Genomic DNA, 144,179 nt, shown 5'->3' with positions numbered 1-144,179 from the left:
AGGAAAATACACATGGCACTAGGATAACCTAGGAGAAAGATAAAATAAACCCAAATTAGAAAATAATAAAAAAAAACAGACTTTTTCATTCCAAAATAAAAATTTATTGAACATCTTTCATGAAAGATCAGGCATTGCAATGGCCCCCCTACCCATAAAATAATCCACATATCTTTGGCGGACATTACGGCGCTTTGGGGGGCCAAGCCTGTAAGGCCAGCCTCATGGGCCGGCAATGGCATTTGTTGAATGGCCTCATCAGGCACAATGGATAGATAATTCGAAGAATGTCTCTTTAAATAATTATGCAAAATGCAACAACATATGATGACATGGTTCCATTTGTATTCCGCCAGGTTGATGGCGGTGAGGAACAAGCGGAACCGGCTGGCCATGATGCCAAAGGCATTTTCAACCACCCTTCTGGCTCTGGCCAGCCTATAATTAAAAACCCTCCTCTCAGGGGTGAGGGTTCGTTGGGGTAAAGGCCTCATCAAGTGGGGACCCAGTGCAAACGCCTCATCAGCAACAAAGACGAAGGGTAGTCCCTCTTAATTCTCCTCTGCAGGTGGCAATCCCAGGTCATCCGATTGAAGCCGCTGGGCGAACTCGGTCTGGGCAAAGACTCCGCCCATTTCCCCCCACATCCACAAATAAAAACTCTTAATTGGCCGACACCACCGCCATCATCACAACACTGTGGAACCCTTTTTAATTATAGTAATAGAATCCTGAACGGGGTGGTGGCACGATGCTGACGTGCTTGCCATCAATGGCTCCTCTGCAGTTTGGAGAGTTCCAACGCTGCGCAAACTCCGATGCCACAGTCTGCCATTCCTGTGGCATAGTAGAGAACCGTGGAGTAAAAAAAATATATATATATTCAAACAAACATTGCAATCAGATTATCCAAAAACATTCTTGCCAAAAACAACAGGATATCATTAATATGAAGGAGTAATTTAAGACCCCAAAAAATAATTGATCACTAATTAGATTCATCACCACCTCTGATGGCCCAATAAAATTATGTTTTTGGGGAGGGGGGTTTCAGATGAGTTGGGGACCTCAGAAATATAGGATTTAGCACTCTGTCTGAATTCCCCAAAAATATTAAATGCAGACATTTTAGGGGGGGGGGGGTTGGCCAAGCACTACAATGGAGCAGACCAAATATATTGTGATATAGGGAGACACCAAATGGAGCACTACAATGGAGCAGACAAAATACATTGTGATATAGGGAGACACCAAATGGAGCACTACAATGGGCCAGACAAAATACTTTGGGAAGTGACAAGGCTAGGTGTGTTTGGGCCCAGGATAGAATGTTGGAGAGGTTGGCTATTGGAAATATGCATGTAGGACAAAAAAGAAGCATTAAAAAGCTTACAGCATGCATGGGGACAAAGGAGACATTCACAGCATATTACAAACATGTTAATTAGGGACTGATTCAAAAAATACAATACATTAGCAAGCATTAAATACATAGATTGTGAGGTTAAAGGACAAAACTTACCTTAATATAGTCCTCCTGCAGGACTTTGATTATAGCAGAACAGGTGTCTGGGATTATGATCCCCAGAGCCTGGGGGGAGATGCCTGTCGAGAACTTCAAGTCCTGCAAGCTTCTCCCTGTTGCCAGGTATCGCAACGTAGCAACTAGCCTCTACTCAGCAGTGATGGCTTCCCGCATAACGATGTTCTGCCTGGTGATATAGGGAGACACCGAAGCCAAGAGCTGCTGGAAGACAGGGTCAGACATCCTCATAAAATTCCCGATATAATCAGGGTTATTTTCCTGGATCTCCCGCAGCAGAGGCATATGAGAGAACTGGTTCCTACGGAGCAACCAATTCTTGGCCCACAAACTCCTCCTCACCCTGTTCATGGACCGGAGCCGGAATAAAGCAGAAATCCCAGCACCAAGCACAGCACGATCTCGGCGACGACGATGTACCCGCAACATGGCTAGAAAACGATCGTCTAATCAAAACGAACTAAAAGAACGCACTGAAGAACAGCAAGGCCTCTGAAGAATGACCTGAAAAACAGTAATGAGCGGACAGGAACGCACTGCAAAAACAGATACGAACTGACTACAAGCACTGAAAGACAGATACAAACCCACAAGCACAAACTGAACAGCAGAAAACGATCTTTAAAGCACGAAGATTGAAAAGCGTGAATCGTCTCTTACCAAACATTTACTAACACGCGGTAACACGAAATCAGCAAAAGCAGCCCCAAGGGTGGCACCATCCGCATCGAACTTCCCCTTTTTTAGTGCCGTCATACGTGTTGTATGTCACCGCGCTTTGCTAGAGCATTTTTTTTCACGATCGTATATAGGCAATGCCGTTTTAATGATCGGGTTGAAAAAAACGTTGTTTTTTCTAGAGCCTGAAAAACGTCGTTTTTTAGAACCCGAAAAATTATCGTGTGTATACGGCATGAGATGCAACAAAGTGCTGGCCTTGAGGTGGAAGGATAACAGGAACGTGCACATGATGTTCACCATTCACGATGACACTACAGTTCAGAGACGACGAGGTTCCATTGAAAAGCCAACATGTGTCCAAGATTATAATCTCTACATGGGTGGTGGATTTCAATGATCAAATGATTCAGCCGTATTTGTCAATAAGGAGGTCCTGATTCTGGTACAAGAAGGTAGCAATTTATCTGATCCATTTGGCCATTTATAATTCCTACATAGTCTACACCAAATCCACAGAAAGCCCTGTCTCCTTCCTAAAATTCAAGTAGTCACGTCCCTCATCTATCAACAAAGACCCCCCAGAAGACCTTCGCTCTGATGCTGTTAGCTGACCAACATCAAAACAGTCTGACGGATTTCAAAATACTGTATTTCAGTATATACAGTAAGCTCAGTTTAGTGATAAAAATAAGTGTCAAATGCAAGACTCCGCTGGGTGTAAAAAGACGTTCGGTTGACGACTTCTAATTGTAGAAGAGAGTTAGGATGCTTTCTACATTGTAGATAGAGAAAGGAGCTGTGTGTTAGTGGGCGTCCTGACTCTCCTGTAGTCCAAAGGAGGGGGCGATCACAACACTCCACATCAGGAAGAAAGCCTCGCATTACTGTGTGGAGTTACAGACAGAAGAACAGGAAGTGAGGATTTCTTAGAAGAAATAAGGACATTTAAAAGCAAAATGGAAGGATGAGGTAAGTGAAGGAGGACTGCACTAAGATAAAGGGAGCTATTTAGGAAAAAAATTGTACCTTTACAATCTCTCTAACTAATAATTGTGTGGTTATGAGACGCTGTACCCAAACAAAATTTATATAATTTTTTTCACACAAATAGAGATTTTTTTTTGGTGGTATTACTATTCAAAACAAAGTAAGGCGCTGACCTATTAGCCCAACAAAAAATGTGTAAGTTGAAGTGCACCAGCTAAAATGTTAAAGGTGTGAAAAAAAACTAATGAAAAAACAAAAAGTCCATAATAATAATAATTTGCAAATGATAAGATCAAAAGTCTATATATAAAGCAGATGATCAATCACTATGCTCTTCTGAATATAAATATGTAGCGGTACCCTCATAAGGTCTGCTGAGTGTTGTGGTCTGTCTGTCACCCTGCCCAGCCAGGCACACAATTTTTAACCACTTCCATACCAGGCACTTACGCACCTTCCCGCCCAAGCCAATTTTCAGCTTTCAGCACTGTTGCACTTTGAATGGCAATTGCGTGGTCATGCTCCACTGTACCCAAACAAAATTGGCGTCCTTTTTTCCCCACAAATAGAGCTTTCTTTTGGTGGTATTTGATCACCTCTGCGATTTTTTTTTTTTTTTTGCGCAACAACTAAAAATAGACTGAAAATGTTGAAAAAAAATTAAGTTTTTATTTTTTTCTGTTAATTTTTTTGTAAATAAGTACGTTTTCTCTTTCAATTACGGGCACTGATATGGCGGCACTGATGGGCACCGATGAGATGGCACTGATGGACATCAATGAGGTAGTACTGATGGGCACAGATGAGGTGGCACTGATTGGCGGCGCTGGTATGTGGCACTGATGGGCACTCATAGGCGGCACTGATGGGCACACATAGGCGGCACTGATGGGCACACATAGGCAGCACTGATGGGCGGCACTGGTCACTCATGGGCGGCACAGATGGGCACTCATGGGCGGCACTTATGGGTGACACTGATGAATACTTATGGGTGGCACAGATGGGCACTGAAAGGTGGGCACTGGGCATGGATGGGCACTGTGGGGTGGCACTGATGGACACTGTGGGGTGGCACTGATGGACACTGGGGTGGCACTGATGGACACTGTGGGGCAGCACTGATTCTCATGTTGCCAGTCAGTGCCCATTTGTGGGCACTGATTGGCATCTTTTTTTTTAAATGCTTTTTTTTTAAGACTTTTTTTTTTTTCTTTTCAGCCTTTTTTTTTTTTTTTTGGCCCACCCTGGTGGTCCAGGGTGGGCTTCCCTGGTGGTCCAGTGTGGCGATCCGAGGGGGGGGCTGCGCTGATAAACAATCAGCGCGAACCCCCCCTGTCAGGAGAGCCGCCGATCGGCTCTCCTTTACTCGCGTCTATCAGACGCGAGTGAGGAAGAGCCATCAATGGCTCTTCCTGTTTACATCGTGAGCAGCCGTGATTGGACACGGCTGATCACGTGGTAAAAAGTCTCCGCCGGAGGCTCTTTACCGAGATCGGAGATGCAGGGTGTCAGACTGACACCCCGCATCACCGATCGCCGCGCTGCGCGAGAGGGAGAGCATCCCCAGTCAGCTCTGCGGGGGATTCCTCCCCCTCCCTCAGCTCGCCGACACTGCATAATGCGAGCGCTCACACAACCAGATATTCTAGCCTGGACCGTGTTTAAGTGTGTGCACTGCAGACTGCAGTACACTGTAATCACTGAACTACATTATCTCCATCCCTTCTCTCCCCCCCATCTGTCTCCCTCCCCTCTCCTGTTCTTTCAAAACATTCACAATTTACTTTCACTTTCAGTTAGGCAGATAATATACGGTGCAAATTTCTTTCCTGCATCCACAGATTGCAGGAAAGAAACTTGCATGATTCCCCCATCAACAGACAGTGGTGACAGGGGAATATCCCTCCTGCCCAGCAATTTTATTCTCCTGACAAACAGTGATTATCACCAGTGGCTATACAGCAACCACTAGTGATAATTATAAGAGAATCTGCTCATTAATGGTTCAAATCTCAGCCAGTTTCTGCTGAACCAGCTGAGATTTAAACTGTCTATGGCTGGTCTTAGCTCTTAGGCAGCCCATACATTGATTAGCACTGTGGAGTGTCAGCTTCCTGGCGTGATCGGGCATGTGGGATTTCAAACACACCCGAGCCCATCTCTATTGGTTGTAGACAGTTGAGCTCCCTGCAGGTTGCTTAGCAGCAGTGAACCCTTCTCTGACATGCTAATCGGGATGCAATCCAGGTGATGCTCTTAGTCAAATCCTAGTCATAAATATCGGAGATTTTATTGATCAAAGCCCACACTTTACAGGCATAGAGCCCACATGGCTGCTGATCATACGGTTGATTATATTTATGTGGTTGTACTCTTGATGCTAATAAATACTGTGTTTATTAGATCTGACTGGGAGCATCACATGCCGATCAGCATGTCAACAGAGAAGGTTATACAGCATTACTTCTGCTAGGTGACCAGCTGGGGGCTCAGCTCTCTATAACCAATAGTGCCAGCCTTCCCCTGCATGCACCCATAATGTCACCAGCACTAGGTCCTAATAGACTGCAGCCGCTGCCAAGGAGACAGATGCCAGACCAGCGCTGTAAATAGCAGGGACATGACAGCTGGGGATCCCCACTGTGGCAGAACACCAGGGCCCGGTGGCAAGACAACCTTTGCAACAATGATAGTTCTCCCACTGCTTTGGACCCTTATATTTTCTTGGTGTGCTGGTGACATATATCTCTTGGGGGGCCCCAGTATAGTAGAAAGGGAGCTCACTGCAGAACATGTGAAAGGGCCCATAGTGGGATCGTACTAAAAGGGCCCCAGGATATATATATATATATATATAATTGCATTTTATAGTTGGCCCCCCTACTTTTGTCCCTGTCCCCCCATGTGCCCCCCCTAAATATGAAAGCTGGAGACGCCACTGCTCAGGCCTTGCCAGCCCTCCTGGCTGCAGCTGCCGCTTTCCATTGCCCATGCCACAACAGTCCTGACTGGCTCTGCAACCATTTGAGACTGCACACTCCCAGTCCTCTCAGGTATGCCTCCGCAGTCCTCCTGACAGTGTGGACACTCACCAGCCATCTTGGCTGCCTCTGTGGAACTCCTGTAGACTTGCCCAGGAGTGTTCTCCCGCTGTTCTCTCCTGCTCCTCTTGTGCCTTCTGGTCAGGACACTTCTGTGGGTTGTAGGAGGGTCCCATCTGCACCCGAGCCCAGGTCCAAGGACACCCCCCCCTTCCAGACTGGAGAGCTCCCTCAAATTTAACGGCTTGCTAACCGCCGCCTGTACATATACGTCGGCAGAATGGCACGGCTGCGCAAAGCAACGTACCTGTACGTTACTTTAAAATTGCCGCTGTGCTGGCGCGCCTGCCGCCGGCGGGGTGCGCCCCTGCCATGATCTCCATGACCATGCCCGTGGGACCCGCGGGCTCGATGTTCGCCGGTGTCCCGCGATCGTGTCACGGAGCTGCAGAACAGGGAGATGTAAACAAGGCATTTCCCTGTTCTGCCTAGTGACAGGACAGTGATCTACTGCTCCTTGTCATCAGGAGCAGTGATCACTGTCATGTCACTCATAGCCCAGCCCCCCCACAGTTAGTAGTAAAGCATCTCCTAACAAAGGCTTTGTTTTAGACTGAGAATATTTCATGGCTGAAACCTGATTAGCATTTTTTTTTTCTGGCTGCTTACAAGATACAGGGACAATTTTAAAAGTGCTCCTACCTTCCAATCATGTATTCATACTGGCACTGTCTACTGTACATGGACAATGAACAAGCTGCTCCTTGTCGGACGATACAAACAACCATTTATCCTACACGGACAATGAACAAGCTGCTTCTTTCTGGAAGATAACAGACAACTATTTTACTTACGGTACTATCTTAGCTTATTAACTTAACTCTGCATCCTTCAGCCTCTGGGCAAGCTGATCAACCTCATCCTGTAATCTTTTATTCTCCATGACTAGGGTAGTTCAGATAACTTACTACCCCAACTCAAGAATTGCACCTCCCATTCCCACATATTACTAAATAAAGACACTGGGCCAGATTCATGTACACTCGCGTAAAACTGCGGCGGCGTAACGTATGACATTTACGTTACGCTGCCGCAAGTTTTACGGGCAAGTGCTTGATTCACAAAGCACTTGCCTGTAAAGTTGCGGCGGCATAGCGTAAATCCCCCGGCGCAAGCCCCGCCTAATTTAAATAATCCGGGTAGGGGGCGTGGATCATTTAAATTAGGCGCGTTCCCGCGCCGAAGGTACTGCGCATGCGCCGTCCCAAAAATTTCCCGACGTGCATTGCGCTAAATGACGTCGCAAGGAAATCATTGGTTTCGACGTGAACGTAAATGGCGTCCAGCCCCATTCACGGACGACTTGCGCAAACAACGTAAAATTTTCAAATTGCGACGCGGGAACGACGGCCATACTTAACATTGTATACGCCAGCTAGGGGGCATGTTTATCTTTACGCCGCGTATCTCTTACAGAAACGGCGTAAATTTACTGCGACGGCAAGCGTACGTTCGTGAATCGGCGTAACCTAGCGTAACCTAGCGGCCAGCGTAAATATTGCACCCCAAGATACGACGGCGCAGGCGGTCGTATCTTAGGCATGTTTAAGTGTATCTCAGTTTGAGAATACATTTAAACATACGACGGGCTTAGATTCGGAGTTACGTCGGCGTATCTACTGATACGCTGGCGTAACTCTTTGTGAATCTGGGCCACTGACACTGTATTGGGTTTAAATGGTCAGTTCGGCCTTTATTAAAGCGGTTCTCCACCCTAAAGTGAAGTCCCGCTGATCGGAACCCTCCCCCCCTCCGGTGTCACATTTGACACCTTTCTAAAGACAGGTATTTGCACCCACTTCCGGCCCGGCATTCACGGGCAAAAGACGGGCATTGCGGCACATCCCGTCGCCCCCCCCCCCGTTGTGTGCTGGGAACACTCGGCTCCCAGCACACAGCGGGAGCCAATCGGCGGGCGCGGCGCGACTCGCGCATGCGCCGTAGGGAACCGGGCAGTGAAGCCGCAGCGCTTCACTTCCTGGTTCCCTCAGCGTGGATGGAGGGGGGAGCAGCAGGGTGACGAGCGATCGCTCGTGCTCTGCTGCGGACGGCGCTGGACTCCAGGACAGGTAAGTGTCCTTATATTAAAAGTCAGCAGCTGCAGTATTTGTAGCTGCTGGCTTTTAATATTTTTTTGGGGTGGAACATCCGCTTTAACTCAAAACCAAAATAACATATAAAGATTATTAAATACTCCAACTCCAATCCGAAAAATTGACGACCCCATCTTCCCAAATTTGGAATCTGTGGTACCTCTAAGTTAAGTTCTGTCCCCAGCCGCCAAATACCACCTCAAGGACTCGCTAACTGACCACAGACCCCTACCATCATACTGCCCGATAGTCTAGACTGAACCAGACCAACCGAGAGGACTCCATACCTGAGATGATTCCCACCATTTTTTTCAAATACCTCATGTTGTATATACCCATCGTCAAGGACCCAACCACATATGCTGTCTTCTTCACCACAGCCAAACCACTTGAACTAGGGTGGGAGGGTGTGACTTTTCACCACAATTTCTGCCTCCAACTGATGTGCCTCTGATTCACTCCCACACTACTATCCCCTGGCTCCTCCCTGTCTACCCATGACTCCTGCAATCTGATAAGAACAAGTTATTTTTATCTGACCAGCCCTAGCTTAACCTCTTCCAATTTATTAGAGGAAGGGGGGCACAGGTGAAGTGCCGGCGGTGGCTGGACTGTACACACGCTGCGCTAGAATACTGCACAGCCAGTCAGAGCAGCTATGATGTGCCAAATGCACTCCTGCACTGCACCGGCACAAGCTAGGACGAGCTCTTCACTTCCCTGTCAGGTGGAGCAGTCTCCGCCTGACAGGCGTCTCCTAGTCCGGTCCCGGCGTGACGTCACTGAAAGGCCGGCTGGGAGGTGGGAGTGTAAAGTGCTGCCGGAGCGAGTGTGATCTAGAGGAGGAACCAAGCAATAGTAAGCCATCTGCAGATGAATGTGTTAACTTCTTGGGGGGGTGGGGGGGGTCGGTTAATATATTACCAATGGTATTTTTTTATTATGCATGAAGGGTAGTTAAAGCGGGAGTTCACCCATTTATAAAATGTTTCCCCTTTTCCCCTTAGATTCCTGCTCGTTCGGTCTAGGGGAATCGGCTATTTGTATTAAAATATGAGCAGTACTTACCCGTTTTCGAGATGCATCTTCTTCCGTCGCTTCCGGGTATGGGTCTTCGGGAGCGGGCGTTCCTTCTTGATTGACAGTCTTCCGAGAGGCTTCCGACGGTCGCATCCATCGCGTAACTCGTAGCCGAAAGAAGCCGAACGTCGGTGCGGCTCTATACTGCGCCTGCGCACCGACGTTCGGCTTCTTTCGGAAAATCGCGACGCGATGGATGCGACCGTCGGAAGCCTCTCGGAAGACTGTCAATCAAGAAGGAACGCCCATTCCCGCAGCCCATACCCGGAAGCGGCGAAGAGGATGCATCTCGTAAACGGGTAAGTAATGCTCATATTTTAAAACAAATAGCCGATTCCCCTAGTAAAAACGAGCAGGAATCTAAGGGGAAAAAGTGCCCTCTAAGGGTGAACCACCGCTTTAATGTGTATTGTCAGTGCTGCATCAGTGACAAGTGGCAGTTGTTTAACCCCTTTGGGCTGCATTAGTAACACCAGTGTCAGTGTTAATTAACTGCTGCAGCATGCAGGGGTTAATTAACACTGATGCCACACAAAGGGGTTAATTAACTGCCACTTGTAACTAATGCAGCACTGACAATACACATTAATTACCCTACATGCTGCATATTACAAATACCATTGGTATTTACCACTTGCCAACCCATCGCAGGACATATAGTGCGACGGAGTAGCAGCTACAAGCACAGCGACGTACCCATCACTGCCTGTTTCAGCCTAGGGTCACACTGTATCGAACACAGATATCACATGTGATTCGCACCCACACTGCCGATCACATGCGATGTCTGTGCAATACAAGTTCAGCCATACAATTGTATGGCTGAACTCGCATTGGATTTGCACCAAAAAAATGCAGGGACTTTTTTTCCCCCGCACTAGAGTCAGATTGCATGTTCGTGTGTTCTCACTCATGCGATCCGATTCCTGTCCGAATCCACAGTTCGCACTGCAATCTGCAAACCGATCTGGGGGTGTCATTAACTTTGTATTGACACCCGCAGCGGTTTGCAGAGGGCAGCGTGAACTGCCTGCGGGGGAGATGTGATGTGGGAACCGGCGCTGGAATCTCCTGGCTGTGTCCAATCACAGCCCAGAGCCCTGTGTTGACAATCAACACAGGGCTCTGTACAAAGAGAATGTTCGCTTGCAAAGCAGGGAAAATAAACAAACCAGTTTATGGTAAAAATCAGTACACACATTACACATTGTTGGGCACACTTTTAACCCCTTGGATGCCCCTAGATATTAACCCGTTCCCAGCCGTTGTCATTAGTACAGTGTCGGTGCATATTATTAGAACTGATCAGTGTATAAAGCTACATTCAGGACCTAGGCATTCCAGAGCTTCTTTTGGGAAACAGGCGTCCCGCAATTTTGTCGTGATTTTTTGGGGAACAATTGCCACAAAATCGCACCGCGATTGGGGTGCTATTGAAAGTAACGTGATAGCAAGAGTGTCTGTGTGTCAATTTGGGAAATGCGGCCCCACTACTTCTTTACAACCCGGGGGGGGGGGCGCAGTTTGCCATCTTCGCCCTGGGCACCGGATGATCTTGTCCCAGCACTGAAACCAAATCAATAATTCCACCTCCCACTCCCACTTATTACTAAATAAGAACACGGACACTGTATTGGGTTTAAATGATCGGTTCTGCCTTTATTAATTCAAAACCAAAATAACATATAAACATTATTAAATACTCCAACTCCAATCCGAATAATTGGTTGCCGGTCCCTGACGACCCCATCTTCCCAACTTTGGAATCTGTGGTACCTCTAAGGCCCCGTACACACGGGCGGATAATCCGCTGAAAGCGGTCCGCCGGACCATTTTCAGCGGACATGTCCGCCCGGAGATTTCTGTCTGATCTGTCTGATCTGATCAGACAGAAATCCGCGCGTAAACAATACGCGGGGAGTGGCCACGCCGTCGCCGCGACGATGACACGGCGACGTGGGCGGCCCTGGAAGTTCAAAGCTTCCACGCATGCGTCGAATCAGTACGACGCATGCGAGGGATGGCGGTCGGTCGGACGTGTCCGGTGAGTCTGTACAGACGACCGAACAAGTCCGACGGACAGGTTTCCAGCAGATAGATTTCTTAGCATGCTAAGAAATTTTTATCCTCTTGAAAAATGGTCGGCTGGACAAATGTCCGCCGAAAAATGTCCGCTAGGCCGTACACACGACCGGATTTGTCTGCTGGAACTGATCCGCGGATAAATCCCAGCGGACAGATCCGGTCGTGTGTATGGGGCCTAAGTTAGGTTCTGTCCCCAGCCGCCAAATACCACCTCAAGGACTTGCTAACTGACCAAAGACCCCTACCACCTTACTGCCCGGTAGTCTAGACTGAACCAGACCACACGGGATGACTCCATACCTTTTCTGGATGGAGGGGAGAATTTTACCCTGGTGGCACTGCTCATGGGCTAGCGTTTCCGTCTAGAGTTCGCAGCGGATAGAATCATACCATCCCAGCAGTACCTGCTCTGATAATGGACCCCCGTGCTGTATCTGCATGTCTCGCAACCTCCTTCCGAATTCCTCCTCCATGGCAGCTGGTATATGTATCTCTCTTGCTATCCGGACCTTGGATCTCGGTGGAGGTTTGGATGTCCCAGACTGCAGGAAGGATCTCACTACTGCCACCAATTTCACGCAACCCCGTCACACTCCGCTTGAGTGCTTCCGCCAGTACACTGCTTCCTCCAATCTGGACATCAGAGTTTAGATATTACAGTCAAACATACAACACTAGCTTACAGGAACATGGAATGTTTATTGGAACAAACCTGCAAATATATATACCAGGAGGACTGTCAGGAAAGGGTTCACCCATTGGTGGCTCTGTCGGTCACTTGGATTGCAGTACCAGTGTCCACCAAACAGGTGTCGTCCAACACTCAGGACCTGTGGTGAAAGGACTCACCTGCTCGTGGCACTGTTGGATCCTTGGGCCGTAGTACTGGTGTCCATCAGCGGGTGTATCCCGGCAGTGTGGAGCAGACTGCACCTACTGTGCTCAGGTGTTACTTGAGACCAATTACAGGCATTCACATGTAGAGCCCCCTTACTTTCAGTATAGGCACTACGCTAAAGTTACTGGGGAATGGGAGAGTTACTTTGCTCCCATTCACAATTTGCTAAATTGGGACTTCTGTCATTCCAGAAATGTCCACTGGGTCAATCTGTACTCCAGGGATGCAGTACCATCCCTGGCAGGCAGTTGGCGCTAAAGGGGTTCTGGCAGAGCAAGTTTTCTCCAGCAGCCAATTAGAGAAGTTTCTCCCTCGCAAGGCATGATGGGGAAGGGTATATCTGTGACTGGTGTCATGTGTTCTAAAATCTTCGCGGGGTCCCGGTTCCAGGTGCAGCATCCACCTTCAGGGTGCGCGCATCCATGGACCCCGCTGGCGCGGCCCACCTGGCCAGAATTGCAGGCTACACAAACCCTCATCCGGAGGTACAAGGGGACCCCAGTGACTTACTGGGTTCCCGGTTCTATTGAGAGGATCCTAGGCTGTGTGCCGTTCGATCTGGTGACCGGAATGCTGACAGGTATGTTCTGCTGTCATCCGGTGACCTATGCTAAAACCTACTGGGAGAATTTGCTCCATTTATCCATCTAGCTCACCTAAAGTAACTGGCCTGTGGCAGAGGCCCTAGAGCCAGGTCTGTGAGAGAGATCTGTTCCTCCCAGCGAATTCTAAGTGACACTTCGGCTGCCAGGCTTGTGTGAGGGGTCTGTCCGGGGGCACTTTACCCACTTCAATTAGAGTGGCGACGAATAATAATTTGGTACTACTGAGAGCAAGAACTGCTCTGTTCATATCCAGGCCTGATACCGCAAGGTTCTCCTTTCTCTTTTCATCAACCTATCCTTTCCTAATTGATGTTGGCTATGTTGGCCTGGAAATAAAGCATTGGAAAACCCTTTATTCACTGTCTGGACATTCGCTTACTGCCTTGTTTCTACAACTGCACCCCTAGACAACAACAAGGTAACCTAATATGCCAATCCCAACAACAAATCAGTGGCTCCTGCGGGAGTAGCGCTACATGTGGGGGCTCGTCCGGGATTCGGCTGTTACCGTTGGCAACAAGAAAAGCGAGTGACTATTTACTAAAGAGCGAAGAGTGTCCAGTACTGTGTACTTGAACTTGTTTGGCAACGAGGGAGTTAAACTCGCATTGCGAAGCTTGGGCGTTCGTGCGGCCTAGCACGCGCCTACAACGTGCCTGGACAAGTTCTTCCAAGTGGGGGGAGCCACCCTCCCCTGCGTGAGACGTGCAGTGAGAATTTGCGCCAAACAGCAAAGCACCGCACACCTGCCAGAATGAAGGAGAACCGCATGGTGATGTCTGCCTTCCTACAACTGGGCGTTGCCGCTCAGAGGCTGAGGCCTCAGACCACTTCACCGGGGGTCTTCAGCACATTTGTACCATCTGGGGTGCCTGTAACTGATACAGGCGTCTGCCTGTCTACCCAGGGACAGTTCGTCCTCCTGTCTAGTGGAGGAACGGAGATGCTGGGCTTAACCTGTCCCCGTTGTGGGGATCTGTCTGTGAAAATCCAGCCCTTTGCCTGATGCCAGCGATGCCGGGCCTACTTGTTTGTGGCCATTTCACCCACGCAGGCTCCGAAGGAGTATCGGGTGAACTTTATCACCGCCACCCTTACCGCGGAGGAGGAAGCAGTATGGCCGGAACCCTCCCTGTCGGTGGTGATCGTGGAACCAGAAGTCCGGGACCCCGAAGTGATTTCAGTATCGTCCACCCTGACCCTACCTTCGGCTACCTCTCCATCTTCCTCACTGGAGGTAAGCCTTGGGGAAAACCCGGACATAGAAAGTGTCCTATCCAGTGTGACAAGCTCATCGGATGTGACAAGCACTCAGGGCGAGACCACTTCGGAGACAACTGCAACTTCCACAGCGGTTTCCGTGTGGCGTGCCCCTACTGGAGAAGAAAACACTCCAGCCTTCCGCTGCCTCAGTCGAGGCCTACTTGCTCAGGGTCTCTCAGACTGGCCCGGGGACTCCGCCACAGCCAAACCCTGTTGTGGGTGGAACGAAAAAAAAAAAAACGGATTCCCCCATCCACACAAGCAAGGTGGATGGAGAAATCACCGCACTGTGCGATTGTCTTCTGACAGCAATGCTCACTCACTCTCAGAATACACTGATCAGCACTGCAGCAAGTTTTCCAGCATGGCAATTTGACAGAAGTTGATCTACTGAACAATTTCTAGTGAACAGGGAGAGCCACCCACAGACTGCAGTTTGTCTGGTCCCTGCTGAACTGGCTCTATTTCAATGTGTTTGTACCCACATTTAGGAGAACTGATGTGGTGATGGTGGTGGTATGAAGGAGGGTGGAGGCTCTGTGGGGTGCATGAAAAAAAAAATAACAGATTCCCCCATCCACACAAGTGAGGTGGCTAGGGGAATCCTCCCTGCCGTGTTATTATATTCTGTCAGAATACACTGATCATCGCTGCGGCTGATTGGCTGCAAGCCATAGACTGAAGGAAGTTTTCCAACAGGACTGTTTGACAGAAGCCAATTTAACAATCAACTTCTGTCGAACCAGTAGGGATGCTGGGTTCCACCTGTGATTTTCGTCACAGAGGACACCTGATGTAAGGGGGCACTTTTGATAACCATAAAATGACTATATATACTAGGATCTGAGTCATAGCAAAAACACAGGATTCTGACCTCTGTTGGAACACAATTTCACTGACTGGACCTTTATTCAGCACCCCTGGGCTAGATATTGCCTGTACACGAGGGAAGCCAGTACAACTATGCAATACTAATGGTAAGACTAGGGTTTGATTTTATACACAGCTTGGAATTCAACAGGCCCCTGTTGAACCAGCTGATTTATTATCCATGTATAACCAGCTTAAAGTAGAACTATGAGCAAGACTTTTTTTATTTTTATTTTTTTGGAAAGAGCAAGGGAAGGTTATGACTCCTGTCAGATTTTTATTTTGTTGCCATCTATATTCCATTGGGGAGATTTACCTTCAATTCCTGTCCCATATTACTGTTTCATTTGAAGTAATCCAAGCCACATTCTTAATGTCCATTATTTTCTTGGTCACCCTGTGCCCCTAATAGACACAGGGTAGCTTAGACATAGAAGGTGCATGGGGAGCTGAAGCAAGGGTTTCCCAACCTCTACAAGGGATTCTGGGTTCCACCAGCCCCCCCGCATAAAAAGTGACTTTCTTCACAAGGGACACCTGATGTAAGGGGGCACTTTTGATAACCATAAAATTAATATATATACTAGGATCTGAGTCATAGCCAGGGCCGTTTGAAGGAATTTGGGGGCGCCAAGCAAAATGGACATGGAGGCCCCCAACCCCCTCCCCGACCGCCGGCAAATCCTACAGGAACCACAGCATAGCGATCCAAATACGAACAGATGAACATTTGCAAAAAACACCACTGTATCATAAAATCAATTAATATCAATAAAAAAGTGCACAATAACTAAATCCAACATACTTCTTACTCCCCCCTCCCCCTCCCACCCCACAGCAGGTGTCCCCCATCAGAGCCCCCCACAACAGGTGTCCCCCATCAGAGCCCCCCACAGCAGGTGTCCCCCATCAGAGCCCCCCACAGCAGGTGTCCCCCATCAGAGCCCCCCACAACAGGTGTCCCCCATCAGAGCCCCCCACAACAGTACACCTCTGATTTTCACTTTTAATTTAACATTTAAACAGTCCGTCAGATTTACAAATACTGGCCCAGATTCAAGAAGCACTTGCGCCCGCGCAACCATAGTTGCGCGGCGCAAGTGCTTACTTGCTCCGGTGTAACGAGTGCTCCTGATTCAGGAACCTCGTTACACCGAATGCAGCCTAGGATGTGACAAACATAAGCCTCCTTATGCCTTCACATCCCAGGCTGCATTCTTGCGTTGGCCGCTAGGGGGCGCGGCCTTTGTGATCGGCGTGTAGTATGCAAATTGCATACTACCACCGATTCACAAAAGTTGCGCGGGCCCTGCGTACGCAAGGTACGGAGTTTCCGTACGGCGCCTTTAGCATAAGGTTGCTCCTGCTAATAGCAGGCGCAGCTAATGCTAAAGTATAGCTGCGCCTCCCGCTCGCGACGTTCAAATTTCACGTCGTTTACGTAAGTGAACCGTGAATGGCGCTGGACGCCATTCACGTTCACTTACAACCAAATGACGTCCTTGCGACGTCATTTGCCGCAATGCACGTCGGGAAAGTTTCCCGACGGAGCATGCGCTGTTCGCTCGGCGCGGGAGCGCGCCTAATTTAAATGATTCCCGCCCCCGGCGGGATCATTTACATTAGGCAGCCTTGCGCCCGGCTGCTTAGCATATTGCCCGCACAATTTACGGAGCAACTGCTCCGTGAATCGCGGGCAAAGCACAATATTTGCGTGGGCGCAGAGAAAAAAATTTGCTCTTTGCCCACGCAAATATTGCGCGATTCTACTTGAATCTGGGCCACTGTATTTAAGCAAATAAGCTCCGTTTTGTGTTGAAATTACTGCATCCCGCAATACTTATACTTGCATCCACCATTGCCCCCACTCATCACGTAATGTCCACCCTTGCCCCCACTCATCACGTAATGTACACCATTGCCCCCACTTATCACGTAATGTCCACCATTGCCCCCACTCGTCATCACCATCACTGTTCCAGTGCAACATTGCCCCCACATTAGTAATAATTGCCAATAGTTTAACATTGCCCCCACATTAGTAATAATAGCCAGTAGTTTAACATTGCCACCACATTAGTAATAATAGCCAGTAGTTTAACATTGCCCCCACATAGTAATAATAGCCAGTAGTTTAACATTGCCCCCACATAGTAATAATAGCCAGTAGTATAACATTGCCCCCACATAGTAATAATAGCCAGTAGTTTAACATTGCCCCCACATAGTAATAATAGCCAGTAGTTTAACATTGCCCCCACATAGTAATAATAGCCAGTAGTTTAACATTGCCCCCACATAGTAATAATAGCCAGTAGTTTAACATTGCCCCCACATAGTAATAATAGCCAGTAGTATAACATCGCCCCCACATAGTAATAATAGCCAGTAGTTTAACATTGCCACCACATTAGTAATAATAGCCAGTAGTTTAACATTGCCCCCACATAGTAATAATAGCCAGTAGTTTAACATTGCCCCCACATAGTAATAATAGCCAGTAGTTTAACATTGCCCACACATAGTAATAATAGCCAGTAGTTTAACATTGCCCCCACATAGTAATAATAGCCAGTAGTATAACATTGCCCCCACATGACAATAGTAATAATAGCCATAGCCAGTAGTTTAACATTGCCCCCACATTAGTAATGATAGCCAGTAGTACTAGTATAAATAACATTGCCCCCACATTAGTAATAATAGCCAGTAGTACTAGTATAACATTGCCCCCACATATTAATAATAGCCATTAGCCAGTAGTTTTAGCATAATAAAAGCCAGTCCAAAAATGATGATCCAACTCACTGTACGTGTTGCAGAATAGATCGCTTTGCGCACTCTCGTAGGAATAGAAGATCCACGAGCAGAGGGGTGATGATGTCAGCGCCGGGTGTACCAAGATGGCCGACCGCTCCGGAGCTAGGCCAAAGCAGGCCACGGCGGCGGTGCGCTCTGCGGATCGCAATCTGTGCCGATCCGAACAGGCGACCCGTTCGGATCGCGGACGCTGCTTGGGGGCCCCTGGCCAGCTCGGGGCCCCAAGCAATTGCTTGGTTTGCCTGTCTAGTTCCAACGGGCCTGGTCATAGCAAAAACACAGGATTCTGACCTCTGTTGGAAGAAAATTTCATTGACTGGACCTTTATTCAGCACCCCTGGGCTTGATATTGCCTGTACATAAGGGAAGGTTTTTTTTTTGCCATCTGTATTCCATTGGGGAGATTTACCATCAATTCCTGTCCCATAGCTAAAACAGGAAATGAGAGGAAGTCCCCGCAAATTAAGGAAATTTATTGGGAACCCCCAGATCACCAGAACTAGTGTCTCCATCGGATGGTTTCTCCTCTATTACCTTTCTGGGGAAAATACAAACAGGACAATTAGAGAGGGCGAATCTCCCTAACGGGGGCACAGACAGCAATAAAAACTGACGGGGGTTCTAATCCCTCTCCACACTATCCAAAAAAAACTAAACTTTTGCCTTTAGTTATACTTTATGGGGCTCTGTGTGAGAAGGGAAAGTGGCTATCAGAGGGAGAGGGGAGCTCTGGGGATACATTTTATATCTTTAGGCTCTTTTCGCTTGGGGCAGACTCAGTTTTGATCAGCAGGGGATCTGTCTGCTGATCTCCTGCTGACCAGACCAGAGAGGGCAGATGACAGGTCTGTATCTGCTCAATTTATGCACAGCAGACATGGGCACAGCCCGCTCTGCTCTATGGACTGGCGGGTTTAAATAGACCCCTGCTGTCTGTTTACACCCGACTACCCTCCCCTCTGCATAGAGGAAGGGGAGAACTTCCTTTTGTTTTTTTAGTGGACTGGAATTGGAGGTAGGTGGGTGTAAATGGACACAGATTAAATTTACACACCGAAAATTGCCTCAGTGTGAAAGGGGTCTAACTCAAATGAAAGAACATGTGTAACTGATCAAAGGCATAGGCATTACATTCCAGCAGACCCTCACCTCATTTGTAAGTGAACAAAAAACACAGGGCCAGATCCACAAAAACCTGGCGCAACTTAAAAAATCCCATTTAAGTTACACTGCCTTAAAATTTCTACCTAAGTGCCTGATCCACAAAGCACTTACCTAGAAATTTCAGGCTGTGTAACTTAAATCCGGCCGGCGCAAGGCGTTCCTATTCAAATGGGGCGAGTCCCATTTAAATGAGGCGCGCTCCCGCGCCGGCCGTACTGCGCATGCGCGAAGTTACGTTACGCCGAGTTTTGTGGATCGCGCCGGGTAAAAAAAGTTGCGTCGGGAAAAAAAAAAATGTAAAAAAATTTGACAGCGTCGCTCGGCATGCATTCCTGAGAGGGAGAACTCCATGCCAATTTTCAAATAAAAAACCGGCATGGGTTCCCCCCCCCAGGAGCATACCAGGCCCTTAGGTCTGGTATGGGTTGTAAGGAGACCCCCCTACGCCAAAAAATCGACGTAGGGGGTCCCCCTACAATCCATACCAGACCCGTATCCAAAGCACGCTACCCGGCCGGCCAGGAATGGGAGTGGGGACGAGCGAGCGCCCCCCCCCCTCCTGAGCCGTACCAGGCCGCATGCCCTCAACATGGGGGGGTTGGGTGCTCTGGGGCAGGGGGGCGCACTGCGGGCCCCCCCACCCCAGAGCACCCTGTCCCCATGTTGATGAGGACAGGACCTCTTCCCGACAACCCTGGCCATTTGTTGTCGGGGTCTGCGGGCGGGGGGCTTATCGGAATCTGGGAGTCCCCTCAAATAAGGGGGCCCCCAGATACCGGCCCCCCACCCTAAGTGAATGGATATGGGGTACATCGTACCCCTACCCATTCACCTGTAGGCAAAGTGATAGTTATTAAACACACAACACAAGGGTTTTTAAAATCATTTATTAGTCTGCTCCGGAGGCCCCCCCTGTCTTCTTTAGCTCTAATACCAGGGGGGGCTTCTTCTTCCGCTCTCCGGGGGGGTCTTCTCCTTCCGCTCTCCGGGGGGGGTCTTCTCCGCTCTCCGGGGGGGCTTCTTCTTCCGCTCTCCGGGGGGGGGTCTTCTCCGCTCTCCGGGGGGGGGTCTTCTCCGCTCTCCGGGGGTCTTCTTCTATCTTCGCCGCTCTCCGCTGTTGACTCGGCGCACCCCGGTTCTTCTCCAGCTGTCCGGTGCCTTCTCCTTCAGCGCTGGCTGCCTGCTATCTTCGTGTGTTAGCTCAATTACTAGCAGGCAGCCAGCGCGGTCTTCTGTGACGTCATCTTCTTCTCTTCTCTTCTTCTCCCTTCTTCCGATGTTGAGCCGACGCCTCTTCTCACTGCAATGATGGAAGCGCGCCTTGCATACCATTTATATAGGCCTCACCGTCCCATCATGCTCCGGTAGGTACCCACGTGGGTAGGCACCCACCACGTGGGTACCTACCGGAGCATGATGGGAGCATGATGGGACGGTGAGGCCTACTTTACACTTTGTAAAAGCAGCCCTAATTTTACACTTGCAAACTAAAACTTACGGCGAAAAAACGAAGCTGAAAAGCTTTGTGGATCGCCCTAAGTGCTAATTTGCATACCAGAAGCGGCATTTCGACTCGAAATGCCCCCAGCGGCGGATGCGGTACTGCATCCTAAGATCCGGCAGTGTAAGTCCCTTACACATGTCGGATCTTCTGCCTAACTTTGGAAAACTGATTCTGCGGATCAGTTCCAAAGTTAGAACCAGGGATACGACGGCTTACGCCGGCGTATCCCTTTTGAGGATCTGGCCCACAATGTTCAGTAAAGATTTCTACTGACCTTGGGAAGTAGTGTAGCTGTGCTGGTCTGTGGTCTTATCACTTGCTGAATACCAATAAATAGAAAATAATAACTAAACACATGGTAACAGTCTGACTGTGAGACAGGACGTTTTACAAATCTTTTATATCTAACATTAACCTAGCTTGTTATACACATTTTAGCACTTCACCTTAATGGCAGGTTCCATGGCTTGAATCTGGAACTTTGGCTTGCCTGGGAAGAACTCTGAAAACTACAGGGCTTCACAGTGATCGGTACTGCAGAGTGCTGAACTCTCTCGTGCCAGTTCTGCCCACCCCTACTGCTGCTCAGACTGAGAGCCCCGATCCAGCCAGGCACACTATGACAGCAACCAAAGCTGGAAGAGAGCAACCTTCTCCTGTGTGTGGACACTTGATACCTGCTGCCAATACAGAGCGAATGTAACCTTAGCGCAGGCACAACCTTAGCTCTGTGTGCGAGCAGAGCAGTAGCAGAGTTCAGGGCACAGGGAGGTGCGACAGCCAGGCGATTTGGTGGAGAGTTTCTCCTATATATAAAAAGCGTGGTTCAGCTTGCAATCCGGCGCCCCCCTCCCTTCTTACAAGATTCCGCCCAGGGCAGTCGTCCCTTCCACCCACCCCTCCTCCTGGCCCTGCTTATGTGCAGGGCCGTCTTTACCGCAGGGCAAATGGGGCAGGTGCCCTGGGCCCTGTCACTGTTGGGGGCCCAAAGCAACCCCCTTTGAAAAAAAAAAAAAAAAAAAAATTTTTTTTTTTTTTTTTTTTTTTTTTTTTAGGGGTCCGGAGGCCCCCAGGGGCCCGGAGGACCCCAGGGCCCCAGATGGCAACCCCCCCCTTTTTTTTATTTATTTTTAAATAATAAAAAAAAATTATATATTTTTATTAAAGGGACAATTTTTTTAATATATTTTTATTTTATTTTTTATTAAAGGGCCAATTTTTTTTAGAGGTCTGGGGGTCCCCAGGGGCCCATAGTTCCCCAGGGCCCCGGATGACAACCCCCCTTTTTTTATAAAAAAAAAATCTTTTTATTTATATATTTATAATTATAATATTTATATATATATAAAAATGTTTATTATTATTATTATTATTATTATTATTATTATTATAGGACCCAGAGGTCCCCAGGGCCCCGGATGGCAACCCCCCTTTTTTTTTATAAAAAACATTTTTTTTATATATTTTATTTCTTTTTTTTTTCTTTTTATATATATATATATATATAATTTTTTTTTTATTAAAGGGCTCAGAGGTCCCCATGTGGCAAACACCCTTTATCTTTTTTTATAAATGTTTATTTTTTTATTTTTGTTTATATATTTTTTTTATTTATTTTTTATTTAAGGGCCCAGAGGTCCCCAGGGCCCTGGATGGCAACCCCCCCTTTTTTTTATAAATGTTTCTTTATATATATTTTTTATTAAAGGGCCCAGAGGTCCCGGATGGCAACCCCCTTTTTTTTGTAATTTATTTTTATTAAAAAAAAAAATATTAAAGGGCCCAGAGGTCCCCAGATGGCAACCCCCTTTTTAAAATATATTTTTTTAATTTCTTTTTTTCTTTTTATTAAAGGGCCCAGAGGTCCCCAGGGCCCCGGATGGCTACACCCCTTTTTTATATATATTTTTCTTTATTTCTTTCTTTTTTTGTAAAGGGCCCCCCGCTTCTAAATTTGCGGCAGCCCCCCCCCCTGCTTCTCAATTTCAGGCGGCAGCACCCCCCATCCCGGTTCTCTGCTCCAGGGGGCCCATGCCTGAAGCTGTGTAAGTGGCCCCATAATTCCTGATGGTGGCCCTGCCTCCCGTTAAGCCCCTGTGCTGCCCACAAACCAGGCTGAAAATCATCAGCGGCACGCAGCCAGTGACAGTACTGCTTCCCTTCCCAGTGTTTTAAAATGTACAGCACCCCTGGCTTCCCTTTAGACGTGCACTTCTCCCTTCCTGCCACTGGGTGCTGCTTGCATATAAAAGTGAATTAGAATGTGATTTTATAACATCCCCAGTTTGCTCTTCCCGAGGCTGACTTCTTCATGTCCTGCTCCTCAAGGTATGTCACTGTTTGCTAATCTATATTGTAAATTGAAGTTTTCTGTAGAGTGTGCCCAAAGTCTTTATAATATTTGATGATTCACTGCAGGTCTGGTCAGTGTTTTAAAAAGTTCCTCTATTTTACACATGGCATGGCATGGGGGTCACAGCACCGTCTGTCCATTCTGCTTTAGCACCATGGGACCCCCATGCCATGCCATGTGTAAAATAGAGGAACTCTTTAAATCACAGACCAGACCTGCAGTCCAGGCTGAGTAAAGCCTCAGAGTACATGACATTACTGTCTGTATTTAACTGCTTGATGGGCTTATTTTGGGCCTGGCTGCAGGGCTCAAGTCCTGTGGGAACGGAGTCCCTGCACTTTTTTCACAGCAGGAACGCAGTTCCCTTTGCAGGACTAGAGCAGCTGAGCCGCCTGAGCCAATCCTTCACTAAGCGGTGATGCCCAGCTCGAGTCACTGTCAGGGGCAGGCGAACCTTAGTAATCCGTTATATTACTGGCTGCTTCCTGTATATGGATTCATCAGGTAGTTATCGCGGGATTTAGAAAGAACTTGCTTAAAGTTCTTTCTAAATCCCACGATAACTCACGGCAGACCTCCGCAATGTCTCCTGGGGACAATGACAAAAGCTCCCAGGAGACATTGCGGCATCGAGGAAGTGACGGAATACCCGCACACTACCCGATGAATCCATATACAGGAAGCGGGCAGTAACAAAGGATTACTAAGGTACAGTGGATCGAAAAAAAAAAAAAATGCGGTTTAGTAATTATGCATCATATGAGCGTATCATTTTTTTTTTGGTGGGGGGAGTAGATCTTGGGTGGGAGTTCCCACACTTTTTTCCCCAGGACTTGACCCCTGCCTGGCTGGTTCACATGTATGTGTTTTGGCGGCCCACATTTGCGCAGGCACAGCAGCCCATTCATTTGAATGGGCCGCCATGCCTGCGTTTCCTGCAAAGAAAATCGCATGCCTCATGTAATAGGCTGCGCACACGGCACGCCTATGCCCATCAAGCACTGAAATGCAGCACTGTCTGTCCATTCTGCTGTCTGCTGTGACTTATCTGCAGTTCCCGCACTGTCAAACTTGCTGCATTTTTAGACGTTTAGGTCACGCTTTTAAAAACACAGTGCGTTTGTGTGTGCAAGAACTGCAGGTAAGTAGCATGGTGCAAAAGCAGAATGGATTTCAAGGCAACTGTATTTTTAAAATGCTGAATGCACCTTTTTTCTGCAGGAAACAAAGGCATGGCAGCCCATTCAAATCAATGGGCTGCTGTACCTGCACAAATGAGGGCCGCCAAAACATACATGTGAACCAGCCAGGCCCAAAATAAGCTGGAGGGGGGGCCCAAAAAAAATGTTTGCCCTGGGCCCAAACCATATTAAAGACGGCCCTGCTTATGTGTATGTTTCTGGTACTCCCCTTTTGCTGTATATAACTATTTGTTGTCTGTGGGTTTCTGTTTGGTTGGTTGTGCACTGTTTGTATTTACTTATCACCTATCTTTAATAAACAATGGCCCAGATTCAGGTAGATCCGCGCAATATTTGCGTGGGCAAAGGGCAACGATTTTTGCTCTGCGCCCACCTAAATATTTCGATTTGCCCGCGATTCACGGAGCAGTAGCTCCCTAAATTGCGCGGGCGCTATGCTAATTAGCCCTGCGTAAGGGCGCCTAATGTAAATGATCCCGCCGGGGGCGGGAATCATTTAAATTAGGCGCGCTCCCGCGCCGAGCGAACAGCGCATGCTCCGTCGGGAAACTTTCCCGACGTGCATTGCGGCAAATGACGTCGCAAGGACGTCATTTGCTTCTAAGTGAACGTGAATGGCGTCCAGCGCCATTCACGAATCACTTACGTAAACGACGTGAAATTTAAATTTCACGAGCGGGAAGGGCGGCTATACTTTAGCATTGGCTGCCCCTGCTATTAGCAGGAGCAACCTTACGCTAAAGTCGCCGTACGGAAACTCCGTACCTTGCGTGCGCAGGGCCCACGCAACTTTTGTGAATCGGTGGTAGTATGCAATTTGCATACTATACGCCGATCACAATGGCCGCGCCCCCTAGCGGCCAACGCAAGAATGCAGCCTGAGATATGAAGGCATAAGGAGGCTTATGTCTGTCATATCCTAGGCTGCAGTCCGCGTAGCGATGTTCCTGAATCAGGGGCATTCGCTACGCGGGAGCAAAACAGCTATTGCGCCGCGCAACCTATGGTTGCGCGGGCGCAATAGCTTCTTGAATCTGGGCCATTATTATTATTCACCTTATATGTGTTTGGTGTTCCTCTGTAGCTAGCCACGCAGTTCTGGTCACACCTGGTACATGACAAGGACACCCCCCCCCCTTCTGAATATATTACTCTAGCAATACAAACTGTAACCAGAAACAGAATTAACATAGCTAATTAACTAGTCACTTAAAGCAGCCGAGATGACTCCAAGGTTTGACCTTCTCATGTCAGCCTTGCCGTCATCTAGCTCAGAAGACACAATCCACATTATCAGAAGTATAAACACAGGACACATTATTAAATGGCCAATAGCAAGAGTCCCCAGTAGCAGACTGTCCGGCACCAGAGGCCAAGGTAACCAGCTCTTTCAATTAACATGTATAGTTTAGAATCGAACAAGCCAGGAATAGTCTTTGTATATTTCTTGGGAGATATTGTGGTTACATTTTACTGTTCCATTTTAAGTAATCCAAGCCACATTCTTAATGTCCAGTATTTTCTTGGTCACCATGTGCCCCTAATAGACACAGGGTAGCTTAGATATACTAGGTGCATGGGGAGCTAAAGCAAGGGTTTCCCAACCTCTACTAGGGATTCTGAGTTCCACCAGCCCCCCCCCCCCCGCCCAAAGTGACTTTCGTCACAGGGGACACCTGATGTAAGGGAGCACTTTTGATAACCATAACATGACTATATATACCAGGATCTGAGTCATAGCAAAAACACAGGATTCTGACCTCTGTTGGAAGAAAATTTCACTGACTGAAACCTTTATTCAGTACCCCTGGGCTAGATATACATGAGGGAAGCCTGTACAACTATGCAATACTAATGGTAAGACTAGGGTTTGATTCTAAAGCAACAACTCATCTGCTTGTTTGAACTTTACCTTTGAAATTTGGGACACATTTCAGAATTTTATCATAAATATTTTTGCTGACTGGAGCTAACCATTGCTAAATATGTCTCTGTGAATTCAGTGTAGAGATCTGCTTCCCTCTATTGTCTATATTTGTAAATACTTGTAAAAATATTTTGTATTTTGTGTCCCTGGGTTGTTGACTTTTAAACCCTGGAAGAAGGAAGTAGAGAGAGAGAAATTGTCTCGGCCACATGTCCGGTCCATGCTGCTAAACCCAAGCCAGAAAGCACCATTATGCAAGTATTGATATAATCTACTAGTTTATCTGCAGCTGCAGAGTATTTAGCTAAATCTTTGGGACAGACAGAGTATATCAGCCCTGTCCTTGTTATCATTTCACATGCACAAAGCCAAATAGCTAGGTCTGTATATGTAGTGGTGACTAGGGATGAGCTTCGAGTTCGACTCGAACATTGTCTGTTCGGCGAACAACAAACAATTTGGGGTGTTCGCGGCAAATTCGAAAAGCCGCGGAACACCCTGTTAAAGTCTATATAAGAAGATGGTAGTCGGCCCTCAAATTCAATACATATCTTAACCCGCTATCGGGCATCCCTTCTTAGGGAAGATTTATCTAATGAAGTATATTAACTTCAAAAACTGGTTCATGGTGTGCGGGAAGGGATGGGGGGTGGGTGGGTGAGGGTTAGAGGGGCGGGTAAGGGGGTGGGAGGAAACGAGGGAAGACAATTTGGAACCAAGAGGTTTCTCATTTATTCACAATGTTATAACGAAAAGGGGAAGAAAAGAAAAGGGGAAAAAGAGAAAAAAGTATGGTTGTGTATTTATTATGTCAGGATTATGCACGTTGGCGTACTGTTTCTTTTACCTTTGATATACAAACAACAAAGTCTATGGGAGAAAGCTAAAGTGCTAATTTTAAAGGCTAATAGGCAAGTTATTGTCCTAAAAAGTTTTTGAGTCCTGCCCCAGGAGACATGTATCAATGCAAAAAAAGTTTTAAAAACGGCCGTTAATTTAATAATGCTTAAAGTGAAACAATAAAAGTGAAATATTCCTTTAAATTTTGTACCTGAGGGGGGTGTATAGTATGCCTGTGAAATAGCGCATGTTTCCTGTATTTAGAACTGTCTCTGCACAAAGTGTCATTTCTGAAGGAAAAAAAGTAATTTAAAAATGACTCGCGGCTATAATGAATTGTCGGCTCCCGGCAATTCAGAGAGAATTCATTCATAAAAAATAAATAAAAAAAAGCAAGGGGGTCCCCCCAAATTCAATTACCAGGCCCTTCAGGTCTGGTATGGATATTAAGGGGAACCCCGCCGTCAATTAAAAAAAAAAAAAAGACGTGGGGGTCCCCCCCAAATTTCAATTCCAGACCCTTCAAGTCTGGTGTGGATTTTAATGGGAACTCCACCCCAAATAAAAAAAATGGCGTGGAGTTCCCCCAAAAATCCACACCAGACCCCTTTTCCGAGCACGTAACCTGGCCGGCCGCAGAAAAGAGGGGGGAAGAGAGCGCCCCCCCTTCTGAACCGTACCAGGCCACTTGCCCTCAACATGGGGAGGATGTCCCCATGTTGATGGGGACAAGGGCCTCATCCCCACAACCCTTGCCCGGTGGTTGTGGGGGTCTGCGGGCGGTTGGGCTTATCAGAATCTGGAAGACCCCTTTAACAAAGGGGACCCCCACATCCTGCCCCCCTATGTGAATTGGTAATGGGGTACATTGTACCTCTACCATTTCACGGATGAAGTGTAAATAATTGTAAAAAAACACACACACACACCGTGGAAAAAAAGTCCTTTATTAAGAAAAAAAAAAAATCCAGCGGTGGTAATCCACTCTCGATCCCAGCTCCCCGCTTCAATGTTGTCGGTATCCAGCGACGGGTGATCTCCTCTCCGGTCCAGCGATGAGAAGATCATCCGGGATCCAGAGAGCAGCATCGCCGGCTGCCTGTCTCCACCGGAGACAGCCCGGCGAATGGCGCGGCTGGAGTTAATGACATTTATTATATAGGTGAGGAGGGACCACCCATCACGTGACCCCGTCCCCCTCTGACGCACCCTCTGCTATGTCACTGGGGAAGCCCAGGCGCCCCCCTGCACCAGGGGGGGCAGGGTCACGTGACGGATGGCCCCGCCTCACCTATATAAGAAATGTCATTCGCCAGGCTGTCTCCGGTGGAGACAGGCGGCCGGCGATGCTGCGTCTGGATCCCGGATGATCTTCTCATCGCTGGACCGGAGAGGAGATCACCCGTCGCTGGATACTGACAACTTTGGAATGGAGAGCGGGGATCGAGAGTGGATTACCACCGCTGGATTTTTTTTTTTTAATAAAGGACTTTTTTCCACAATGTGTGTGTTTTTTTACAATTATTTACACTTCCTTCGTGAAATGGTAGGGGTACAATGTACCCCATTACCAATTCACATGGGGGGGGCAGGATCTGGGGGTCCCCCCGCCCGCAGACCCCCCACAACCACCGGACAAGGGTTGTGGGGATGAGGCCCTTGTCCCCATCAACATGGTGACATCCTCCCCATGTTGAGGGCATGTGGCCTGGTACGGTTCAGGAGGGGGGGCGCTCTCTCGCCCCCCCTCTTTTCTGCAGCCGGCTAGGTTGCCTGCTCGGATAAGGGGTCTGATGTGGATTTTTGGGGGAACTCCACGCCTTTTTTTTTAAATTTGGGGTGGAGTTCCCCTTAAAATCCTTACCAGACCTGAAGGGGGGAACCCCACGTCATTTTTTTTTAAATTGACGGCAGGGTTCCCCTTAATATCCATACCAGACCTGAAGGGCCCGGTAATTGAATTTGGGGGGACCCCACGCTTTTTTTTTTATTAATGAATTCTCTCTGAATTGCCGGGAGCCGACAATTCATTATAGCCGCGAGTCATTTTTAAATGACTTTTTTTCCTTCAGAAATGACACTTTGTGCAGAGACAGTTCTAAGTACGGGAAACATGCGTTATTTCACATACATACTTTACACCCCCCAGGTACGAAATTTAAAGGAATATTTCACTTTTATTGTTTCACTTTAAGCATTATTAAATTCACTGCTCCCGAAAAAACGTTAGTTTTTAAAACTTTTTTTTGCATTGATACATGTCCCCTGGGGCAGGACCCGGATCCCCATACACTTTTTAGGACAATAACTTGCATATTAGCCTTTAAAATTAGCACTTTAGATTTCAAACGTTTGAGTCCTCTTTGACTTTGACTTTAATGGGGTTCTAAAGTTCACACGAACATTTGGTGTGTTCGGCTCATCCCTAGTGGTGACCTTCCAATATATTGATAGGTGTTTATTGCAATATCTGTTATTTGCAGCACCTGTTATTCAAGGTAACCCCATCCCTTCTGGTCTGGGATTCTATATATTTTAGCTTAATATTATTAATTAGTAAAAAAACATTTTTGCCATTCTGAAGCTTCCCTCCAACCACTTTGCATATTATTTTATATATACTGCGATTCTGTACTTGCCAAATATGGTGCAGAAATCTCCCTCAAACAGCCAGTGTTTGGCCCAGAATTCATGCTCAGGCTGAACCATTCACCAATCCAGATTTGATCAAGTCTGATACCACAAGCTTTAGACCCAGATACAACAAGAGTGTTTGCTTCTGGTGAGCATCCTACTTTAAATGGACATTTGAACAGTCTTACCATCGCTGGTTTTGAGTTTGTATTTTTTACGATTAAGAAATAAAAATGAAAACGCATTACTAAATCCACAAATATTGGACAGACTTGATGCACACTATGGGCTAGATTCAGGTACAGCGGCGTACCTTTTGGCCGGCGTAGCGCATCTCATATGCGCTACGCCGACGTAAAACAGTGAGCCCAGAACCGTATTCTCAAAGATCCCGCGCCATACGTTGCGCCGGCGTAGTGTAAATAGCCCGGCGTAAGGTCGCCTAATTCAAAATAGGCAGGTAGGGAGCGTGCCTCATTTAAATTAGCCGTGACCCCATGTAAATGAATGGGCGTTCGTACGGCACATGCGCGCGCATGCTCAGAATCACGTCGCATCTAATCCCTAAGAAACGTTGGCACAGTGCTTTCGACGTGAACACAGCCCCATTCACGTACCACTTACGTAAACATCGTAAAATTCGACGGCTGTTCCGACATCCATACCTTAACATTGGCAGTGCCTCATATAGCAGGGATAACTTTACGCCGGACATAAGCGTAGCGGGCGCAAGTACGTTTGTGAATCGGCGTATCTAGGTCATTTACATATTCTATGCGTAAATCTACAGAAGCGCCCCTAGCGGCCAGCGTAAATATGCAACTAAGATACGACAGTGTACTAACACTTACGTCGGTCGGAGGAAGCTGAAATTCAGGCATATCTAGCTCCATGAATAGCGCGCATAGATACGACGTAAAGTCTACCTGAATCTAGCCCTATATATGCAGCTTTAGAAGGCTGCAGTCAAAATAGCTGCCCAAATCTTAAGGGATTTTGCCAGCCTGAGAAAGAATTACAGTGCCACCTTCAGGTTGATGAACTAACTGCAGCCCAGTGCCTGAATCAAGTAGGTGCACAGTCTTTGACTCAGTGATGTACCTATCACATCTTTTTACAGCCCCCCTCAAAAATGGGAATGAGACAATATAGCAGCGTGCCAAATTGCAGGTGTTGTCCAAGTCTGTTAAGAGTAGGAGAGGCTTAAAGGGGCATTAGTTAACCACTTAAGGACCGGACCAATATGCTGCCTAAAGACCCAAGGTGTTTTTACAGTTCGGGACTGCGTCGCTTTAACAGACAATTGCGCGGTCGTGCGACGTGGCTCCCAAACAAAATTGGCGTCCTTTTTTCCCCACAAATAGAGCTTTCTTTTGGTGGTATTTGATCACCTTTGCGGTTTTTATTTTTTGCGCTATAAACAAAAATAGAGCGACAATTTTGAAAAAAAATGCAATATTTTTTACTTTTTGCTTTAATAAATATCCCCCAAAAACATATGTAACGGAATGACCCGGGACAAACAGAGACTTTGTGAGGATGGAGGATACTCCTGTGTCAGCGTCACTGATAACTCTTGGGTCTGAGTCCACTCTGTGCCCTTTGGGCATGGAGTGGCAAGTGAATCGTAATTCATGGATTACATGAGATTTGACATCACGGACAGTTCATATTGCAGGATCTTGAGAGACTACAAGATGTTGGTTAATTGTGACCCCAACCAGTCAATATTCTATGACTCATTTCTATGATTAGTCTAGTGACATGCTAATTGCATCAGGGCTTGGAGGACATTCCATTGTCCTTGTGTAAAGGTGTTGTAACGGACAGGTGTTAATCCCAGGTCTGCTCCCAGAACTCTAATTATGCATACTAAAGACTGCTTATGTGTGATAACCCTGTCTACAATCTATTGATGCTCAGAGGTGTCAAGAGGTATGCAGAGACGGAGTGGGTGAAGGCTTTTGTTGTTAGTAATTGAGGAATGTTTAGTAATTAGCCTTAGTGTGTGATTGGGGGGGGGGCAGTTTGATTGTTCCTGTAAATTCTGTGACCTGTTGTACTATATAAAAAGACTGAGAGAAATCATTAAAGTATCTTTACATTTGGAACAAGTACAGAGCTGCGTGTCTCGTCTTGATTCTGGGAAAATGGGATGCCTGCTGGTCTGTCTGTGTGTCAGATGAGCTGTTGTCGTGGATGGAAGGTCGTAAACGGTGGTGACCGTTACAGTGGTGGCACAGCAGTGGGATAATTCCATCGCTTAAAGGACGGCGACAAGGACACAGGACGATGGAGACGCTGTATGAACGGCTGAAGCTCTCTTCCCTCAAGGACTTACTGGAGAGCCGGGGCAGATCGGCCTGCAACCGTAAGAGAAGGGACATTATCGCACAACTTGTCGAAATGGATAGAGCTGAGAGGCCCAGCGTAACAGACAGGACACCCGATGAAGAGTTTTGGGACCGGGCTGTTAGACGTGGACTGGCACAGTATGGACCTAATTCTCCACCGGAGATCATAGACTGGGTTATAGCGGCTGTGGATGCCACTTGGCTAGAGCAAAGAGGTGCTGCAGCAGCAGAAGTCACAGCAGCACCAACTGAAGAGAGGGGAGAGGTACAGATGCCAGTCACCATGGAAGTGGAGTTCCAGGGAGCCGGGGCAATTGGCCCCTCTCCCCAGCAACAAGCTGTGGTGGTAAAGCATTTACTCCCAGCTGAATCTCTGGCGGCAGGGCAGGATGCTACTGGCTGCGGCACACAACTGCAGCTTGAGCTGACATCGGGGGATGGGACTGTGGTCTCCCCCCAAAGCGACCCAGCAGAAGAGCTGGCAACAGAGCAGAGCGCCACAAGCCTCTGCTCTCACCTAGCAGGAGAGGGAGTTCCTGTGGGAGTGGATGGGACTGTGGTCTCCACTCCAAGCGACCCAGCAGAAGAGCTGGCAACAGAGCAGAGTGCCACAAGCCTCTGCTCTCTACTAATGGAAGAGGGAGTTCCTGGGGCAGTGGATGGGACTGTGGTCTCCACTGACACAACCCCAGAAAATGGTGCGTCACCGAGACAGGAGGATGTCGGCTTGGCTTTGCAAGCATCAGGGGATTTTCTACCACCAGTGGATGGGACTTCAGTCTCCACTGGTATACCCCAGGGATGGGGGGCAGTTGGCCCAGATCCCCAGCAGCATGAGGAACTGAGCCCAGTCACCCTGTCTTCTCTCCAGCGGCTGAAAGGACTCCAGGGAGAAGGACCAGTCCAGGCCTCTCCCCAGCGGCAGGCAGATTCTCTGAGAGAGACAGAGGTTGGTTGGGTGAGTAATGCTCTGTTTGGAGCCATTTATTTGGGGTACGGTATGGATACCAGCATTGGAGGACTGGATCTACTGACTGACTTCGGAGTCAACCCGTTCGGGGTCTCCTCCTGTGTCAGTCTCCCACCGAAAGGGGAGAGATGTAACGGAATGACCCGGGACAAACAGAGACTTTGTGAGGATGGAGGATACTCCTGTGTCAGCGTCACTGATAACTCTTGGGTCTGAGTCCACTCTGTGCCCTTTGGGCATGGAGTGGCAAGTGAATCGTAATTCATGGATTACATGAGATTTGACATCACGGACAGTTCATATTGCAGGATCTTGAGAGACTACAAGATGTTGGTTAATTGTGACCCCAACCAGTCAATATTCTATGACTCATTTCTATGATTAGTCTAGTGACATGCTAATTGCATCAGGGCTTGGAGGACATTCCATTGTCCTTGTGTAAAGGTGTTGTAACGGACAGGTGTTAATCCCAGGTCTGCTCCCAGAACTCTAATTATGCATACTAAAGACTGCTTATGTGTGATAACCCTGTCTACAATCTATTGATGCTCAGAGGTGTCAAGAGGTATGCAGAGACGGAGTGGGTGAAGGCTTTTGTTGTTAGTAATTGAGGAATGTTTAGTAATTAGCCTTAGTGTGTGATTGGGGGGGGGGGCAGTTTGATTGTTCCTGTAAATTCTGTGACCTGTTGTACTATATAAAAAGACTGAGAGAAATCATTAAAGTATCTTTACATTTGGAACAAGTACAGAGCTGCGTGTCTCGTCTTGATTCTGGGAAAATGGGATGCCTGCTGGTCTGTCTGTGTGTCAGATGAGCTGTTGTCGTGGATGGAAGGTCGTAAACGGTGGTGACCGTTACAACATATATACATTTTTTTTTCCTCAGTTTATCGATTGGTTTGCGCAAAATTTATAGCGTTTACAAAATAGGTGATAGTTTTATTGCATTTTTATTAATTATTTTTTTTTTACTACTAATGGCGGCGATCAGCGATTTTTTTCGTGACTGCGACATTATGGCGGACACTTCGGACAATTTTGATACATTTTTGGGACCATTGTCATTTTCACAGCAAAAAATGCATTTAAATTGCATTCTTTATTGTGAAAATGACAGTTGCAGTTTGGGAGTTAACCACAGGTGGCGCTGTAGGATTTAGTGTACACTTAGTGTGTGTTTACAACTGTAGGGGGGTGTGGCTGTAGGAATGACGTCATCGATCGAGTCTCCCCTATAAAGGGGATCACTCGATCGAAGCAGCGCCATAATGAAGCACGGGGAAGCCGTGTTTACATACGGCACTCCCAGTTCTTCAGCTCCAGGGAGCGATCGCGATGGAGCAGCTATAAACGCGCCGTCGTCCCGGATCGCTCCCCGAGGGAACCCGACCGCCGCGTGTAGCGGGGGGGGGGGTCCCGATCGGACCCCCGACCCACCTCTAGGCAGGCACGTACAGGTACGTTGATGTGCCTGTCCGTGCCATTCTGCCGACGTATATCTACATGCGGCGGTCGGGAAGTGGTTAAATTAGACCCAAATCCCTATACCCAGTACACATATGCCACAGTCCTTGTACCCTTTTATGCTTTAATGACTGTGCCATAAGCAAGAGTGTAAGGCCCCTTTCACACATGCGGAACGTATGTCCGCTTTTTTATCCATCCATTTTATCCATCCATCCATTTACGGATGAAAAAGGGACATACATTGATCTCTATGAGATTGCAGGTCCGCAATCCTTCAAGTCTGCAGACGGAGGAAAACCCTATTTTTTCCATCCATCTGCAGATCGGATCGGGTGAACAAGGACAGACGGTCCGTGTTCATCCGATCCCCCCATAGGGGGGAGAGCGGAGATCTGACAGGGCGGTCCCTGCACAGACCACTTTACAGAGTACAACCAACATGACCCCCTCTTCCCAGAACAATGATCCTCCCCAAACTCATATTCCTCACAGAACAGATCTTTTCTAACTTCCCTAAATCACCCCTCCCAGCCTACCCCCTTAGTACAGAATGAACCTCTACCAACACAGACCCCTTAGCACAAACCCCCCCCCCCCAGGCGCAACCACCTCAGTAAAGATGACCCCTCAACACTGGCTTCCCAGTATAGACCCCCTTCACACAGACTGACTTCCCCAATACAGACTGACTCCCTAGCACAGACCCCATAGCGCAAACTGACCCGCCCCCCAGCACAGATAAACCCCCCTGACACAAACTGACTTCCCTGGTACAAACCGACCCTCCTTTCACAGATCCCTTTAGTGTAGACAGACCCCCCCCCCCCCAGCATGGGCTGATGCCCCTCCAACACAGACCCTTCAGTACATGCTGACCCTCCAGCACAGATTGACTGCCCCAGCACAAACTGACCCCCCAACTTAGACCCATCCGCACAGACTGCCAACCCCAGCACAGACCAGCGCAGTTATCCAGACAGTGAAGATGCACCTTCCCCAGTACAGACCCCCTCAGTGCAGATGCACCTTCCCCAGTACAAACATTCTTTCCCCAGGGTACAGAATCCTACGGCCCCGTACACACGAGAGGATCGATCCGCTGAAATTTATCCGCGGACCGGTTTCAGCGGATAGATCCCCTGGTGTGTACAACCCAGCGGATATTTATCCGCAGATTTTTTTCGGCCCGATGGATTTCCAGCGGATCAAAATTTCTTAGCATGCTAAGAAATCTATCCGCTGGAATGCAGTCCAGCGGATTGATCCGCTGGTCTGTACAGACACAGCGGATCAATCCGTCCGATTACATCCCTCGCATGCGTCGTAATGATTCGACGCATGCGTGGAATTCCTTATATTACAGCGTCGCGGCGACGGCGCGACACGTCACTGCAGAGGGAATTCCGCGGGGATTTTGATCTCATGGTTAGTACAACCATGAGATCAAAATCCGCCAGAGGATTTATCCGCGGAAACGGTCCTCAGGACCATTTCCGCGGATCGATCCTCTCGTGTGTACTAGGCCTAAGAAAAAACTCACACACACACACTCACCAGATGATTATATACTGTACAGCTCAGAGTGAGGGGCAGTGTTGCCAACCAACCAGATTGAAATTTACTGGCACGACACCCGAAATTTACTGGCATTTCACAAAAGTTACTAAATAAAATTTTTAGGTGCAAATTTCAGTATTTAGGCTACAAACAAGTACACTAGGCAAATAGCAATGTGATTTAAGGTAGATATTAAGGTAAAAAAAACATAGTTTTGTTATTTTCGATATAATAAGGGCAAATTAAATAGTCACATTACCACCTGCCGCCATCCCCCTCTGCCACCAACACCCCCTGCCTTCACCCCCCTCTGCGGTCCCACAATCTCCCCCTGCCTCCACACCCCTCTGTGGTGCCACCAACAACCCCTGTCTCCATCCCCCACCCTCTGCGGTGCCATTATCCCCCTCTGCGGTGCCACCAACACCCCCTGCCTCCAATCACCCCCTGCCACTAACACCCCCTGCCTCCAATCTCCCCCAGGCCCCCTGCCTCCAATCACTCCCTGTCTCCATCGTCCCCTGCCTCCATCCCCCTCTGCGGTGCCACCAACACCCCCTGCCTCCAATCACCCCCTGCCACTAACACCCCCTGCCTCCATTGCCCCCTACCACCATCCCTCTCTGCGGTGCCACCACAGCCACCATCACCCCCTGCCTCCAATCATCACCCCCCGCATCCAATCTCCCCCTGCCTCCATTAACCCCCTGCCTCCATCGGATCCCCCTCTGCCACCATCACCTGATGTCACTGTCGGCTGGGCTGTCTGTCACTCTGTCTATCCCCGACTCCCCTGTGAACTTTGTATTGCCTGGATGCAGCAGACTCCTCCATCCCGTGTGCTGCTCAGCCTCCCAGTCCTGACTCCTGCTCCAGTGCTGTGCTCCTCCGACCTCCTGGTTAGTTACAGATTTAAAATTCTGGAGCGCGCCTGGCGGGATGTCTTAATACATCACTCACTGGCGCCGCACTGCACAGCCTTTGTGAAATCCGTCCCCCGCTGGCCAAATACAGCATATTCTCGGCTCAGCTCGGCAAGCTCCGGAACTTCACATGCGCAGTTCTAAGCCAATCCGATCTTGGTTATTTTTATTGGCAAATTCCCGCAACCACAGACATTTACGGACAGGGAAAAAAATTGGGGCATAAGAAAACCTTGAAAATTGACCCTTGTAAGCCATCTAATGACAGTTAAGAAATCAGGAAGTGCAGTTTTGGTGATTGGCTGCTATAGGAACAAAAGGTTGCATTAGTTCCCCTTTTTGTTAAACCACAAATTTGGTTTTGGGTCAAATTAATGGTCTACCTGAGGCTGGAGCTCATTCCTAGTAAACAAAAGTTAAGAACCCCTGCTATAAGGAAAATCAATGTAGACAAAAGTTATATAGGAAGGAGTTTGCAGAGGAAGGATGGCAAGCATATATCGGTGGTTGACCCCAGAAATAGCAAGCTACATTTTGGGGTAAAGGATTGATTGTAATGTCTCGTACACACGACCGGTTTTCCCAGACGGGAAACTGTTTGCTTTTGGTCGGGAAAACCGGCCGTGTGTATGCTCCATAGCAGTTTTCCTGACGTGAACTTTTTTCACGCTGCATTTTTTTGCACTGCAGTTTTCCTATGGGAAACACTGCAGTGGAGCATACACACGGCCGGTTTTCCCAACCAAAGCTGTCATGGCAGTTTTCCTGTAGGGAAAACCGGCCGTGTGTACACGGGGGAAAAGCAACCAAGCAGGTTCTCGGTTTTCCTGGCAGACTTTTGACCGCCGGGAAAACCGATCGTGTGTACGAGGCATCAGAGTTGGAATTCTGTTATGAGTGATCATTTTCCTTTCTGATTTGCTTGCCATTGCTCCTTCCTTTTACTCCCCCCCCCCCCCCACCCTCTCCATCTAAAATAAACATGTATGCTTGGATAATTCTAAAAATAGTCAGATGGTACTTACAGTTTTGAATATCCTCTAAAGTCTATCTGTGGCTAAATATTGCAACCAACTCCACGGTCATGTGTAGGCTCCAGAGCATTTTTCTCGGCGCGATAAATGGGCGTTAAAAATTTAGAACCTGCTCTATTTTTTCTCGTCGTCGTTTTCCACGTCGTGAAAAAGGGGGAAAAAATCGCGCATGCTCAGAAGCAAGTTCTGAGACGGGGAAATTAGCATAGGCAGCCCAAAGGGTGGCGCCATTCGAATAGAACTTCCGCTTTATAGTGCCGTCGTACGTGTTGTACGTCACCACGCTTTGCTAGAGCATTTTTTTTTCCATGATCGCGTGTGAGCAAGGCAGGCTTGAGAGGAATCACGTCGAGAATTTTTTTTTTTTTTTTCAATGACATGAATAACGGTCATGTGTACGCGGCATTAGAGTAAAGTAGAGTAAATCTGGTCATTTTTTTTCTGTCATTGTTTGGTGGTTCTACCTCAATTCTTGAAACACATTGAGTAATGCAATTTCTCAGGAGAAAAATGTTTGATATGAAATTTGCATTTGGAAATGTTGTCAGTGAACAGCAATCTGCAAGACTTTACTGGAATAATCCAACAATTTTCATATATTGATGGATAATTTACAAGAATGTTTGAATGATCTGTATAGACAAAACATTTACTGTGTTGTTGCCAACAGGAACCAATCTGTAGGAACCTCCCCACTATTGGTGGCAAGACCAACCCATTGGGTGACTCTCTATAAAGCCAAAGGATTAAACCTTATAAATCCGCAGTGTGAAAGGGGTGAGTAACACCCAGGATTACACAGGTAGGTGATGGTAAGAATTTGCTTAAGACATTACAATTATTTACTATGATAGTTTTTATTTTAATCACCAGAACACTGTATTTCAAATCCATTGAAACTATGTAAATGCATGTACCGTATGTATTAACTTCTATTTTTTAGGCACACAGAAAGGAGACAATGAAGTTTCTCTTAATATGCACTGCGATCATTTTGGCATCTATGACAGAAGCATTCTACAATGAAGGTAGTTATTCTTTTTTTGTATAATATACAAAGACAATTATTATACTGAAACTATAGATGATGCTTCCTGATGAGTAAAAAGCTGAAAACCAACCAAACTAAATTTGATTATAATTCTGTCCTGTGCTGATAAATACAAACAATAATAAACCCAAAACCAGAAATGTTATATAATGTAGCCTATCAACGATTAGATGTGGTGACTGCACTAGTTTTCTTATTGAAGACTTTTCTCCCCTCTGTTTTTATCTGGTGATCTGGTCAGTAACACACCTCCTTCATTAGAGTGCCTCTACTGGATGAATGAGAACAGGGGACATATTTGGACAGCAGCATTGTCAGTTCGGGGAGTTTTAGATGTACTAGAAGATTTAGATACACTAAACAATTTGAAGCCAAACTACAGATAACACATTATAGGCCATTATAGCAAGCAGTTTCTTTTTTTTTTTCATTTGGGATACAGGTTTTTACCAAAATAAATAAATGCTGATCAGTGTAAGCACCCCCGTCAGTGGTAAATGCTTTGTCTCATTCCTGTAACTGATGCATCTTTAGAGAGCTTGTTCTTACAAAAAACAACAGACTTGCTGGCTAGAATAGAAGAAAGAAGTAAAGCCTAAAAAAAAGTAGAAAACAAATACAGTCATCACATCTAAGAACTGGTAAGCTGCATTATAATAAGCATCCACTTTTGGGTTTAATACTGCTTTAATGTACGTATCATTATACATTTTAAATATTTCTGCCTGTATACAAAGGTAATCTCCCCCCCCCCCCCCAATGACAAATGCATGTAGGATTTGATTTAAAAATGAGATATTTCCAGAGAAAATCACTTAGGCCTCGTACAGACGAGGGGACAGTCCGCTGAAAACAGTCCGCCGGACCGTTTTCAGCGGACATGTCCCCTCGGAGATTTCTGTCTGATGGTTGTACACACCATCAGACAGAAATCCCCGAGTACACGATACGCGGGGACGTGGCCGCTGCGACGTGCGCGGCCCTGGAAGTTCAAAGCTTCCACGCATGCGTCGAATCACTTCGACGCATGCGAGGGATGGCGGCCGATCGGACATGTATGGTGAGTCTGTACAGACGACCGAACATGCCCGACGGACAGGCTTCCAGCGGACATGTTTCTTAGCATGCTAAGAAACATTTGTCCGCTGCAAAACGGTCGGCTGGACAAATGTCCGCTGGAAACCTGTCCGGTCGGCCGTACACACGACCGAACATGTCTGCTGAAACTGGTCCGCGGACCAGTTTCATCAGACATGTTCGGTCGTGTGTACAAGGCCTTACAGAACAGAATTAAGTTGCTCATATGTGGCAGGATAAAATCATGCAATGCTCCAAATTTCACCTCTTTTTATTTATTGTACCATTTTGCTGATGCTGTTGGTGGTCTAGAAAATGACACTAAAACATCCTTGATCGTTATTTAATACCATATTTTTCTTAAAGTGATTTTAAAGCCTTATGCTGCATACACACCACCGTTTTTTCAGGTCATGGAAAAAAAACAAATTTTTTCTCTACGTGATTCCTCTTAAGCCTGCCTTGCATACACACGATCGTGAAAAAAAAATGCTTGAGCAAAGCGCAGTGACGTACAACACGTACAACTGCACTATAAAGGGGAAGTTCCATTCGAATGGCGCCACCCTTTGGGCTGATTATGCAAATTTCCCTTCTTATAACTTGCTTCTGAGCATGTGCGTTTTTTTCCCCGTCGTTAAAGCCTTTCACGACGAGAAAACGACGACATGAAAAACGACAAGGAAAAATAGAGCAGGTTCTAAATTTTTAATGCCCATTTTTCTCGTCGAGAAAAATGCTCTGGAGCCTACACACGATCGTTTTTAATGACCATTTAAAAAAATGGCATTTTTCTCGTCATGAAAAACGGTCGTGTGTACGCTGCATTAAGGTTTGTTACCTAAATGAAAACTCAAATAAAAACCTGATTATGCTCAATCAACCGAAATATAAACAAACTGTGACTCCACTCACCTTGCATTGGTTGTGAATAGAAAAAAAAATTATTGGTATCAAAAAGTCACTGGGCATATCAGAGTAAAAACATCAATAAAACAGAGCAAACATGCTAGTAAAACAGTAATGCCCTGTACACACGATCTGAGTTTCTGTCGGAATAAACTCTGACGGGTTTTTCCGACGGAATTCCGTTCAAGCTGTCTTGCATACACACGGACACACCAAATTATGACAGTCAAAAACGGGATGACCTACAACACTATGACGAGCCTAGAAAAATGAAGTTCAGTGCTTCTGAGCATGCGTCCAATTGTTTCCGAGCATGCATGGTTTTTCTCCGTCGGAGTTCCATACAGACGAACGGAAAATATGTTCTTTTTCTAACTCCGTCCGAATTTCAGACGGAATAACTCTGATGGGGCATACACACGGTCGGAATATACGATGAAAAAATTCCGTCTGACTTTTTCCATCAGAAATTCTGATTGTGTGTACGAGGCATTGGTCCAACTCCAGATGTCAAATTGTGACCACACAAAAAATGAAAGATGTAGGATTTGAATATTGTGGATTCATCCCCAGGCTTGTGTGGCCTCTCAGGGGAAAGTAAGTATTCTTGATTGAAACCAAATTAGGGCAAGTGGGTAAATACAGGAATTCCATAAATAGTGCTCCAAAAGGCAGGCCATGGGTCTGACAGGTCTCAATAGGTAGTCTCTCCGTTTATACTGTCAAAGGGGAGGAGAGTGAGTTGATGAAATGCGGTAAAGATGTAACTGGGGAGAACTAAAGTGACAGTGGTCCAAAGGAGGTGTAATAGCCGGTGTTACTGTATATGCAAGGTCTTGATCACTTGATCAACTTCAAATAAAGGTTGATTAATTGTTAGCCTCTCAATACACGACATATAAATTGTGTGGTACCATCATCCTAATGAATCAGTTTGAATAGAAGTAGGACTTGAGGGACCCCAAAAGACCCAAAAGACCAAAAGCAAAAAGCTAAAGAAAGGGGAGGGCAAATAGGACTGTAGCGGTACAGGATGAACAAGTAAACTCAAAAGAGCAATTAAAATAAAAAAATATATAAAATTTATTAACAATTTATTAAGAAAAATAAAAAACATCAGAAAACAAAAAGACAATAACAAATAAATTGCAATACAAGGAGCAACATGAATCAACCATGCAGATCAACAATAGTAGATTATCCCAGGAAGGGGAAGATCACGGTGAAACTAGGGGTCAGGTAGAAAAGGGAAGTTTCTCGACTAGTTTCGCAATTAAATCGCTTTGTCAGGAGAATTCTAAAATAATCAATATACATTCATTAATATTAGCATTAGCAAAAAGAAGCGGTTGGGCTGAATATTTACAAACACATAGAGACCAACCTTACATTAAAAACGTTATAAAAAATATAAATAATGTATAGTTTGGGGAACAGTCGGTGTGACGCTTACCTAAAGCAAAAATCCCATTAACTCAGACGCCAAGGCCACCATAAGGAGAGGTCTCCTGCGGCGACCCAGGGGGACAAATTGGAGATGGACCTCGTCAACTAGATATATAATATAATAGGTGAGCCATGAGTGAAGCCATAAAAATGTGGTTGAGGGAAAGTGCACATGAATGGTGCCAGTGAGGATGTTGAACCCCCCAATGAAAAAAAGTAGCATGACCAAACCATGAAATTAAATGTGTGCGTAATGAAAGAAAAGGAATTGGATGTGAGGGAAAAATGTGAGGGAGGTGAGGGAAAAGAAGGGGGAAAGAAGAGAAAAAAAGGGGGGGAGGGAAAGGGAAAAAGAGAAATTAAGAGGAAGGGGGGTAAAAGAGAGGGGGAAAGGGGAGGGAGGGGGGAAAAGAAAAGAGGGGGGGAAAAGGGCGGGAAAGGGGGGCAACAAAACGAAGAAGGCGGGGAGGGGGAAAAGAAAAGAGAAAAAAAAGAGAGAGGGAGGGGGTTGAGAGGAGGGGGAGGGAAAAAGGGGGGAGGGAAAGGGAGTGGAGGAATTTTTTTTTCCCCTCCTCTCCACCCCCTCCCTCTCTCTCTTTTTCTCCTTTCCCCCCCCCCTCCCCCGCCGCCTTCTTTTTGTTGCCCCCCCCTTTCCTGCCCTGCACTTCCCCTCAAACACATTTTTATGGCTTCACTCATGGCTCGCCTATTATATTATATATCTAGTTGATGAGGTCCATCTCCAATTTGTCCCCCTGGGTCGCCGCGGGAGACCTCTCCTTATGATGGCCTTGGCGTCTGAGCTAATGGGATTTTTGCTTTAGGTAAGCATCACACTGACTGTTCCCCAAACTATACATTATTTATATTATTTATAATGTTTTTAGTGTAGGGTTGGTCTCTATGTGTTTGTACATATTCAGCCCAACCGCTTGTTTTTGCTAATGCTAATATTAATGAATGTATATTGATTAATTTTAGAATTCTCCTGACAAAGCGATTTAATCGCGAAACTAGTCGAGAAACTTCCCTTTTCTACCTGACTCTTATGCCCCGTACACACGATAGAATCCATCCGCTGAAAAATCCCAGCAAATGGGTTTCAGCGGATAGATCCTATGGTGTGTACACTCTAGCGGATCTGTTTCCGCGGATATTTCTCCCCTGGGATGGATTCCAGCAGATCGAATATTTGCTGACATGCACAACATATCCATCTGCTGGAGTCCATCCCAACGGATGGATCCGCTGGTCTGTACAGACTCACCGGATCCATCCGTCCGAAGGGATCCCCCGCATGCGTCGTAATGATTCGACGCATGCGTGGAATTCCTTATATGACAGCGTCGCGCACGTCGCCGCGTCATAATCGCGGCGACGGCGCGACACGTCATCGCCAGAGGATTTCGGCGCGGATTTCAATGCGATGGTGAGTACACTCCATCGCATTAAAATCTGCTGAAATCCTCGAGAGGAATTATCCGCGGAAACGGTCCGCTGGACCGTATCCGCGGATAAATCCTCCCGTGTGTATGGGGCCCTAGTTTTACCGTGATCTTCCCCTTCCTGGGATAATCTACTATTGGTGATCTGCATGGTTGATTCACGTTGCTCCTTGTATTGTGATTTATTTGTTATTGTCTTTTTGTTTTCTAAAGTTTTTTATTTTTCTTAATACCTTGTTAATAAATTTATATATTTTTTATTTTAATTGCTCTTTTGAGTTTACTTGTTCAAATAAAGGTCAAAACTCTGTGGTCTCCCTCTCACTGCACATAAAGTCCTCATACAACTCAAGGCTACCATCCCCAGCCAGGAGCGGCCCAACTGCAATCCAGGTGCAAGAGAGACAAAGTATAGTGTGGTAAATCCGTATTCCAAAATATAGGTATACTTATCGGATCTTTGGCGCACTAATGTCCTTATGTGGGGTACGGTAAGCCTGTGCCATAAGAATCGCCATCTCATACGGTGTGTTGAAAAAGTAAGGTGGTCATCATCCAGAGGTGAACCAAGGAGTAGCCTGACCGGTTTTGCTGATCTCCGCCAGCTGCTTCAGAGACTCATTCCAATGCGCTTACCTTGATGCAAAAAAGCCTTCTGTGACCAGGAACCCCATCAGCCCCCCTTATTCTTAACTGAGCCCTAGTCTCAATCCAGGGTTGTGCACAAGAACACCGGGTCTTATGGCTTTCTCTCTTCTCACTGGGCACTTCGGCTCCCCCTGCTATCAATCAAATCTGAGACGAGAGTGGGGATGGGGCCGAGCCATGCTCTTTAAGTCTATGGGTGCAGGCAGTGCAGCTTGTGATGTATCCCACATAAATGCTCCCAGAGGAAGCAGATTTTGCATAGAGCAGGTGAGTGAACATTTAAGAAAAAAAAGCTTTAGAATCACTTTAACTTACCCAATGTCATTCAGTTTTTTTTTTTTTTTTAGGTGAGCTGACAGAGCTTAATGACAATTTTCTTAAAGACAGCGTGAAACAAGCAAAGCACTTAGTCGATAATGCTTATGCTGAAACTCGTAAAAGGTAAGATAAACTAGGAATGTTGAAATGCAACATATTTCTTGTTTAACCACTTCCATACCGGCCCTTTTCACCCCCTTCCTGCCTAGGCCAATGTTCAGCGCTGTCACACTTTGAATGAGAATTGTGCGGTCGTGCGACATTGTACCCAAATTATTTTGATAATTTTTTCCCCACAAATAGAGCTTTCGTTTGGTGGTATTTGATCACCTCTGTGGTTTTTATTTTTTGCGCTATAAACAAAAAAAGAGCGACAATTTTGAACAAAACACAATGGGGCAGATCCACATACATCTGCGCCGGGCACAGCGTATCTAAGATACGCTACGCCGCCGTAACTTATCTTTTTAAATTTGAATCCACAACGAAGCCACGCCATAAGTTACAGCGGCGTAGTGTATCTCTTGCGGCGTAAGGGCGCGGAATTCAAATGGATCTAATGGGGGCGTGTTTTATGTTAATACGTCGTGACCCGACGTAAACAAGTTTTTTTTGGAACTGCGCATGCGCCGTCCCTGGGGGTATCCCAGTGCGCATGCTCGAAATTAAAGCGGAACCCGCCAATGCTTACGACGGTGACGTCATTCTACGCAAATTCCTATTCGCGAACAACTTCTGCAAACGACGTAAAAAATTCAAAATTGTACGTGGGAAGGACGGCCATACTTAACATTAAGTACGCCTCAGTATAGCAGCTTTAACTATACGCCGGAAAAAGCCGAACTCAAACAACGTAACAAAAAGCACCGGCCGGACGTACGTTCGTGGATCGCCGTAAATAGCTCATTTGCATACTCGACGCGGTTTAGACAGAAATGCCACCTAGCGGCCGCCGAAAAATTACAGCTTAGATCCGACGGCGTACGAAGACGAGGATTCAAAACAACGATACGACGCGGGAATTTTGAAATTACGCCGGCGTATCAATAAATACGCCGGCGTAATTTCTTTGTGGATCTGCTCCAATATTTTTTGCTATAATAAATATCCCAATTTAAAAAAAAGTAATGAATGTTTGTTTTCCTCAGTTTAGGCCGATACGTATTCTTCTACATATTTTTGGTAAAAAAAAAACGCAATAAGCGTATATTGATTGGTTTGCGCAAAAGTTATAGCGTCTACAAAATAGGGGATAGATTTATGTAATTTTTATTTTTTTATTTACTACTAATGGCGGTGATCTGTTTATCGTGACTGTGACATTGCGGCGGACATATTGGACACTTTTGACACTATTTTGGGACCATTCACAATTATACAGCGATCAGTGCTATAAAAATGCATTGATTAGTGTATAAATGTGACTGGCAGGGAAGGAGTTAACACTCCAAGGGGTTAATTGTGTCCTAGGAAGTGCTTCTAACTGTAGGGGGAGGGGACTGATGAGAGGAGGAAACCGGTCGTTGTTCCTATATACAAGGAACCAGGGGAGGGCTGGCAGCCTTAGGCCTGGGGGGCAAGTCCAGTCAATGGGCCCATAGAGCGTGGAAAAGTGATGGATCGAGGAAAACAGTCTAAGATTTTTTATGATCACAAGAGTCCGCACAGAGCCTCCCCTTACATCAGAGTCCGCACAGAGGCCCCCCTTACATTATAGTCTGCACAGAGGTCCCCCCTTACATCAGAGTCTGCACAGAGACCCCCCCTTACATCAGAGTCGGCACAGAGGCCCCCCTTACATCAGAGTCGGCACAGAGGACCCCCTTACATCAGAGTCCGCACAGAAGCCCCCCTTACAACAGAGTTCGCATAGAGCCCCCCTTACATCAGAGTAAACACAGAGCCCCCCTTACATCAGAGTCCACACAGAGCCTCCCCTTACATCAGAGTCCGCACAGAGCCTCCCCTTACATCAGAGTCTGCACAGAGCCTCCCCTAACATCAGAGTCTGAACAGAGCCTCCCCTTACATCAGAGTCTGAACAGAGCCTCCCCTTACATCAGAGTCTGCACAGAGCCCCCCCCTTACATCAGAGTCCCCACAGAGCCTCCCCTTACATCAGAGTCCGCACAGACCCCATATACATCAGATCTGATGTAAGGGGTGTTCTGGGAAACTTGATTTAAGGGTGCATGCTGTGGACTATTGTGTAAAGAAAGTCTCTGCTCATCAAAGCCTGCCCCCCTCCCCTTTAACAAAGTCCACAAAGCACCCCTTTTTATACATTGGGAGGCAGGAGAGACTAGAGAGGGTGAGCTTACCAGGATGGAGGCTGAGGCGCAGGCAGGCTGTCTGATGCTTTTTTGGGTTCAAACTTCCTGTCCAGTGCCCACACATGCCCGGGGAGTGTGGGCAGGGCCGACTCAGAAGAGAGAGAAGGGGATGTCAGCGCTGGTGTGCGCTGAGGCTGAGCTATGTGTGAGACGAGACATAGCTCTGCAGCCATCTACCTCGGAGCTGACACAGACACGGCTGCACAGTGGGAGGTGAGCAGCGGCCATGACCTGTGTTAACAGAGCTCCAGCAGGCATATTCCTGCTCTGCAAAAACAGCATTTGGTAGTGGCAGCCGGTGGCTGTGCATAGTGTCACCAGCCCAGGGGGAGATTTCCACCCTGCCCCCCCTGCCAGCCCTCCCCTGCAAGGAACATACGATCAGTTCTCCTCTCCCCTGAAAGGACGTGGAGCTGTGTGTTTACACACACAGTTCCACGTCCCGGCTCTGTGATGAGCAATCGCGGGTGTCCGGCAGCCATCGCGGCCCGCCGGGCACACGCATCGAGTACCCTGTGATGCGGCGAGCATGCGTCTCCGGTGGCGCGCGCTCGCTAGAACGCTGGGAAAACAAGGATGTCATATGACGTCCACCCAGAGGGAGAGAGGGTGCCTGCCGCTGTCATTTTACTATATGGCGGAAAACATATCAATGACCATAAAATAAAGGTGAAAGTTTTATTGTAATGTAATGTTCACCTATGCCCTTCACCTTCTAATAAGTACGTTGGCTGATGTGTGTGCCTGTCCTCCCTGTATCTGCACCCCTATCCTCCCCAGCACCCCTCCAAACATGCAAAACAGGTAGCTTTAACATGCCAATGACTCTTCTCTTGTACACTGAAGCCTATTCGCTGCACGGATCGATCGGAGGCCCTTCCTCTCTCCACTGAACACATGTGGAAGCCAGGAACAGGGCGCATACAGTATATACAGAAAACAAAGAGGAACACCAGCTTCTTGTATTCTATGATAGATGTATACCTTTGTCAGAATATTTAGAGCAACTTGGTGAATAACATGTTTTTTGTCTTTTTAGCCTGAAGCAGCGAGCAAAGAGAGAATCTGCAAGTTTTGCTGATACTATAGCATATGTCAGACAATCCGTAGGCCAATGCAGAAACGCTATCAGAGCTGCTGATTACAAGGAAGTGACCCTCCGGGTTATTGAAGAGAAACTAAAATGCATCTATCCAAGTTCCGTCAATATTTCAGGTATCACATTGAAATAAATACTGTATATCAGAACTGCCCTCTAGTGGCACAAAACTAGAAATATTATACTTTTTTCAAATAAAAAAGCACAAACTATACAGTACTTGGTATCTTTCCATCTTGGCAAAATATATTTCAGATGTGGCTATAATTTCTAGTTTTAGTTAATTTGTTAATTGCATGTTTATTTGATGATTTTTCTTTTTTAAAACAGCATTGTCAGCAAATCACAAAGAGTAAATTCTGATTGTCAATAAGAACTGGAATTAATACTCCCCCACCCCAATCAAAGACAGAAATTCAGACAAGTGTACATGAAGCCAATTGATGTCAATTATTCCTGTAATAATCATCTTTACTATTCCCAGTTGCAGAATGACAGTAGAGTTGCCTGTATCTAGCAGAGAGATCTGGTGGCAGATCCACAAAGAAGTTACGCTGGCATATCTATTGATACGCCACGTAACTTCTAGTTTGCTCCGGCGTATCTTTGTTTTGTATCCACAAAACAAGATACGCCTGAAGCTGGGCTAGATCCGACTGGCGTACGTCTTAGTACGCTGTCGGATCTAAGGTGCATACTTACGCTGGCCACTAGGTGGCGTTTCCGTCGATTTCCGCGTCGAGTATGCAAATTAGCTAGATACGGCGATCCACGAACGTACGTCCGGCGCATTTTTTTACGTTGTTTCCGTAAGGCATTTTTCGGCATATAGTTACCCCTGCTATATGAGGCGTATCCTATGTTAAGTATGGCCGTCGTTCCCACGTCGAATTTTGAATTTTTTACGTTGTTTGCGTAAGTCGTTCGCGAATAGGGCTTTGCGTAGAATGACATTCACGTCGTAACGTCACGGCTTGTTGCGGGTTAATTTCGAGCATGCGCACTGGGATACCCCCACGGACATCGCATGCGCCATTCAAAAAAAACATCAATTACGTTGGGTCAAGACGTATTTACAAAAAACACGCCCCCATAACATCCATTTGAATTGCGCGCCCTTACGCCGCCAAAGTTACACTACGCCGCCGTAACTTACGCTGTAAAAAAATACGCTGTAAGTTACGGCGGCGTAGTTTATCAGAGATACGCTACGCCGGACGGAAAGATGCGCCAGGGTACGTGGATCTGGCCCCTGGACTCCAGTACACTTCTTTCAGTGCTGTATTCCTGTGCAGCCTTGACCCTATCCTGACCAATAGTAGTGCAGGGACGTGCAGTGAGGTCAGTGGCTGGTGAGGCACTGACTAGTATCAGAGCCAGATACACACAGGTTACATACGCCGCGATCGTTTGGACGAGAGCAATAATTCTAGCACTAGACCTCCTCTGTAACTCTAAACATGTAACCTGTAAAAAAACTTAAAGCGGAGGTCCACCAAATGTTTTATTTTTTTAAAGTCAGCAGCTACAAATACTGCAGCTGCTGACTTTTAAAATAAGGACACTTACCTGTCCAGGGCGCCCGTGATGTCGGCACCCGAAGCCGACCCGTCCCCTGGATGCTGCGTCTGCCATCTTCGGTAAGGGAATCAGGAAGTGAAGCCTTGTGGCTTCACGTCCTGGTTCCCTACTGCGCATGCGCGAGTCGTGCTGTGCGATCCGAATGGTCCCTGTGTCTCCCAGAAGACAGCCCTGGGGGGGGAGTGGCGTTGATACCCGCAGATTATGCGGCTATCTATGCTCGGAAGTGGGTGCAAATACCTGTATTAGACAGGTATCTGCTCCCCCCTCCTCCCTGAAAGGTGCCAAATGTGACCCCGGAGGAGGGGGGAAGTTCCATTTTTGGGTGGAATTCCGCTTTAAAGCATCGCCGATGGAGATTTTTAAGTACTAAAGTTAGGCGCTATTCCACAAGCGTGCGCAATTTTAAAGCATGACATGTTACGTATCCATTTACTTGGCGTAACATCATCTTTCATAGTATCCAAAAAAAAAACATAGGTAAGTAATATACAATTAATTATTATATTGTTTTTAAGGTATTTTATATATTTTCAAAAACTGTACTCAAGCAGGTGGCTTAATGGACAAATTACTGAAGTTTGAAGTTATAACTTCCAACCAGTAATTTTACAGTAAATAGCTAAATAATGAATTATTATCGTATAGCATATAACATTATAATATATGATTTAGCTTGTACCTTTTAACCACTTAAGACCCAGACCATTATGCAGGTAAAGGACCTGGCCTTTTTGCGATTCGGCACTGCGTCACTTTAACTGACAATTGTGCGGTCGTGCGACGTGTTTCCCAAACAAAATTTACGTCCTTTTTTTCCCCACAAATAGAACTTTCTTTTGGTGGTATTTGATCACCTCTGCGGTTTTTATTTTTTGCGCTATAAACAAAAGTAGAGTTACAATTTTGTAAACAATGCTATATTTTTTACTTGTTGCTATAATAAATATCCCCCAAATATATATATAAAAAAAAATTGCCTCAGTTTAGGCCGATATGTATTATTCTACATATTTTTGATAAAAATAAATAAACAATCGCAATAAGCGTTTATTGATTGGTTTTCGCAAAAGTTATAGCGTCTACAAAATAGGGGATAGTTTTATGGCATTTTTATTAATCATTTTTTTTTTTTTTACTACTACTAATGGCGCCGATCAGCGATTTTTATCATGACTGCTACATTATGGCGGACACATTGGACACTTTTGACACCATTTTGGGACCACTGTCATTTTTACAGCGATCCGTGCTATAAAAATGGACTGATTACTGTGAAAATGACACTGGCAGTGAAGGGGTTAACCTGTAGGGGGGCTGAAGGGGTTAAGTGTTTCCCAGGGAGTGATTACTACTGTGTGGGGGCGTGGCTTGGCGTGTGACGTCACTGATCGTCATTCCCTATGACAGGGAACAGACCATCAGTGACACTAATGCCGCGTACACACGGTCGTTTTTTGTGATGAAAAAAAACAAAATTTTTAAAAACGTCATTTGTTGTTTTTTGTGTCATTTAAAATGATAGTGTGTGGGTAAAACGACGTTTAAAACAACGTTTTTAAACCCGCGCATGCTCAGAAGCAAGTTATGACGCAAGCTTGAATGGAACAGAGTGCCGTCTTACGCGCTGAACGTAACCGCGCTTTGCTAGAGCATTTTGAAAAAACGACCATGTGTACGTGGTATTACACTCGGAGGAACGGGGAAAGGTTTGTTTACACTTACCTCTCCCCGTTCTTCAGCTCTGTGACCTGATCACGGGACACCAGCAGCGATCAGGTCCGCCGGTCCCGCAGGTGCGAGCACGGAGCTCAGGACCGTGTCGCGATCACGCCGCCAACGGGGACGTACCTGTACGTCCATATGCCCAGCCGTGCCATTCTGCCGACGTATATAGTTGTGCGGCGGTCCTTAAGTGGTTAAATGTACCCATATTGCTACACTTAGAGGCGTCTCTCTTCTCTTTACTACTCTGTACCTCCTGCTGGATTTTGCTTCTAATCCCCTTGTGAAGGCTTCCATTTGTGGATGGACATTTTATGGTTGCACAACCTATCACATTGCTATAATCTTTTTTATATGGACTATAAATCTAAGGTCTTATGAATAAATGGTTGTGGAACGAATCATTTGAGTTTTCATTATTTCTTATGGGAGTGCTTTGGATTACAAGCATGTTTCTGGAACAAATTATACTCGCAATCCAAGGTTTTACTGTATTTATCTAATGCAGTTCTACTCTTTAACTGATTTACGTCTCAATTGGTGCTTTTCTCCAATTTCCAGTATTACACTATGGGAATACATGCCAAATAATGTGTTTTCTTTAATGTCTAGATGTGTTGACTGCTGAGCAGAAGGAAATCATTAGTAAACTGACGGGATGTGCATACCAGTATCTACCCAAGGTTTGCTCCGATTCTCCCTACCGCACTATCAATGGAGAGTGTAATAATAGGTGAGAACTTCTAGCGTCCCACGTTATTTGTGGAATATTTGTTATTTGCAGGATATTCCCGGTCTACCTGTTTTAGAAAGGTGTCATCTCAAAGAATTATAAATGATATAAATACAGTGCAAAACTTTCTTTGATAAGTTTTAGATGAAGCGACTGAGTCCTTATTTGGGAATTTTCTCCTCACTTTTGTCATATGATGGGTGGTAGACAGAACAGGAATGACGTGAAATCTCTATAACGGCGACAAAAGCAGCATTAAAAACATGTTGTTTTTTTCCACTAGGAGATTGGGAAAAGCCTCAAACTACCTTAACCGCTTCCTGAGTGCTCTATAGCAGTTCTACTGCTACAGGGCGGCTGTTGTCTGCAGGATCACACACACACACACATATATATATATATATATATATATATATATATATATATATATATATATATATATATATATATATATATATATATATATATATATATATATTAGTGCTGCAGTTAAACGCGTTATTAACGGCGTTAACACCAACCCATTTTAACGCCGTCAATTTTTTTATCGCACGATTAACGAGGTTCACCCTTTAAAACATTTTTTTTTGTCAGCACGTACCTCTTAACCCTTTCACGCCGACGGGACGCATATATGCGTCCTCGGCGTTCGGGGGTTATACCGGGATGATGCCTGCAGCCGCAGGCATCATCCCGGTACCGTTGTTTAGAGCGGGCGATCGGCTATCCAAACATAACAACCGATGCGGCTAAAAGCCGCTCGGTTGTTATGCCGGAGGAGCGGGAGGGGACATCCCCCCCCTCCCGCCGCCTTTCGCCGCTCTGACCGGGCCTCCCGTCCCACCGGGAGACCCGATCCTCCATCCGCCGCGTTCTGTGTTCAGGCGGAGACTGACACTAAGCCTTAAACGGCTTTGATTCAGTCTCCGCATTGAAACCACGGAAGCGGCGTCATGACGTCACTTCCGGGTTTCTTGGCTGCCAATGGCGCCGGATTTAACAAAGTACACAGTATTCAGAATCGCAGTTTTCGGCGATCTGAATACTTTGAAGTGCAAAGGAGGGCTCAGAGGTCTTTTAGACCCCGATCCCTCCATAAAGAGTACCTGTCACCACCTATTGCTGTCACAAGGGATGTTTACATTCCTTGTGACAGCAATAAAAGTGATCAAAATGTAAAAAAATAAAAAAACACAATTTAATATTATAAAAAAAAAATAAATAAATAAGAAAACAAAAAAAAAAATGTTTTAAAGGGTGAACCTCCTTAATCGCACGATTAATCGTGAGTTAACTATGACATTAATGCGATTAATCGCGATTAGAAATTTTAATCGCTTGACACCACTAATATATATATATATATATATACACATGATTCTGGGTAGTGGGTGCAAGTGCGTGCGCCGTCAGGTCACTCCCGCTGTGATTAGGCAGGTATCGCAGACCCAATGTCCACCGGCACCAACAGATCACTCAGTACACAGGTAGAACAGCAGTCTGCCTAAACATGGCAGATTGCCGTTCTGTCAGTAGGGAAGACATGAATCCTGTGTCTCTGCAAACCAGATCCATGTTTTCCTCTAGTACAAGCACTTCCCCCACAGTTAGAAAACACAGGCTAGGCACACAATATTCTAAATTAAAGAAAAAAATCTGGATTTGGGATTTAGATACGACAACTTTTTAGATTTGTTTTCAATTATAATTACTCTAAAGCAAAAGTCCAGGTATCCTTGCTATCCTATCGAACAGTAGCTGTGCATCAAGGCTGTTGTAAGCTTTTCATTGTTCCTTTTCCTATATCCTAACTTTTTGCGATCGTAGCGAGGGACACCTATTAGCAAAAGTATGTAAGGATAGGACAGACCTCCTGCCACGCCCCCTTAATCGGTTAAGACCCGGACCAATATGCAGGTTAAAGGTGTTGTAAATGAAAACATTTTTTTTCATAATAAGCATCCTTTACCTGCAGACATTCCTCTTTTCACTTCCTCATTGTTGGTTTTTGGTCAGAAGTTGCTCTTTTTCTTCTCTGTTCTGTTCACTTCCTGCTTGTTTGATTTTTACTAACCACCGTGAAGGGAGGCTTTACTGCGGTGGTCAGTGATGTGCTCGCCCCCTCCTGGGAACTACATCTGTGCGGCAGGACGCTCTCTACGTGTTAGAGACTTCAAGGAGGTGTGAATTAGTGGGCGTGCCACAATGCATACTGGGAAATGTAGTTCTTACATGAACGAGCGATGCAAACCAGGAAGTGAATGAGAGAACAGAAACTAGAACGCCGGAGGTGATATAGATGAAGGAATTTAATTGGTATTTACTTGTTTTTTAACAGAATCATTACACTATTCCGTCTGTCTACCTTGCAGACATTAATTTTAGGCAACGTTTTTTTTTCCTTTACAACTCCTTTAACCACTGGGCACTTAAACCCCCTTCCTAACCAGACCAATTTTCAGCTTTCGGTGCTCTCACAATTTGAATGACAATTACTCAGTCATACAACATTGTACCCATATGAAATTTCTGTCCTTTTTTTCACACAAATAGAACTTTCTTTTGGTGGTATTTGATCACCTCCTGGCCACATACAGAGGCCCAACATGCAAGGAGCACCATCAAGCGTTCTGGAGCACCCAGGCCAATTCTGACATTTCTCTCCTAGATTTAAAAATCATAATTTATTTGCTAAAAAATTACATAGAAACCCAAAACATTATATATGCTTCTTTAGCAAAGACCCTAGAGCAGGGATCCTCAAACTACGGCCCTCCAGCTGTTGCGGAACTACACATCCCATGAGGCATTGTAAAGCTCTGACATTCACAGACATGACTAGGCATGATGGGAATTGTAGTTCCTGAACAACTGGAGGGCCATAGTTTGAAGACCCTTACCCTAGAGAATACAATGGCGGCCATTACAACTTTTTATCTTGCACAGTATTTTCGCAGCAATTTTTTTAACATTTTAAAAATAAAAATGTTTTGTGCTTTAAAAAAAACACAAAACAGTAAACTTAGCCCAATGTTTTTGCATAATATGAAAGATGAAGTTATGCCAAGTAAATAGATACCCAACATGTCACCCTTCAAAATTGCACACGCTCGTGGAATGGTGCCAAACTTTTCTACTAAAAATCCCCATAGGTGACGTTTTAATTATTTTTATTAGTTACATGTTTTTAGTTACGGAGGAGGTCTAGGGCCAAGATGATTGCTCTCGCTCTAACATTCGCAGCGATACCTCAAATGTGTAGCTTGAACACCGGTTTCATATGTGGGCGGGACTACGTGTGCATTCGCTTCTGTGTGCGAGCACACAGGGACAGGGGCGCTTTAAAAAATATATATATATATTTTATTGTTCATGTTACTTTATTTATTTTAGTTTGACACTTTTTTCCCCAAAAATAAATTTTTTGATCACTTTTATTCCTATTACAAGGAATGTAAACATCCCTTGTAATAGGAATATAGCATGACAGGTCCTCTTTACAGTGAGATATGGGGTCAATAAGACCTCACATCTCACCTCTAGGCTGGGAAGCCTGAAATTAAAAAAAATTATCCTGGCTTCGATCGTAGCAGTGAGTGGTGACTATTGCGGAGTATTGGCAAGGTATTGGAGTATTGGAGTATTGCAGAGTATTGGAGTATTTCAGGGTATTGCAGAGTGTTGTGCAGTGTATTGCAGAGTATTGTGCGGGGTATTGCAGAGTATTGTGCGGGGTATTGCAGAGTATTGTGCGGGTAATTGCAGAGTATTGTGCGGGTAATTGCAGAGTATTGCCCAGGGAATTGCAGGGTACTGCAGAGTATTGCGCAGGGATGGATGGCTAGATCTGTGACTGCATTTGTCACAGATCCAGCCCACAGTGCTGCTGCTGCCACCCGCTCTCCCCACTCTCCTCTCACACTGTACCAATCGGTACAGAGAGGAGAGGGAGGAACTGGCGTCATCACATGACGCCGGTTTGTTTACAAGTGATCGCTCCTTCATTTGACGGAGCGATCATGTGGTAAACGGCCGATGTTTTTACATTGTGATTGCTTTGTCATTGGACCAATCACGTGGTAAAGGGCCACTGTCATTGGCCCTTTCCTGCGACCCGCGTTGCACCGGGCCCCGTGAACCCTGGTGGGCACAGATAGTCCCATGTGCGCGCCCCACAGTTATCATAGTCATAGTATGCCCTCCCAGAGTTATCGAGCCACGCTGTAGCCGTCAGTTGGCTATAGCACAATTGGTAACCGGTTAAATTGGGTGAGGTGCTCAATAACAATTAGTAATAGAATTTAATAAAAATTCTGGTTCCCGTTATCTGATGATAGATTAGTTTAGTACATACTTCAAAAAATGTAGGTCCTGTATGAGTTGAGTCAAAGTGCAAGAAACTTGGTGCACAGTCTTAGTAAATTGTGAGTTTACATTTGCTGTCTTTATTGTAAAAAATTTTTTTTTTAAATGCTTATTTTGTTCTCCCGTACAATTTGCAGGAAGAACCCGAACCTTGGTTCTGCAAACACAGCTTACATACAACTCCTTAAACCAGCCTATGAAGATGGTGCTAACTCTCCCAGAGGCTGGACAGAAAATCGTACTATTAATGGATTCTATCTACCCGAGGTAATACTAGCTTTCCAAAGCAAAAACATTATCTGTGTGTATGTGTACATAGTCATTCAAACTTTGCTACGCCATGCTAAAAAGAGACACCAAATCATTTTAAAAGCTTGGATTTCAAAAGGTCAGTCTGGTCAGAGCTTGTACTGTTAGGTATAAAATTGTAGCGCCCCCCCCCCCTTTTTTAGTTGCTCCCATTCACTGATTGTTAGTTTGTGCTGAGAGGATTCTCTGTCCTTATGCTCTGATTATACTGAATAAAGTTACTATGCCTGTGGCAGAGGCATTATTTCCTCCCTGATTATTGCAAGTGACCCTTTGGCTGCCAGGTTCAAGCTAATTGCCTGTCCAGGGGGCACTTACCCACCCTGGCGAGGGTGGCGACGTTTTGAATTGTCTGTGCTGAGAGCAGGCTTGCTCTCTTTGCTTTCTGATATCCAAGGCCTGATACTACAAGTTTTTCTTTCTCATCAACCTTTTCCTCTTCTGTCTGTCATGTTGATGTTGGCCTTGTTGGCCTTGGAATAAAGCATTGGAAACTCACACTACCGGCTGGACACTTGTTCTTTTGCCCACACTCACAAGTATTACCCCTAGACAGAAGAGTTTGGTAACTTAATACGCCGATCCCAAATCAACCAGCGGCTCCTTCGGGGGTAAGCGCTACATAATTTACTAAACAGACTGTATAGGCCTGACCCAAGATAAAATCTCTGACGCAAACCACTGCTTCAGCCTGCAGAACAGGGCTGCTGATAATGGTAGTACAGACAGCCCTTCTGTACCCGGCTGGGCCCCATCAGTTAAACAGGGGGGCCCGGGCACCTGCTGATTAGGAGGGCCGGCTCTACTGCCCTATCATTGAAGCTGCGCCCCCACAGCACATCTTCTCCTCCTCTCCCTCCCACCAGCTGCACTGCAAGGAGCTAACCACAGGGGGAACAGTTATATGCCTCCTCTCCTTTCCTCTTCTCCCTCCCACCAGCTGCACTGTAAGGGGGAGCCACAGAGGGATCGGTTATCTGCCTCCTCTCCTCCCCTCTTCTGCCTCCCAACAGCTGCACTGAAAGGTGGAGCCACAGGGGGATCAGCTATCTGCCTCCTCTCCCCTCCTCCTCTTCTCCCGCCCACCAGCTGCACTGCAAGGGGAAGCCACGGGGGTATCGGCTATCTGCCTCCTCTCCTCCCCTTTTCTCCCGCACACCGGCTGCACTGTAAGGGGGAGCCACAGGGGGATCGGTTATCTGCCTCCTCTCCTCTCTCTTCTCCCTCCCACCAGCTGCACTGCAAGGGGGAGCCACAGAGGGATCGGTTATCTGCCTCCTCTCATCTCCTCCTCTCCCGATGGCTGAGGGGGAAGGGGCAGGATGGAAAGTGGAGGAGCAGTTAATATGTCATAATTACTGGCCCCTTCCTTTCCTGAATGAGCATAGTGAGCAGTCATTACCGAACGCTTCTGTGTTCATTCATAACTGAAGCATAGTAAATATAGTAAGTGGTGCTTCAGTTTGTGAATGAACAGGAAGCCACAGAGCACTTCCTATTCATTCGCTCAAAGTTAGGTGCTTGTTGACATGTGCAGTACTTTCTAAAGCGTGATCAACATTTGGATCACTCTTCAGAGAGCATTTTATCAGGCAGTGAGGAGACATATTGTCTTTTCCCCACACTAACATACTGCAATCATATGCATCGCATGCAGATGTGGGGCACAGGTTTTTACTTATTTAAGCTGCCTGCACACAGCTCTAGGTGGCTGCAACCACAAACCAACAATTTATACTGTACAGGCCACATTGCACATGGGAATTAACCCACACAGAGCTTTATTCATTAACTCAATACAACATAATGTTTCAGATTTAGTAGGATTTTTATTTGTGCCTGCTGATAATTATTTTACTTTATAGTTAGTGAAAATTAGACACGTGCACTGCCAAAAAAAAAATCGTTTTCGTTTCATTCGTTTTTTCTTTGTTTTTTCGGATCATCCGGTAAATGCAACATTTTCAGAAAGCGAAAAATTGGAAATCCGAAAGTCCAAAAATTCGGAAATGCCAAAATTCCAAAATTAAAAAATTCAGAAATTTGGAAAATTTGGAAATGCAAAAATTAAAAAATTCAGAAATTTAATTTATCCAAAAATTCGGAAATCTGAAAATTTGGAAACTCGGAAGTTTGGAAATTCTAAAATCCGCAAATTAGAAAATCCAAAAATTAGAAAGAAAATCCAAAAATTCAAAAGAACGAAAATCCAAAAATTTGAAAATTAAAAAATCTGAGATAACTAACTAACTATTAAATTATAGGTATTGGAATTTCCTTTCAAATTTGGCTGTTAGTGAATGTAACGAATACAAATTAATCCGAAGTTACAAATTATCCGAAATAACGAATGCCGCATCAAAACTAATGGAACGTAACAAATTAATAATAATAATAATAATAATCATAATAATAATAAATAATAATATTTAAACGTTTTTATCATTATTATTTATTGTTATTAATTTGTTACGTTCCATTCGTTTAGATGCAGCATTTGTTTTTTCGGATAATTCATAACTTTGGATAAATTTGTATTAACCACTTAAGGACCAGGCCTTTTTCTGTGATTTGGGGTTTACAAGTTACAAAAAAATATTTTTTTGCTAAAAAATTACTTAGAACCCCCAAACATTATATATTTTTTTTCTAACACTCTAGAGAATAAAATGGCAGTCGTTGCAATACTTTTTGTAACACCGTAATTGCGCAGCGCTTTTACAAGTCATGTTTCAAAGTTGTTCCCACTCGTGGAATGGCGACAAACTTTTAACATTAAAAGTCTCCATAGGCGACATTTAACCACTTCCATACCAGGCACTTACGCAGCTTCCTGCCCAAGCCAATTTGAATGACAATTGCGCGATCATGCTACACTGTACCCAAACAATTTTTTTTATCATTTTGTTCCCACAAATAGAGCTTTCTTTTGGTGGTATTTGATCACGTCTGCGATTTTTATTTTTTGCGCAACAACTAAAAAAAGACCGAAAATGTTCTATCAGACGCGAGGAGGAAGAGCCAATCAACGGCTCTTCCTGTTTACATCGTGATCAGCCATGATTGGACACGGCTGATCACATGGGAAAGAGCCTCCGCCAGAGGCTATTTACCGAGATCGGAGATGCAGGGTGTCAGACTGACACTCTGCACCACCGGGCGCCCGCCGGCATGAAATCCTGCAGGACGTCAATAGACGTCCAGTCAGGATTTCACAACCACTTCCCGGACGTCAATTGTCTATTGACTGGGCGGGAAGTGGATAAAAAATTCGACAGGTTGCATGTTTTGAGTTACAGAGGAGGTCTGGGGCTAGAATTTTTGCTCTCACTCTAAAAATCGCGGCAATACCTCACATGTGTGGTTTCAACACAGTTTTCTTTTTTTATTTCTTTTTTTTTTTATATATAATTCTTTACTCAAAAAAAGTTTTTTTTTTTTTTTTCAGTTATAATAGAACATATAGACAATATTAATATCAAGAGAAGGAATAAACCTATGTTACAGTAAAGAGAAAATCTAACCATCTGACCAAACGAGAAAACAGAAAAAAAACACAAATAGGACCTGCAGCATATCAAATTAAAATTCATAAAATTAGGAATATAAAGCCACAGAAAATATGCCTAGTTAAGAATTTCACTACTATTATTAACCTAAAGTACATACCTTTCAAATCGCTGCTTAAATTCTTCCATTATTATTACCTTCCCTTCTCTCGTTAAAAATAAAAGTAACCTCTCCTCCGACCCCATCTCCTCGGGGTCACGAGAGAGACAAAGGAAGAAAAAAAACACAGACCCCCCCAGGGACGTCCCCCCCAGCCAGGCCCATCCATACTCAAATTAATACTTGGAAACTAAACAAAAAGGCAATGAGCATACTGAGATGTACAGGTAAAGGTCGTCCATGGTCGCCAGGTTTCCATATATTTCTCCTCTCTAGCATAAAATAAGGCTGTCATATTTTCCATTATCCTAATTCCATTTATTCTAGAAAACCAATGTTTAAAAGATGGTGTGATAATAGACTTTCCATAGGTCTGGAATGCATGCCTGAGCAGCATTCAGCATGTATGCTACCAATTACTTTTTATATTTATGGAGTGGTATTGCATTTAAATGCAGGGGATATCCCAGAGGGTCCGAACTAAGGTCAACTGATGTCAATTGTTTAATCCAGTTCCCCACTTCCTTCGAAAACATTGTAATTAAAGGTCAGGACCAAAAGATATGTAATAGTGTCCCTGGCGCTTTCTTACAACGCCAACACAGGTTAGAGGTTTGCGGATAGAGTTTATTAAGTAGGGCCGGGACCCTATACCACCTAACTAGCAGCTTGTAAGCCTGTTCTTAAAAGCGGCTTGCTATTGATTATTTGTGCGTCAGTGAAATAATTCTTTTAATTTGCATGCTTGTAAAATAAATTTGGAGGTCCTCCTCCCAGCGGCATATATAGACGTGACCCTCTGGAGGCTGAATAACCAGTTTATACAAAAGTGACAACAAATGTGGTACATATTTCCCCGCCACACATAGGTGCTCAAAGGATGTCAATGGCCTAACATACAGTTCCCCATCCGGTATAGACCTTAAACAATATATATTTTGAAAAGCTGACCAGGAGCTCAGGGGGGGCTGTGAGAGGGTAGATATTTCTTGCGTAGATATCCATCCCTGCAAGGTAGCAAAATGCATGAATCTAGTTATGCCTCGTCCTATCAAACCCCAGAGCTGTTTGTTGTCAAGCCCTGGCGTTAAATCTGGGTTCTGGATCACTAGTGTTAAAGGGGATGGATTGAAAAATGTTTTACTTACCAGAAATTGTGGTTGCTAGGCGAATCTTCTGGGGAATGGGGCGCGCTGCCTTCTGGGAACTATGTGTTTCCCAGAGAGCAGCCGGCCATTCATACAGCGCCGCGAGACTCGTGCATGCGCAGTAGGAAACGGGCAGTAAAGCCGCAAGGCTCCACTGCCTGTTTCCCTTAGTGAGGATGGCGGCGCCGGGACCTGTTACGATCAAGGGATTGGCCTCGGGGGGGGGGGGGGGGGGCACATTGCGGGCAACTAGGACAGGTAAATGTCCTTATTAAAAGTCAGCAGCTACAGTGTTTGTAGCTGCTGACTTAAAAAAAAAAAAATCACGGGTGGAACCCCGCTTTAAGAATGTTTGAGTAAGAACTGCAATTGTAGGGTGCCTCTTTAAACCCTGATAGTATTTATGAGCAACCCAAGGGAGCGCAGACAAAACGATCAGTGAAGCTTGTTGTTCTACTTGTTTAGTCTGCGAGGAAGTACACCATGACACCACTCTACACAAGTGTAGAGCCCGATAATATGAGATCAAGTCAGGTAGGCCGATACCCCCCAAGGATTTAGGCAGAACTAACAGTGAGTACCGAGGTCTAGTGACTTTATTATTCCAAAGGAATTTAACCAGTTCCCGACCACCGCATGTACATATACGTCCACAATATGGCACGTACAGGCACATGGGCGTATAGGTACGTCCTCGCCTATTAGCGGGTGGGGGGTCCGATCGGGACCCCCCCCCGCTACATGCGGCGGTCGGGTCCGCTCGGGGAGCGATCCGGGACCACGGCGCGGCTATTTGTTTATAGCCGCTCCGTCGCGATCGCTCCCCGGAGCTGAAGAACGAGGAGAGCCGTGTGTAAACAATCGATCGCGTCATTCCCTTTATAGGGAAGACACGATCGATGACGTCATTCCTACAGCCACACCCCCAAACAGTTGTAAACACATACTAGGTGCACCCTAACTCCTACAGCGCCACCTGTGGTTAACTCCCAAACTGCAACTGTCATTTTCACAATAAAGAATGCAATTTAAATGCATTTTTTGCTGTGAAAATGACAATGGTCCCAAAAATGTGTCAAAATTGTCCGAAGTGTCCGCCATAATGTCGCAGTCACGAAAAAAATTGCTGATCGCCGCCATTAGTAGTAAAAAAAAAATAAAAAAAAAAAATGCAATAAAACTATCCCCTATTTTGTAAACACTATAAATTTTGCGCAAACCAATCGATAAACGCTTATTGCGATTTTTTTTACTAAAAATAGGTAGAAGAATACGTATCGGCCTAAACTGAGGAAAAAAAATGTTTTTATATATGTTTTTGGGGGATATTTATTACAGCAAAAAGTAAAAAATATTGCTTTTTTTTCAAAATTGTCGCTCTATTTTTGTTTATAGCGCAAAAACTAAAAACCGCAGATGTGATCAAATACCACCAAAAGAAAGCTCTATTTGTGGGGAAAAAAGGACGCCAATTTTGTTTGGGAGCCACGTCGCACGACCGCGCAATTGTCTGTTAAAGCGACGCAGTCCCGAACTGTAAAAACACCTTGGGTCTTTAGGCTGCATATTGGTCCGGGGCTTAAGTGGTTAAGTAACAACACGAATGAAAAAAGGCTTGAGGTAATTTAATAGGTATCGCTTGCATTAGATATAAAATCTGTGGGAGCAATGTCATCTTAACCGCTTAACGCCCGCCGCATGTATATGTACGTCCACAGAATGGCACGTACAGGCATATGGGCGTACATGTACGTCCCTGCCTTCTTGCGGGTCGGGGGTCCGATCGGGACCCCCCCCGCTACATGCGGCGGGCGTCTTACCTCCGGGAGCGATCCGTGATGAGGGGGCGGCTGTTCATTTTTGTCGGCCCCCTCGTGATCGCTCCCAGCCAATCCAGCAACCCCCCGCCGTGTGACTTCCTCTGCCTGTGTAATGTAAACACTGGTAGAGGAAGTGATGTCAGCTCTCCTCTCGGCGGTATTTTCAATCCGACGAGAGAAGACATCACAGTAAGTGGCACCAACACTTCACTGACACCACACACATAGGCACACTTAACCCCTTCCGATCACCCCCCCCCCAGCCCCCTGTCACAGTGTCACTGATTGCAGTGATCATATATTTAATGATCACTGCATTTAGTGTCAGTGTGACAGGCAGTTAGTGTTAGGTCCAGGGTACCCCCGTACCCCCCTAATAAAGGTTTAACCCCTTGATCACCGCCCTAGTTAACCCTTTCACCCCCTATTGCCAGTGTCACTAAGCGATCGGTTTTCTGATCGCTGTATTAGTGTCACTGTTGCCGCTAGGGAGCTAATTTTTTTTTTACTAAAGACATGTGGCTGAATACATTTTGGCCTAAATTTTTGTCCAAAATTTAGTTTATTCGATTTTTCTTATAACAAAAAGTAAAAAATATTGGTTTTTTTTTTCAAAAATGTCGCTCTATTTTTGTTTATAGCGCAAAAAATAAAAATCGCAGAGGCAATCAAATACCATCAAAAGAAAGCTCTATTTGTGAAGAAAAGGACGCAAATTTTGTTTGGGAGCCACGTCGCACGACCGCGCAATTGTCTGTTAAAGCGACGCAGTGCCGAATTGTAAAAACACCTTTGGCCATTTAGCAGCATATTGGTCCAGGGCTTAAGTGGTTAAATGCAATACACCTCCTGAAACACGTGAGGGTAAGAGTTTGCTAAAGTTGGAGATGTGATCGTATTTTAGCTAGTAGTGGACAAAAATTAATCTCGTATAACACCGTTTTCATATGCGGGCACTGCTCACGTATTCATACAATTCTGCGTGTGAGCTCATCGCCATGGGGCGCTTTAAAAAAAAAATCTTTTCTTATTTATTTTACTTTGAATTTTTTATTTTGACACTGTTTAGAAAAACAATAATTGAGTAACTTTTATTCCTATTACAAGGAATGTAAACATCCCTTGTAATAGATGTAGCGTTACCCCCGAGGGAGCCGATTTGTTTTTGGGATCGGCATATTGAGTTACCTTAATGTGGCGTATGGGTGCAGGTGGATAACAAAGCAGTGAGCGAATGTCCAGACAGTGAATAAAGAGTTTTCTAATGCTTTATTCCAGGCCAAACACGGCCAACATCAACATTTAGTGGGAAGAGCAGGTTGATGAAGAAGAAAGAATAACCTTGCAGTGTCAGGCCCGGATATTAATTGAGCAGTACTTGCTCAATATAGTACCCAACTGTTATTCGTCGCCACTCTAGTTGGAGTGGGTAAAGTGCCCCCGGACAGACCCCTCTCACAAGCCTGGCAGCCGAAGTGTCACTTTGGATTTTCTGGGAGGAACAGATCTCTCTCACGGACCTGGCTCTAGGGCCTCTGCCACAGGCCAATTACTTTTAGTTGAGCTAGATGGATAGATTGAGCGAATCCTCCCAGTAGGTTTGTGTTAAGAGCATTGGGCAAAAGTGGCGTTTTGACATCTCTTCCGCCCTGCAATAATATCTTGATGTCAATGATATGAGAGGACCCGATTGCCTCTGTCGCTGCTGATGGCTCCAGGGGGGGGGGGGAGCCCTCTCCCGGATTTTTGCCTCCGTCGCTGCTGATGACTCCGGGGGGGGGGGGGGGCCTCCCGGATTTTTTTTATTTTTTTTACACATTATGATTCCTTATAGCAGTGAATTTCATTGCTATAAGCAAGAATTTTACTGAATAAAAATTATTCAATCAGTTTGTTTTGTTGTGATTAGCTGTGATTGGCCAGAGCTAATCACATGGTACAGATGGGCTGCTATTGGCCCTGTCTGTACCATGTGATCACATTAACCAATCACAGCTAGCAACACAATTGTACACAATGGATGGTATAAAAGGAAGCCATCCATTGTTTACAACTGTCAAGTATAGGCCAGGAGCTCAGGCGCAGCATAAGCATAAGACCTACATGATAGGGTTTGATCAGGAAGGCTCAGGGAAGGTAGGGGTTAATAAGAAATTAGTAGAGGAGTTATAATTTTCATAATAAGCACCTCATTGGTGGATAGTAGGGTGGGGCAGGGTGTGGACAGGGTGGTCCTAAGGGGTTACTAGGTGGGTGCGGTCCTCTGGTTTCAGTCTGACCAGAGGACAGCAACAGGAAAGATTCTCCACGTCCTCCAGTTTTGCCTAGCTTCATGGAGGACATTGAGAGCATTATGGCTGACATTTGCATGGCAGCTGTTGCCAAAGGGCCGCAATGGCTGTGTTCGCAGCTCGCTGGACTATTGCCGGGGGCTGAACCTGCCCCTGAACTTCCACACGCTACGGAGGTCTAGGCCTCCTGTGCGTTTAAGCCCGGACTGGACCCCAAGGGGTAGTCACCGCACTGGAAGCCCAATCTTGGACCCTTCAGCTACCACGGCCAAGTTGCCGGGTGCTGGACCGAGAGCTCAAGGGCCTCTGGAGGAGGTCGTGAGGTCTGAAGGGGAGCTGTCTTCGTCGGAGGAGGGAGAGATTGATGCTGCGGGCGGCCCTGTGAAGGGGTGCGATGCTGGGCTGCAGGGATCCGGATCAACAGCTGCGGAGTCTGGACAGCCTGGTGAGTACACTCAGTGTCTGTCCTCTGTGTTGTCTACTGTCCAGAATGTGCTGTCTGGGGGTGTCAGGGATCAGTGTCAGTTTTTGGGGGGCAGCTCAGTGGCTGGGGTGCCTCCGCCAGTGATGCTTGGGGGTAGCTGTGGGGTGCAGGGACAGCCTCTGGGGGCGGGCTCTGGTCTGAGTGAGTTGCAGCGGATGGGGGCGGGCTTGGATTCAGGGGTGCCTCTGCAGGTGGTGCCAGTGGCGGCAGCCGCGGGGGGTAGTGTGTCCAGCATCCTGCAGGCGTTTATGGCCGGGTTTAGTGCGGTGCTAGCTCACTGCAAGACGGTGGGGTTGGCTGAGGTAGTTTCCTTGGTGTCACTACGGACTGCTGCGCGGCCTCCCGCGGCGCAATCCGGGGCTGCGGTCGACCAAGGAGTGCCGGTGGGGGTAACAGGGCAGGGTGATGGGGTCCAGTCGTTGCCAGATGAGAGTAAAAGGGAGGAGGAAGAGAAGCGGCGTTATCGGCTCATTCCAAGGACGTTTGGTAATTGGCTCCAAGCGTTTAATATTCTGGCTAGTGTGATCGGCGAGACATCTCCCGAGCAGTGCTCCGCGCTTTTTGGCTATGCGGATGCGATTGCAGAGGCCCAGCGCGTCTATGGGGGCGTGGCCTGGCTGAGATACGATGAGCAGTTTCGGCAGCAGAAGGCTCTTCGGCCTGATATTCGGTGGGACCACAAAGATATAAATTTGTGGATGAAATTGATGACCCAGGCGCTGGCCTCCACTTCTCCCTCAAGGGGGGGCGGTGGTGGTCCCGTAACCTTGTCGCCATCGGCCGGTAAGCGTAAAGGATTCTGCTGGCAGTACAATGAAGGGACTTGAAGATTTGGGGGATCCTGTCGTTTTCGCCACGAGTGCTCCGGATGTGGAGGGGCTCATCCGCTCTTGAAGTGCTTCAAGAATAGCAAAGATAAGTCCGGTGAGACTGGCAAGAGGGAGGACTCAGGTGAGAGTGGAAAAGTTGGCTCTGTTCCTAAGTAGGTATGCCGACCGGGCGGCGGCTCGTCTTCTATTCCAGGGTTTTTCTGCGGGTTTCTTGATCCTCCTGTCCCCGCTAACTTGCAGTTCGCACGGCTCCACCCTTCGATTGTGCCGGCGAAGCTGGCTAAGGAGGTGGCTTTGGGGAGGATGGCGGGCCCTTTTTCATCACCCCCTCTGAACTGACTGGTGGTCTCTCCATTGGGGGCGGTCCCTAAGAAGGAGCCTAACTCCTTCAGGCTGATCCATCATTTGTCCCATCCGAAGGGTGATTCGGTCAATGATGCCATTGACCGCAAGTTTTGAGCTGTCACTAATGCGTCGTTTGACGAGGCGGGGGCGTGGGTGCGGAGGTTCAGAAAGGGGGCTCTGATGGCGAAGACTGACATTGAGTCTGCATTCCGCCTTCTTCTGGTGCATCCTAGCAGCTTCCGCTTGTTGGGATGTATATGGGAGGGCCGTTACTTCGTGGATCTCTGCTTGCCCATGGGCTATGCCATTTCCTGTTCCTTGTTTAAAGCTTTTAGCTCATTCTTGGAATGGGTGGTGAGGGACGTGTCAGGTTTACAGTCCATTATTCACTATCTGGACGATTTTCTGTTGATCGGCCCTCCGGCGGGCAGGGTGTGTCATACGCTGTTGCGCACTTTGCAGCATGTCTTTGAGTTGTTCGTGGTGCCGTTGGCGGCCGAGAAGACGGAGTGCCAGTCACCACAATAAAGTTCCTAGGGACTGTGATCGGCTCGGAGTTGATGGAATGCAGGCTCCCGGGTGACAAGGTGGAGGATCTGCGTGGGGTGTTGTCCGTTGCCCTTGGAAGCAAAAAGATTCAGTTGCGTTCCCTGCAGTCATTGCTGGGAAAGCTGAATTTTGCTTGCCGTATCATGCCGATGGGTAGGATTTTCTGCAGGCGGTTGGTGTCGGCCACGTCTGGGGTCAGAGCTCCTCACCATTACGTTCGTTTGAAGGCAGAGCACAAGGAGGACTTGCGGGTATGGCAGTTGTTTCTTGAGCAGTCTAACGGGTGGTCCTTGTGGATGGGAGAGATGGTGTCGGATTGGGATTTGGACCTGTTTACGGATGCGGCTGGCGCGGTGGGCTACGGGGCGATTCTGGGGGATCAGTGGTGTGCGGGCAGATGGCCAGACTCCTGGCATGAGGTCGGTTTGCTGGGCAACCTGGTGCTCTTGGAGCCCATAGTGCTGGCTGTTGATGTTTGGCAAAAAGAGTTCATGAACAAGAGCGTGCGTTTTCATTGTGACAATCTGGGGGTAGTGCAGGCCATTAACAAGGTTTCTGCATCTTCTCCTCCGGTGGTGCGTTTCCTTAGGTGTCTGGTACTGCAGTGCTTGTGTCTCAATTGTTTTGTGTGTGTGGTGATTTGCCGGGTGTCCAGAACAATGTCGCTGATGCCTTGTCTCGCGTGCAGTGGGACCGATTCCATGTCTTGGCGCCGGGAGCGGAGCAGCACGGGAGGCCTTGCCTGGAACACTTCTGGGGCGTCGCCTTCGCTCGGTAGTTGGGCTAGTTCGAGGTTTGGCGTGCCCGGCCACTTGGAACGCCTACGAGAAGGTGTGGGGTAAGTGCCAAGCGCTCGTAGATGAGGTAGGTCGTTGTCTGGGTGATGAAAGTCGTTTGTGCTTGTTGCTGGATATTATTGGTAGGAATGTTGAGGAGAGGGTTTCTGTCTCTAAGTTGGGTCAAAAAATGGCCGGCTTAGCCTTTCTGTTTCAGGTTTCGGGGATGTCACTAAGCATGCGTGGTGAGGAGGGTTTTGAGGGGCTACCATAGGGGAAAAGCCGTGCCGGATAGGCGCCGGCCGGTCTCCTTTGATGTGTTGGGCGGCCTCCTGGGTAGTCTTGATAGGGTTTGCATGTCTGCTCACGAAGCGGCGCTTTTTAGGACGGCTTTTATTTTGGCCTTCTTTGGGGCTTTGCGGGTGGGTGAGTTGGTGTGCAAGTCCAAGCGTGGCGGTGAAGGTTTGGATGTGGGCAATGTGGTGCTCCGTGACGGGGTGGTTTCCATATTTCATTGGCAGGTCAAAGACTGACCAGCGAGGGAGGGGCGTTTGGATTACTCTGGGTGGGGTTCACGGCTCTCCGGCCTGCCCGGTTCGGGACTGGTTCGCTATCAGGGGGCGGATGGGTCCGCTTTGTCCAGGTTCCAATTTGGGTCGGTCTTCCGGAAATGTCTCCTGGCTGCAGGTTTTTCCGCTCAGAATTATTCCTCGCATTCATTCAGGATCGGTGCGGCCACTGACGCGGCACGGTGGGGACTGGAGGACAGGCTGGTGCGGCAGCTCGGGCGCTGGGAGTTCCAGCGCTTCAGGTTGTATGTCAGGCCCCACCTGTTCTAGGGTTGGTGGGGTCCTGGCGGGATGGTGTCAGCAGGGTCAGCTGTCTTCTGCGTTCCTGTGTGTCTGTCTTTGGTGTCATCTGTGTTGTTGGTTTTTCATGGGCGTGTGTTAGCTTCGGCTTCTGTCTCTTTTATTTTTCAGGTTCGGAGTGCTTGGTCTGGATCCTGGGCCATTCGTACGTGTACTGGGGGGCTAAGAGGGCGGAAGTTAGGTCAGAGGGCCGGCAGTTAGGTTTCCCCAGGGGTCAGGTCAGGATCCGGTGGATTGGGGTCCCGGGTATGTTATGGTCCAGGGTTCTTCCGGAAGTACACCATTACTCCAGGTTGGATAGGCCCCCGGATGTGCTCCTGCTGCACATAGGGGGTTGTCATGATCTGTGTTGTGGCTTTGGTCACCTGCTGGTGGCACTATTCCTTCCAGCAACAAGGGTCCAATTCTGGTGGCCACCAGCGGGTGTCTCCCAGTGGATGGACTCCTTGTTAATCAAGTTGCACTTGATGTGAGCTGCTGCAGGTATATAAGCCCCCCCCTTCACTGAGGTTCAGGGCTTCAGTTTGTTCTCTCTTAGCCTTGTTCCTGCCTGACCTGATGCCTGTAGCCTGTATATGTTCCTGATCTGCTCCACTCCCCGCCCTGTCCTGGACTCTGTCCCCTGTACCTTGTACCCAGTCCCTTAGTCTCGTTCCCTGATTCCGGCTTCCCCTTGCCACTGCTCCCTCCATCTGGCTGTCTGTTCCCCCTTGTCTCACATCCCATCCCTGCTTAATTTTGTTATGTATGCTCTTGTTTTTGTATATGTAGAGCCTGTGTACTTTCAGGTACAGGTGGTATTCTAAATTTAAGGGGGATGAGAGAGTTAGTTAGCTCTCATCCAGTTGATTTGTTTAAATTGGGCCTCTGTTTCAGCTTGGCTGTACTGTGGGCTCATTCTGTTGTTGCTGGGGTGTTATACCAGCCCGGAGCGACAGGTGGCGCCGGTGGAGTCCAGGCTGGGGTGCCTCTTGCCTGCAGCCAATCAGGAGGGAGTTTTCCTCACGGGACATGCTGGGAGAGGGTACTTCTGGAGCAGACGCCATTGGGCGGGGTTCTTGTTCCTGGTGTGGCACCCACCTTCAGGGTGACCACACATCACGGCCCCCAGCGATATGGCCTACCAGGCCGGGGTGCGCGTGCCACGCGGTGTTCCTGGTTCCGGGGACCATGTTGGCCCTGAGCAATTGAAGTTGTGGCGGGGCCCCAGTGATCGACTGGGTCCCCAAGTTCTGAGGAAAGATCCCAACCGAGATAGCTGTTTGGTGGGGAGTCAGCCTGAGAAGAGTCAAGAGAGGCAGGCAATCCAACAGGGCCTCGACAATCCATCGGGGATCAAGGTAACCGGACACTGAAAGGTTGGATGTTAGTCACCTGTCAGTCGGTGACCCAATAGAGAATTACCTGAGGTCCAGGCACCAATACTACTGAGGAGGATTTTCCTCCATTATTCATGTTCTAGGGAAGGGTCTGTGGCAGAGACTTGTTTCCCTCAAGTTCCGAGTGATACCCTGGCTGCCAGGTCGGTGTGAGAGGCCTGTCCAGGTACACTATACCCACTCCGGCTGGAGTGGCGACAAAAGCAAAGAGTCGTTGGAAGCAGGACTGCTTCTGTACTGTTAGGCCTGAATCTGCTATTTCTCCTCCTCACACATCTTTACTATCTACCTCAAGTTTTACTGTGTTGGGTAAAATAAAAGCACAAGAAAAGACACCTGATGTTTGGACATTCCATCATTGCTGCTCTCATCAACTACCCTAGACGTCGGAGCCACAGAGGTAACAGGCCATCCCAAATCTATCCAGTGGCTCCTTCGGGGGTGAGCGCTACATATATATTAGTTAGATTAGGTGTTTTTGAGGGTTGCTGGGTTTTCTTGTATGCTTGCTTGTTTTGGGGGTTTTCTGCTGTTTGGTTTACACGTGTGCCTTTATCTTAATACATTATATATTTTTTACCTACCTCTGTGCCTGTTTCCTTCAGTGCAGCCCACTGATCTGTTTAACCTGTGTTGGATGCCTGTGTAGACATCCCTGACAGGGGTAATGATTTGGGGCTCCCGGCTTCCTGTGAATTATGCAGGGACATAAAATTTGACTTCCTGGGTTCGAGGTCCATGTTCCCCGACACCGTTGTGGTGTGGTCCGATATAATAGCTAGGGCGTCCTGGCGCTTGGCGGTGTCGGTGGACGAGTAAATAGGGCCAGGATCAAGGTGACTAAGGCCGTATCAGCATTCTTTGTTCGGAACGGCGGATTAGCGGTCCGCCATCGAGACTTGGAAGGGGAACCTTGGTTGTTCTTGAGAGGTGATGGGGTTCATTTGAACACTGTGGGGGTCGATCTGTGGTCCTTGGCCCTGCAGGATGGTATACAGCGGGTGTGGCGGGCCACTGGGCATCTGTGGCAGAGGTCGTAGGGTTTTTGAAGGCGGGGATGGTTACGCCCTTTGAAGAAGGAGGGGTTGGACCCATCTATGGTATGGGTGTACCTGCACTAAAAAGGGGGAAGTAACACGTGGTGGTGCAGTTGGCTGTATCGGCTGGTGAATTGGCCTAACAATTGTCCCTGAGCTGGCGTAAGTTACGGCTGGGGGCCGTGAAAAGGCAAGGGTGTGCCAGATACAGCTAGTTGGTCAGTCAGTGGGTGCCTTCAAAAATCCTAGGACAAAAACAGGCAGTTTGGTTAAATCAGAGAGGTTATGATATGTTTCCGGTTTATCACCATTTTTTGTATATGATGTAATAAAGATTTTGTTTGGTTATGTAATAAAAGGGCTGCTATGGCCATTTAAACCCAAAGCATATGTCTGGTCTGAATTATTTAGGTAAGGTAGTAGGCAGGCCCGGACTGGGACGAAAAATAGGCCCGGGCATTTTAGAATGAGCAGCCAACTATTCCAGGGGCGGGGGGAAGGGGGGTGTCAGAGATATCGGTAGACATTCACGGGGGTGGATGGTGTCGGTCCTCCACACTGTAATGTGCAGGGACACTGTAATTTAAAGGGGACTGTAGTGCCCTTTTACAGTGCAGTCCCCTTTATATTTCAGTGTCCCATTCCTATTGTGTCCATAAAATTCTAGTACTGTCTGTCTCCTATTGTGCCCACATTGCTCAGTGACACTGACCTGCTCTCTCTCGTGCTCCTGGACAGCATGGCACTCTCTTTCTGGTGGCGCGGTACAGCATGGCTCTCTCTCTGGTGGTGCGGTACAGCGTGTCTCTCTCTCTCTCTGGTGGTGCAGTGCAGCATGGCTCTCTCTCTGGTGGTGCAGTGCAGCATGGCTTTCTCTCTGGTGGTGCAGTGCAGCATGGCTTTCTCTCTGGTGGTGCAGTGCAGCATGGCTCTCTCTCTGGTGGTGCAGTGCAGCATGGCTCTCTCTCTCTGGTGGTGCAGTGCAGCATGGCTCTCTCTCTCTGGTGGTGCAGTGCAGCATGGCTCTCTCTCTCTGGTGGTGCAGTGCAGCATGGCTCTCTCTCTGGTGGTGCGGTGCAGCATGGCTCTCTCTCTGGTGGTGCAGTGCAGCATGGCTTTCTCTCTGGTGGTGCAGTGCAGCATGGCTCTCTCTCTGGTGGTGCGGTGCAGCATGGCTCTCTCTCTGGTGGTGCGGTGCAGCATGGCTCTCTCTCTGGTGGTGCGGTGCAGCATGGCTCTCTCTCTCTGGTGGTGCGGTGCAGCGTGGCTCTCTCTCTCTGGTGGTGCGGTGCAGCGTGGCTCTCTCTCTCTCTGGTGGTGCGGTGCAGCGTGGCTCTCTCTCTCTCTGGTGGTGTGGTGCAGCGTGGCTCTCTCTCTCTAGTGGTGCGGTGCAGCGTGGCTCTCTCTCTCTGGTGGTGCGGTGCAGCGTGGCTCTCTCTCTCTGGTGGTGCGGTGCAGCGTGGCTCTCTCTCTCTGGTGGTGCGGTGCAGCGTGGCTCTCTCTCTCTGGTGGTGCGGTGCAGCGTGGCTCTCTCTCTCTCTGGTGGTGCGGTGCAGCGTGGCTCTCTCTCTCTCTGGTGGTGCGGTGCAGCATGGCTCTCTCTCTCTGGTGGTGCGGTGCAGCGTGGCTCTCTCTCTCTGGTGGTGCGGTGCAGCATGGCTCTCTCTCTCTGGTGGTGCGGTGCAGCATGGCTCTCTCTGGTGGTGCGGTGCAGCGTGGCTCTCTCTCTGGTGGTGCGGTGCAGCGTGGCTCTCTCTCTGGTGGTGCGGTGCAGCGTGGCTCTCTCTCTCTGGTGGTGCGGTGCAGCGTGGCTCTCTCTCTATCTGGTGGTGCGGTACAGCATGGCACTCTCTCTGGTGGTACGGTACAGCATGGCACTCTCTCTGGTGGTACGGTACAGCATGGCACTCTCTCTGGTGGTACGGTACATCATGGCACTCTCTGGTGGTACGGTACAGCGTGGCGCTCTTTCTGTAGTTACGGTACAGCATGGCTCTCTGGTGGTACGGTACAGCGTGGATCTTTCTCTGGTGGTATGGTACAGTGTGGCTCTCTCTGGTGGGTACAGCGTGGCTCTATCTGGTGGTGCTGGGGCTATTAGTTCCCCCAGCACAGTCCTCTTTCTTTTTCCTGTAGTACCTGCTTGCTTCCGGGTTTTCTCCCCCCCCCCCCCAGCAGAGTGCATGCTGGGGACTGTAGCCGTCTCCCTGCTGACATTAATTGGGCCTCCTATCTCTCTGACTACATTTCCCATGATGCCCCACTAGTTATTTCTGATTGGAGCTCCGTTGTAGCCAATTGGGAGAGAAGCAGGAAGTTTTCTTTTCTCTTGCTGCCGACAAGCCCGACATGAGAGAGGAGAGAGAGGGGGGGGTGTCGGAGGACATCCTGACAGTGCCTGCAGCTCCCCCCCTTACCCCACTGTGCGGACGGACACCCATGGCTGGATGCGGAGCAGTCCGTAGGGGCTGAGAGCAGAGCCGTCAGCGCGGCTCTGAGGCTGAGCTGTGTGTGAGAGACACACAACTCAGCCCATGCAGCCAGTAGTTCCGCTGGAGAAGGCACAGGCACGGCCGCATAGCGGGAGGCGAGCGGCGGCCGTGACCTGTGTTAACCCTGTCCAGGCCGCGATCGCCACTTACCTCCCGCTGTGCGGCCTGATCATCATGGCGGCCTCGGCGGCCCACCGGGCATATGCCCGGTCTGCCCTATGGCCAGTCCGGGCCTGGTAGTAGGTGGGTAATGGCAAAACAGCCGGTACTTGGACAATACCCCAGGCATTTGATCTGCTGTGATTAGTTAAATCCAATCATTGCATCTAAGCTGCAATATATATACTGTATATATGCAATGCATAGGAAAGCGAAAATAATTCTTGATTGAGGGATGGGGGGAGATTTGAACTGGGTTCAGCAAGGCACATCACATGAGCTCTAGGTATTGTTTGCTGTCTTTGCTACTACTGTTGCTATATTTGTGGATTCAATCTCAAAACTCTACCCATACTTTCCCTAGGCACGTAGAGTATCAAATGATGTTGTCGGTTTCAATAACAGCTTACCATCAGAGGATGAAGAGAGATCACAATTTTTCACACAATGGGGACAGTTCGTAGATCATGACATGACTCTCGCTCCTGATACCCCATCAAGATCGGCATTATATGAAGGGGTGGACTGTGCCACCAGCTGTACCCGAGCATATCCCTGTTTTCCTCTGAAGGTAAGGGTAATGATCAAAACCTAAGACAGGAATGAGGTTTGCTGAGATATTTTTTGACAGATACTTAAATGTATATTGCTAATAATGTTCACATACTATCCCAAATGCAACCACCACTTTGAATATAACTTCTTTTTCTTCTTCTCCGTTCTCACTTTCTCGTACTTCTGCATTCTGGACTTTTCATGAGCCTTTCCTTTCTCAGGAGGTTCTTTAGTGCATGACATTTAACACTCTCCATCCCCTGAAAGTTTCAACCACTTTAGGCCACTTTCACACTTATACGACTTGTCCCACAATTTGGGACTGCAAGTCATTCTCCATGATTTTCAATGACTACCATTCATATTAGCACGACTTTAAGTCGCGCCGACTTCAAAGTAGTTCCCGCACTACTTTTTTTCTGGTCTCCAGGTCACATCATGAGGAGGCCCTGCCCCTTATGACTTTACCGCCCGGGGGCATGATGGGGCGGTGACGTCATATAGGGCGGGGTCACCAGATGACATCACATGGTGACCCCGCTCCACGCCAATATAAGTTGTTAAACATCGTGCACACGGCATTAGGGCGGGAGAGAGCGTTGAGTCAATATCGGAAGAATGTAAATGAGTAGAAGCTCTGCTGACTTCCAACGCTGTATCCTGGCCTAGGCCAACAAGGCCCAGGCCTAGGGCAGCACTTTGCAGGGGGGCAGCACGGAAAGAGTCTCTGTCGGCTTGCGCTACATTGTTAGTGCACTGCTTCTAATTTTGACTGGACCATCATCCTGGACCATAAACCTTCCTCACTGTGCTATATGGTTTCTGCTGCACCATTGGCATGGTTATATCTTCTTAGTCCTCTCCCTAAAATTATCAGAAATTTGTGTTTAAAGTAGAACTATAGGTAACACTTTTTTTTTCCATTTTATTTCCATAAAGTAAAGCCCACGTACACACGATCGGATATCTAATGGAATTGAATCCAATGGATTTTTTCATTGAATAACTGATGAAGCTGACTTTCATCAGTCTTGCCTACACACCATCAGTCAAAAATCCGACCGTTCCAAAACGCGGTGACGTAAAACACTACGACGTGCTGAGAAAAGTTAAGTTCAATACTTCCGAACATGCGTCGACTTGATTCTGTGCATGTGTGGATTTTTGTCCGATGGACTTCCACACAGACGATCGTTTTTTTCTATCGGTTTTTTATCCATAGGAAAATTTTTAAACATGTTTTATTTTTTTTCACCAATGGAAAAAAGACCAATGGGGCCCACACACGATCTGTTTGTCCGATGAAAACAGTCCATCGATCGTGTGTACAGGGCTTAAGGCAGGATTAAAGCCCCTGTCAGTTTATTTTTTACCATCCCTGTCCCATTTCAGAGATTTCCCTTCACTTCCTGCCCCATAGCCGAACAGGAAGTGAGAGGAAATCTATGGGGAATTCATTGACCCCCCTCCCCCCCAGGCCCTCAGAACTAGTGTCCCCACTCGAAAATTTCAGGGTGTGGCCTTGACAGAAAGGGTTGGTCATATTTTAAATTAGGGCGTGCACGAGTTTAGTCAGGTCTAGGGCAGCACAAAATCTAAATACACTACTGCCTCCATCACCCAATCATGTGCAAGCAAAAATGCTGTTTTTTTTTTTTTTCCTTGCACGTGGTTTGGTATTCTTTGCAAAGTGAAGCTTTACCTCATTTACTAAGCTCTGGAGCAACTGCAAAGTGTACAGTCTATTTGCCCTTAGTAAATCAACCCCTAAGTGTGGCATAGTGTATTCCTGTAGGCCCCTTTCACACGATAGACCCGTTCAGATCCGCCTATCTGTTTTTCAGATGGATCTGAGCGGGCCACCCATTGACTTGTATGAGCAGGCGGATGTCAGCAGAAATGTGTCCGCTGACGCCCGCCTGCCATCTGATCCGATAAGATCCCCTCAAAACAGACAGATGGCAATACGTTTGTCATCCGTCCAGCGGATCGGTTCGGATGAAAACGGACAGGCGGATCTGTTTTTGTCCAGTCTACCATAGAGGACAGCGGAGCTCTGACAGGTCCGTCCCTGCACAGTAAGTGGAGAGGGACCTGTCATCTACCGACTCAGCAGGGATAAATGGAGCGCTCTCCTGCAGAGCTGGCGAAGTCCGCTGAGCGGATCGGCCCTATGTGAAAGGGGCCCTAAATTACCCAATAGAAATACAAAGTCTCCATTAGTAAAGAGAAATAATACTTGGTGTTTTTTAGATACATGTGCAAGTTTTATGATAAAGTAACACTGTATTTTGTTTGCAGATTCCAGAAAATGACCCTAGGATAAACCAGAGTGACTGTATTCCTTTTTTCCGATCAGCACCTGTTTGCAATCTGGCCTCTCCTTTAAGGGAACAAATGAATTCCCTGACATCGTTTATGGATGCAAGCCAAGTGTATGGAAGTGACTTGGCTCTTGCTACTAAGCTTCGTAATACTACCAACAATCTGGGGCTATTGGCTGTTAACCAGAATTACACAGATAATGGCCGATCGTTTCTTCCATTTAGTGGAAATAATCCAGACGTATGTACCATCACAAACCCATCAGCTGGAATTCCTTGTATGTTGGCAGGTGGGTTTATAGTGGTCTCTTAATGACACTCACATTTTTTGTTTCCTGAGTGACATCATTTTTATCTAGTAATAGTTCACTGCCATTACAACCATTTCCAAAAAGATCACCTTTAGACTACATAAAACACAATGGAGGTATATGTGCACACAAGGAGAAAACTGGTACACCATTCAGGTTTTCCTTTCCCTCTACAGCAGGCATGTCCAAAGTCCAGCCCGCGGGCCTCCGCGGCCCTCGTTCTGGTTTAAAACGGCCCCTATGGTGATTTGGATATATATATCTTTTGTGGCCCCCAGGGCCACAAAAGATATATATTGTATTGATTGGCGCCTCCTAATGGCAATAGTGAGACTGCATTGATTGCAATGGTAAGGCTGCATTCATGGCAATGGTGAAGCTGCAGAGGGCACTGATTAGGATGCATTGATGGTCACTGACCCTTATTTTGCTTCACAGTTCTTTATTTAAAACATTTTCCTGAAACTTCCCTCTTAAAGGGAAGTTGCGTGTTGTATGTCAAATGGTCATGAGCGGTGCTCAGGGATTCGTTTTCGGCCACAAAAGATAGATATATATCTCCAAATCACATGCCCAAGCTCATCTCTTCATCACACACAGCCACAAAGGCAAGAGAATTCTTGTTGGGCAGTGTATTAGTGCTTGGACGAACACACTTATGCCGCGTACAAACGATTGGACATTCCGACAACAAAACCGTGAATTTTTTTCTGACGGATGTTGGATCAAACTTTTCTTGCATACACACGGTTACACAAATGTTGTTGAACGTCAAGAACGTGGTGACGTACAACACGTATGACGAGTCAAGAAAAATAAAGTTCAATAGCCAGTGCAGCTCTTCTGCTTGATTCCAAGCATGCGTGGAATTTTGTGCGTCGGAATTGTGTCCGATGGAGCTTACACACGGTCGGATTTTCCGACAACAAGCTCACATCGAACATTTGTTGTCGGAAATGTCGACCCTGTGTATGCGGCATTTGAATTTTAATGGTTCAAAGAATGGCAGGCAAAATGGTCGGCCCTCACGTATGTTCACTTCATCAAATCTGGCCCTCTTTGAAAAAAGTTTGGACACCCCTGCTCTACAGGAACATTAAAGTGGAAATACAGGCAAAATTTTTTTTTTTCCTATTAATAGTATGTTAAATACTGTTATCTTTGATATTATTCATTTTAGAACTAGCTGATTGTCTACATTAAGATAATACTTTCTAAGCTAACACAATCAGCTACTTACTTCCTGTTCTTCACCGACAACTGAATTTGCTAAGCTGTCTTTCACTTCTGAAAAGGTTGTTAGTTGTTGTTAGACAGGCATGCAGAACCATGTGGTTGTTTCTGCATGGCACTGTGATGAGCACTGTGTGCATAGTGTGGCACTGTGATGGCACTGTGTGCATGGTGTGGCACTGTGATGGCATAGCTCCCAATTGTCCCTGATTTCTAGGGACTGTCCCTGATTTGGAGCAATGTCCCTCTGTCCCTCATTCCTCCTCATGTGTCCCTCATTGTGTTCTGATCCATATAGATGTATATAAAATGCACGTTTTACCTATGAAAAAGTGGCGCTCGTTCGCGGTTCACCGAATAGGTGGACATCTGGCGATATTCGCATTGGTCTGCAATTTTACATTAAGAAAAACTTCGACCCATGACACATCCATCAGGTGGTACAGGACAGCCAATTGAGACATTTCAGCACATGGACATACCCCCTACCTTATAAATAGACCTGATCTGGTGGCCATTTTACATTCTGCTTTTTGTCAGTGTAGGGAGAGGTTGCTGTGTAAAGCAGGGACAGACTGTAGTGACACAAATCGTTAGCTAACAGGTCCACAAAAGTCCTTTTAAGGACTGGTATAGGTGTACTATTGTTTGGTGTGCAGTATATAGGGGTGTAATACACTTATAATATACTTTCTAATATAGAAAGCATATTATAGTGGATTTGTATTGTGCAGCATTGTGACTGGTGGTCTATTTGCGTACTGCAGAATTATATTTTCTGTTTTGCTGCATTACCTCTGCTACACACAGTGACAAAATGTACTGAAAAAAAAGTTTTATAACTGGTGCGATAAACCAGTTACCCCCCAAAACGACAAATTGAAGCGGGGTGTTATATAAAAATATACTTTCATAATAGTGTATTTGGGTACTGCAGAATTTTTGCCTCTTTCGCTGCATTACCTCTGCTACACACAGTGACAAAATTTACTGAAAAAAAAGTTTTATAACTGGTGCGATAAACCAGTGGCCGCCCAAAACGACAGATTGAAGCGGGGTGTTATATACCTTCTTCCACATATACTGCGCTTCTCTAGAGACTTTTTTTCACTGGGTCATTTAAAAAATGACAGGCAGAGGAAGATACAGGCCCTTCCTCAGCTGTGGTAGGGGTAGGGCAGGAGCACCAGGCCAGAGCCAAAGTGGGAAGTGGCACAAGGTGCGTTCGATTACGTCAAAGGACGCACCAGACTTTGTTGAGTGGCTCACCACCAACACCACCACCATATACCCTCCGCTTGATTCACAGGAATTATTTTCCGATCTATCAGAAGACATTTCCGATGCACAGCCATTCTTGGCATTGGATCAGGAAGAGGAGGTAGCAACAGCCGCCACTCATCAGTCTGACGACAGTACCCAGATCAGCCCAAGGAGGTTGGTCCCTAAAGTTGCTGCCTACTCCGAGATCTCTAATGTTAGTGGTGGGGAAGGTGACGTAGATGATGATGTGTCTACAGACGTCACGTGGGTGCCCACAACAGAGGAAGAGGAGGGGAGTTCAGAGGGAGAGATGGACCAGCAGATAGGGAGGAGAAGCAGGCCGAACTTACATTGCACAGAAGGTCACATCTGGCGCTCCCAGGACGCCGGCCCATGGCTCCGCAGTGTGGCCTTTTTTTAACATGTCTGCTGCTGACAATAGTGTTGCCATCTGCAGCCTTTGCAGTCAACGCATAAGTCGCGGTAAGCCCAACACTCACCTAGGGACAACCGCCTTAAGAAGGCACCTGGCCTCCCATCACTGAGCCCAGTGCGAGCAACGCCATCAGAACCCACAAAGCCACACTCCAGGCTCTCACCATCCAGCCTCTTCTTCTCCTTCTCCTTCTCCTCCATACTCACAATTGTCCTCCACTCCACCTTCCATCATGCCATCCTCACGTTATTCTGCAAAAAGGCAGGCTTCCGTGGCCCAAATGTTCGATCGTAAAAAAAAACGATGACGCCGGATAACCCTCTTGCCCAACGGTTGACCGATGGCTTGTCGGAACTGATAGCCCACCAACTACTGCCATATAAACTGGTGGACTCAGAGGCCTTTCGAAAATGTGTGGCCATTGGAACACCACAATGGAAGGTCCCAGGAAGGAAATGTTTCTCACAGAAGGGCATCCCAGAGCTATATGGCCACGTTCAGCGGCAAGTGAATGTATCTCTGGCACACAGTGTCGGTGCCAAGATACATCTGACCACAGACACGTGGTCTAGCAAACACAGGCAGGGAAGGCATATAACTTTTACTGCCCACTGGGTGAACCTTCTGACGGCCGTCAAGCAAGTAAATGAATATATGGTACTACAGCGCTACTACTACTAATTAATCAAGAAAAATGTATAGAAATAAAAAACTAAATAATACCGCTGCAGACACAAAAAAAGTGTACAAAACCAATAATAGTGATAAAATTGGTGTGTTGCGCTGATAATAACTTATTTCTACGTACAAAATTACATAAGAAAGAGACCCCCTTGTAAACTCAATACAAAAGGGATCACAAGTGCAAAATAGACAATATAACAAATCATCCAGTGAAGTGCCAGTGAAGTGCTGGGAAAAAAATCCCTATTGAAACCAGCATGCAATCTTCATGGGCAACTGCAGCAAGTCAGTACAACCCCTGTCACATGGAAAAAAAAGCACACCACAGTCCGATAATCATGGGATGGTTCAAAGTATACAGACTTCACTTCTATATAACTTTTCACTTCAGGGCAGTGCCGCTCATGTAAAAAAAGAAAACACAGATATGGTGCAAATAACGTATGAATAAGGAAGAAAACCAATGCAATGCAGCGATTGCACTCACGGAAGCCTCGATCTCATTAGGCTCTGCTGTAAAGTAATACGAACGCCGCTCAGTGCTTAGACGATCTCCTCAGGTGGATGGTCGCGTCACTCGGCTCCTCCCCCACGCGTATCGTCACTAGACACGCGACTTATTCATGGGTTGCCATGTGACCATGTCAGCTGCCTATTTATGCAGACTGACCATGGAGGCAAGAGCGGAGGATAATCTTTCACATCATTGTCGGCTTACTTGTACAGCTTTGACAAAAATAATAGTGTGAATATCACAAGCTTTTAATATAAACATACAGCATTAAAACTATTTAAAATACTTGAAAGATAATTAATCGATCATGATATGAGTATCACAACAATCATTACTATCTCTAGTGTGCTGCCTCCAGTGGCCAAAAAAACAAAGGACAGGCAGATACCCATTTCAATTATAACAATAAAAACAAATATAAATATAATAAGAATCATCACCCCCCCTAGTGGGCAATAATAAATTTACATAAAATTACATAATAACAGTATATAGACACAATTATACAACTGAAACATATAATTAAAATATATAAAATTATTAACAAGATTAAAATGTATATACATTGTATAAATATTGGAACATATTCCACTATATGCCACCAATAACGGTCATTCTAATCTTAATCAATCCCCATATATATATTTGAATAAATTACATTTCATAAACAGACAATAAATTAGTTAATCAGCCCAAAAGATTAATTAAAAATCTGCAATAAAACAATTGAGGTCAAACTCAATGTTAAGGCCATTAGGGGCCAAAGTGACCATCTCGTGTATCCACCGAGATTCACACTTACTAAGCTCCCTAACTTTATGGCTTCCCCTCCAATGGGGTATGTACTTTTGAATATATGGGGATTGATTAAGATTAGAATGACCGTTATTGGTGGCATATAGTGGAATATGTTCCAATATTTATACAATGTATATACATTTTAATCTTTTTAATAATTTTATATATTTTAATTATATGTTTCAGTTGTATAATTGTGTCTATATACTGTTATTATGTAATTTTATGTAAATTTATTATTGCCCACTAGGGGGGGGGTGATGATTCTTATTATATTTATATTTGTTTTTATTGTTATAATTGAAATGGGTATCTGCCTGTCCTTTGTTTTTTTGGCCACTGGAGGCAGCACACTAGAGATAGTAATGATTGTTGTGATACTCATATCATGATCGATTAATTATCTTTTAAGTATTTTAAATAGTTTTAATGCTGTATGTTTATATTAAAAGCTTGTGATATTCACACTATTATTTTTGTCAAAGCTGTACAAGTAAGCCGACAATGATGTGAAAGATTATCCTCCGCTCTTGCCTCCATGGTCAGTCTGCATAAATAGGCAGCTGACATGGTCACATGGCAACCCATGAATAAGTCGCGTGTCTAGTGACGATACGCGTGGGGGAGGAGCCGAGTGACGCGACCATCCACCTGAGGAGATCGTCTAAGCACTGAGCGGCGTTCGTATTACTTTACAGCAGAGCCTAATGAGATCGAGGCTTCCGTGAGTGCAATCGCTGCATTGCATTGGTTTTCTTCCTTATTCATACGTTATTTGCACCATATCTGTGTTTTCTTTTTTTACATGAGCGGCACTGCCCTGAAGTGAAAAGTTATAAAGAAGTGAAGTCTGTATACTTTGAACCATCCCATGATTATCGGACTGTGGTGTGCTTTTTTTTCCATGTGACAGGGGTTGTACTGACTTGCTGCAGTTGCCCATGAAGATTGCATGCTGGTTTCAATAGGGATTTTTTTCCCAGCACTTCACTGGCACTTCACTGGATGATTTGTTATATTGTCTATTTTGCACTTGTGATCCCTTTTGTATTGAGTTTACAAGGGGGTCTCTTTCTTATGTAATTTTGTACGTAGAAATAAGTTATTATCAGCGCAACACACCTATTTTATCGTCAAGCAAGTAACCCGTGGCACCCATGTAGATTTGGGTTTACCGCCACGGATTGCATGCAGGCCTGCCTCTTCTTCTCCTTCTCCTACTCCATCCTCCCTCTCCTCCTCGGCTGATTCCTCCTTTTCCGATGCTACTGTCTCTTCCGCTGCGCCGCCCAAGATCCCCAGAACCTATTCGACGTGCCAGGTTAGACGTTGCCATGCTGTGCTGTGTCTGTTGTGCCTGGAAGACAAGAGCCACACTGGACCTGCACTCCTTTCAGCTTTGCGTTCACAGGCAGATCAGTGGCTAACACTGCTCAATTTGACAGTTGGTAAAGTGGTGTGCGACAACGGTGCCAATCTGCTGAGCGCACGGAAACAGGGCAAAATTACACACGTGCCATGCATGGCACACGTCCTGAACTTGGTCGTGCAGTGATTCGTTGCCAAATACCCTGGGGTCCAGGACGTCTTGCAGCAGGCCAGGAAAATCTCGGCCCATTTCAGAAGATCTTACACGGCCATGGCTCGCCTTGCTGACATTCAGCAGCGACACAACCTGCCCGTCAGACGTCTTATTTGTGACTGCCCGACGTGAAGGAACTCAACCTTGTATATGCTTAATAGGCTGCTCCAGCAGAAACATGCAGTTAACGACTACCTGTACGAACTCTGTGGCAGGACAGGTTCTGGGAGCTTGGGTTTTTTTCACTGCGCCAGTGGCTGCTCATGCGCGACTCATGCAGACTTCTGCGGCCATTTGATGAGATCACCAAACTGGTCAGTCGCAGCCAGGGCGTCATCAGTGACATCGTACCTTACACCTTCTTTCTGAAGCATGCATTGCGTTGTGTCGTTGATCAAGCCATCGAGGAGCAGGAAGATGAGGAAGTCGCAATGCTGGATGAATTCCCAGGGGGGCTACTCCACCTAAGACAAGTCAACAACGGGAGTCTGAAGAGGAGTCAGAGGAGGATGGTGCCGGGGCGGATGAGGAGAAGCAAGAAGAGCATGCTTTAAACCTTTCTGGGATCCCTGGTGTTGTCCGTGGATGGGGGAGGAGAACGAGGACGACATTATCCTGGATGATGAGCAGGAGCCAGGCCACTACACCGCTTCCAGTTTAGTGCAAATGGGGGCCTTCATGCTCCAGTGTTTTAAGAGGGACCCCTGTATAAAAAGCATAAAGAGCAAGGACCAGTACTGGGTGGCAACGTACTTAGACCCCCGGTACAAACAAAACATGGCGGAAATGTTACCACCATCACAGAGGGCTATCAGAATGCAGCACTTCCAGGCCTTGCTTTGAGAAATGCTGCATTCTGCTTTTGCGTCCGCTGGCAGAGGAATTTCCACTCACAGAGAAACAGTTGTGGGTACCAATCCAACAGCGCCTGCAAGAAGAGGGTGGTTTGAAGATGTGTTGGTCACTAATGATATGAGATCATGATCTTTAAGCCGACCCATCGACAGCTGTCTTCTGGATCCAGCATCAGGGAACGCCTAGACCGACAGGTGTCCAACTACATAAACGGGTTAACGCCTGATGTGGTCGCACTGAGAAGTGATGAACCCCTGGACTACTGGGTGGGCAGGCTTGACCTCTGGCCAGAGCTTGCACAATTTGCAATGGAACTGTTGGCTTGCCCCTCGTCCAGTGTCCTATGCGAAAGGACATTCAGCGCAGCCCGAGGGTCGTGACCGATAAGCGCACTCGCCTAGCTCATGACAGTGACTACCTCACATTTCTAAAAGTGAATGAGGCATGGATCTCGGAGGAATTCAACACATGTGACCAGTAGACCATGTTTGATTCAAATTCCTCATGACAGGCCACAAATATCCGCCACCACCCATAACAATTCATGGTCCCTGTCTTAGGTTAATACAGCGGCATAAAAGGCCTTTTAAATATTGCAGCATGTTCGAATTTTTTTTTTGTCGTTTTTCAGAACCCGAAAAATTATGTGAAGCCGACACACGATCATTTTAAATTACATTTTTTTTAAACGTTTTTTACATGCCGAAAAATGATTGTGTGTACGTGCAAAAATGTACCACCAGCCACAGAATACAAAGTTGTTTGCTGTCAGGTGAACACCTGTGTGCTCATTTTTGGGGCCTGTACTGGCCGGCACTTTCTTCTGTATCCGGTGAATAGCTTAATGTACCTCCAGCCACAGAATACAAAGTTGTTTGCTGTCAGGTGAATGCCTGTCGGTTAATTTTTGGGGCCAGTAATGGCCGACACTTACTTCTGTATCCGGTTTTTCGCTTAATACTTGTGGTAGGTCAGTGTCCATGTTGTGGGACTATTTGTGCACAGCTAGTAAGTATTTTGTGGCTTGCGGTTCGCGAACATTTGAGAAAGTTTGCGGTAAGCGTTTGCGAACCGCCCCGTCAGATGTTCGTCCATCACTATTTCGCAGTGCTAAACCTTCCATCCAATTTCTAAATAGCTGCAATTGTAAATTCCAAAAGCCAATCTAAAGGAATAGTAGTGGCAAAAAAAGAACTTGTGGGTTTAACCAATCTTGTTTTTTTTTGTAAAATTCTCCTTTAATGGGGCGTGGCAAGGGGGCGTGTCCTATGCCTGCATACTTTTGCTGATAGGTGTCCCTCATTCCCATCTCAAAAAGTTGGGGGCTATGGTGATGACACTGTGATGGGCACTATGTTCATGGTGTGGGACTGTGATGGACACTGATGGGCACTGTGTGCATGGTGTGGCACTGTGATGGCACTATGTGCATGGTGTGGCACTCTGATAGCACTGATGGGCACTGTGTGCATGGCGTGGCACTGCAATGGCTCTTATGGGCACTCATAGTTGCCAACATTGCAAAAAAAAAAAGGGACACTTTTTTGCTTGTAGGTGGAGCCTTATTATAATTAGGGGCGGGGCATTCGTTTGTGGGCGTGGCATAGCGTAATAGAAAAATGCGGTGTGCAAAGCAAAAAATAGGCATGGTTTACATGGGATAGTGGGTATGGCTTAAATGGGCATGGCTTGGAAGGGGGTGTGGTTAGAGTCTGAGATGATGAAGGGATGGAGGGAGAAGGAAAGAAAGAAAGAGAGAAAGGGAGAAAGAAAGATGGATGGAGGGACAGCAGGCCCAGATACATTAACCAAATCTGTGCTGTTAACAAAATAACAAATGGATATGCAAATGTTGCTAAATCAAGTAAATGGTGAATAAAGTGCTAAGTGCACAATAATTATTTAACAAGTGAATCCATAATCCATAATATATCCTTAAAGTCCATTTAAATATAACTAAATTACTAAAAATATCCATGTGACATCAAACTTGTGCTCCCCCCATGTGTGAAGCTGCTCATCTCAGGGCATGCAACTACACAATTAAGTTTAGTCAAAACACGCAAGCGATCCACCTGGCAGTGCACACCAGTGCCTGTGCTGCTGAGGCCGCCTAGTAGGTAAGGGTAGCCTGACTGGACCGCCGGATAACGTGCGGGGGAGATGTCGGCGGGCGGCTGACAGCTGTGTCTCGTCTCGGCTGAGCTCGTCACGTGACCCGGCTGAGGAGGGGGGGAGACTCCAGGCGTGTGCATGCGCCAGCACGCCGCCCGCCATCCGAATTAGCCAATGGGACAGACAGGCCAGCTCTGTCTGTCAGGGCCGCTGTTAGAACTCATGGGGCCCCTGTACAGCCTACCTGACGGGGCCCCCTTTGATCCTGCCCCTCCCTGAAAGTTGAGGGGGGGGGATATGATGCAACAGTTGTGGAAGTCGAAGGTGACTTCAGAACTGCTCGTATCACTTCCACATGAAACCAGACAGTTGCTTTTACAAATATACACACACTCCTGGCTGCAGACCACAGCTGGAAATGTGTGTATGTGTTTAAAAAGACATGCTTGCAGCAAGGCCCCAGCTCTGATATAAAATGCCATGTATTCTGAATCGGCTACAAAGGCTATGAATGTATTTTTCAGTAGCACATGGAGCTCATTGCCCTGAAGAGATTATCCATCCCAAATCACCTTTCCAGATAGCTTACTCAGTCACAACTCACATGAAAGAAGATCTGGCGATGTTTATTCGTCGTATGATCCGTAGAATGCAAGTTACAACAGGTAAAAGAACGATTCTTACATGCAGGTAGAAGAAACATACAGGTCACATGAAGTACAGCATTGAAATGACTGATACAGAAAAGAGGGGGAGGAGACTGAGCAGCATGCAAACTAAGGAATGCCACAAGAGTCAAACTAGATAGGGATTAAAGAGACAGTACATAATAAAAATAATATCATGTAACATGACACTCCCCGCCTGAAATCTTTAGATTTCAAAGTCTATTACATATATAAAGATAAGTCCAACTTGAACCTGTAGGGGAAGAAACGTTAAAGGTAAAACTGGTGTGTAAACCATAGATACGAGATACCCGCAAACACAAGAAGGTATGCAGTAAATGAACAATGAAACATGAAGTCCAAAAAACAGATGGCTTGAGTCCTGCAGTCTATCGTTTATAATCGTGGGACTTCAACAGTAGCACAGTCAATAGTGATAGTGATATTCTCCCCGCCATAGCAGGTATAGCCGGTACTCCTGCCTAAGTCACTCACTTGGGAGAAGAAGCACCAATTCCGTGATTGGTCGTGAGAAAGTCCGAGCAGAACCTCCTTTAGTTATCTTAATTTCAACCTTTCGAACCTTTCCGTCATCGCTGGGCATTACGCTTGTTACAAGACCCATAGGCCACTCATTGCGACAGACTTCTCTATCTTTCAGAAGAACAAGGTCTCCTACTTTGAGGTTAGGCTTTTTCTTGCCTAGAACAAAGTTGCAGTGTATGTCTCCATTAACTCCTGAGGTCTTCAAATAGGCCACTGCAGCTATAGCTTCAACTGATGCATCAGAGAAAATATGGATTTCCCTCTGGACAGCGGCTGAGATGGAGACTGGGGCATAGCAACGTGGAATTTGGAGCTGTTCTAATGTCTTCAGAGAACCTCTCCATTTCTCCCATCTTTGTTGTTTCTCAATAGGTAACGGAGTGTCCCAATCTAGGTTATCGGTAGTAAGCTGTCTTAATAACATCTTACCTTGGATGGTGACTGGGGCTATAAATCCCAGTGGGTCGTAGATGCTGTTCACTACGGACAAGACTCCTCTCTTGGTGAAGGGTTTGTCACAGGTTGACACCTGGAAGGTGAATGTGTCTGCCTTGATGTTCCACAGCAGACCTAGACTTCTCTGTATAGGGGGTGTGTCTGACCCAAGGTCAAGGTCTTTCACACTGGCGGCATAGTCCTCAGGGTGAAATGCATTCATTAGCTCTTGGCTGTTAGATATAATTTTGTGAAGTCTCAAGTTTGCTACAGCTAGCATCTCCTTTGTTCTGGTAAGAAGATTAATTGCTTCTTTAGCAGTAGGAAAGGATTTGAGCCCGTCATCTACGTAAAAGTTCCTTTCAACAAATTGACGAGCATCGGATCCATACTCAGCTTCTCCAAGCTGAGCTGTCTTTTTTAGTCCATAGATTGCTACAGCTGGGGAAGGGCTGTTCCCAAAGACATGTACCCTCATTCGGTAATCAATTACCTCTTTGTTGATGTCGTTGTCCTTGTGCCATAGAAACCTGAGGTAATTCCTGTTATCTTCCTTGACGATGAAGCAGTGGAACATTTGTTGAATGTCGGCCATCACCGCTACAGGTTCTTGACGAAAGCGAATTAGGACTCCAATGAGGTTGTTGTTCAAGTTGGGCCCTGTGAGGAGCATGTCGCTAAGTGAGAAGCCTTCATGTTGGGCACTGGAGTCAAAGACAACTCTGATTTGGTCTGGCTTTCGTGGGTGATACACACCGAAGGAAGGGAGGTACCAGCATTCTTCTCCTTCTTTCAATGGGGGTGCGGGTTCGGCATGACCCCTGTCAAAGATATTCTGTATGAAGTCCACAAAATGTCTTTCCATCTCTGGCTTCCTGCTTAAGGTACGCTTTAAGGAGGAGAATCTTTTGACTGCTTGATGTAGATTGTTTGGTAGCTTCTCTCTCGGGAGGCGAAAGGGTAGGGGTGCTACCCAGCTATTGGAATCTTCCTGAAAGAACTCATTGTCCATTAATTTAAGGAATTCTTTGTCTTCTGCCGAAGGAGCCAACTTGTCGTCTTCACTGCTTACGTTGAAAACTGTAGAACCAAAGCTGTCATCGTAGGTGCGGGAAAGGTTTGTGTTGCAATGTCGCAACTTGCAGCTAGTTACCTTCTCCTTTACCCAGTAGTGATGTGGGCATGGCTCAAAGTGAGTATTACGACCATTTGGCAATACATTTGTCTTGAATGAAGAAATGTTAGTAGGCCTTTTCATTTTGCCTATACAGACGTTGCCTATGATGACCCAGCCTAAGTCCAGGTACTGGGCGAATGGGGCCTCTGGAGGTCCGCTGACCTGCCTGTGTACCTTGTGGATCCTTAGAATATCTCTTCCCAGCAGAAGAAGGATTTTAGCATCTTTGTCAAGTGGTGGGATTTCACTGGCTATTGACCTTAGATGAGGGTGGTAGAAGGCAACTTCTGGTGTAGGTATTTCTTCTTTGTTGGCTGGTATCTGGTTACACTCTACAAGTGTAGGTAAGGGTAATTGTAGGTTATTTTCTAGGGAGGACACAATAAATCCATGAGCCCTTCTTCCAAAAACCTCTGTAGTTCCACTACAAGTGCCTAATGTGTAAGGGTGAACCTCTCCTTTTGTGCAAAATAGATCGAACAGTTCGGATCGTGCAAGCGATCGATTGCTTTGATCGTCTAAGATAGCATACACCCTTAAAGTCTTTTCTGGCTGATCCTTGTGATGAATATTCACTAGGCATATTTTAGCGCAAGATTTGTCACAGTGGTCTTCCCCACAGACTTCAGTGCACGAAGAAAATACCATGGTGGAATTAGGTACGTGATCTGTACTCTTCCCGCTGTGGTTCTGCCCAGGAGGAAGGTCTGCATGTTGTGAAGGATTGGACTCAAGGGGATGGAGTGCTTGCACATGGTCCTCGGAACCGCACTCTATGCACTTGATAGGAGTTTTACATTCCTTGGCAAAGTGATCGGTGGAAGCACAGCATCTATAACATACCCCAAAAGTCTTTAGGAGTTCCTTTCGTTCTTGTAGGGGCTTCTTTCTGAAACCGATACATTTTTTGAGGGGATGAGGCTTCTTGTGGATGGGACATAATCGGTTTGGGTTTTCGATCTTGCCGCTCTTGTTTGGGGCGGGAGTGGGAATAATGTCTGTCTTCCTAACAGACACGGGACCTCTGCGGTTCCTGTAGCTAGTATGTAGGTTGTCACCTTTAGGTGAGGGAGTATTGAACTCGCTGAATGCAAAACTAGGATCGTTCTTGGTGTCAGCAATGTTCCTGACGAAATTGCAGAAGTAGGAGAACGGGGGAAAGGAAACCTTGTTTTCCCGTTTGTATGATGACCCAACTTGGATCCACTTTTCTTGTAGGCCATGCGGAAGCTTGCAAACGATAGGGTTAACTCCTCGAGCAGTGTCCAGGTAACTGAGGCCAGGTAGCTTAGGGTCAGTTTTGGCAAGCTGGACTTCGAGAAGAAGGTCGCTGAGTCTCTGGAACTCTATATTGTCCTTACCAGATATCCTTGGGAAATTTTCCAATCGTTTGAGCAATGCATTCTCTATGGCTTCAGGACTACCGTAAGTCTGTTCTAGACGCTCCCATGCTGCGGTGAGACCTGCAGTTGGATTGTCGATGTAAACTGACCTGAGGCTCTTGACACGTTCTGTTGACTGTGGGCCAAGCAACCCGATCAGCAGATCCAGCTCACGATCGGCAGTAAAACCGATACCGCCTAATGTAGTTTTGAAAGCGGCTTTCCAGCTTCTATAATTTTCAGGATGGTCGTCGAAGTTTACTAGGCCTGACTTGGCGAGCTCATGTCGAAGTAAGTACTTTACTACCTCTGTTGCCTCTGACTTTACATAGGAGGTTGCTGGTTGATTGTTGTGGATAGCATTGTTTATGGTATCGTTGCAAAGAGACGTGGGAAGATATGGTGCAGCAAGGGCATTCAGCTGAATTGTTGGGTGAAGGTCTGGAACAGTACTGTTAGCAGGAGGCTGGCGACTTGCTTGCGGATTAGTGTGCCGTTTTGTGACATATGCGGGATCAGCATGACAGTCGGGAGCTGCACTGGGGTGGGTTTGCATGTAGGAAGTGGCTGGAACAGCTTTTACCTGATGATGTGGTGAAGTCCTTGCGTTGCCGTGAAACGTGGAGGTAATTGAGTGTTCACTGCTGTGGTTTAGAACATAGTTCTTAGTGCGTTCAAAAGGATCTTCTACATCTGCCTTGACGCTGACCCTTTCGCTAGCATCTTCATCTGCACCGATAGCTTGTTCCAAAACCTTTAGTTTTGCTGCAGCTGCCTCGTAGTTGCTCTGTTCCTTTAAAGCTTCAATTGCTGCCCTTTGACGTGTCGTTTGAGCTTCTATTGCTGCCTTTTGATGCGCTGCCTCGGCTTCCATTACTGCCTTTTGATGCGCTGCCTCGGTTTCCATTTCTGCTCTCTTTTTTGCATATGCGGCCCGTACCTTGATAGCCTCTGCTTCGGCGCGGGCATTCATTAGCTGTTCACTAAGCGTTGAGTGCCTTGAACTTCGGGATCTAGAGGAACCTTTAGAACGTCTAGTGGATACAGATTTGTGAGATACAGTGTCCCGTGGCAGCATTAATTTTGCTTCTGCCTTTGCTTTAGTTCGCTGGATAAAGCTTTCTCTTTCCTCATTAAGAAGCTGGGCATTGTTAAGTTGCTCTAAGGACTCCTCAGTGTTGATGCTTTGCAGAATAGTTTTATATTTGTTGCTTGTAGTCTGGTACAGTTCGTATGAGGCAGAGAGATGCTTTATGGCGCCCTCTAGTTGCAGTACCTCATGGCTGGGACATGAAATCACATCAATGTGGGTGAGGATTTTATCCCAAATCTGCTTCAAACTGGTTGCTAGTTCAGTTCTCATGGATTCATAGTTCTCTTTAACCTTCCAAGTGGGTTTCACAGAGCGTTTGGTCAATGCAGTGGACTCTGGGTCCTCATCCTGGCTTTCTCTGTGTGGTGCATGCTGTGGTGTTTCATCACACACTGAGCCCTTTCCACTCATGATGGCCTGCAGTACACAGGCTTGACTGTAGCAGTGAAGAGTGTCTGTATACTGTGAGGAGCTGTAACAAGCTGTGCTGGGGTTGTATGCAGAATTCTCATGCAATACACACAGTTACACTTCACTATGATCTGTTCTGTGACGCAGTTATCTCTGTGCAGGCTGCTGGATACGTTCTTTTACTATTCTGAATCGGCTACAAAGGCTATGAATGTATTTTTCAGTAGCACATGGAGCTCATTGCCCTGAAGAGATTATCCATCCCAAATCACCTTTCCAGATAGCTTACTCAGTCACAACTCACATGAAAGAAGATCTGGCGATGTTTATTCGTCGTATGATCCGTAGAATGCAAGTTACAACAGGTAAAAGAACGATTCTTACATGCAGGTAGAAGAAACATACAGGTCACATGAAGTACAGCATTGAAATGACTGATACAGAAAAGAGGGGGAGGAGACTGAGCAGCATGCAAACTAAGGAATGCCACAAGAGTCAAACTAGATAGGGATTAAAGAGACAGTACATAATAAAAATAATATCATGTAACATGACACCATGGTTAAAGGGTTGGGGGCTGTAAAAGTGCAGTTTAGCTGTGAATTTTTACTGCTCCAAAAACACAAGTGTACAGTAGCATCTCACAGTGCCTTGTGATCTTTAGGCCTCATGCACACATTTTTTACTGTTTCCAAGCACCCCTTCCTGTTATCCTATGTGTCTATGTGGCAAAAAAAAACATGGCCATTGCATCCAGGAACAGCAGTTCTTTGACCAAAAAAATGCTTGACGCATGCAAATACTCCTAAACTCATGTTAACATTAGGCACGTTTACTGCTTAAGTGATAATTCATTTCAGTGACCAGAAAAACGTATTATGTTGGCCAATCAAATGAACGCCCAAGTGCTTGATGGCTGTAAGTGAGCATAAACGCTTGTAAAAGTTTTAGGCACTTTTACAAGTGTCAGGCATTTTTTCTGGCAAAAGGCTGCTGCCAAGAGGAGGATCGTTTTTAAAGCATCCTGTGTGCATGAGGCCTTATACCATTAGGATAATCATTGGCACAGGAGGTGCTCTATGGCTCTGTCAAAGTGTGTCACATGCTGTTGGGTGCTGATTTTGCTATGGCTGTACAATGGTACAATTTGTAACACACAGTACAGCCATAAAGTAACAAAGTCAGCACACAACATGTGACACACTTTGACAGAGCCATAGAGCACCCCCTGTGCCAATGATTATCCTATGCTGAGAATCATAAGGCAATGTGAGGATGTGGATGATTCTATTATAATGGGTGTTGTAACACCTCAATTCACTCACCCAGTGCTGCCCAGTGCCTGCCACACTACATGCCACCGGCGCCAGGATTAGCATTACCTCCCTGTAAGCCATGTCACATCGGTCTCTGAGACAGCAGCACGGGTCTGTACAGATCACTCCGCCGAGCATCAGTAAAGTAGAGCAGTGGCCTGGCAAACACTAGAGAATGTGACTAGATACAGGGTTGTATACCTCCGCCCGAAAATGAAAAAATAGTCCCTACTCAGCTTTCACCTCATGAGCTCCTGATAGGGACCAGGGAAAATATATTCATGCACCCACTAAGGAAGTAGGAGGAGGGGTGTAATTCAGTGAGCCCTATTTTTCTTCTTTTTTTTTTTTTTAAGAAGAAATGCACTATAAAGCACTGGAAGCTGCACCTGCTTTCCTCATTAGCCGCGACAAGTCCCGGCAGGCCAAATTAGCCGGGACTAAGTCCTATTTCACGGGACTGTCCCTTTAAAAACGGGACAGTTGGCAAGTATGGGCACTATGTGCATAGCGTGGCACTGTGATGGGCACTGTGCGCATTGTGTGGCACTGATGGGCACTGTGTGCATAGTGGGGCACTGTGACTGTGTGCATGGTGTGGCACTGTGATTGGCACCGTAATGGGCACTGTATGCCATGGTGTGGCACTGTGATGGGCAGGGCATGGTATGGTACACGCCCAGCTGCTGTGAACGGTGGAGAGTGCTGGGGAAGAAATATGAAAGAAATAAGGTACAAAGGAACATTTTTGAACGTTTGGAAGGATACAAATGGATTTCTATTGCTCATTACATGTCACTAATGAGTTTAAAGCAGAGTTCTACCTAAAAAAAAAATTAAAGTGGTACTAAAGCTTTGCTTTTTTTTAAAATAACAAACATGTCATACTTACCTCCACTGTGCAGTTCATTTTGCACAGAGTGCCCCCGATCTCTCTTGGGGTCCCACGGCGGCTCTTGCGGCTCCTCCCCACAAGAGCTAACCCCCTCTTGGAAGCTCTTTCCCAAGGGGGTTAGCTTGCCCCCCGTGGCCACGTCATTGGATTTGATTGACAGCAGCGGCTATCAATCTATCCAATGTAGAGCCGAGAAGACCTGGGGAAAGCAACGCGGGATCGCGCCCAAGGAGCCGAACGGCGATGCGCAGGCGCAGTATAGCGCCGACTCGCCGTTCGGCTCCTTTCGCCAATCGTGACGCGGCTTACGCGACGGGGGGAGCTCGTTTTTTTGTCAAAACGTCAATCACCGCCATGTTAGGAACGCCCACTCCCGCGGGACTCGCAACCCGGAGGACACGGGTGAATAGCTGTACCCAGGTATGTACAGCAGCAAAAAAAAAATTATAGGCATAATCGTATTGTAATGTGGGGGGGCAGTGTAATAGGGGAAAGTCGTTTTTAGGGTGAACCACCGCTTTAATGATGACAAGGAAGACAGTAAAATAGATCACCTGCAGTAAGCAACAATAGACCCCACCCCAGCAACAGTAGACCCCCCAGCAACAATAGACCCCCCCCCCCAGCAACAATGTGCCCCAGCAACAATGTGCCCCCGCAACAAAATACCACCCCAGCAACAAAAGACCCCCAGTATTACATACATTCATTGCTGGAGGTGCCAGACTTGCGTTCCCCCCCCCATGTTCCCCCTGAAAAAAGCCCAGATTCTACATATGTCTACATGCATTTACTTATTTGCTAATTAGACTCATTGGCATTCAATGAATAATTAATTCATCCCATATGTTTAAGAAAAGTCTGTGTGTGTGTTTGTATATATATATATACATATATATATATATATATATATATATATATATATATATATATATATATATATATATATATATATACATATATATATATGTATGTATGTATGTATGTGTGTGTGTGTGTGTGTGTGTGTGTATATATATATATATATATATATATATATATATATATATATATATACAGTATATATATATATATATATATACACACACACACTTGCAAAGATTACCATTGTTACATGTGTCTTGCTCTGAGGAAGGGCGTTATCTATATACCCCAAAACAATCATGCATTTGATATTGAATGGAACATGAATTGATGATTTTTTCTACAATAAATCTCTTAAGTGCAGCAATCCAATTTGTTTGTTTTTCTATACATGATTGCTCAGCACTGCAACATTGGATCGAGTGCACTTCACCCTCTATGCTTGTTTTATATATATGTATTTTACTGTACGCATTTTGATATTTTTTAACTCATGAGTCATGACCCATTTAGTATTAGATTGGTGCAGTTCCTTAAATTCACATTCAGCATTATATCAGAATGTCCTACTTAATTGTACCTTTTTACAGGAGATACTCGTGTGACTGAACAGATTGGTATTACAGCGGTACAAACACTTTTTCTTCGGGAACACAACCGCATTGCCACTGATCTTCATAGAATAAACCCTCATTGGGGTGGGGAGAAGCTGTATCAAGAGACCCGCGTTATCATAGGAAGCATTCTTCAGGTGTGTATTTTCAATGGACCGCAATTATCAAACCATGTGATAATTGAACTGAGCATTTTGTCACCACAGCCACCTTCAGTTTAAAGCACTTAAATATATTCAGGCGCATGAAAACACAAGGTGTGTAAAGTCATCCAGTTTGTTTTCTCTAGAAAATAGCCACAGTTTGAGTAGAAAAGTCTGTCCCCTGCCAACAAGCACTAAAAACCCTTGCTTTCTGTTTGAAAGCAATGGACTACAGGACTACAAACACGGCCTATGCTTGACTATTTTGCGCCCTAGACAGGACTAACAACCCCGCAACGCCCGCCTGCCCAGGCCCAGTGGGGTGGGGGGTGGGGGTTACACTGGTCTTGCCTAGGGAACGGATGACTACAATAGGGAACAGGCTCAGAGCAGACTCACCAGGCAGGATTGTTTTGCCTACATCTGGAGACCCGATGGTGCCCGCCTACCCAGCAGTCCTCATGGCCGCCTCGTCTGGCTCCCCAGCATCCCCTCCCCAGCTGTGCCCGCCTCGTCCAGCTCCCCAGTGTCCCCTCCCCACTGCCCTCCTCCCCAGCTAAAGATTTGTGCTGAGGGTTGGGTGGGAGGATACGAATTTGCAGCATTACTGTAAGAGGTATATGGGGGTGTGTATTTGTGATCAGAGGAGGGATTTGGGGGGTGGTTAAGATCATTTGTGTAAGAAGGGTTTTGGGGGAATTTATGTCAAAAGGAGGGATATGGGGGGGATTTGTGCTGAGAGGGGAAGATCTGTGCAGGGAGGGGGAGATGGGGATGATTTGTGCTGAGAGGGGGGATTTGAGGGGGGTAAAAAAAATTATAAGATGGATGGGTTTGGGAGGATTTATACTGGGAGGAGAGATATGGGGGGCATTTTGTTCTGAGAAGGGGGATTTGTGCTGAAAGGGTGTATATGAGGGTGATGATTTGTGCTGAGAAGGGGGAGTTTGTGCTGGAAGGGGGGAAACGAGGGTAACGATTTGTGCTGAGAGGGCAGATTTATGCTGAAAGGGGGAAATATGGGTGATGATTTGTGCTGAAAGGGGGTATATGAGGGTAATGAATTGTGCTGAAAGGGGGTATATTAGGGCAATGAATTGCGCTGAGAGGTGGGATTTGTGCTGAAAGGGGGTATATGGTGGTGCTGACTTGTGTTGAGAGGGAGGATTTGTGCTGGGAGGGGGAAATGGAGGGGAAGTATTGTGCTGAGAGGGAGTATTTGTACTGGAAGGGGGCATATGAGGGTGAGGATTTTTCTTCGAGGGGGAATATTGGGGGGGGGATTTGTGCTGAGAGGAGGGATTGGGGAAGGATAAAGAGGAATTGTGCTGGGAGGGGGTATATGGGGGTGAGGGTAACTCTGCACATAGTTCTTTTAACTATGTGAAGGAGGAGGGGTGACACCATGTTTTACCGCACCAGGTGACACCAACCCTAGTGACGCCACTGCTAAGCAGTCCCAATCTTTTCCATGCAGTCCAATTTGATGCAGTGTTTGGTGTATGGTCTGAGCACGGACAGGCTGACCCCCCCCCCCCCCCCTACCCCTTCAACCTCTGCCCAATTTGGACATTTTTACTTAGGGATGTACTCTCTTTTGTTGCCAGCAGTTTAGACATTAATGGCTGCGTGTTGAGTTATTTTGAGAGGACAGCAAATTTACACAAAGCTTATACAAGATGTACACTCACTACTTTACATTGTAGCAAAGTGTAATTTCCTCAGTGTTGTCACATGAAAAGATATATTAAAATATTTACAAAAATGTGAGGGGTGTACTCACTTGTAGGAGATACTGTAAGTCTACATAAAGTTGCCTGTACATGAATGAATGGAGTACCTTGCTCTGTCAAGATTTTCTTAGGGAACCCCATCCTTGAAATCATGTTGAATAACTCACTAGCAATTGCTTTGGAGGAGATTTTCCTCAAAGGGACAGCTTCTGGATAGTCAAGTACCACTAGGATGTATTTGTGTCATGTCCCCGAGCCAATTTCACCAAGGCACCCAAATTAATCACAATCTGCTCAAATGGTACCTCAATAATTTCCAGAGGCACCAAGAGCTTTCTAAAATAAGATACTGTGGCAGATAACTGACAAGTGGCATATGAACTACAATATTGTTTTACTGTTGCGTTTACTCCAGGCCAGTAGAACCTGTATCTCTGTTTGTTTGGCCCTTAGGTGACCTCCAAACTGTGTCAGGTCAAGTACCATGTGTCTAAAGGCTTTGGGGACCAGTATCTGGTCATCCACCTCATCCCAGACTTTGGTGGCCTGGTATAGAAAATCACCATTGATCATAAAGTTGGGAAAACTTTTTTGGCCTCAGGCACTTATGATAACCATTACTCCTTGTAACCTCTTTCCAGGCATTTTTAATGTGGGGTCCCACCTTTGGGCTGCATCAGATGCACCCTATGACACTTTCAATTCAGGGTTTGCAGGATTAGGGAAACTTCCCCCTCATCCTCCTCAGACATAACATGAAGTGGGGAGGTATCTTCTACGTTCTCCCCAACCATGACATGCATATGTGGAGTTTCCGCCTTACCCTAGGGGTTTCCTTGGTCTGAAGACCATCCACCACAGGTGTCACATTACCGGCATTTTTGAGAGTCACAATGTCCAGCTCTTCAGAAGGAGCAGAACGCTCACATAATTCCCATAATTCCAAAAAGCATGGATAGTTTTCACGGGTTAATACGGATAAACTCACCAAGGTCGAGATGCTGAGGGCGGCTCCCTTCGCGACCTAGTGCGGTCGGCCCCCTGGAGTGGGAACAGGGGGAAGGACGCACCAAGAGGCACCGGTACCGGCAGGAAGGTGAAGGCTGGATGCGTGGAGCAGGAACTGATCAGGAAGCAGCTCGCTGAGGACATCTGGGAATCACACAGAGACAGTCCTGGAAGTCCGGGTACTGGAAACAGGAAACAGGCAGAAGATTAGTCCGAGAAGCAAGCCGTGGTCAGGGGTTTGGAGAGAGCAGAAAGTCCGAGGTTCAGAGCCAAAGGTCAAGGGCAGGAGATAGCAGCAATCCGGGATACGTTAGCCAAGGGTCAGGTGATCAGGAACAAAGGTAGCAGATTTCAGCAGAAGATACACTCAGGTGCTGTGACAAACCAGCAACCCGACAGGAGGAAGAGGGCGGTTTAAATAACCCGCTCAGGCCTCTGATTGGCCGAGAGGGGAGCGAGCCCGTGCACGCGCCCATACGCGCGGCCACACAGCGCATGCGCGCGCCTGATGCAGACAGGCGCAATAGCGCGGCTCTACGGGACTGGGCAGGATTGGTGCCCCGATAGTAGTCTTGCCCAGGGCCGCCATCAGGGGGGTACAGACATTACACCTCTAAGGGGCCCAATGGTCCCCAGGGGCCCGGTCGCCCCCCCCCCCCCCCCGTGTTTTTTATTTTTAATTTACATTTTTTTTTTCGTTTTGACCCCCCACCTTTATTTATTTTTTCACATGACTTTAGCAACTCGTGGCAGGAGAGCGAAGAGAATACTTGACTCGACTTTGTTTTGTTCGCCAGCACCAACCCCCCCCCCCCGTCCCGCTTATCATCTCGCAGCAGGAGAGAGAAGACATGACACTTTTGTTACCACAACCCCCCCCCCCCCTGCTTATCTTGCGGCAGGAGAGAGGAGGCCCCCCCCCCGGTTCTCTGCTCCAAGGGGGCCCTGCCTAAAGCTGTGTAACGAGCCCCAAAACTTGTGATGCCTGCCCTGGTCCTGCCCTACTATGATTAGGAATGGATCCCGATGTTCGAGTCAAACGTAACATCGGGTGTTTGTTTGCTCGCGAACTAACCGAACATATGGGGCGTTCACGACAAATTCGAGATCGCAGTGCATTGACGGCTACTGATTGGCAAAAGCATGCACCTGACTTGCATGCTTTGGCTAATCACAGCACAATCTGTTGTGAAAGTCCCGATTGGCCAAAGGCAGGGTGCCTTTAGCCAATCATGGCTTAGGGGGCTAAGTCCACGCCCCACAATATATAAGGTAAACAGAATGTGTGGCCACCCGAGTAAGTCATATAGTGTTGGCAACATCCCTGGTATAGACACAGAAACAACAAGTACCCCCCCGGTACTAGTCGGACTTTAGAGGCAAAAGATGAAGAAACAGAAAGTAAATGTATTCACATTTTATTACAAAGGTATAAATATAAAACAGGTGTATACATCACCAATAGAAACATAGGTATATGAACATATACAGAATGACTGTTTTCAAGTCTTTGAAGTGGTCCTATAAGCCTGACACATTTCGAGACAAGATACCTCCCTTCATCAGCGTAATTGATATATAAGGATCACAGCCATTTTTTTCCTTGGTTTTTATCTATATTGCCAGGAGTCGGCAATACGTTACAGTCGCAAGCAATTTTAAATGACATTTTTTTCTTCTTTCCTTTTGCCTAATTAAAGAGTCACCTCTGCTGGAAGCAAGGATCCCCCTGCCATCAGCACAGTGCTGAGTCCTTTCACTGCTAAAGGCAGAGAGCTACACGGAGAGATGACGGGCTGCATTTGGGTTTAGTTTATCCCGTGACAGTAGCTCATTGACAGCTCTGGATCACAGCCAGAGAGAGCTGCTCAGCTCAGCAAAACCCGCGCTGACAGTTCTCCCCTGCTGCCCGCAGAGACGGGAGAGGAGAGAGAGAGCTGCTTCTGCTCCTCCTCCTCCTGCAGTGTTCTGCCTAAGAGAAGGGCATGTGTGGGTGGGAAGTTTAAAGACCAGAAGCCAAAAAGGAAAGATGACGCCTAATCCATCCATACAGTCCCTCCTGCCTCCCAGTGAGTACTCTTCCTTCCCTCCTTCCCTCTTTCTTCCTTTCTTTCTTCCTTCCTCTATCCCTCTTTCTTTCTCCCTCCATCATTCTTTATTTCTCTTTCTTTCTTTTTATCCCTCCATCCCCCCTTTTCTCTCTTTCTTTCTTTCTTTCTTTTTTATCCCTCCATCCCCCTTTCTCTCTCTCTTACTTTCTTTCTTTTTATCCCTCCATCCCCCTTTCTTTCTTTCTTTTTATCCCTCCATCCCCCTTTCTTTCTTTCTTTCTTTCTCGTTCTTTCTTTCTTTCTTTCTTTCTCGTTCTTTCTTTGTTTCTTTCCCTCTTTCTTTCTTTCTTTCCTTCCCTCTTTCTTTCTTTCTTTCTTTCTTTCTTTCTTTCTTTCTCTCTCTCTCTTTCTTTCTTTCTTTCTTTCTTTCTCTTTCTTTCTTTCTTTCCCTCTTTCCCTCCTTTCTTTCTTTTTATCCCTCCATCCCCCTTTCTTTCTTTCTTTCTTTCTTTCTTTCTTTCTCGTTCTTTCTTTCTTTCTTTCTTTCTTTCTTTCTTTCTTTCTTTCTTTCTTTCTTTCTTTCTTTCTCGTTCTTTCTTTCTTTCTCGTTCTTTCTTTCTTTCTCGTTCTTTCTTTCTTTCCCTCCTTCCCTCTTTCTTTCTTTCTTTCCCTTCTTTCTTTCTTTCTTTCTTTCTTTCTATTTTTTCTCCCTCCATCCCTCTCTTTTTTCTTTTTTTTCTTCTTTTTTTATTTCCCACTACCTGCCAGCCAGCCTATTTGCTTAAATTATACTATGCCTAGTCACCACCAGTCAACAGTATTCCCTATGCCCATTAGACACTGCTATTCTTTTCGGAAATTCGGAAATTTTTCAAATTTCCCATTTTCTAATTTTATATTTTCTAATTTTATATTTTCTAGTTTTGGAGTTTAGAATTTTCGAAAATCTGGAAGAAAAAAATAAGAAAATCAGTAAAATTCGAAATAATAACTAACTAATAAAAGCTATTAAATTACATGTATTGGCATTTCCTTTCAAATGTGGCTGTTAGTGAATGTAACGAATACAAATTTATATGAAGTTACAAATTATCCGAAAAGCGAATGGAACATCTAAACCAATGGAATGGAACAAATTAACAATAAATAATAATAATAATAATAACATTTTTTATTATTATTATTATTGTTATTTGTTATTATTAGATCGTTACGTTCCATTTGTTACTTTGGAAAATTTGTAACTTCGGATGAATTTGCATTCGTTATGTTCACTAACGGCCAAATTTGAAAGGAAATTCCGACTTCCCCAACTTAGTTGGGATATGCAGTAAACTTTGGTGGGGGTGGGTCAGCCTTGTGACCATTGACCTCTGGGAACCTGCATTCTGAGTCCTAGCCTTATTCTTCAAGGGGAAACCCTAACCCTCTAACCCTAACATCCTAACCCTAAGAATTTCCTAATTTCGATTTAGCAAATTTCTAAATTTGGAATTTCCGAATTTTGCAATTTCGAATTTTCGAATCTCGAATTTTTGAAATTTCCAATTTCGTAAATTCAAAATTTCGGAAATCTGAAAGTCTGAAAATTTGGAAATTTAAAAATTCGTAAGTTTCGGAATTAACTAATTTGTGAAAATTCGTTAAAAAATGTATTCGGAACTAAACGAATTACACATGTTTAATGTCCATCCCTGACCATCCCACTCCAGTTCTCCTCTACCCATCCCCCATCTCCTACCCACTCCCTCCTTTTCCAACCTCCTCCTTCTCCCCTACCCCATGATTCCCAGCCCAATCCCCCACTCGGAGTATCTTACTATTGCTGCTGTTTGTGTGGGCAGGATGTGTACTTCGTCAATCCCTGCTGACCCTCCTCCTCTATTCGTTCCATTTGATTGGATCAGTCCCCTGTACTGTGTCCACTTACCTACCCCCTGTGCTGTACCCAGGGCCGGTGCAAGGATTTTTGTCTTCACAGGCGAAGGGGCATTTTGGCTACAGGCAGCTGACAGGTGAGTCAAGCTAAAACTTTCACTCTGCACACAGTAGGAGAGAGGGTACAGTGTTATGGAATTAAAGACCGGTATTTTAACCAATCAAACACCTGAGCTATTATTTACACTTTAGTGTTTACATGTTTTAAAGCAGTAAACTGCTGTGTGTTGTTTTTTTTTTTTCCAACTTGCAAGGTAAAGCCACGATGTGCTAGTATGCATTGCATACATACTAGCACATTATGTGAAGTTTACCTTAGATCGAAGTTAATTTTTCCGGGTTTGTGTCCGTTCTTTCAGAGTGCATTTGCTGGTGACGTCACGGGCTGCATCTACAGTAAATATCTCCCAAGCGGCACACGTTTATGAGATATTTACAGTACCTATAGGTATATCTTATTATAGCCTTACCTATAGGTACAAATTATCCCCACTTTAAAAATCATTTTAGGCCTGAAGATTACTTAAAAACCCCAAAATATATATTTTTTTCTGAAAGCAGACACCCTAGAGAATAAGATATTGTCAGTTCCATCTTTTTAATGTTACATGATATTAGTGTAATGGTTTATGAAACACTGGCTTTCAGTAATTACACACACTAAAGTTAAAGGAGTTGTAAACCCTCAAAACAAACCTTTATGCCACGTACACACGACCGTTTTTCGGGTTCTAACAAATTACATTTTTAATGGTCTAGAAAAAACGAAGTTTTTTTCAACTCGATCATTAAAATGGCCTTGCCTACAAACGATTTTTAAAAAAAAATGCTCTAGCAAAGAGCGGTGACGTACAACACGTACGACGGCACTATAAAGGGGAAGTTCCATTCAGATGGCTGATTTTGCTGATTTCGTGTTAGTAAAAGACGATTCGCGCTTTTCTGTCTGTTACAGCGTGATGAATGTGCTTACTCCATTACGAACGCTAGTTTTACCAGAACAAGCGCTCACGTCTCATAACTTGCTTCTGAGCATGCGCGTTTTTTTCACATCATTAAAGCCCACACATGACCATTTTTTACGATGTAAAAAACGACAACGTTAAAAACGTCGTAAAAAATTAGAGCATGTTCGAAATTTTTAATGGCCATTTTTTACATCATGAAAAATGCTCTGGGGCCCACATACGATAGTTTTTAATGACATAAAAAAAAAACGGTCGTGTGTACGCTACAATCACTTTAATTTTTGGGTACTGTAGTCTGCTCTCTTCTGACGTCACCAATTTCAGTCCAGGCACCACATCATCCTGACTCTGGCAGTCTGGATCCGCTAGGTGCCTGGACTGATGGCAGACTCAGCGAGCCGCTAAGATGGCCCGCTCCCCGCCACTCCACAGCTCAGTGCTCCAGTGAGTGTGGAGGAGCAGAGAGGAGAGCTGCTGATTGACAGGCGGCAGCTCTCTGCTCGGGGAGCAGTGAGAACTGAGCCATCGTCGATGTTCAGTCGCTCGGTTCTCGGTTCTCTAGCTCATTATGAAATACTTACCTTAGATCAAGAGCAGCGGCTGAAGTTCACTGCATTCACAGAGCCGGGGCTGTTCTGGGTAAATGCCTGACCTGCTCTAGGCTCGGTAGAAGTCCTTGTGAGCAAGGCTGGCGCCGCCATAAGCACATCTTAACCACTTAAGCCCCGGACCATATTGCTGGTCAATGACCGGGCCACTTTTTGCGATTTGGCACTGCGGCACTGACAATTGCGCGGTCGTGCTTTTTGCTATAATAAATATCCCACAAAAAGATATATTTTTCCTCAGTTTAGGCCGATGTATTCTTCTACATATTTTTCTTAAAAAAAAATCGCAATAAGCGTTTTTTGATTGGTTTGCGCAAAAGTTATAGCGTTTACAAAATAGGGGATAGTTTTATGGTATTTTTATAACTTTTTTTTTTTTACTAGTAATCAGCAATTTTTATCGGTACTGCGACATTATGGCGGACGCTTCGGACACTTTTGACACATTTTTGGGACCATGTGGCATTTTTATAGCGATCAGTGCTATAAAAATGCATTGATTACTATAAAAATGCCACTGGCAGGGAAGGGGTTAACACTAGGGGGCGAGGAAGGGGTTAATTATGTTCCCTGGGTGGGTTCTAACTGAAGGGGGGAGTGGACTGACTTGGGGAAATGACTGATCGCTGTTCATACATTGTATGAACAGACGATGGGTAATTTCTCCCCCTGACAGGACCAGGAGCTGTGTGTTTACACACACAGCTCCCAGTTCTCGCTCTGTAACGAGCGATCGCAGGTGCCCGGCGGTGATGTCGACCGCCGGGCATGCGCGTCGCGTCAGCGGCGAGCGGGGGGCGCGCGCCCCTATTAGCTGTACGGCGAGATGATGTATACCTATGTGATCTCGCCCAGCAGAGCCGACCTATGTCTTTCTGTCTGACTGTCCATTTGATTAAGTATAGTATGTGACTTATTTTAGCTATATATATATTTTCTCATTAACAGAAAATTACATACACGGATTGGCTTCCCAAATTGCTGGGCAGTGAGATGGCTCGTGTTCTACCTCCATATACCGGTTATAATGATACAGAGGACCCAAGAGTGTCAAATACATTCGCTAATGCTTTCCGCATGGGGCACACTATGGTGTATAAATCAGTGTCCCCTCTAGGAGTTGGATATCGGCCCCATAAAACGGATCCTGACATCCCCGTTCGTCAGACTTTCTTTGCCATGTGGAGGCTACAACGCATTGGTAATCCAGCCCACTATGATAATATTGTCAGTTTAATAAGTTATCTGTCCTATGCACTGGCATTTCTCAATTTATGAGAAAGGACCCTTCAGGGTCTGCTTGAAGGATAAGTTCACCTCTTGCAACACGTTACTATGGAGCAGTCTCCTGCACCCCTCTGATCCTCCCTGTGACAGTGGGTGGAAGATCCTCTCCCTACATCTGCTGTCACAAATCAAAAACAGCGCATGCTGTGTGGGGCTCCACCCAATCTGCTTCATCATTCATTCACAGAGTTTTGTGAATGAATGAACTACAAGTCTGATCTGTCATTGTGGCAGACTGCTTGTAGTTCTGAATGAAGCACAGTGATGAGTGCTCATGATTTTTCCTGCACTTCAATAACTGTTTGCCTATTTGGAGGTACAAGCAGACAGCTGCACTTAAAGGATCACTAAAGGATTTTTTTTTATCTAAATAGCTTCCTTTACCTTACTGCAGTACTGGTTTCATGTCCTGATTGTTCGTTTTTGCTTTGAAGTTGCTGTAATTCTGCTCTGATCTCCACACTTCCTACTTGCCTGGCTCCTTATAACCACAGTACTGGGAGCTTTTCACGGTGGTCTAAGCTGTCATTACTGTGTGTCTAAAACTTAACAGAACCAATCAGATTCATTTTAAAAACAAAACACTGCCCTGGATTTGTTTGTTTTTGTTCTGTGTGTCTCCCTAGTTCACAGGAACATGAAACCAGTTTAAAAGTGAAACTAACCTGCAGGCACATTATATGATTGCTTTTTATCTATTTGTAATCATTTTTAAAAGGAATCAGTTAACTTTTATGTCTCTATACCCTGTAAACAGTCATTTCAGCAAAAAAAATGTTTTCCTTTAGCGACCCTTTAAGGAAATTTAACAAAAGGTGAACTTGGCCTTTTTAAGGTATACTTTAATGGGTAACTCTAATTTAGTGGGGGGGGGGGAAATAGCAAATAAAGAAAAAATATCTATACAATTGCAACACAAGTCATATTGTAATTGAATTTTATTAAAAATTACCTTTCCTTTTCAATCTGCAGCCGCTGTCATTTTATATAAATACAATGCAATATGGCTACATGGAGTTGTTCTGTACATAGAGGGCCAGATTCACATAGAATTACGCCGGCGTATCAGCAGATACTCCGACGTAAGTCAGAATCTAAGGCCGTCGTATGTTTAAGTGTATTCTCAAACTGAGATACACTTAAACATGCCTAAGATACGACGGCCAGCGCTAGGTGGCGCTTCCATTGCGGTCGGCGTAGAATATGCAAATGAGTCGTTACGCCGATTCACGAACGTACGCTTGCCCGTCGTAGTGAATTTACGTCGTTTCCGTAAGAGATACGCGGCGTAAAGATAAACATGCCCCCTAGGTGGCGTATCCAATGTTAAGTATAGCCGTCTTTCCCGCGTCAAAATTTCAAAATTTTACGTCGTTTGCGTAAGTCGTCCGTGAATGGCGCTGGACGCTATTTACGTTAACGTCGAAACCAATGACGTACTTGCGACGTAATTTCGCGCAATGCACGGCGGGAAATTTCGCGACGGAGCATGTGCAGTATGATCGGCGCGGGAACGCGCCTAATTTAAATGATCCACGCCCCCTACCTGGATCATTTGAATTAGGCGGGCTTGCGCCGGGGAATTTACGCTACGCCGCCGCAACTTTACAGGCAAGTGCTTTGTGAATCAAGCACTTGCCCGTAAAACTTGCGGCGGTGTAACGTAAATGCGATACGTTACGCCGCCACAAATCTACGAGAATCTGGCCCAGAGTGTATACTGACAGTGATAACCCCCCAGAAACATAATATCATGCTTATGTGATTGGCTCACCAATTTTCCCAGAAGTCTGCACTAAGATTTAGATTTCAGGCATCCCCTGCAACAAAAATATGATTTTTGGTGAGATATTTCCAATAGGAACACGTCTAAAGGGTTGCAGACCCAGCAGCTTACCTCTTTAGTGCTCTGTAGCTGCACACCTGACAGTTTATTATGAAACCACTCCCATTAGACCCAGGCACAGACAAACACACATGGATTTCTTCAGAATAACAAAAGGTAGGAATCTGAAACAAAGGTTGTTATAATCCTTGCAGTGTACATAGATCATTCAGGGGGGAATGCTTGTTTCTCAACAAAAGTGGAGTTACGCTTTAATGTATGTCTACAGGTGCCTGACATTGTACCCGCGATCCACTGATCACAGGTGAAATGCTTTGCAGGCTGCAGTGTAAAAAAATTATGAATGCACATTTTTTACCTGCAAAATCATGTTGTTTTATTCTGACTAACCCAAATCTAACGAAAAAACACTCTTTCACTGTGCTGGAGTGCCTTCTCTTGAGATTGGAGATACTCGGCAAGATCAGCTATGAGGAACCCATGGGTAAGCTAAGCATACACCGATCAGCCATGACATTATAACCACTGACACGTGAACAACAACAACTATGTGAAGGAAGAATGGATATATTAGGCAGGAAGTGAACATGTTGTGCCACGGGTAAGTGTAAGGATTTGAGCAGAGACGTAACTATAACCTTCAGGCCCCCCTGTGCAAGAAACCATTAAGGGCTCCCCTTACAACAGCCAGGGCCATTCCTTCCAAACCCAGGGCCCTTCCCACTGATCCCAGGGCCCTTTACTTCTATTGCAGGGCCCTTTATTATGGTCCCAAAGGGGGACCCTTTCACATGTTCTGCAGCGGGCACCCTTCCTGCTATCTTAGGGTCCTCCAACGGTGGCGAAAATACCAGGGCCCAGTTTTAAGTGTGACTGGCAGTTTTGCCACTGGTGTCAGTAGGTTTTCTTTGTTAATTATTTTTTTTATTATGTTTTACTATCTTAACTAATAATGGAAAAAAAAAAGTTTACATTTTTTGGGGGGGGGGGGGGGGGGCTTCGGTGAGATATCAGGGGTAACAGACCTCTGATGTTTCATGTTTGAGACAGAGAAAAGAGGATGGAGGACACGGGAGCCCTCAATCTCCATCTCTACAGCCTCAGCACCACAGAATTCATGGACAGGAATAGCTCTGTACAGAACTTCCCGTTCATTCACAAACTGAAGCATGGGAAAAAACAGTTTACTATGCTTCAGTTAAGAATGGACAGTGTCAGTGATCAGTACCGATCAGTGACTCTGTCCATTCAGACAAGGAAGCACTTCATCCAGACACGTAATGTGGAATAGACTCCCTGCAGAGGTGGTTCTGGCCAGCTCAGTAGATTGCTTTAAAGTGGAGGTTCACACAAAAAAAGAACCTCCGCTTTTTGGATCCCTCCCCCTTCCGGTGTCACATTTGGCACCTTTCAGGGGGAGGGGGTGCAGATACCTGTCTGACACAGGTATTTGCACCACTTCCAGGTTCTGACTCCCACGGGAGTCCAGCTTTGTCACGTCACCCCCCCCCCCCCTGCTGTCTTCTGGGAAACACTGTTCCCAGGAGAGAGCGGGGACCAGTGATTGCGTGCTGCAATCCTCGCACATGCACAGTAGGGAATCGGGAGCCGCAAGGCTTCACTTCCTGATTCCCTAACCGAGGATGGCAGCGGAAGCAGCCGAGGACCGAGCAATTGCTCAGCCTCGTCTGCTGACATCGTGGGCGCGCTGGACAGGTAAGTGTCCATTTTTTAAAAGTCAGCAGCTGCAGTATTTGTAGCTGCTGGCTTTTAAAAAAAAAAAAAACGGGTGGACCTCCGCTTTAAGAAAGGTCTGTATTCTTTCCTAAATGTACATAATATAACTGGGTACTAACATTTATAGGAAAAGTTGATCCGGGAATATCCGATTGCCTCTCGGGGGATCAGGAAGGATTTTTTTTCCCCGCTGTAGCAAATTGGATCATGCTCTGCTGGGGTTTTTTGCCTTCCTTTGGATAACCTGTGGGTATAGAATCTATATGGGATTGTATGATATTATTATTTAATTTTTTTATGGTTGAACTGGATGGACTTGTGTCTTTTTTCAACCTGACTAACTATGTAACTATCCACCACTGCTGTTGAATGGAGAGGGGAGGGTGGGGGAAGCTGGCAGATCTGTTGGGGGGACAAGAGGGGCCAGAGGGGTACACAGGGGCCTGGAGGTAACCTGGATAGGAGGGGAACCGATCCCCTCCATTTTCCTCCTGTAGCTGCTGAATGACTGTGGGAGGGAGAAAAGGTTGCAGGAGGAAAATGGAGGGGATCAATTCTTTTATATGCCACCTCCGCCACCCCTCCTATCCAGTTGTACAGGAGAGACACATGGGGCCGGGTTGCAATTGCGACCCCTGTTGTTATGCCCCTGGATTTGAGTGACTTTGACAAAGGTAAAGACAAGATGACTGAGATAGAGCAACTCCTTAAATTGTAGCTCTTGTATGATGCTCCCAGTCTGCAGTGGTCAGGACCCACCAATGGTGGTCCAAGCAAGAAAAACTGGTGAACTGGCGATAAGGTCATGGCGTAGCCGATAGAAGAGCTACTGTAACTCAAATTGCTGAAAAAGTTGATGCTGGGTCCAATAGAAAAGTGCATCACAGTTTATTGTCTATGGGGCTGCATAGTCGCAGACTGGTCAGGGAGCTCATGCTGACTCCTCCCCACAACCAAAACCACCTATAAACAGCATGTGAGTATTAGAACATGACCATGGAGAGATGGAAAAAGGTGTCTTTGAAAAGTTGACTTGGCCTCCAAATTCTCCAGATCTCATTCCAATTGAGTATCTGTGGAATGTATTGGAAAATCAAGTCTGATCCATGGAGGCCCCACCTCACAACTTACAGGATTTAAAGGATCTGCTACTGACAGCTTGGTGCCAGATACAACCGCATACCTTCAAAAGTCTGGTGAAATCCATGCCTTGACAGGTCAGGGCTGTTTTGGCATGAAAGGGGGGACCTGCTCAATAATAGGTGAGTAGTCATATTATAGTGAGTGCTCATAATGTTATGGCTAATCCTTGTATTTACTAAGTTATTTTCTGTCATATTTGTACTTTTTTTTTAGTTTTTTTTTTTTACTTTTATTGATTTTTTTAAATAGACTTTGCTTGTTTTGTGCAAGGTCCACGTTAAAGTATACCTTAAAAGGCAAAGTTCACCTTTTGTTAAGTTTCCTTAAGACTGTCTGTCCGTAACTCCATATGGATAGACAGTTACTGAAGTGCAGGAAGAATCAATGAACTATGAGGATGCTCACCAGTGTCCTTGTAGTTCATTGAGAACTGCAAGCTGTCTGCGCAGTAGCAGATGGGCCTTTCAGTTCATTCATTCACAGAACTCTGTATATGAAGAGCAGAGCCCCACATAGCCATGCTTTTTTTAAAAGGTGACAGCAGGTGCGTGAGAGAATCACCCACCCATAGGGTGTGGAGGACTGCTGCAAAGTAACATGTTACACCCTTCATACGGGTGTAACATGTTACAAAAAGTATTCTTATCCTTGTAAACCCAAAAAAAATATTTTTTGATGTCACAATGTACAGTATAAGATTTCCTATCATCTGTGCCCAGTCTTGCCACACAGAGTTAATCCAGCTCTGAGCAATCCTCTTTTATTGTTCAGTTAAAATAAAATGGACTTCCAGCGAAAAACCTTAGTCCGTTCCGCCCCCTTGCTGTGAGTGACAGGTTATTTACATATCTCATGCACTAGCCTGGAGACGGGCATTATTTTTTAATGCCCGCCCCCACTCCTTTTCTGAAGTCATGTGGTTACTTTTCTGGATTTTGACTGGATGTTAGTGATCATAGCAGAATTTAGTGTAAGGAATACATAGGCAAAAATGCATGTTGACAAGTGGAGTGTAGAGGAGGGCAGGGAGTCTACTGACATCACGACTCCACCCACTGAGCTCCAGACAACAGACCCACCCACAGAATCTGCAGTTTTTCAGTTCTTATAACAGACAGAGGGGAGACATTTGACAGGTAAGAATACATGCAGGAGGCATCTATATCCTTATAGATCAGCACTATGGCAGTAGTTTAGAAAGGATGAGATTGGGTTAACATCCACTTTAAGGACTTTTTACCAATGCCCTTAAAGGGTCACTAAAGGATTTTTTTTTTTTTAGCTAAATAGCTTCCTTTACCAGTCCTGGTTTCATGTCCTCATTGTTCGTTTTTGCTCTGATCCTTCTCTGTTCTGAACACTTCCTGGTTGTCTGTTTTTCTGATGAAAAAAAGTCATGGGAGCTTTCTCTCTGTGGTCACTAATGAAGGAGGTGTGATTACTGTGTGTCTAAAACCGCTCAACACCAATCAGTTTCGTTTTCCAAACCATCACTGTCCTGTATTGGCTCTGTGCAGCAGAGAAGCAGGAAACATGCAAAAACGAAACTGAAACTGTAGGTACATTATATGATTGATTTTTATCTATTTTTAATAATTTTTAAAAGAAATCAGTTAACTATTATGGCCCGGATTCACAAAGCACTTACGCTGAAGTATCTCGAGATACGCCACGTAAGTGTAACTATGCGCCGTCGTATCTGTGCGCCGTACCCACAATCAGATACGCCTAAAAATAGGCTTCCTACGACCGACGTAACTTGCCTACGCCGTCGTATCGTGGCGCATATTTACGCTGGGCGCATTTGCTGCTCCCATAGATTTTGTATGCAATATGCAAATGAGGGAGATACGCCGATTCACGAACGTACTTGCGCCCGGCGCATAATATACGTGGTTTGCGTAAGTCGTACGTCCGGCGTAAAGTTATTCCCCATATAGGGAATAGGTATGGACCATGGAACACAAGCCGTCGTATCTTTTGTCGTTTACGTTGTACATGAATATGACTAGGCGTAGGTTGCGTTCACGTCGTAGGCAGTGATTCGACGTATCTTAGGCAGTTTTTTCGACGTGATTCTGAGCATGCGCACTGGGATGCGGCCACGGGACGGCGCATGCGCCGTTCATTTTAAGTACTTCTATGGCGCTTGGCCCATCATTTGCATGGGGTCACGCCTCATTAGCATGGCTCACGCCCACTTCCACCTACGTTGGCTTATGCCGAGGAAACCCAGCGTATCTTTAAGAGCGAGTGGGAGCAAGTGCTTTGTGAATCCAGTGCTTTCCTCTGTGCGCTGTGCCGACGTAGCGTAAAAGAGATACGCTACGGCGGCATAAATATGCACCAATGTCTGTGAATCCGGGCCTATGTCTCTATACCCTGTAAACAGTCATTTCATCAAAAAAAAAAATTCCTTTACAACTCCTTTAACTGCAGGTACTGTAAATGTTTTCCAAGTAATCCAACATATTTGAAAATGTCTGATATCTATTTATTATATTACTTATTATTTGTTAAAACTGTTGTAATACATTTACCTGAAGAAATATCCCATTGGTTGAAAAACAATTGGTAGAGAGCTATATGCGATTAAAAATATTAGAGAGGCATTTTGCAGAAAACTGATACAGAATATAATTCAGGCAAAACCACTTTAGGCACTCCCTTCTACTTCCATTTTTTTAAAACTACCAGTGTTTGCTTTTTGTAGGACTCGACCCCTTCGTTCGAGGTATGATAGCCAATGCTGGCAAACTGAACCAACAAGATAAGATGATGAATGATGAGTTGAGGGACCACCTGTTTGAAAAAGCGAGCCGTATTGCTCTCGATCTAGCAGCAATCAATATGCAAAGAGGGCGAGATCATGGCCTCCCAGGTAACAGGAAACCACAAATGAAGGTCACCTTTATGTTCTACAACAGTATAAATCAAAACACCTCTTTAAAGCGGGGGTTCTGCGAGAAATGTTTTTTTCTTTTAACATGTGCATCTACTGCTTTTAAGGTTGTTAAACGTGTACTCACTTGTCTGCATTTTCAATGCATCCGCAATGACATTCGGCCGTAAATTATGATTTATGAAATTTAGTGGAGGAAAGTTCCATCTTGCTTGTGGGCATTGTGAAGCCCACACGCAAAAACTTCCGGGAATTGGTGAATACCCTCATCACGTGACCTGCTTCATGGGTCTTGTGACGAGTAAAATCCCGCGATATTTCGTCGTTCTGTGTTATGAATCGTCTCCTGGGAAGCGTGACATTGTGTTTCCAGGAGACATTGCGAACTAGTCCCAGCAAACACTGGGGCGCTGAGACATGGAAGAGACACGCCCACTCCCGTGGCAGGGATACCAGGAAGTGCCTGCTATTGTCTCCAGATTCATGCTATTTCAATGCTATAAAAAATTATGGATAGCAAAATGTCTATGTACATACTGAGCTGGTCTGAATAAGCTGTAGTTTAGATTTAGATTTAGGGTGAACCTCCGCTTTAACAAAGGGACACATATTTATATGCATTTTTTTTCTATGGGATAAAAATGTAATACATATTCCTTCCCACAACACCACCACTCTCTAACAACTTGTGGGACAAACAAATATGATTTAAATCTAAAAGCATTTATGTAAAGCGCTATCCTCAGTGTTAACAAACATAAGTAATGTCCCTTCAAATCTACAATACACCACGTGCAATTTAGGTTTAAAATTTGAAAGTCACAAAAAATTTCCTTTATTTTCAAAATAAAAGAAAGTGATAAAAAGTCCACAAAAGTACTTGTGAAAAGAAAAGATCAAATTCTCTTGTGCCAGGATGTGAGCAAACCAATCCAACCACCACCACCAGAAAAGATAACCAAAGTCCTTACCCTGTAATATGACCCCTATATCACAAGGAGGTTGTTGTTCTACCACCATTCAATGCTCCAGACCTGCTCAGATGTCTTTCCCAGGATCTCATGGGCAACTCACAGGACTCCCATGGATGGTTTCCAGCCAGGCATACATCCAACACCAGAGGACGGTAGGACTGCAGGTATTCGGCCACTCAAACCGCTACACCTCTTACCGAATGGAACATATAATTAAAAAGGAAGCATACTGAACATAGTGTGTTATGCCGTGTACACACGGTCGGAATTTCCGATGAAAAAAGTCAGATGGGAGCTTATCATCGGATATTCCGACCGTGTGTAGGCCCCATCTGACTTTTTCCATCAGAATTTCTGACGGATTTAGATAGAGAGCAGGTTCTCTATTTTTCCGACTGAAAATCCGTTCGTCTTTATGGAATTCCAATGGGGAAAAAAAACATGCATGTGTGAAAACAATTCAACGCATTCTCAGAAGCATTGAACTTCTTTTTCTCGCCTTGTCGTAGTGTTGCGTTCTTAACGCTCGAAAGTTCAGAGAACTTGTGTGTGACCGTGTGTATGCAAGACAAGCTTGAGCGGAATTCCGTCGGAAAAAACATTCAACTTATTTCCGATGGAAATTCCGCTCGTGTGTACAGGGCATTACTGTTTAAAACCTGCGGTTTAATCTTAGCGTATACGCTTTCAAAAAAAAGTTTGTGCAAAATTATTAAACATTAACCAGTTCAATACAGGGCACTTTTACCCCCTTCCTTCCCAGGCCAATTTTCAGCTTTCAGAGCTGTCACACTTTGAATGACAATTGCGCGGTCATGCAACACAGTACCCATCATTTTTTTCCTCACACAAATAGAGATTTCTTTTGGTGGTATTTAATCACTACTGGGATTTTTTTTTTTTTTTTGCAAAATAAACAAAAAAGACCAAAAATTTGGAAGAAAAAAACATGTTATACAATTTTGCAAATACATGATCTTTCTTCATAAATTTAGGTCAAAATGTATCCAGCTACATTTCTTTGGTGAAAATAATCCAAATCAGTGTATATTATTTAGTCTGTAGGAAAGTCATAGGGGCAGATCCACAAACAATTGCATGGGCGCAGCGTATGTGAGATACGCTACGCCGCTGTAACTTACTTTTCCCAGCTTCGAATCCACAAAGAATTTGCGCCGTAAGTTACGGCGGCGTAGTGTATCTCTTGCGGCGTAATGGCGCGCAATTCAAATGCGGCGAGTAGGTGCGTGTTTCATTTAAATGAAGCGTGTCCCCGTGCCGAACGAACTGCGCATGCACCGTCCCTAAATTTCCCGCCGTGCATTGCGCTAAATGACATCGCAAGGACGTCATTGTTTTGACGTGGACGTAAATTACGTCCGGCCCGATACACAGACGACTAACACAAACAAAATAACATTTTCAAAATTATACGCGGGAACGACGGCCATACTTAACATTGAGTACGCCACCATATAGCAGCTTTAACTATACACCAGAAAATGCCGGCTAGAGACGATGTAAAATAATGCAACGGCCGCTCGTACGTTCGTGGATCGTCGGAAATAGCTAATTTGCATACTCAACGCGGATTACGACGGGAATGCCACCCAGCGGACGCCGAAAAATTGCATCTTAGATCCGAAGGCGTACGAAGACGTACGCCTGTCGGATCTAACCCAGATGCCGTCGTAGCTTGTTTTGAAGATTCAAAACAAAGATACGACGCGGGAAATTTGAAAGTACGCCGGTGTATCACTAGATACGCCGGCGTACTCTCCTTGTGGATCTGCCCATTGAGTCCACAAACTATGGTATATTCCTGAAAATCGATTAATCATGTACTGATGGGCTTATTCTTATTTCTTGAAGCACAAAAAAAAAGCCAAAACAGTACAAATACCCCCCAAATTACCCATTTTTGGAAAGTAGACAGTCCAAAGTATTTAGGAAGAAGAATGACAAGTTTTTTTGAAGTCATCATTTTTTGTGACAAGTTTTTGAAAGTGAAAAAAATAAAAAGTTCAAATATCAACTTTTTTTACATACTGTCACCAGTACAGTACATCGTTGCCATATAACTGGCGTGGCGGTGATCAGGGACTGGTGAGAGTATCTTAAAAAAAAAAAGAATCATTTTTTATTCAATTTTTTTAACACTGTACTACTTTAGGAAAGTTAAGGATTTTTTTTTTACACAATATGATTGCTTATACCAATGAATTTCATTGGTATAAGAAACCGTTTTTACTGAATGAAATTGATTAATTCTGTGTCTTTTGTTGTGATTAGCTGTGATTGGCCAAAGCTAATCACATGGTACAGATGGGCTATGATGGCCCTGTCTGTACCATGTGATCACTTTGACCAATCACATCCAGCAACACAATTTTATACAATTAATGGCATGAAAATAAGCCATCCATTGTTTACAGTTGTCATGTGATCTGCTGTGATTGGTCTCAGCGATCACATGACACTGGCAGTGGACTGGTAGAGTGATCAGTCAGCAGCACCTTCTGAGAGGACATCCTCTGACGTACATTTAAAAGGACAAAAGGCCCGCCCAGCCGTCAATCTACTATGGGCCAGGCGGGAAAGGGCTATCGGCATCAGGATCCAGCGCACATGCAAGAAGATATAATGTCAGACTCTGTGCCCCACCCCCTGGTTACTGATGCCAACAGTACCATTTTGTACATTTTTAATATGAAAAGGAATTTTTGGGGGCTTTATTTCAAACATAAATTACACATGGTGTATTGTAGATTTATTTAATGAGCATTATCTATGTTTTTATTATTATTAATATCTGTATGTGGGTATTTATGTTGGATTTTTTTGTTTACATTTTATTTAATTATGATGCCAGGAGGCGGGGCAGGGTTTTGATCATGTGACTGCTGTGATTGATGGTCACAGCAGTGACATGATCGGAAAGCTCCTAATCGTAAGTAGAGATCAGGAGCTTTAGATGCTTATAACTGTGTCGGGAGTGTGTAGGGCACATGCTCTTGGCCATAGCTGTTTACATTCTGGTATATGCGGTCACTCTGTGTTAAGGCCCATCTGCCAAGAGGCCGCATATATGCACACCACTGGAATGTAGGGGTTAAACTAATATGATTGACAGCACTGATGTATATAACACATGAAAAATAGGGGTAGATGGAATGACACAGACAAAGCCGTGAGAAGAAGAAACCCTGGTGCTAGTTATCCACTTCCCTACAGCACGCCGTCAAATGACGTCCTGGACTTTCGGGGGAGATATCTAAATGATGCCTGCAGCTACAGGCATCATTCAGATTTCATTCTTTGCAGCTGGCGATTCTGTGCATGATAAGAATGATCATAGCGGCATTTCCACCGATTGATCATTCTTATAGGCGATGGGAGGGGACATCTCCCCTCCCGCCACCATCCGGTGGTGCTGGATGATGACTATAGAGACGCCATGACACCATGCCCGGGTTCCCGGATGTAAACAAAGCTGCAATCGCAGCTGTCAGCATGAAAAAAAAATAATAATTAAAACGCCCCTGTGCCCGGCAGCTCTCATCTGAAGCCAGCACACACGTAAGTCCCGCCCACATATGTAAATGCCGTTCAAACCACACATGTGAGGTATCACCGCGTGTGTTAGAGTGTGTGCAACAATTCTAGCACTAGACCTCCTCTGTAACTCTAAACTGGTAAAAAAAATTCAAGTGTCACCTTTGGAGATTTTTAAGTGCCGAAGTATGACGCCATTCCATGAGTGTGCGCAATTTTAAAGCGTGACATGTTAGGTATCTATTTACTCGGTGTAAAATCCTCTTTCACATTATACAAAAAAAATTGGGCTAACTTTACTGTTTGTTATTTTTTAATTCATGAAACCGTTTAAAAAAAAAAGGCGTTTGAAAAATGATTGCGCAAATACCGTGCAAGATAGAAAGTTGCAATGACCGCCATTTTATTCCCTAGGGTGTCTGCTAAAAAAAACATACATAGGGCTAGATTCAGGTAGATTGGCGCATTGTTACGGCGGCTTAGCGTATGGTATTTACGCTACACCGCCGTAAGTAAGTGAGGCAAGTGCTGTATTCACAAAGCACTTGCCTCCTAAGTTACGGCGGTGTAGCGTAATTGGGGCCGGCGTAAGCACGCCTCATTCAAATGAGGTGTTTTATGTAAATGGGTGGTGACCCGACGTGATTGACGTTTTTTACGAATGGCGCATGCGCCGTCCGTGTACATATCCCAGTGTGCATTGCTCCAAAGTACGCCGCAAGGACGTATTGGTTTCGACATGAATGTAAATTATGTCCAGCCCCATTCACGGACGAGTTACGCAAACAACGTAAAAATTTCAAAATTTGATGCGGGAACGACGTCCATACTTAAAGGGGTTGTAAAGACAAAAATATTTTCCTCTTAAATTAAAGTCTGACAGTAGCTGATAAAGTAAAAAGTAATGTTTTGCATTATAACTAGTTTGATACCTGTTGAAATCGAGCTGTTTTATTCACCTCCAGCACTCCTGAATCGTTATTCTCACTGACTTCCTGGTTTGCGGTGCGCATTCATTCTTGCTACATCACGGCCTAATGGGAACTACAGTTTAGCCTCCATGCTTAGCCTCCATGCCTGTGAGGGATAAGAGAGCATCTTCACACAGGGCTGTAGTCATAGGGAGGGGGTGAGCACCGTCTACTTTCCACCATGCAAAACGGCTAAGATGCTGGTGGAAAGCAAGAAGAGGAGAGACAGGAAATGGCATTTTCAAACCTGGATTACTGTATTTTGGAGGTCAAAAGGAAAAACGAGGTAAGTGATTTTTAAATGCTCTAGCTGACCGCAATCAATTGATCTAATAAAAAACGAACCTTTAGTGTTCCTCATAATAGCAGGAACAACCTTACGCCGAAAAAGCCTAACGTAAACAACGTAACAAAATAGCGCCGGGCGTACGTACGTTTGTGAATCGGCGTATCTACCTAATTAGCAAATTCCTCGCGTAAATCGACGGAAGCGCCACCTAGCGGCCAGCGTAAATATGCAGCCTAAGATACAACGTTGTAAGACACTTACGCCAGTCGGATCTTAGGGAAATCTATGCGTAACTGATTCTATGAATCGGGCGCATAGATACGACGCCGCAACTGGAGATACGCCGTCGTATCTCCTTACTGAATCTAGCCCATAATGTTTGGGGGTTCCGAGTAATTTTCTAGCAAAAAAAATATGATTTTTACATGAAAGAGAGAAGTGCCAGAATAGGCTATTATGTAAAACAAAATTAACAAATAATGTTAAAAAAAATGTAAAACAAAATTAACAAATAATTTATTTCTCTTGTGTAAACTTACAGAAATGGCAAAAAGTATCCAAAATTAATTATATGACCATTATTATTTGTCCTTGTTTGACTTTGCTAACATTTTAGGAATAATTCTCTTTGTGTCTCTTTGGGTACCAGTACAGTAAGGTTTAAGAACCTCTGCCCTCATCTAAGTTCTAACAACACTTAACCCCTTTTCATGTCCCTGTACCTTACTAGGAGTTTATATGTCACACCAATAGAAAGTTCTGCATCAAAAGCCTGCAGTGTTGATGTTCTGGCACCATGATAACCCAATGTAGTCTTTTAGGGCCAGATTCAGAAAGACTTACGACGGGCGTATCAGTAGATACGCCGTCGTAAGTCCGAATCCGCGCCGTCGCAACTTTAAGCGTATGCTCAAACTGAGATACGCTTAAATGTTGCTAAGATACAACCGGCGTAAGTCTCCTACGCCGTCGTATCTTAACTGCATATTTACGCTGGCAGCTAGGGGCGTGTACGCTGATTTACGCCTAGAATATGTAAATCAGCTAGATATGCCTATTCACGAACGTACGCCCGGCCGTCGCAGTACAGATACGCCGTTTACGTAAGGCCTTTTCCAGCGTAAAGTTACCCCTGCTATATGAGGCGCAGCCAATGTTAAGTATGGACGTCGGGACCGCGTCAAATTTTCCGTCGATTACGTCGTTTGCGTAAGTCGTTCGCGAATAGGGCTGTGCGTAATTTACGTTTACCTCGAAAGCATTGAATTTTTGCGGGTTAATTTGGAGCATGCGCATTGGGATACTTTCACGGACGGCGAATGCGCCGTTCGTAAAAAGCGTCATTTACATGGGGTCACAATAAATTAACATAAAACACGCCCACATCTTCCACATTTGAATTAGGCGGGCTTACGCCGGCCTATTTACGCTACGCCACCGCAACTTTGCTTTGTGAATACTGCACTTGCAATGTCAAAGTTGCGGAGGCGTAGCGTAAATAAGATACGTTACGCCCGCACAAAAATACGCGTTCCCTACATGAATCTACCCCTTAGTGTCTGCCAGCAATTTTTTACATTGAGATCAAACTTGTCAAATTTGATAACTAAGCTTAGAGAGGAATGCAGGAAGCTAAGCCTACCTGTTGAATATGTCACTTTTCATTCATACATTGCAGTAGTGTGCCAGTCCACCCCGCTCACCTGGTGATTTTAGAACTCTTGTAATAGAGCTAATCCTAGGCATGTTCACTGCAGGGTCATTGCTGTCTCCTATAAGGCTGCACGCATTGCTTTCTGGCACTTTGAACCAATCTCAGATATGTTTGTGAATGGGCATCACCACAGGGTGGCACTGTGGATAGCACAGAAAAATATACTATGCCACGTCCTGTTATATTGTCAAAAGCATTTGGAATGGGAAAGAATGGACTTCATAGGCATACTTAAAGTTTAAAATTTGTATTAATGAAAAGACATAGACAAAAAAACAACATATATACATCAGTGAGAAGTGACTAAATATTGGTGTCTCGATGGTCACACAACAGCCCAAAGTCACATTGGACTCAATAGGCTAAGTTGGGGGGCCAAGAACGAGACCTGTATATACCAATACCCTGGTGAGTTAATATAATAACCTAAATGGGTATAGCCCTAAAGAGGTAAAACAAGGGTTAATGCCAGTTCAAACAGATTACCAACACAATTACCGACACCAATTTTTAGTCACTTCTTACTGATTTATATATGTTGTTTCTTTAATATGTCTATGTCTTTTCATTAACCACTTAACCCCCGGACCAAATTGCTGGTCAAAGACCAGAGCACTTTTTGCGATTCGGTACTGCGTCGTTTTAACTGACAATTGTGCGGTCGTGCGACGTGGCTCCCAAACAAAATTGGCGTCCTTTTTCCCCCACAAATAGAGCTTTATTTTGGTGGTAATTGATCACCTCTGCGGTTTTTAGTTTTTGCGCTATAAACAAATAGAGCGACAATTTTGAAAAAAATGAATATTTTTTACTTTTTGCTATAATAAATATCCCCCAAAAATGTCCATACTCTATGCGGAAATCAACGGAAGCGCCACCTAGCGGCCAGCGCAAATATGCACCTTAGATCCGACGACGTACTAACACGTACGTCAGTCGGATCTAGCCCACATTCCGGTGTATCTTGTTTTGTGGATACAAAACAAAGATACGAGGGCGCATCGTAGAACTTACACGGCGTATCAATAGATACGCCGCCGTAAGTTCTTTGTGGATCTGGCCCATAGCGTTTACAAAATTGGGGGATATTTTTATGGCATTTTTATTAATTTTTTTTTTTACTAGTAATAGCGGTGATCAGCGTTTTTTTTTTTTAGGTACTGCGACATTATGGCGGACACTTCGGACACTTTTGACACATTTTTGGGACCATTGGCATTTTTATAGTGATCAGTGCTATAAAAATGCATTGGATTACTATAAAAATGCCACTGACAGCGAAGGGGTTAACAGTAGGAGGCGGGGAAGGGGTTAAGTATGTTCCCTGGGTATGTTCTAACTGTAGGGGGGGTGGCCTCACTAGGGGAAATGACTGATCTTCTGTTCATACGTTGTATGAACAGAAGATCAGCATTTCTCTTCCTGACAGGACCGGGAGCTGTGTGTTTACACACACAGCTCCCGGGCCCCGCTCTATAACGAGCGATCGCGTGTGCCCGGCGGCGATCACGCCCGCTGGGCACAGGAGTCCTGGGCGAGCGGGGGGGCGAGCCCTAGTGGCCTGCGCGAGAGCTGACGTATAGCTACGTGCTCTCGCGCAGGGGAGCCAACCTGCCGCCGTAAAACGACGGCGGCTGGTCAGCAAGTTGTTAATAAAAGTTGTAAACTTTTTTAAGTATGCCTTTAAAGTCCATTCTTTCCTATTCCAAATGGTTTTGACAATCTCAGGTATGGTTCACCCCCTTGGACTGTGTGGTGTCAGTGCTCTGAACAGTGCCCAGTAGGGTTGTCCCGATACCACTTTTTTGAGACCGAGTACGAGTACTGATACTTTTTTCAAGTACTCGCCGATACCGAATACCGATACTTTTTTTAAATGTCATGTGACAGTGGCAGTCTTTTTTACAATTTTTTTTTTGGGGGGTGGGGTGGATTATCAGTGTGTGTGTTTTTTTTTTTTTTTTTTAGTATTATTTACATTTTTTTTTTGTATTTTTTATTGCAATTTATTTATTTATTTATTTTTAATCAGCCCTATTGGGGGTCTTTGGAGAGATATCAGGGGTCTTAACAGACCTCTGACATCTCCTCTTTGAGACAGAGAAAGGGACTAAGGACACTTTCTCTGCAGCCTCAGCTAAAATGAATGGAGAAGCTTCCTCCATTCATAAACTGAAGCATCGTAAACACAGGTTACGATGCTCAGTTATGTGAATGGACACTGACTCTGTCCATTCGAAAAAGGTAGGAGCCGGATTTAGCGGCTCCTACCTCCGACATGGAGGGGGCAGCACACGGAGCACGGGGGGAGAAGGCAGCACACGGAGCACAGGGGGGGGGGGAAGGAGAAGGCAGCACATGGAGCACAGGGGGGGAGAAGGAGAAGGCAGCACATGGAGCACGGGGGGGGGGGGGGGAGAAGGAGAAGACAGCACACGAAGCACAGGGGGAAGAAGGAGAAGGCAGCACACGAAGCATGGGGGGGAGAAGGCAGCACATGGAGCACGGGGGGAGACAGCATGGAGAAGACTTGCAACTCCCCTGGCGCACCGATCACCCTGACTGCCCAGGTATCGGGTGAGGCATCGGAGCACAGTTCATGCAGTTAATAGTTTGCTTCAGCCTGATGAATACCGTACTAGAAGTCTCCATAGAAGTCTGTGTGCTGAAGTAGGGATCACTGTGGGCTGGTTAGCTTGTAGGTCTGCCCAGGAACACTTCATTATAATTCAGTGTAAGTGCAGGGAGGAGGAAATCCATAATGAGCACGGTTCAGTTAAAAGTGTGAGTGCACCCTTACTTTCAATGTAAAAATTACAGTACTAAAAAGTTTCTCTAAGCCACTGTTTCTCAACTCCAGTCCTCAAGGCGCCCCAACAGGTCATGTTTTCAGGCTTTCCATTATTTTGCACAGGTGATTTGATCAATTTCACTGCCATAGTAATTACCACAGATGTTTCATCTGAGGGAAACCCTGAAAACATGACCTGTTGGGGCGCCTTGAGGACTAGAGTCAAGAAACACTGTATGTTTCCTGTGGGGAGCCTCTCCTGTGTGCTGCTGACAGGAAAGGCTCCCCACAGGACTCTCTACTAAACCAACTTGCCAGATCTTAAGAGCCTGGCTACGTTACCTTCTTTGGGTTACTTTTTGGACAGATTATCCCTGCCCAACCCACGCACCAGATTTATATCAGTGTGCAGTCTTTGGCGTATAGAGATAAATACACCTGGATAGAATCCTCCTTTCTTGCTTACCAGCAGACTGTGCTTTAATACCCGGCTGTCTTTTATTATGATTTCTACAAACCTAACTGGCTATCTGGTTTAGATATACTGCCAGTGTGTTGGTATCTAGGCTCGTGTTACGCCCCGTACACACGCGAGGATCTATCCGCTGGAATTTATCCGCGGATCATTTTAAGCGGATAGATGCGCTGGTGTGTACGACCCAGCGGATATTTATCCGCGGATATTTTTCGGCCGGTGGATTTCCAGCGGATAAAAATTTCTTGGCATGCTAAGAAATCTATCCGCTGGAATCCAGTCCAGCGGATTGATCCGCTGGTCTGTACAGACTCACCGGATCAATCCGTCCGGTTCCCTTCCTCGCATGCGTCGTAATGATGCAACGCATGCGTGGAAGTCCTTATATTACAGCGTCGCGCACGTCATCATCGCGGCGACGGCGCGACACGTCACCGCGGAGGGAATTCCTGGCGGATTTTGATCTGATGGTTAGTACAACCATCAGATCAAAATCCGCCAGAGGAGTTATCCGCGGAAACGGTCCGGAGGACCGTTTCCAGCGGATAATCCTCTCGTGTGTACGGGGCCTTACACTACTCAATACGACCTGTTTACCATCATGCTCCTGAAGAAGCGCTTTGTTACGCGAAACATGTAGAGCAGAGCAAGAAAAATATTCTGCATACCGGACCCATGATTAAGGCTATACACTTCATATACATACTGTTTAATTATTATCGTTTGTTGGATATGTATCTCCTGCAACCTGAGTATATTTACACTATTGTAATTTTTTGGTAGTGATATTATAGCATTTCTCTGGGCCATATACCAGTAATTACTATACTGTTATAATTTTTGAATGTACTTTTATATAAATCTCTATAATAAAAACTTTTCGATTTTTACATTAACTACTCGTGTGCCGTTATAGTCCAACCTCCTAGTCCAAATTAGTGTTCATTTCATATACATACAGTATGTGATTGGTTACTGTATATAGGAAGCAGAGAGGGAGAGGTAGTCACACTTTGGGAAGTCTATGTCCACTAGGTTTGCCACTTCATCCCTTTAAAACCAAACACATATTAATTACACAGGTTCTGTGGCTAATAAAGATGGTAATTGAACTCACTTGGTGCCCTAGGGCTCTTTCACACATGCGGACCGTTTTTTAGATCCGTTTTTCATCCGTTTTACATCCGTTTTTCATCCGTTTTTCATCCGTTTTTTTTTTTTTGTTAGAACTTTATTTTTATTACATATTTTGATGAAAAAGGGATTTTGGCGGATCGGATGTTAAACGGATCGTCCGCTAACATCCGTTGTTCGTCCGTTCCGTTTTTTTGACGGAAGAAACATAGGGTTTTCTTCCGTTAAAAAAACGGAGCTTAACGGAGACGGATGTTAACGGACGTTAGCGGATGCTCATCCGCTAACATACGCTATCCCATTGGAAAGCATTGCAGTCCGTAAACGGACGTATGAAAAAACGGACGAACAGTCCGCACGTGTGAAAGGACCCTTATCTGCATTAAATTACCCTCAGAACCTGTGTAATTCATATGTGTTCGGGTTTAAAGGGATGAGGTTGCAACCCTAATGTCCAGAGACCATATGATCAGTGACATAAAGTCTGGCTGTAGTCATCACAAAGACTTGAGAGGGTCATATCTAGTGACCCTGTGAGGAGCTATATAAAGATCACAGAGAACACAGATTAGGATAAATTGAGTGAACCTTTTGATTTTAGTACAGCTGCAGTGTGTTGGAATGCATTAGGAACTGACTAATCAATATCACTTACTGTACATGTCATGCAAGTGCTCTCTAACAGTCCTGTTTACCTTTATTAAAAGTTGTCTGTCATATTCTTCCTTTCTACCTAGGATACAGTGAATGGAGGAAATATTTTAACCTTTCTGTCCCCAAAAATCAGGATGAGTTGGCCATTGTTCTAAATAATACGCAGCTAGCCAAAAAACTAATGGCTCTGTATAAAACACCTAAAAACATAGACCTCTGGATTGGAGGAGTATCTGAACTTATGGTGCCCGGTGGAAGAACTGGACAGTTGATGGCTCGTATTATTGGGGACCAGTTCCGCAGGACTCGGGATGGAGATCGGTATGTTTCATTTACTAGTGTACAGGGAAGGCTCACAGGCAAAATATATTTCATTCATTAGTAAGACTCACAAAAAGTATTCCCTAATCTGGTCCCAGCAAAGATTATGAATCCTTCAATCCAAAAGTTACATTATATAATGGAGAGGCTGATTAATTACATTCACATCTACATTGTTTTAAAAAAAAAAAATTGTACAGAAAAAAAGATACAGTTTTGCTGTGTAGCGTGTTGTTCTGTCACCTACAGTATTGGGTAAAAAAGTAGCAGAAATCTTTGACATGTCTTTTAGAATCACTGGATAGAAAGTCGTTTGTATGCTTAAAGGGGTTGTTAAGGTTCATTTTGCCTTCTAAATGTTTTTTTTCTCTTTGTTTTCTTTGTCTGAATTTCTCACTTCCTGTTCCTCCTCAGTAAGCTGGTCTGGCTGACTAACCACCGCTTGGATGATGGTGGCAAGTTTAATGAGGAGAAACAGGAAGTGAGAAATTCAGACAAAGACATTTTTTTTTAGAAGGGAAATGGAAGGAAAAGGTAAGTGAACCAACAATGCAATAGCTTAAAGGAACCAATTTAGAAAATTAAAAACAAACCTTTACAACCCCTTTAAGAAAATGGCTCCCCAGTTTACTAGCTAGTACAATCTGATCATGTCTGATAAGTTTACAAAATTATAGAGCAATGTGCAAATGAAGAAAAGAGACAAGTACAAATGCTCTTCAGATGTCTTTGAGTTGGGGTTTAAAGTGGGTTTTTTAAGGCTCTCCCGGTTTAATTTCATCAATTGTAAAGAAAAGATTTGGTTAACTGGAATATAAAATAGCAGGGATATGTGTATCTGCCCAACCCTAGACATGTGCAGAACAAAAAATTTTTTAGTTTCAATTCGTTATTTAAATCATTTTGTTTAGTTAAATTTGTTAAATTAATTTAATTCATTTTCTGAATATGTTTTGTTTTGTTTATTTGTTTTCAAGTACTATTCAAATTGAATTTGAATTGGCATTCAAATTCTAATTGGCATTTTAACTCAAATGTATTTTATTCAAAATTCAGATTTCGGAAGATGGTTATATTCTTTCTATTTCATTGTATTCTGTTCTATTGTTTTTTTTTTTATATATTCTAGCATATTCTTTTATTTTCTAGTTTATTCTTTTTTTATTATATTTGAATTCAAATTTATTCTATTCGCAATTCGAATTTTCGGAAGACGGTAATATTCTTTCTATTTTATTCTATTCTATTATAGTCTATTGTTTTTTTCTAATTTATTCTATCCTTTCTATTCTTATCTCTTATTTTCCATTCTATTCTTTTCCATTCTAATCTATTCTATTGGTAGAACAATAGTGCAGCGTTAAATGATGTGCACAATGGTTATAAAGGCACAATAGTGAATACAAACAAAATATATATAAAGTCTGTGTAAAGACCCTATATCACAGTGAATGTGACACTGGGTTAATGAATAGAGCACACAGTTCGGTGTGCAAATTAAGATTCCATAGGAGAGGTGATGAATAGGAGCATTGACATGAACGTTGAGTGTATAGTTGTCTGAAGGGATCATCAAGGCATCACATAGAAGAGGTAAGTATAATAGGGTACTCTTACTGGAGGGTGTGGACTCAGCTGTTTTTTTTAGAACAATAAGGGTCCTTTCACACGTGCGGACCGTTTTTTAGATCAGTTTTTTATCATCAGTTGATCAGTTTTTTATCATCAGTTGTCATCCGTTTTTCATCAGTTGTCATCTGTTTTTCTTCCGTTTTTTCATCCGTTTTTTCATCCGTTTTTTTTTTTTTTTTCAGAACTTTATTTTTATTACATATTTTGATGAAAAACGGATGTTAGCGGATCGGATGTTAAACGGATCGTCCGCTAACATCCGTTTTTCGTCCGTTCCGTTTTTTTGACGGAAGAAAAATAGGGTTTTCTTCTGTTAAAAAAAACGGAGCTTAACGGAGACGGATGTTAACGGATGCTCATCCGCTAACGTATGCTATCCCATTGGAAAGCATTGCAGTTTGTAAACGGACGTATGAAAAAACGGATGAACGGTCCGCACGTGTGAAAGGACCCTAAGTCTCGTGAGCGTAGTGGTCTCAGCGGACCTGAATCTCTGCACAGAAAAACTCCCCAGACGGCGATGGCTGTACGAGTCAGATGAGATGAATACCACCCATCACAGGAGCTGGACGGATATAACTTAAATTGCAGGACATATATGGAGAGCCCCAGTGGGCTCGCAGGGCAAATGGAAAAGAAAAAAGATGCTCCAGATGGTGCAGGTCAAAATAAACCGTGACAGGTTTTATTTTAAATGGTAAGCAAAACATAAAAACAGGATCACATGAACAATAATAAAAGCAGTATGGGGTGCTATAACGCAAACCGACGCGTTTCGGCTTAGAGAGCCGTCCCCATACTGCGGACTTTATATATATTTTGTTTGTATTCACTTTTGTGCCTTTTAACCATTGTGCACATCATTTAGCGCTGCACTATTGTTCTACCATGTTCTCCACTTTGTTTGTGTGCTAGCTGCTTTGTTTCACATATATGTTTGGTTTAGCGCAGTGTTTTCCCTTTTTTCACAATCTATTCTATTAAAATTAAAGTTACAGAAGATTAGTTATATTCTTTCTATTTTATAAAGTCAAATAATGGTGCGCTAATTCAACCTATGAAAGGATTAAATGTATTATTCAGAAGTACCGCACTTCTAATTACCATCTATCGCTAAATTGCCTAGTGCTTATCAATGAACACAATTAGTGTGATAATGTATAAAATTCACAAAAATTATGAAAATATTGAATAACACTGTAAAACAAATGAATGTCAAAAAGTTCCAAACAAATTCTAATAAGTAAAACGAGGATCCACTCCAAGGAAATGAACTGCCACGGTTTTGGGTGAATCATCAGTCATCAGGTAAATCATCAACATATTCAAGCAGGTGTGCCTAGTCTATTACATTAGGATGTGCACCCCAAACCTCCAACACATATATGCATTTGACAAATTTACCGCCTCTTCCCCACTCTCCATCCTGAAACAATGGGATGAAGGGGGAGCAAGGGAGCACACAGGGGGACCCGGGCAACAGAAGGAAGAGTAACAGGGAAAGGAGGGGTGGCATATATTAGTACCGATCTCCTATATTTTGTGGCAGCTGAATGTTGACAAAAGGGAGAGGAGGAGAAGCCTACTTTCAGCTGCTGCAGGAGGAAAATACAGATCAGTTCCACTAAATTCCACCCCCACCACCTCTTCTGTCTAGGTTCTGAGGGTCGGCAAGGAAGGTTTGCGGTTTACCTGTCACCTGCCCACCATTGACAGGTTGCCATACCCCAGGATTAGGGTGTGCCCAGGCACACCTGGCACACCCCTTGCGCACGCATATGGCTATAATGGTCTTTTGTGTTCTGAGCAATCCCTAAGGAGCAGGTCCCATTGTATGTACTTATTAGAATTTGTTTGGGACTTTTTCACATTAATTTGTTTTACAGTGTCTTGCAATATTTTCATGACGTTTGTGAATTTTATACATTATTACACCAATTGTATTCATCTATGAGTACTAGGCAATTTAGCGATAGATGGTAATTAGCAGTGCAGTACTTCTGGATAATAACATTTTTTTTGCACAGGTAAACTTTTCACAGGTTGAATTAGTGCACCATTATTTGATTTTATATTTCAACTGTGGGTGTGAGATCACTATTCAATGGTTGCAGCTGTTGAGTTTTTTCTTTTTCTAGTTCCTATCATTTATTTTATACATAGCGGTGTTTAACCACTTAAGGACCGCCTCCTGCACATTTACGTCGGCTGAATGGTACGGCTGGGCACATGCACGTACAGGTATGTCCTGTGCTTGTACCCAGCCGTGGGTCGCGGGCGCGCGCCCACGACCTGGTCCGAAGCTTCGGGACCGCGGGACCCGCGGACCCGATCGCTGCTGGAGTCCCGCGATCGGTCCCCGGAGTAAACACAGCTTCCCCGTTCTTCACTGTGGCGGCGTCATCGATCGTGTGATCCCTTTTATAGGGATACACAATCGATGACGTCACACCAACAGCCACACCCCCCTACAGTTACAAACACATATTAGGTCATACATAACCCTTTAGCGCCCCCTTGTGGTTAACTCCCAAACTGCAATTGTCATTTTCACAGTAAACAATGCATTTTAAATGCATTTTTTGCTGTGAAAATGACAATGGTCCCAAAAAGGTGTCAAAATTGTCTGAAGTGTCCGCCATAATGTCGCAGTCACGAAAAAAATCGCTGATCGCCGCCATTAGTAGTAAAAAAAAAAAAAATTATAAAAATGCAATAAAACTATCCCCTATTTTGTAAACGCTATACATTTTGCGCAAACTAACCGATAAACGCTTATTGCGATTTTTTTCCCAAAAATAGGTAGAAGACAACGTAAAATGTTTTTTTATATATTTTTGGGGGATATTTATTATAGCAAAAAGTAAAAAATATAGATTTTTTTTCAAAATTGTTGCTCTATTTTTGTTTATAGCGCAAAAAATAAAAACCGAGGTGATCAAATACCACCAAAAGAAAGCTCTATTTGTGGGGAAAAAATTAGTTTGGGAGCCACGTCGCACAACCGCGCAATTGTCTGTTAAAGCGACGCAGTGCCGAATCGCAAAACCTGGCCGGGTCCTTTAGCTGCCTAAAGGTCCGGGTCTTAAGTGGTTAAGTACTACATACGCATTTTCTTTCTATTTTATTTTATTCTATTGTTTTTTCTATTTTATTAACTGCTTGCCGACCAGCCGGGGCAGTTATATACACCCAAGCCATTGCGCTTGGCCAACGCCGTGTTGTACGTCGGCCACCCACGATCGCTCCACAGAGAGTCAAAACGTGAATCTGTGTATGTAAGCAAACCGATCCCCATTCTGATGGGAGTAGAGAGAGATCTGCTGTTCCTACTGATCAGGAACAGTGATCTCTCTCTACTCCCAGTCAGTACACTAACCCCACAGTTAGAAACACTTCCCTAGGGAACACCTAAGCCCTTGATTGCCCCGTAGTGTTAACCCCTTCCCTGTCAGTGTCATTTATAGAGTAATCAGTGGCTATTTTTAGCTCTGATCACTGTATAAATGTCACTGGTCCCAAAAAAGTGTCCGATCTGTCCGCCGCAATGACACAGTCCCGCTAAAAATTGCTGATTACCGCCATTACTAGTAAAAACATAATAATAAAAATGCCATAAATATATCCCCTATTATGGAGATGCTATAACTTTTGCGCAAACCAATCAACATATGCTTATTGCAATTTTTTTTTACCCAAAATATGGGTAAGAATACATATTGGCCTAAACTGATGAAGAAATAAAAAGAATTCTGTCTTTTTTGTTTATAGCGCAAAAAAATAAAAACTGCAGAGGTGATCGAATACCACCAAAAGAAAGCTCTATTTGTGGGCAAAAAAGGACATACATTTTGTTTGGGTACAACGTTGCATGTGCAATTGTCAGTCAAAGCGACGCAGTATCGTATCGCAAAAAATGGCCTGGTCATTAGGGAGTAAATCCTTCCGTGGCTGAAGTGGTTAAATTCTTTTCTATTCTCTTTTTTTTTTCTGTTCTATTTTGTTCTGTTTTACACTATTCTTTTCTATTCTATTTAATTATTTTCTACTCTATTCTTTTCTATTCTGTTCTGTTTTACTCTAATCTATTCTATTCTTTTCTATTTTATTTTATCTCTTCTCTATTTTGTTATTGTCTTTTATTTTTGTTTTTTTAAATCCGATTCAAATTCAATTCAGATTTGAATTTCCTCCAAATTTTGATTCCTTATTTCGGATTCGTTTAAATTAGGGATGCACCGAAATTTTGGCTGCCGAAATATATTGGCCGAAAATGCCGTTGTCAGCATATTGCCGAAAGAAAAAACACAGCGATAAAAAAAAGCCTGGGGGGTCGTTGTGGGGCGCTTTTGTGCTTTGCGGGTGCAAACTGTGGAGGAAACTGTGTGCAGAGCGACTTTCCCTCCCAGCCCCGCCTCCCGACATCTCGCTCTGAGTTGCTCCTGCACAGTATGTTAAGTGCGGCCAGGATACAGGGAACAGGTTTATCGGAGGCACAGGGGGTGGAGCTTGCTCCCCTCCTCCCATCACTTAACACTGTGCGTAGCGATCGGGCAGGGCTCAAGTCCTGCAGGAACGCGTAGGAACGGAGTTCCTGCACTTTTTTCACAGCAGGAACTCAGTTCCCTTTGCAGGACTAGAGCAGCCGAGCCGCCCGAGCCAATCCTTCACGAGTCACTGTCAGGGGCAGGCGAACCTTATTAATCCTTTATGTTACCGGTCGCTTACTGGCCGCTTCCTGTTTATGGATTCATCAGGTAGTGTGCGGGTATTCCATGACTTCCTTGATGCCGCAATGTCTCCTGGGAGCTTTTGTCATTGTTCCCAGGAGACATTGCGGAGGTCTGCCGCGAGTTATTGCGGGATTTAGAAAGAACTTGCTTCTTTCTAAATCCTGCGATAACTCGCGGCAGACCTCCGCAATGTCTCCTGGGAACAATGACAAATGCTCCCAGGAGACATTGCGGCATCGATGAAGTGACCGGATACCCGCACACTACCCAATGAATCCATATACAGGAAGCGGCCAGTAACATAAAGGATTACTAAAAATTAAAAAATAATAAATCTGCGCTATCAGGGTAACAAGCAGCTACATACAATCCAGTGAAAACAAGGAAAGAAATACAAACAAAAATCCAAAAAATGCAGCGCTGAGAAATAAATAGTGAAAAGACAGTGATGTCTATATTAAACATACATGAGTGTGAACGAAAATAAGCGAGTCCATAAATATATACATTAATCATATGATTGAAAATAATGATAAATGATGTGGTGGAGACACTATAGACCTAGGTTTAAAAGTCAATATCTGTGAAAATGTGAGTCCATAAAAGTAAACGTGGAATCAAGAGTTGAAATGATCAATCAAAATTGCAGTGACAAGACACCCACGGTGATTCTAGTTGAAATGGAATAATGGTGATAACGCCCGCCACCAGGAGGGGAGGCTTACCAGATGCGATGGACCCAAGTGAGCTTATGCCCAAAGGGTCAGTAAGGCTTGTAAATGGTATAGATGAGATGATATACCGGAACACACCAAAACATACGACCAGCAAATAACGGTGAAGTCTTCGCTTAGTAACAGGTGGAAGGGATAACCTCAGCTGGGAGATGGCTCATGAGAATTGGAGAGCTTGCCCAAGTTATGTGGAGGAAAACGAAAGGCACATAGCGTGATACCGTAAAAACGGGAACGTTTATTACCGGTTAAAAACACTTACAGTTTGGTAGATAAAAAAGGACATCAATGTTGTAAAGTGCATGGCAGCAGTAGAGTCCCGACGCGTTTCGCTACAACTAGCATCGTCTGGGGTAAAACCCTACTGATGCCACCATGCTTAAGTTTAAAATATGACCTCCTTAGGAACACTCCCCTGGGGGATCGCCCAATGAGAATGCACTTCCGGGTCACCCTTGTGTATCATACATTGTTTGATTGTATAAGGAACAGGATATGTAGAATCTATGCCAAAATGAATGGTACTATCGCTTGAGACCAATTAGTTAGTTAAAATGAACTGACCTGGTCCGTATGTAGTTTATGAAAGACAGTCCACAATGGTCCGACTTGGTGGGGTCACATGACTTAGTCACATGTACGTCCAAGCAGGTTGTGTGGGCCAATAGAATGAATCCACGTCACAACAAAGCGACGTGGATTGGTAAAAGATTCGATGGATGTTACAAGTCTGGGCCGGCGCTTAGGTCACATACCTAAGTCTATACCTATAACACCACTTCACTCGTGTTTTGGGCGAGGTACATTGACGACATCCTCCTCCTATGGGATGGCAGTTTGGCAACACTCGAGATTTTTATGAATCATCTGAACAACAATGACAGGGGGATATCCCTTACCCATACAGCTAGCTCAAATACCATCCAATTTTTGGATTTGGAGATTAGCATTGTAAACAACCGGTTTCAATTTAAAACATTTTTTAAAAAAACTGACCGGAACAGCTTTATTCCAACTGACAGCTGTCATCATCCGTCATGGCTGAACTCCATACCTCGAAGTCAGTTTCTCAGGTTGAGAAGGAACTGCACAGATTTAGATACCTTTTCTATGCAAGCTAACATCCTCAAGCACAGGTTCATAGACAAGGGATATGATCCTGCCAATATAGAACTGGCTCTTAAATCTTCTCTTGAAGTAGACAGAAGTTCCCTACTAGAGGTCAAACCCAAAAGAGAACAGGATGAAAGTTTCAAATGGGCATTGCTCACGTCATTCTCTACACAACATAAACTGGTCAAATCCATTGTTTCCAAGCATTGGAATATATTGAGAAACGACCGAGTTCTAGGACCTGTTCTACCCGAACGAGCCAAAGTTGTGTTTAGGGGTGCACCAACACTTCAGAGAAAAATTGCCCCGAATATTATCAACCCCCCCACACGTCCTTCTTTCTTTCACCAGCTAGTCGGATATCATCCTTGTAAAAAGTGTACAGTATGTAGATATAACATCTCAGGTAGGACCAAGAACCTCGAGTTTCGTTCCACAACAACTGGGAAAGTTTACCCTATAAAACAGTTCTGTACCTGTTCAACTAAGTACGTGGTGTACCTTATTACTTGCCCGTGCGGCCAACAATATGTTGGTCGCACTATCCGGAAATTTTCCGTTATAGTTGCTGAGCACATAGCCCTCATTTTAGCTGGTGATATTCACCATACTGTACCAAGGCATTATAAAAAATACCATGCTCAGAACCCCACTGGCACACAATTTCTCATTATAGATCAATTCGTGTCCCCTTGGAGAGGTAGCCCGAAAACTCGTGGGGTGTCCCAATTCGAAACCTTCTGGATATACGAATTGGGCACACACACACCATCAGGTCTCAATGTAGATTGGGACATCAACTCTTTTATTAACAAATCCTAATAAGTATAGGATGTCCCTATTTACCATTCATAATTGTTCCATATTTTTTTACACATTTGGCCTATTCAGTGTCCATTTGAAACATACATATTTCTTATTTATGTTTATATAATATGTTTCTGTGAAGTAACATTTATTTATTTTCTTTCATTTACACATGTTTTATTAGTTTTTTAGATATCTCTCTTTCTTGTATACACATAACAGAATGTATTGTATATTTTCTTAATTTTACAGCCTGTCATGGGGGTTCGTCCAGTGTAAAGTCACTTCCTGGACCTACTAGTATATTTACCGCTTTCACATGCATAGGCATGAACCTTTTAATTGGATATACACTAATTGATAGGCAATACAATTTTTATCAATCACTCCCTTTGTAGAATTCTTGCTTATGTTTATAACATCTCCCCTAGGGGGCGCTAGTATTGCCATTTTTTGAATGTCGAGGTTCACTGACATTCGAAGTTAAGACATGATTCCCCACAAGGATTTGTCCCTTTTTTTGTGATTTTTACAATATAATCAAATAGATACGTTTTTATTAACTTTTAAAGTTGTATTTATTTGCTAAAATAATATATAGATTTTCAGTAGTTTAAATACAACATAATTATCTTGTGGCAGTTTATTCTCTGTCCATCCCCTTTTTCTTCTCCCGTTTTATTATATCATATACTATTTGTGTTTTCCGGGCTGTGAGTTAATTTTTACACCCCGGAACGCACAGTGGAGCGCAGCGTTCTAGGTCTATCCAGCTTGGAACGCAACGTGTGTATACACACACACGTACGCACGCATTGGGGATTTGAAACATTGAGAGTACGCCCATCACGAACGTCACTCTATTGGGCTGCGCCACGCTGGACGAATGAGCAGAGCGGCGCGTCCAGTGACGGTCTGTTTATGCGCCCTTTTCCAGCGAGGTCATGTGACCTAAGCGCCGGCCCAGACTTGTAAAATCCATCGAATCTTTTACCAATCCACGTCGCTTTGTTGTGACGTGGATTCATTCTATTGGCCCACACAACCTGCTTGGACGTACATGTGAATAAGTCATGTGACCCCACCAAGTCGGACCATTGTGGACTGTCTTTCATAAACTACATACGGACCAGGTCAGTTCATTTTAACTAACTAATTGGTCTCAAGCGATAGTACCATTCATTTTGGCATAGATTCTACATATCCTGTTCCTTATACAATCAAACAATGTATGATACACCAGGGTGACCCGGAAATGCATTCTCATTGGGCGATCCGCCAGGGGAGTGTTCCTAAGGAGGTCATATTTTAAACTTAAGCATGGTGGCATCAGTAGGGTTTTACCCCAGACGATGCTAGTTGTAGCGAAACGCGTCGGGACTCCACTGCTGCCATGCACTTTACAACATTGATGTCCTTTTTTATCTACCAAACTGTAAGTGTTTTTAACCGGTAATAAACGTTCCTGTTTTTACGGTATCACGCTATGTGCCTTTCGTTTTCCTCCACATAACTTGGGCAAGCTCTCCAATTCTCATGAGCCATCTCCCAGCTGAGGTTATCCCTTCCACCTGTTACTAAGCGAAGACTTCACCGTTATTTGCTGGTCGTATGTTTTGGTGTGTTCCGGTATATCATCTCATCTATACCATTTACAAGCCTTACTGACCCTTTGGGCATAAGCTCACTTGGGTCCATCGCATCTGGTAAGCCTCCCCTCCTGGTGGCGGGCGTTATCACCATTATTCCATTTCAACTAGAATCACCGTGGGTGTCTTGTCACTGCAATTTTGATTGATCATTTCAACTCTTGATTCCACGTTTACTTTTATGGACTCACATTTTCACAGATATTGACTTTTAAACCTAGGTCTATAGTGTCTCCACCACATCATTTATCATTATTTTCAATCATATGATTAATGTATATATTTATGGACTCACTTATTTTCGTTCACACTCATGTATGTTTAATATAGACATCACTGTCTTTTCACATAAAGGATTACTAAGGTACAGTGGATTGAAAAAAACATGCATTTTAGTAATTATGCATATGAGCGTATCATTTTTTTTTTGGTGGGGGAGTGGATCTTGGGTGGGAATTCCCACACTTTTTTCCCCAGGACTTGACCCCTGCGATCGGGTGATAGGATCCCCTGCATGTGGGAGGATTCTGACATCTGACCCCATTCCTGCTCCTGTCTTCTGTCACTGTGCAGTGCCGATGAGATCCTCTCCTGCCCCTGAGTGCCACTGCCCAGTGCCTCTGTACCGACCTGAATGTACTTTGTAGAAGGTAAATGAAGTACGGTAATCTTTCCGGCATCGCTGATAACTCCTCACACCCAGCACTTTTATTCTCTCTCATTGCTTGTCCAGCTCTCACGACACTCGCAGCCCCCCCCCCTTCCTCCCCCTTCATCCTCAGCATTTCCCGGTCTATAATCTTTTCATCTACTAGTCTCTATATGCTCTAGTCTGCAACTGTCACAGCCTCAGAATCCTGCCAGTATTCCATTCATTTCTCATTGCTCCTTCATTCTGCCAGAACTTTTTTTCTTTACTTCACTGCAGGGGCGTAACTACAGTGGTCGCCTTTGCGACCCAGCCCGAGAGGAGGGGCAGCATACAGAGTGAACACTAATACAGTGTGAAACGCGTCAGTTTTCTATTTTTGGATTTTACAATAAAGGCCATTTTTATTCGGTGTGCGGCTGTCCAGAAGAATTTGTTCTTTTATTTTGCATATAGAGGAACCAATGCTTTCCATGTTCTTCCTGCAGCCACTGAATGCCTGCAGGAAGGAGAGGAGAAAACGTGGGCATTCAGCAGCTGCAGGAAGAACATGGAGGGCATTGGTTCCTCTGTATGCCGCCCCTCCTCTCCAGCTTTTTTCTGCTGTCCGTGTGCTCCTCAGATCTCTCCTGACCCTTCTGTGATCTTCCCCAGCAACTTCTCTGCTTTCTCCCACCTGTGACCCCTACTGTTCTCTGTCCCCCCTTGTGCTCCTCTTCAGCCCCCCCCCCCATGCTCTTTTACAGTCCCCCCATTCTCTACTCTGGTCCCTGTGCTATTTTCCAATCCCCGTGCTCTTCTCTGGTCCCTGTGCTCTTTTTCAGTCCCCCGTGCTCTTCTCTGCTCCCATTGTTCTTTTCCAGTCCCCCATGCTCTTGTCTGGTCCCCCTGTATGCTTCTATGATCCCTGTGCTCTTTTCTGGTCCCCCGCTGTGCTCTTTTCTGGTCCCCCCTGTGCTCTTCTCTGGTCCCCATGTGCTCTTCTCTGGTCTCCCCTGTGCTCTTGTTTGGTCCCCCTGCTGTTGTCTGGTCACCCTGCTGTTGTCTGGTCCCCTGTTGTTCTCCTTTACCCTGCCATTCTCCTGTCACCCTGTACTGTCTCCTGCCCACCCCCCAGCTCTGCCAGGTTCCCCCCTCCCCTCTCCCACCGGCTGCTGTGGGGAATATGTCAGGATGGAGAGCAGGGAAGGCTTCCCTGCCTGAAATGACAGAGTAAGTTATCTGTACAAATCACTTACTCTGTCCATTCCTAACTGTAGCATAATAAACTGTGTTTACAGACAACACAGTTTACTATGCTACCACACCCACTTTTCGCCGCAGCGCACTACACTTGCCACAGATCAATCTCCCCCATAAATGTCCCTCATACTCATCTTCAAAAGTTGGGGGGTATGCACTGGTAGGCTTCAGGGCACTGGTGAGGCACAGGCAGGCTGCATGACGGGCACTGGTAGGCTGCTGGGCACTGGTGAGGCCCAGGCAGGATGCAAATTATGGGCACTGATAGGCTACTGGGCACTGGCAGGCTGCATATGATGGGCACTGGTGAGGCTGCATTGATCTCCTGCTCCATGTCTGCAGTCTCTGACCATCTCCTGTACCATGTCTGCAGTCTCTGACCATCTCCTGTACCATGTCTGCAGTCTCTGACCATCTCCTGTACCATGTCTGCAGTCTCTGACTATCTCCTGTACCATGTATGCAGTCTCTGACCATCTCCTGTACCATGTCTGCAGTCTCTGACCATCTCCTGTACCATGTCTGCAGTCTCTGACCATCTCCTGTACCATGTCCCCAGTCTCTGACCATCTCCTGTACCATGTCCCCAGTCTCTGACCAACTTCTGTACCATGTCTGCCGTCTCTGACCATCTCCTGTACCATATCTACAGTTTCTGACCATCTCCTGTATCATGTCCCCAGTCTCTGACGATCTCCTGTATCATGTCCCCAGTCTCTGACGATCTCCTGTATAAAAATATTTATAACAGTCATTTTCGGTATCGGTTTCGGTTTTCGACCTAGTGTATTTTTCATTTTCGGTATCGGTTTCGGCACCAAAAAACCCATTCGGTGCACCCCTAGTTTAAATGCATTACTATTGTAATTCAGAAATGTGGATACAAAGCAAAAATAAAATGGTGCGTCCGGGAAATTATCTTTTTCTGGTCACAAGAATGAGGTTTAGATAGGACAAAGAATCCAATAATCAGTATGTGAGAACACATTTGTAGCTAGCACAAAATGATTATGGTCACAGCTCTCAATATAAACGGCATAAATACTGGAGTTATACAAAATAACTGTGCCATGCTTTGGTTGGAGTTTACAACCTTGTTTGAGCAAAAAGGTAATAGATTAATAATGTAACCTTCTGCTTAGGTTTTATTATGAGAGGAATTCGGTTCTCAGCGAAGCTCAGAGACGTTCCATAAAGAATGTGTCTATGTCCCATATTATCTGTGCCAATACAAACATCACTGAGGTTCCTCCAAACGTCTTCTTGTTAAATAAGCACCCTGAACAATTTGTTCCATGTTCCAATTTCCCAGCATTGGACCTAACTGCATGGAAGGAGACCAATAAAACTAGTAAGTCCAGAGATGCATCCTTTTACCTGTCTTGTGTTTGGTATCTGTCTATGACGGGGGGCATTTGTCATTGGTAGTATAAAATTACATAGCACTCCTGTGTTTAGGTGGAGGAGGAATAGTTCTCAACCAATGAGGAATAGTGCTCTCATCATTGGTGTCGGTGGGAGGAATAGTGTCACATTGTTGGTGTCAGTGGGAAGGATAGTACCACATCGTTGGTGTCAGTGGGAGGAATAGTGTCACATTGTTGGTGTCAGTGGGAAGGATAGTACCACATCGTTGGTGTCAGTGGGAGGAATAGTGTCACATTGTTGGTGTCAGTGGGAAGGATAGTACCACATTGTTGGTGTCAGTGGGAGGAATAGTGTCACATTGTTGGTGTCAGTGGGAAGGATAGTACCACATCGTTGGTGTCAGTGGGAGGAATAGTGTCACATTGTTGGTGTCAGTGGGAAGGATAGTACCACATCGTTGGTGTCAGTGGGAGGAATAGTGTCACATTGTTGGTGTCAGTGGAAAGGATAGTACCACATTGTTGGTGTCAGTGGGAGGAATAGTGTCACATTGTTGGTGTCAGTGGGAAGGATAGTACCACATCGTTGGTGTCAGTGGGAGGAATAGTGTCACATTGTTGGTGTCAGTGGGAAGGATAGTACCACATTGTTGGTGTCAGTGGGAGGAATAGTGTCACATTGTTGGTGTCAGTGGGAATGATAGTACCACATTGTTGGTGTCAGTGGGAGGAATAGTGTCACATTGTTGGTGTCAGTGGGAAGGATAGTACCACATCGTTGGTGTCAGTGGGAGGAATAGTGTCACATTGTTGGTGTCAGTGGGAAGGATAGTACCACATCGTTAGTTTTTTTTACCAAAAATATGTAGAAGAATATGTATCAGACTAAACTGTGGAAAAAAAGTGTATTTTTTTTTATATATTTTTTGGGGATATTTATTATAGCAAAAAGTCAAAAATATTGTATTTTTTTCCAAATTATTGCTCTATTTTTGTTTATACCCCCAAAAAAATAAAACCGAAGAGGTGATCAAATACCACCAAAAGAAAGCTCTATTTGTGGGGAAAAAAAGGACATCAATTTTGTTTGGGAGCCACGTCGCACGACCACGCAATTGTCAGTTAAAGCAATGCAGTGCCGAATCGCAAAAAGTGTCCTGGTCCTTTAGCAACAAAATGGTCCAGGGCTTAAGTAGTTAAAGAGAACCCATTTCATATTTGTGCTTATTCTATTTTTTTTTTCTGATTGCAGATGAAGACGGCTGTAAGGTTTGATAAAAGGAACCAACTTCAATATAGCCAGAAAGCAAGACATCCACTGTCCCTCTTTGTGGGCTCTGCATAGGCTATACATTTTTTCAATTTTGTTTTCCAATTTATTATACAAATCAAACATTGTTCTTAATAATAGTGGCTACTAATAGATTGGTCCTCATCATTTTATCACCTTTACCTAGTCTCACTTTAATAATACTGCTTTCACATTAAGCATAAGATGTATTGATTACCTGATGATGTAAAATGATAACATTTGGCTTTCTGATAATACATTACAGTTGTAGACGTTACAGATGAGTGATACTGTGTGGCTGCCTATGAAGGGTAGAAGTATTTGAAATATTTAAAAGACCGTAATAAATATGTTTTAAAAATAGTTTAAAGGGGTTGTAAAGACAAAAATATTTTCCTCTTAAATTAAAGTCTGACAGTAGCTGATAAAGTAAAAAGTAATGTTTTGCATTATAACTAGTTTGATACCTGTTGAAATCGAGCTGTTTTATTCACCTCCGTCACTCCTGAATCATTATTCTCACTGACTTCCTGGTTTGCGGTGCGCATTCATTCTTGCTACATCACGGCCTTATGGGAACTACAGTTCCCATTAGGCTTAGCCTCCATGCCTGTGAGGGATAAGAGAGCATCTTCACGCAGGGCTGTAGTCATAGGGAGGGGGTGAGCACATTCTGCTTTCCACCATGCAAAACGGCTCAGATGCTGGTGGAAAGCAAGAAGAGGAGAGACAGGAAATGGCATTTTCAAACCTGGATTACTGTATTTTGGAGGTCAAAAGGAAAATCGAGGTAAGTGATATTTAAATACCCTTACTTACAGCAATCAATTGATCTAATAAAAAACGAACCTTTACTGTTCCTTTAAGGCTAAATTCACACCGGCAATTAGGGAAGGTGCAAACTGTAGCGGCAGTTCCTGCTGCATCTCTCAGCGGCTCGGTGCAGCTCCCAGCCCCATTCACTATAATGATAAAAAGTCTGTCCAGTAGCAATAACTCACTCCATCAGTCTCCTCACGCATCTTACTAACAGACATATATGTCTGGATGGCACACTACTTCCTTAAACTCAACTTGTCCAAAACCAAGCTCATAATATTTCCTCCTCCATGTGCCTCTTCCCCTGACTTCTCTGTCAAGGGCAATGGTACAACCATCCACCCATCTCCGTATGCCGGGGTGCTAGGCTGGGCTGGACTTACCATTGGGGTTGACTGGGTTCAAGCCCATGGGCCCCGCCCAATAGGGGGCCCCGTCCATTTACTTTACATTTTTTTCAATAATATGCCAGTCATTTAATTTTTCATTTAAAGTGTGTTAATTGGTCTAGCATTTTTACCTGTTCTAGGGACATTGATCATTCTTGTCCTTCGTCCAAGTAGACAAACTGTCTTTCTTTTATTATTACCTATGTGAAGCTATTTTTGCAATATTATGCCCGGTGTCTGTCCTTTTGCTGGATGTGGCATGTTACTTTGGCTCCAATTGCTGGATTTGCCCTTTGAATACATTGCACTCTGACTTGTGTCAGTGCTTTTTTGTGCCCATGTGCAGTATACATCATGTCCTTCGGGACAACGCTATGTTTACCATTGACTTTGCGTCGTCATTATGCGACGTGGTCGTGATGACGTCATTACACCCGGTCATTCTTCTGCACATGTGCGGGCATCCGAATGGCACTATTTATAGCTGCGGCGGCTACCGATGGACAGATGTGACGGCTCATATGGCGGAATTATATGATCCCTCTCCATTTGACAGGTACAGCGAAGGTACATTGTGATCTTTATTTTTGTTCT

At 45.3% G+C, this 144,179-nt stretch overlaps 1 protein-coding gene across 2 annotated transcripts; it reads left to right on the top strand.

Moving 5' to 3' along the window:
• Window positions 1-38,653: 38,653 nt before the first annotated feature.
• Window positions 38,654-142,792, top strand: LOC120927666 (myeloperoxidase-like). Of its 2 annotated transcripts, none has more exons than XM_040338488.1 (14): window positions 38,654-38,762; window positions 38,904-38,988; window positions 44,884-44,977; window positions 48,227-48,402; window positions 52,205-52,325; window positions 56,828-56,957; window positions 75,212-75,418; window positions 77,704-78,016; window positions 96,895-97,055; window positions 106,316-106,568; window positions 114,094-114,261; window positions 126,923-127,160; window positions 140,862-141,070; window positions 142,339-142,792. In XM_040338488.1, exons 2-14 carry the CDS (start codon window positions 38,922-38,924, stop codon window positions 142,359-142,361), a joined length of 2,160 nt encoding a protein of 719 aa, XP_040194422.1. In that variant the 5' UTR covers window positions 38,654-38,762; window positions 38,904-38,921; the 3' UTR covers window positions 142,362-142,792. The 2 variants fall into 2 exon arrangements, with proteins under 2 accessions (XP_040194422.1, XP_040194421.1); XM_040338487.1 differs by having other exon boundaries at window positions 38,713-38,772.
• Window positions 142,793-144,179: the final 1,387 nt, after the last annotated feature.

This window comes from Rana temporaria, chromosome 2, assembly GCF_905171775.1.
Source record: "Rana temporaria chromosome 2, aRanTem1.1, whole genome shotgun sequence".
In the NCBI taxonomy this organism is placed as follows: domain Eukaryota; kingdom Metazoa; phylum Chordata; class Amphibia; order Anura; family Ranidae; genus Rana; species Rana temporaria.
Note: the sequence above shows the minus strand (reverse complement) of the source record. Positions and strands in the feature narration are given on the sequence as shown.

Bases quoted from the DNA above. Each gene is read 5' to 3' on its own strand.
- LOC120927666 (XM_040338487.1), top strand. The intron at 78,017-96,894 runs GTGGGTTTATAG...ACCTTTTTACAG, and splicing joins AATTCCTTGTATGTTGGCAG to GAGATACTCGTGTGACTGAA. The intron at 127,161-140,861 runs GTATGTTTCATT...CCTTCTGCTTAG, and splicing joins AGGACTCGGGATGGAGATCG to GTTTTATTATGAGAGGAATT.